At 40.0% G+C, this 144,179-nt stretch overlaps 3 protein-coding genes across 3 annotated transcripts; all 3 read right to left on the bottom strand.

The window, feature by feature from the left end:
• Positions 1-3,662: 3,662 nt before the first annotated feature.
• On the bottom strand, positions 3,663-10,069 carry LOC121197943 (transmembrane protein 235). The gene is made up of 4 exons (XM_041061721.1): positions 9,662-10,069; positions 8,484-8,561; positions 7,810-7,947; positions 3,663-5,449 (listed from the first exon to the last, which is right to left on the bottom strand). The coding sequence occupies exons 1-4, from the start codon at positions 9,831-9,833 to the stop codon at positions 5,205-5,207; spliced, it is 633 nt and encodes a 210-aa protein (XP_040917655.1). The 5' UTR covers positions 9,834-10,069; the 3' UTR covers positions 3,663-5,204.
• A 7,127-nt stretch (positions 10,070-17,196) lies between these two features.
• On the bottom strand, positions 17,197-25,037 carry fscn2a (fascin actin-bundling protein 2a, retinal). The gene is made up of 5 exons (XM_041063482.1): positions 23,983-25,037; positions 20,764-20,920; positions 20,537-20,658; positions 20,249-20,416; positions 17,197-20,163 (listed from the first exon to the last, which is right to left on the bottom strand). Exons 1-5 carry the CDS (start codon positions 24,803-24,805, stop codon positions 19,958-19,960), a joined length of 1,476 nt encoding a protein of 491 aa, XP_040919416.1. The 5' UTR covers positions 24,806-25,037; the 3' UTR covers positions 17,197-19,957.
• A 51,968-nt stretch (positions 25,038-77,005) lies between these two features.
• Positions 77,006-138,604, bottom strand: LOC121198748 (BAH and coiled-coil domain-containing protein 1). The gene is made up of 29 exons (XM_041063055.1): positions 138,402-138,604; positions 134,976-135,299; positions 108,735-108,917; positions 101,616-101,741; positions 99,101-101,404; positions 98,652-98,766; positions 98,336-98,535; positions 97,963-98,124; positions 96,231-96,505; positions 95,424-95,769; positions 93,600-94,538; positions 92,106-92,275; positions 91,801-91,937; positions 91,454-91,567; positions 88,558-88,672; positions 88,017-88,251; positions 87,687-87,881; positions 86,360-86,533; positions 85,942-86,225; positions 85,216-85,296; positions 84,598-84,724; positions 84,383-84,497; positions 83,827-83,902; positions 81,576-81,684; positions 81,337-81,453; positions 81,071-81,232; positions 78,881-80,133; positions 78,462-78,698; positions 77,006-78,323 (listed from the first exon to the last, which is right to left on the bottom strand). The coding sequence occupies exons 2-29, from the start codon at positions 135,145-135,147 to the stop codon at positions 78,114-78,116; spliced, it is 8,733 nt and encodes a 2,910-aa protein (XP_040918989.1). The 5' UTR covers positions 135,148-135,299; positions 138,402-138,604; the 3' UTR covers positions 77,006-78,113.
• Positions 138,605-144,179: the final 5,575 nt, after the last annotated feature.

The raw sequence follows: 144,179 nt of genomic DNA, 5'->3' as shown, positions 1-144,179 counted from the left end.
CTTTCATGTTAGAACTGCAGGCTATATATAGACATGTGACAAATTAGAGGGAAAACTAACATGAAGTGCCTTGGTAAGGTGTTTGGTCACCACACATTGACCCTTCCTTCAAAGGCAACAAGGGGAAATGCAAAATGTCCTCCACAGAGCCACCGGATCTCCTCACTGTAGGGGTCAAACATTCAGCCCTGTACCGTTCTCTTGGTTTACGCTACACATGTACTCGCTCACGTGTCAAGAATATGGTGAGGGATGATTCACATGACCACATCACTTTTTTCCACATTTCTGTATACCAGTGCTTATGGTTTTTGCACCACTGAACTATAAACTGTGCATTCATCTTTGTACTGAAGGGCTACGCACTGCAACCCAGCTTTAATATCCCTCTCTATGTAACTGCGCTGACATTTTCAGTCACCTGACGAAGAGTTGCTCTTGTGTTTTTCCTTATCTATCACACTAATGCGAGCATCACGGTCATCAAATGTGTCTAACCTGTCGGCCATAATCTCCGACCCTGTTTACTGATGTATTGAAATGTTGGCCAGGTGAACAGTCTTTGTGAGTGAAGCTTCTGCCATTCATGCCCCAACAATGAACCCTCTTTCAGAGTCACTTAGATCTTTTCTTCTTGCCATCTTGATGCTAAATCACAATCAACTGGGCCTGCTCAGCATGTTTATACACGCCACAGAGCATGATTGGATGTTAACTGCTTAATTGTACCATGCAGTGCACCTGTATAGAAGCATCTGCATTCGTTGTGTTTCTCCACTCTTTTATTAAATTTTTTTCCATTTAAATTTTCACCTGTCTGTAATGTTGGTTCAGAATTACAGAGAAAAAAAAGTCTTTTTCCTAGAAATCTAAGCCGACCCCTGCCTGTATGTCATCAATTGTAGCAGCTCAATATCTTCAGTAATATTTTATGTGAAATGGAAAAAAAAATAGTCGTTGCAGTATAATGAGCTGCACTCCCAGCTCCAGTAGCAGTTCTTAATAATGTGTAATCTCAGACATGATCTACTCTATTGAAAGTGTGGACAGAATATTTTAATGTGACTTCAAGATGAAATATAAAATATGAAGTCAAATTTGCTGATAAAGAGAGAGTCTAAACTTGAACATGTCATATAAATGGCTCAGTTCAGCACACATTTCAGACAGTAAATCCAGTTTATGGCCAGTATTTTCACCACTGAGATATTCATTTTAGAAAATATCGTGGTCTCTAACCTTTGCCAAAGGCAGTGTTCTTTTCAGTAAAATGTATGTTGTATGGCCATAGTATATAGACATATGAGCACATTACGGTTCAGTAAACTCCACAGTGTAAGGATGTGTAATATATCATGTGAACCCCCTTGATGACAACAAATGTCTAATAGAGAAATAGCAACATGATATTACCCACAGACATTTGTTGAGCTGAGCACAGACAATGCCTGGAACTGAACAGAAAGAAGACAGACAAGGGGCGCCCTTGTTCAGACCACACCCATCTTCGAACTTGGTCTTCATTCTGATCTCAGTCCACAGACAGACAGACAGGCAGACAGGCAGACAGACAGACAGAGACAGACAGACAAATTATCACCTGCCAAATTATTCAAAACCACCTCTGTGGTAGTTCCCACCACAGTAGGTGTCTCCAGGACGATATCTCACCACGATGACACACAAGGTGAAAACAACACCAGCCATGCTGTCGTGGCCCTTAAAAATAGGTTGTGTTTCTTCAATAAATTCTTACAAAGTGTGAGCCTAGAGGTTGTCCAAGTCAAAATTACTGCACTCTGTCAAGGACAAGGCCACAAACTAAAGAGTAATGACTTGGCACCAACTTTGGTGTTCTTCTGCCAGAGTGGATTGAATTATTATGTTCCATAAAAGTTTAATAGGATTTCAGCAGGCCTAATATATAAAAAGAGGGGCTGCAAGACTGAGCCACTGTGCTTTGGTCCTTCCTTTATAGCTCTCTACTCTCTGTACCATCTGAGAGGGGATTGCTGGGCAGGAAGCTGCCAAACAAACAGCTGAGTGGACACAATGTTTCATGGTTTGTATTTTGATTCACTAGCAGAGGCACATTAAACCATGGTGCAAATCACATTTAGGCAAACGGGCACACTTTTCAATGCTATAGCGTCTATCTCTACCGTGAGCACCCCTTAGGAAAGACTTTCGCTCTGCTTTTCCCATTATAGTGCTAAGCAGTGCAATTTAGAAGCGTGTTTAGTGCAGGCCCACATCTTGGGGTCACAAATTCCACTTACAGTACTATTAGCCAAAAGCCCAGCTCATATTTTGGCATGCAGCTCTTAAACCCTTCCATGTTGGGCTAATGTTCTGTTTACCTTTTCCCTGAGCTTCTGTCAAATGACAAAATCATCATTGTAGTCTAATTTTAGTCATTTCATTTTGGTCATCACTCTTCCTCATATATCACAGGTTGTTTTTCAACAGAATTTTGCTGAATTGAGATTTCTTACACTGCTTAATATACTCCATCCATTTTCCATATGGCTTGATCCTTCAGGGTCACGGGGGAGCCTATCCCAGCTGACCACGGCTGAGAGGCTGGGTACACCCTGGACTGGTCGCCAGTCAATTGCAGGGCTGACACACAAAGACAGACAACCACACACTCACTCCTAGGGGCAATGTAGAGTAGCCAATTAGCCTAATGTTTTGCTTTATATACTCATGAGTCACAATTCAAGACAGCTGAACAGGCATATCAGTTTCTTGGTAGTTGATGATTGTAAAATTCCTGTACAACTACCAGGAACGCTCATGTTATGTACTGGAGATAATTTGGCTATGACAAAGTTGTCAGCAAGCACACAAACTGGAGGCTGGTCTATCATTGCAAGTGCCTTCTCCAATCATGATTGTAATTGCTCAGCGGAAAACAAAATCCTGTAATATACTCTGCTTCAAACACTTTTCTCTCAACCCTACATTGCTGCTCACAGCTAAATTTTCACTTTTATTTTGCACAGCAAATAAAATGGTACTAAATTCAGACATGAGAAAATAAAAAGACAGGGAAGCTAAAAACAACTCATTCTTTCTCCCATATTAAAAACAACCATTGGAAAAACCTGGATGTCAGTGATGTTTGAGGATGCCAAAGGCCACTAGGACTGGATGATGACCAAAATTTAATGAGTACCCTGTGGAGTTTTCCTTGTAATTCTGTTTTTTTTTTTTTTTTTTTTTGCATATTCCATATTTCTCTCAAATTTACACTCCCACAGACCTTTTTGAATGCTTTGGAATTTGTATTGTTTGCATTTCCTTGCTATCTTGCCTTTTTTATTGGCACATTCCCATTGTTTTTTTTTTTTTGCACATTACAACACAAAAGGCATCAGCACACTATCAGTATTATGGGCCCATGTTTATGTTAAATTTCACTGTTGTCACAGCATCTCATATGGTTTGAATGTGCTGTGAACTGTTTATAGACAACAGTGTTACAACATATTGAACAGACCCAGAATTCTTCTGAGCCTGTCTGTGTTTATTCTTTACACAATTGCTTTTCTGTCGAACCTGACTCCTGGTGTGCTTCATTTAAATTCAGAGGCAAGCAGTCCCAATTTAACCCCAGGAGAGGTGGCTTGGTATTCGAGTTAACTGAAAGACTTGATGTCTTAGAATTTTATTGTAGATAAAAATATGCAGTACATGGCAAACATATCTCCATAATGTGTTAGATGATCTCTTGTCTCATGACACAAAAATCTTCAGGACACTGGTGGAATTCGATTACAGAGTCAGAGCGTGTCACTGACATTTGGAAGCCTTTGATCAGGCTGCTCTTTTTCTGCTCTGACTTACAGTATGCATTCACACTACAACAAGACTAATGTTTCATTGTTTTTCTGTCACAGTTCATAACTATTCAGTAGAGCAAGGTTTGTCATGATTGTGAAAAGAGAACAACAACACAATAAATTTTACGGCATTGCAAAGTGCTAAATGTTGTATTTTCACAGTGGTCTTTTTACTTCCAGTATGCAGAGAGGAGAAGTCAAATATTGGACAGCACAGACAGAATAATACAATATCTAGCTGTTAACTACGGCAAAGCAGGCAACAACACATGCACATATTCTGTACTGCTGAAGCAGCTTCCATTCTCTCCAAGCGTGGACTTACCTTCAACCCTGTTCCCATGATTAATGCATTTAACAATAGGATGGGCACAGAAGGTTACAAGCAGGAGGCACAAACTTAGAATTTCAGGTGTTTCTCTAAAAGTCCCAATCCTCAGCAGTCAACACTGTCTTAACCTCTACATCGATCAAATGCTAACTGCTTTTCAAAAGCTGTGAAACGCGAATTACTCCGGAGCATGGAGCAACAATGCAGCAGCTGTTCTATTATGAAATACAAGAAACTATTCCACTTTTGACTTGTAGGTGACTCTACTGCCTGGTGGTTTTCCCGCTGCAGAATCAGCAATGTTTTTCACTTGAATGAAATACCCAATCTATATATGTAAATTCGGTTAGGGTATGGCGGAGGCACAGAAGCCCTCCTCAAGTCGAAAAGCTTACATAGCATCAAAAGAACTTAACTGCTTGCTTTGCCATTTGGGTTGTAGATGAAGCAGCTCACTTTAAATTACAAACAAGTTTCAAGACACAACTCACATAAAACATTTCACCTAATAAAATGTGAGCCACAAATTGACAGAATTGCTTACGAACTACGATAGTTATACATACATAAAGACTGGAATGTGGCAACACAAGGTTGAAATTACTGAGACACACTACATAAATAAATAAAAGGAAAAAAAAATACTGTTAAGCAGTGCAGTAGTTACTCTGTGAATGGTTACCCTATTTTCTCTGTTTCTGTAGTCACATTTACACATCGTTGACAATGGACAATGGACAGATAATGGAACTGAGAGGATGAAAGGTAGCAGGCATCACAACAAGCCAGCAAAAACAATGAAGAAACAGCTATTCAACCGTGCCACTTATTCAGCATCTATGTGTCTATGCTTGCAGTTACGTAAAGCCAGCTTTCATCTACATTTTGTTGTCTTGGTCCCTGACCTACTTATTTGACAACAATACTCCTCTAAGGATTTTTTTCCGTACCAAAACTAAATAAATAACAACAAAAATAAAATACCATCCAACCTGTGTGCTTTTAGCTTCACTCTCCATGTCAATCTATAACATGGCGATGGTGACACCAGAGTCATAATGTCCCTTCATTTGAGTTATTCTGGCAGCTAGCATGAGCAGCAGGCCAGTGGCCACCTCCAAGCCGTAGGAGAGCCAGGCTGTGGCTACGGACCAGCCAAAGGACACGTTCACATAGGCGAGGTTCTCTGGGGACACAGTCTGCTGGAACTCCTCCATGGCTCGGTTTGAGTATTTGATGTAGACGCTGACCCCGGATAAGGTGAAGAGACCTGTCGGTGCACAGAAACAATCAACACATTCTCTTGCACCTGTAATGTTAGTATGAAGCTTTTGCTGTGTATTGGTTTTGACTTCTTGTGTTCCCAAAGAGACAGATGAAACGTTTCGCTTAACAACTATCATAGAGGTGAACTGACAACAATAACATATCATTGAATGTCAAACATTTAACATTTTAATAGGTTGAAGGCGGCAATTTAAAATGACCTTCAGCTGCAGAGTCCAAACTGAGGAAGTGGTAAATATTGTCTGAGATGGAAATGTCAGTTTTTACAGGTCTCACATTCATAGAGGCCTGTCCAAAGTCCGAAGAGACGAATTCATCAGTACTGCAGTACATGATGTGAGTGTTCAGAGTGTGATTTCATTACCTATTGATAACATACTGGTGCTCAACACAAAACTTATGTTTGGACAAACCACTGAAATTTCAAACTCAGAAACAGGTAGTTAATGCATTAAAAAAGAAGGAATAAAAATGGTACAAAACCCTGAAATCCATTATCCCCTTTCTGTGTACCTAGTATCAGAGGTGGTTTTGAAAGTGCAAGAGGTTAGTGCTCGCAGGTCTTTTGATGTAGAGATGTGGACAGGACATTCAGCGCAAAGCATGAAATTAGCTGTCTCTGCTGTGTGACGTGGGAGGCTGGGCCTGTCAGCAGAGATGGGGAAGTATATAATGAGACCTTCAACTTCTGTGACAGATTCATGCATTCACTCTCAACCATACCCAAACTGAGATTCAAGCTCAATCCCTTTGAGCTCAGACCTAATCAAATGCATTATTTGAAGGATACTCTATTTATTGCAACTGCCCAGCAGCAGAACTATTCACAGTGAACACACTCTCTGTTACTGTACTGCTGATGAAAGCATGCCCTTATATTGCTATTTAAGGAACTAGCCAATCAGGTCTCCTTACTGCATAGATCAAACCTGGACATTTCTACTCAAAGAGGACTCTCCAGAATATTTTTTTTTCTTTGAGCTCTTGTTCTGTTGGAAATTCAATTTATGTTTTTGAGCATTCAATTCTTGTATTCTTCATTCTTGTATGGACAGATACAAAAGTGTATGAGCTATTTCAAGAGCATTATTCTGAGATGAAGTTATAAAGATGCTTGTTCGTGAGTTGACTGTCCCGGATTGTTGTCCGGAACAAAATTCTACCTAATATATCTAATGGGCTGTCCATTTGTTCACAACTGATTTCTACAAAAAGAGAGTTAAATTTTGTTTTATAGTGACAGAGAATAGCACAAGAAGGAGCCCACTGATGATTCCAAGGGGAGGTCTGACTGAGTCGTCCAATCAAGGACATGCTCTTCTGCAATTTCGTGCCACTTCACTTGATCAGCAATCATTCCAAGTGCTGCGATCAATACTGTTAATTATTTCCATATCCACACTGAGAATGTTTGGTGTCTAAAAAAATGTTCTGGCTCACCAGGAACCAGCTTGCAATTATGATTCATTATATGTAAATCTGACAGGCATGTGTTACAGAAATTATTTTTGTTCACACCATTCTAAAGCGTGGTGGCGTTTGGAAAAGGAAACTGTAATTTAACATATGGGAGGCCTTCTCAGCGCAGCATGACCATCTACAGCACAGCACTACTATAATTGCATCTCAATGTCTCAAGCCGGTCATGCGATGTCTCTTCACACTTTCTGAAAAACAGATTGAATAAAGAGACAGAAGTGCGGTACAGTGCTGTTACACCAGTCTGAACCTGTGTCCTAATTTTTACCATAAAATTCCCATCTCCTCACACAACAGCATGAGGAAAATTTCAGTACCTAACTCATATTATTATTATTATTGTTACCGCTGACTGTTACTTATACTTAGCTTTATTTAGCTTTTTTACTGCAGATTTATGTAGGGCATAGGACATATATATTGTGTTTATTACCTGTACACGGCTGCTATAACAGTTGAATTTCCCAGTTTGGGATCAATAAAGTATTTTTATCTTATCTTATCTTATCTTAACTTAATTGAGTTATAAGGGGCTTTTAATGTCCACATGGAGATATTTAATCTGTAGCTATACAACAAGTATCACTGTTCAATTCTGCCAATTACTGCTAATGTCTAGAAAGGCTGAAATTAGCTTCTAGCTGTTACCAATCAGCCAGAAGTGAATCCGAAGGTGTGATTAACATATATATACCATAATACACATGCAAGTGTATTATGTGCCACCTACACACTTTCTCTTGCGGTGTATGTCTTACCACCAACCAAAGGATTTTCTTCAGACCAGCCTACACACAGATCGCACACCATTGCTACAGGCTCAGAAAACAAACAAAAAACAATAACAAATTTGTATGGACTTACTGCAGAAGAGAAAGTATGTTGCTGATCCAGCCAGCAATCTGGGGCTGCAGGCCAATGAACTGACAAGTCCAAAGATCCAGCCAAACACCAGCAGGATCAGGCTGAGGGGCAGTAGGATGACCACCACCCTGTGCAAGCCTGGAAGCACACGTGTGCACATACAATCACAATATAGTTAAATAAATATTTTAAAGGTCTGCACTGTGATTTTTTTAAATAGTGCCTGACCTACAGGTCAGCTGGATTTTACATTACTGCTGAGTGCAACCATTTGCAAAGGCAGCTGAGATTTTCAGATTGATTTCCACCATCCAGGGAGCCATTGGGTTTAATTTCCATTGTCGGTTGGATATGAAAATCAACTTGTAAAATACTGAAACTTTCTTGAAATAGCTTTGGTCACAGTGGACAATCTCACTGTCAAAGCCAAGATTTTTAAAAAGCATGTTTTTAATTTAAAAAAATGACCAAGTATGTCCTATCCTTTGCAAATTGTTCATGTTTGCCCTGTTTGTCTCCTGAATGTGACTGTCTGACAATATACCTTACAATTGCAATGCTTTTTCAGCAGCCAACATGACCTATCAATTACCACTACCAGAAATCCCTTTCTATGACTTTTAAATCCATTTAGTCTTCATCTCTCATGTCAGCTGATAAGCAAAAACACTCACCAAGAAGCTGCCTTTCTGCCTCTGGCAGGCTGGACATATTTGCTGTGAAAGAAGAGATGAATGAACTCCTGTTTGCTCCTGAAAATGTCAAGAGAAAAAGGTTACACATGACAGGATGTGTGGACAGAGCTGTAGGACTCTGCACAATTGCTGGTGGATACCAAGCGATGTGAATTTTTTGTCTCAGAGTAGAACAAATAATCACTATATTTAGAAAAAATAACACATTGCACAATTAAACCAGTGAAACCAATTAAAGACGTCTCTGTCTGACACACTTCACCTCACCCCTGCATGTGTTGACAGTTTTGTGCCTTGAATTTGTGTCAGCCTATGTTCCACTTCTCCCAGTGTGCCCACAGGTGAGCACTGCTTGTTGAGCTCCAAAATGTTGTCGCATCACTTGGCATTTACTGTGTGAACTACACAGTAACACTGTAACCTCTGGAACCTCAAGGTGTGCAGCCAACAAGCAGATAATATTGCAGCTGCATGTGTGGAGAAAAGAATATCTATCTATCTATCTATCTATCTATCTATCTATCTACCTATCTATCTATCTATCTATATATAGATATATAGATATATAGATATATATATAGATATAGATATATATAGATATAGATATAGATATATAGTTTCTATCTGCAACCTCCTGTGTGCTTGCATACGGTCGTCTGTCATTTATTTATCCAAGCAAAACCGCTGGAATGTCACCTCTTCTGTGTAAGACTGTCGCAACTGAGAATCACTTGCACCGGAGTTCTCCGCACCCTAATAATGGAGTGATGTGGAGAAAAAAAAATCCTAGCAAATTAAGCTTCTGCCGTGGACTGCTGCTGAAAGATAAACACGGTAACGCAGCAACATTAAAGACTCATGATCGATGAACTGTACTGTGATATTCACAAACGATCAATATTTGTATTTGCACAATTCAAGACACTCTTGAATTACAAATGTTACAAGTTAATTCCAAAATAATAAACCTTATGCATTTTAGGCACAACAGTGTTGAAGTCACCCAAAATTCTCAAAAGTTACCGTAGAAAAATGAGGTCTGCATCCAATTTTTATTGCACCTGACACACCATAATTGAGCACTTATAAGGGTTCATACCCTCTAAATAAAAGCCCACACAAACTACAATCCATGAGCTTAAGTTGAGTTGACATACCTTCATTAATTCTCCACAGTCCGGAGTGTGAACTCAGGGTGTCTGAGCCCGTGTAGTTGGGTTTTTTCACATCGATGATGTACCAGTAATCAGTCCCAATTGCCAAAGCGAGGAGGCTAAAACTGAGCAAACCTGTAAACCCAGCACCAAGAACCACCGACCCGTACCTCATTTTATACGGTCCACACACGGAGCGCAGTAACTCTAATATTCTTCTGTTTTCTTATATTTTTCTACACAGCAGTCTCCATCGACGCTCCAAGATGTGCGATGCGTAAAAGCTATCCAGCTGAATCCTTCCCTGTGAAGTGCTGGTTCTTCATGGCTGTGACTAAAATGTAGTTTAGGAAACTGATGAAAAAAAAAGACACATTTGTTTCCAGTTTACTTTAGAAGGGAAAAAAACATAAGTAAGAGCAGAGAGAGGCGCATTTCTCTGCGCCACCTAATAACACTGAGAGGTAATTGAGGCTGGCAGCAGCTATAGCGCTCCTGGTTATATCCATAGTGTCAAGCTGTGGGAATAAAATAACACGTTTCCGGTGCCGCCTTTCAAAACAAGTCTCTGATCCGAGGACTTGTGTTGTGAGGGTGATTGAGATGTATTCTTTTTCAAATACAAAATCGCCCATATCCGGCCCCGGCTTAGTCGTTTGGAGTCGACTTGACTATTTCACTGTAACTCAATTGTAGTCTATGTTTAACAGCGACAGAGGCTGAGACTGTGATCAGATACAGTTAACAGTCCCCACCCTTTTACCACTGTACTCATACAGTGGTAAATGAAGAGGCACCTCACCATGAGGCCAAACCAGACATCATGAATAAAATAATAGCATGTAAGGCTCACGAACCTGCTCCTAATAACAAAAGCCCCCAAGGCTTAAAAGATGATTACATTTCAAAGGTTCTGCAGGCATAACACCTTGGTTACATCAAATAATACTGATATAATAAAAACATGTACTTTATGAGCAGGCACTCGGTCACCTGTCATACCGGAGGAGTCCCGTAGGGGGCAGGGGCAGTTTAGATAGACGACGCTACTCTACAGAGAAGGAGAAAAGAGTGCACTGTTGTGTCGGTGGCCATGTAGTTTGAGATGTCTGCGAACAGTTTGTGTCGGAAAAGTTCATGGTTTGTGTCGAACAATAACGTAAAACAGTCGAGAGGCGCAGTGATAGACACCTGCCCTGAACTAACCTGCTACCTTTAGCATCAGATCACAAGGTAGGTGATTTACAGGTGAACGCTATTAGTCGATGTGGTTAAGCTGTTTTTGTTGTGTCACTGTCACACAGAAAAGTGAACTTTAAATACAAACAAATGCAGAATGCCGTACATTACGTGCCCGTATAACACAAAAATACATTAACATAGCATGAGTATTCATCAGGGAGCACTGGCAGCATTTAAAGTTACAGCCTGACCACAGGCTGAGACCCCCCCCCCCCCCCCCCCCCCCCCAAGCTCTCCTGCCCAACTTATGAAGTTGCAGGGGGACCACGTCTGAAAAAACAATTTTCAAGTCCTCCTACAAATTCTCAATTGGACTGAGGTCTGGACTCAGACTTGGTCACTACTGAGCGACATTTTGAAGCTATTCCTGCTTCTGAAGCTGCATGATGATTGTTGTTGTCTCCCTGAAAAATAAATCTACCAATATCTGTTGTAGCTTGGATCTGTTTTTACCCTGACGTCTGGACAGTATTGTATGTTAGAGAGTGGTGTAAAAGAAAAAAAACAAAAACAAAAAGGAGGCTGAGAGGCTTGAGATTTCAGCATCTTAAGACTGAACATGAATAAGACTTTCTTGAATAAGCCTGAAGCAATCAAGCAGATTTCAAAATTCCACAACCCTTGGGTTAGTACACATGGAAAGTGAAATAACCAATACATATTTCAGAGCTGGTAAGAACCATAATGAACATGAAATCATGAAACTCATATTTTAATTTGTCAGGCTTACGGGGGAGATACAGTCAGAAGAGGAATGGAAATAATGTTTCCCCTCATCGCTGTAGAGGTGTCGTGGGAACCAGCTGCAGTATCTGCAGATTGTTTTAGCAATGGTACTAAATTTCAGCCTGGTCTTAATTTATTTAGATTAGGGCTCAAACTAACAATTATTTCCATTGTCAGTTACTCTGTCTATTATTTTCTTGATTAATTGTTCAGTCTATAAAATTTCAGAGGAGCAGCAGAGTTTTAGCTTGAAAAATGACTTAATCAGTCATTTTTTTTAAATAGTTGCAGATTGTTTTCCTGATGATCGATTAATTGACTAATTGTTGCAGCTCTAAATCAGATTAGTCAAACTGGCTGATTGTTTTGGCACTAGTTATAAGTTATCCATGCACACAATATTACAGTTTTATTTGGCTGTGCTTCGTATATTGTTATACAGTTTGAGCATGTCAGGGTTGCAACTGGACATACATTTAGTTGCCAGTTTATTAGATACACATACACCTAATTAAAACTAATGCAGTCTAGTACAACACTCTTAGGGTATGGTATAGGTGTTTCTTTAACTTAGCCTACATTTCCTGATACAAACAGCAGCTTTTGTATTAGACTAAGAGTACCCAATAACCTGGTAACTGTAATTGCCCTTGATAGATCTGCCCGTCATGTCACATGCAGTACTGATGTGTTTGAGTAGCACTGTGTTACAGTGGAAAGGTAATGGATTTGTTAAGTGTAGGAAGGAAAATGAAGTCCTTCTTTATCACTGCAATTTTCAGACATCAAAACTTGTACGGCCTATTTGCAGTTGAGTTGCGTTTCAGTTGTGTCTCCACAAATGCATTCACTGTGCCGTGTAGGGAAATCAGATGGGCACTTTGCCATAAATAAGCCATGCATTGAAGTAGAATTAATTTGATTTCTGTGTTTAGTTCAGAGTGCACAGACAAAGCCCTATTTGAGGGACAACCAGTGTCAACTTTTAATGTCTTCATGAAGACTAAATACATCCATCTTCTTTGGCAGGTGACCTCTCTGTGACATGCAGACTTTATCCTTTGGATCATCCATCATTATTATTGAGTGGGCAGTTTTGTTTTTTTTTTTTTTAAATCACAGTACTGTTGTCAGATGTTCACAGAAAGGAGAGGATGTTATAGAAAGGAGCTTTTAGAATAATGGATCTATGTAATGAGATGATTTATTTAAAATAAAATTAAAACCTGAATGACAGATCATTATTTTCTTAATTTGCGGTATCTATTTAATACAAAGATAATTTCACCTCCTGAGTATTATTTAACCAGCAGAGATGATTGTCTCACAAACACAGACAACGACAATTTTCCATTATCTTTATTTATTTGGTTGCAAAAAATGACAGACTGCACACAACATGTGTTATTGAAAATTCTAATTTAAAACTACAGTGTTCATTATCTACCAATCTGTTGCACAGGTCTGAGAAAGAGGAGAGGAGTTGGCTTTGATTGTAGCCTAGTTAAACTGCAGAGGTAATAAATGATTAAGCAGATAATGTCTGATCCTCAGCATCTGTTAAAACTTTAAATCCAGACATACTGTATTACAAAGCTTAAATGAATAGGGCTATACTGCTCAGATTGTGTCTTGAACAGATAAACGGAACAATTCAAAAGATGTAGGCTTGTATCATCGGTGCACCTGTAAGCCTGTGTTAATTTGCAAATTCTTACATTAGAATAACTCAAATGCCATCTTAGGTGGAAAACAGTAATGAAATGCCATGATGTGTCAGAGTTGTTGAGGCTCAGATAATTATGTAATTTTTTTGAAGTGCTTTTGAGTATTTTCTTGAAGAACATTAGTTGATGCAAGCACACGCTGGCTTGCATCTTAATTTGCAGACCTTTGAGAAATTTGCTTAAAACCTTTGCAACACTTGTTAGCAGTTTTTGATGAACCAAAAAAAAAAAAAATCTTTGCCGTGCTTTAAATTAACAACCGTCTTAGGACTTAATAATCATAGCTAAAATGTGCTGTGCTTGGTTTAAGCAGCTGCTGCCTTATGATTGCTTGAAGCACTGGTTTTTCCACTTAATTTCTGCAGAGGCAGCGTTGCATTGGCTTGCTGGCTTAATGTGAAGTAACATTCAGGTCAGTTAGTGTTTCACCTTTGCTCTGTCACAACAGCCAGTTTGAACTTTCTGGTTTCCCGCTTTTTTTGAAATTTTTGCGCCATCTTTCTACCATCCATGTTCTTCTGTTTGCATGTAGAGCTACAGCAGTTGTCCACAGCTAACCTTGAATTGGTGAAGCTTTGTTGACATGATGCAATAAATTCCTAAGCGAGTTATGTTCTGATGTATGCTGTGGATCACTAAGTCTGTTCTGTTTTTCCAGAGTCATTTGAAGAATGCAAGTGAAATGGACTCAGCCCCATTATATCCAGAACTGTGTATTACTGCAGACGGTATGAAGACGTGACAGCAGCATGATGCAAGAACAGGAGATGACAGAAATGAGCTGATCCTCTCTGTCCTCACCAGTTCCCTCTGTTTACACAGAAGCCAATTCAGTCTCTCACTCTGAGTCTTTCTGTCTGTACCTTTTGTTGCTGGCAGAACTGACTCTAGGCTGCCAGGTTTGTCTGTGTGGACCAGCCTCAAGGGCCAGGTTGTGATCATGTGGTCTCATACTATTGTCTCTCTCAGTTTGAGATAATCTGTGATAATAATCCTTTTTGTCTGTCTGTTCAGTGCTAAATAGCGTTAACTTTAGGTTTTTGCAATCGATGGCCAGTGGATGATACCTATTTTTTCCCCACCTCTTTGGCAATAATTTGTTTGGTTTGGATTGTGTGAGGTCTGTATTGAAGCCATTCAATGTTTGATGAGCTGAGGCCTATGAGCTTTTTGGCTAAGAGGACTTTTCTTCGTCTTTTCCTCTTTGTAGCTTTTTAATGGGCAGAGGTGGAGCTGGGCTCACTGGCTTTAAGGTGTCTGTAGAATTTTATGGCTCTTTTTTGCATCTTGGGGGTGGGGGGTGGGGTTGAGGGGGGTGTGCAATCAAATCGTGATTTGATTCAGAGTGTGCACAGAGAGGAGGTCTTATTTGCAGACTATTCTCACACACAAACTGTGTGTGTGTGCGTGCGTGTGTGTGTGTGTGTGTGTGTATGTGTGTGTGTGTGTGTGTAAGTAAGTGTGAAAAAGATAGAGAGAGAGAGCAGGGCAAGGAGGGACTGAGCAAATCAATGCACTGCATGCAGCTCTACAGTGACATAAGATTTTATCCATTTAGAGTAGTAAGGAAATAGAAAATCAATACGTGGCAGGACGCCACGAATGAATCAAGCTTTGGGGTGTTTATCCCATTTTCTATTTTTTTTTTTCTTTTTCTTGAACTTCATGTCCATATGATAAAATTGGTTCAATTGTGGATTTCAGTAATTTAGGTTGGCACTTAAAGGTGTTGAGATTGATCTGGAGCCAAGTAACACCCTGTGGGGATTTCACTGAGATCTGGACTTTTTTGGAAAATCACGATCTTGGTCCTCTCTAGGTTCACTGTCAAGGCCTGGATGTGTGCAGATAATGCAGATGTTGTAACGCCTCTTAAGATGGGGCTGGTAACATTAAATCGTCTGCAAACAGAAGTCATTTATTGTGAATAATTAACAGGTGGAGATCAGGGATATCTGGATATATGTTATGTGCTGCATTGATTTTGATACTTGTATTAAACTGTTCATCATGAGTCTGACAATATTGTAGGAGTGCAAAGCGAAATTGGTAGAGTACTCTTTTAGATGAAATAAACTCTATATTGAGTTGCACTGTGCTGAATTTGTGCCTTTTGGGGTTTTTTATTTCTTTTTCAGACATAAAAAAACCTCAAAACCGTCCAGTTCCACTGCACATTTACACTGAAGCCTGTGTGTGCCACTGTGTGTCATGAATATATTTGTTTGTTGTATGTGTTTCACTGGAATTTTGTGACTGATCCAAGGAGTTGGCTGAACTCGGTTTAAACTTGATTTGCATAAAGGCTCAGTGTATCTTGGCAGTCTGTTTAAAACAAGTACATACTTGCTTTTAATGCACAAGAAATCAGAATTGGATATCTCTCTAATGTTTGTATTTTTGAGATAACTTCCTTGGTGGATCTGATCAAACCAACCTGACAACCTGGCTGAACGAACTCTGTTTTGCTGTATGATTTGTCCAGAACAACTCTGGCTGCAAACAAGTCTCGCCAGTGTTGCAGCACAGCACACAGAGGGAAAATAGTGCCAGCAGTACATATTGACCTCTACCCATCTGGTTCTCACCAGAGCTTTATAGTTTTCTGGTTCACACTCAAACAGACAGAAGGTGAAACTTGGGTGAGAAAGTTGGATATTTGAAGTGAAAACATCAGATTTACTTTTAGAGTCCTTGAAGACAAATTTTTTTCTACAATCTGTTCAAACATCTCCAGTTCAGTTAGTAGTGTGTGTGTGATGATCAGGGCTAGTGATCAAAGTGTTCACGGGCTGTGATTCTCAAAGGAAACTTTTGCCAGTGTAATTATAGAATTAAACAAGAGGAGGCAAAATGTCAATTTAAAATGTGTTTGGCTTGAGAAAGGTTTAGAGTGTGTGTGTGTGTGTGTGTGTGTGTGTGTGAGTGTGAGTGTGGGCTTGTTTTACTAAATTCGTGGGGTCCAAACCAGGACCCCACTATACTTTCGTAGTCCAAGAGCTTTGTGGGGACCAAAATGATGGACCCCACAAGTAAAAATGGCTGTTGTAGGGTTAAGGCTTGGTTTTAGGGTTCAGATTAGAATTAGGTTTAGGTTAGGGTTAAGGTAAGGATTGGATTGGGATCATCTACTTGTGATGGTCAAGGTTAGGATAAGCTAGGAAAACAGTATGTCAGTGATGTGTCCTCACAAATACAGTATAACTAGGATTTGTATGTTTATATGTGTGTGTTTTCTAGAGAGACAACTGTAAATGTTTTTTTTTAAAAAGCCACACTTGGCACTGTTGTGGATAAATAAATAGTCTAAAATGCTATGAAACTGTAGGAGATGATGAGAAAGCTAAAGGTCTTCCTATATATACTGTGAAATCATGTCTGTTGTTTTTTTTTTTTTTTTCTTATGACCTTTTCAATATTGTGTTTTGCAAGTGACTGAATTGGAGTTGCTGGAAGTGTTATCAGATGTCAGGAGGCTGGTTGCAGTGTGGTGGATGGCTAACAGGTGTTACTTCTTGTCGTGATTGCAGCAGGGTATGGTACTTTCACAGCACGTCACTGACTATTATTGTAACAAAGAATGAACTAAGAGAGGTCCACACTGCCACCCAGTGTAGGGAATGGGAAAATCCTCACACTGAAACACTCATCAGTCTCTTCTGCCTTTAATTTACGAATGAATGCTGATAAGGTTAGACTGTGTTTTGAGTGGAAAATTAAGTATATTTTGGCATTTTGGTCACAGATGTCATCATTGTTTTGGATTCTTTTCTTGACAAAGTATTGGTCATATTGCCAAAGTTTTTTTTTTTTTTTTTTTTGGTAACCAGTGACTGGGCTCATCAGCCCTTTTCAGCAGACATTTTAGTCATAGCAGAAAAGGCACAAGTGCAACTAATAACATTAATGATATCCCAGTTGTATTTAAGTCTCCTGTTGAGCCAGTGTGTACTATGTCAGAACCCTGGAGCTAGCACAGCTAGATCGAATATAATAATTTAGTCCAGTTAAATATTTTATAAATTGTTTGTTGTGCAACATTTAGGGGTACAGTGTCTTGCTCAAGGGCACTTTGATGTGTTTGGAACCTCAGGGTTCCAAACACCCCAACCCCACTATAAATGGCCAACCCCATCTGCCATCCAAACTACTGAGTCAGAGTAGAGATGTGACAAACATTTTCATAGCTTTGCATACAGTTCTAGTGCCAGAGTGAACAAAGACATTGTCAAGTTTTTATTGTTATCAACATTTTCAAAAATAATATCAGCAAACAAAGATAGTAAAACAACAAACATCTACGTATATTTTAAATACATTCTAAAATATGGCCAGAGGCTCTCTATGGAGCTGATACAGGGTGCACAGGTGAGCAAGCCTTTTAGACCTTGCTTTCTAAAATGTTTCTCTATTAATTGCAAATTGCACACGTCACACAACCATTGGTTTAGATATTACACTTGAACTATTGCAGATTTTATTTCTTCTTGGGAAATAACTGACAAAAAAATCTACAGAATAAACTGTATACAGGTTCAGATTGTTCTCTGCACTGCACACCAACATCTGTTTCAAAAAAGGTCTGGGCAGCTTGTGCCCTTAGCGATTTGATGGGTGTCAGGAGTAATCAATTCAGTGAATAATGTGAAGGATTGAGTCAAAATATTGAAAAAAAAATCTTGTTTAACAGCGCTGAGCTGGCTAAGGGTCAACTAGAGGCTACTGATCTCATTTTATAAAAGCAGTGTTAGGTAGGTTACTAAGAAAACACTCTTTTGTGAAATACATTTTTTGCTGTTTTATCCAGTTTGATGGGGAGATTCTTATCAGTTTCAGTGGGGCATCTTTGGTTGAGCTGTGTGCAAAGAGTGGAAGCAGAGGGTATAAGCAGAAGCTCAGCTTTGTCAGGAGTGAAAAATGTTTTTTCAGAAACCCCAAAGCTGTCTGAGGGCAGAGCAGTTTGTTGACACATTGGAGCTGGGCAAAGTGAGCACACAAAGCACTCATTTCACAAAGGAAATTCATTGCATCTTCTCATCTTGAGTGTGGGTAAACAGAGAACAAGCATTATTTTAAGATTTGTATTCAAACACGTTTGCTTCTTTGTCGTGTTTTACAAGATTTCACTGTTTTAATGATCTAATGAGGCTCATTCCACTCATAAGTGTTCCAGTAAGAAATCTTCCTTTATCAAAAATATCTGTTATCAAAATCCATTATATTTTCTAATCTTACCACCCAAGTTTGAACATGAGAACTGGGTATAAAGGGATATAGAATGCAGTATGGTTTAAGGCCCCTAGGTAGAACACCAGCGAAGCACTTTCTGAGTTCACACCTGGTACATTAAAAATGATAAATAGTCCATCAGATGCTTTAAATGTGCTCATGTGACATTTCTACTGATATTAGTTCCTGAACATGTCTGATCTCTGTATTTCTATATGTATTACACACCTATTTCAACAAATGTATTTCTGTTTGCACTGGTGCTGACTTAAGTTGTCCTTGCATATACATTTCTCAGCATTGCAGAAGTGCCTGATACAGTCTATTTGCTCCTGTCCACTTCATTTGCTCTATATTGTGCTTTTATGGAAGCTGTAAATGGTCAATTAAGATAAATGGACAAAAAAACCCCACTGGCACCAGCCATTCGCTGTCTTTGAAGACAACGTTGCATTACCTTTGCTTAGAGTGACATCAATGACTACGCTGTTCTTACAGAACATGTCAAGTATTGAAATCATGTAAAAGCTGTAAACAAACATGCTGGAGCTGTTGACAGAGGATACAGAAGTAAGATCCAGATAATCATAACCGACTAATGTCCTCCTAAACCAAATTAAGCTAATTTTCTGTCCATAAATGAAGAACCTTGTATGTCTGAACTAAAACTTAGGATGCAGCCACACTGATCTGTCATTGTCTATGACCGATTCTCAGTCAGAGTGTGAATGTTGTTCAGGACTGATGTGTCTGTCTTTCTTTGCCAGATTTATATCAGTTTTGATAGGAAAAAATCTGCAAAGGTTTTTTGAACTTTTGGAGATATTTAGTCTGTTTAGCCAGTGGAATTTATTGGCAGCAGAACAACTAAAGGTTTGTTTTTTGCCATTCATGGACATGGTTTCTGAATAGAACAGAAAATGTCTCAAAGGGAGCGACAAACCAAGTTATGAAGCAACATATTTTGTTAAATTTTGCTCTGTTTAGTGCCTGAGCAGTGTGGCTGCCTGCAATGATATTGTGTTGTCACTGTACCTATATTGAACAAAATGTGTCTGAAGGAACTGGGACAGTCACTTTCTTATTCCGTACATATGAAATTATACATTTTCACTCAGTATATGTTGCTTGATATTGGCATTGTCATTTGAAAGACAAAACGTTAAACATTTGCAAGAAAAAACACACATATCTTCCTACAGCATTCACTTCTTCCCAATTTAAAAAAAACAAAAAACATGGGATCGGGCACCTGGAAGCTAGTATAAAAACAGGCAGGAAAATGTTACCCTGTCAGTCTGCTTCAAATGGGCTGATAGAAGCGGGTCCTGCATCCACATTTTGGGCTCTCTTTCAGGACCGTTACTGAGGGGGATCAGTACTCCCAGAGAGAAGATGCATCGACAGATGTACCATCACCCATAAGTGTGCCTCCCTGATCGCCACGGAGGTACTTGCCATTGGAACCTTTGATGGCGATGCGTCCATGTTCCAGGAACTCAAGGAAAAAGTCCTCTGGCTTTTCTCCGTCTGAGCACACCAGGCCACTGCTAGAGACATACCAGAACTTTCCATTCACACCTGCAGAAGGATATCAGTGAATTAAATTTCAGCCATTTGTTTAAATGAAAACTACCATTGTATTTGGTATGTTGTGCACACTGACTTTTGACGTTATAGGCGCCGTCATTGAAGATCAATGAGAAAATGTCGTAGACAGATCGATTTGCGTCCAGAGTGTTGGAGTTCTTGTGGTGACACACAAAGCCGGTTTCTCCTCGGAGGATCAGCATGGGGCGATTGATGAGTTTCATCAGCAATAATTCATCATCACCTGCAATGAAGGATAAATACTGGTCATCTGTTGCTTGTATGTCAACAAGGCTGTACCCGTGGCGGCAATTTCAAACAAACACTGCATTGAATCTGAAGTTGCTTGCTCGAAATCTCTTACCCACTGTATCGCTGACTGCTGAGAGCTGCCCATTCTTCTTGGTACACACATACTTTCCATTACTTGCTTTGAGTGCCACCCTCTGTCCTCGCCACTCAATGTCAAACATTGTGTTGACCTCACTGGGGAACAAAAGAGACATGATTGGGCAGATGGAGAGGTTCAGGTAAGAGGTATGTGAAAACATACAATAAAGTTTTTCCTTTGAAGATACAAGAGCTGCTTACACTTCTGTGGCAGTGGACTGGATCTCTCCGTGAGACACTAGAGTCCAGTAGGATCCGCCATTGGTCCTGAACATGGACTTTTTGCTCTCCTTATCAATCTCCATCTGAAAGGTCTCCATGTCTGTCTCCACATCCTGATTGGCTGAAATACTCACTCCTGGTAATAAGGGAAAAGACAGTCGTGACAGTTGTGCCTTTGTTCAGTAGAAATTACGGTTTACAATGTTGCATCCTCTTGAATGCCATTTGCTGCCTCTTGAATGCCATTTACTCTCTCAGGCATTACTAGAGGGACTCATGTGCATAGTAGTAATCCAACATTTAATTACATCCATGCCTCCATGTCTGTCTGTTTGCACCTCATAATACAATGTGCTACCTACAATGACTCATTCAAAGCTTTTGTCCCAGCATATAGGCAGCAGATGTTATTAGGTCACACAGCATTTTATTTGACAGATGGATAAAATGTCTGCTATGAATTTCATTCATACACATTACTTACACCTTCCTGAATAATTTTGCTTGCTTGATTTTGCGCTACATCAGTTGTGAGTTCAGGCAACATAAACGTTAAAATGAAGGTGTCATACTGTGCAATACACAAATGTATGGTGCTTTGGCATGGTGTTGCTTCAAGGCTCCTTGTGGGCTGAGCAGATGGGCCCCTGTGATCTTCTCTGCTAATGCAAGTCCAAGTGCAACAGCAAATGTTAACACATTTGATACAGCACTGACCAAATTCTCAGTGTTACCTTCACAGATCTATTACAATTAGTCATAATTATTATGTTATGCTTTAATGCAAGTAGCCAGTTTTAACTTTAACTAGCTAAAAATCTTGTTTTCCCCGTCATAGAAAAGCCAAAACGTTGCTCAGTTTGAATTGTAAAAGTGGATTATGCTACAGGATTTTTTTTTATTGGAATGCATTTCACCTCTCTAATTTATGGAGGTTCAGTGTTTCAGACACAAAATAAACAATTTGGACAGATGATCACTTTAAACTATTTACCTGATTTTTAGCTATCCGACCGCCGTGGATGTTCTCGTGCTTCACACAGGTACAGCTAAACCCAGTGGAGGATCACATCCAAAATTTGCTGAAAATTGTACCTATCTCTCAGTTACACAGCTAATTCCCTGTTGTCTATACTCGAGTGTCTCGCAGCCAGTCTAGTGTTACATACTTAATCCACATGTATTAATAACTCCTGTCTGGTGGGGTACGTCAGGTGGTGGTGAATATACAGACACACAAAACTGAACTGTGTCTGCTGTAGTTCAAATTAGATGCCACAGAAATATCCTTCAACCTTTCTCTTAAGCCTGTTACAACCCTAATCCCCCACAGTCACCCCTCCACCCTCCCTGTTCGTTCGCTTGCTGTAATTCCCTGAGTGGTGAAATGCAAATCTGCACCGCAGGGCCCTCTAAGCAGCTTTCAGTGCCTTGTTCCTTAAAAATGTGAAACTGCCACAAGGCCAAACACTACAGTTAAAAATTTAATTCTTTGCCCTATATTATGAGGATGGAGAGCCATGATGTTGAAAAATTGCCCTGATAGTGACCTTTTTTTTAAAAGCAGTTTTATTTATAACAATGACTGCGGCCTAAAGTTAGTTTCAGAGCCTTGTTCCTCAGATATTCATTAGTTTTGCTTGTGCATTGTACAGCTAGTTTACAATACCCTAAGGCTTGTAAGAACTGTTACTTGTTTTAATTGAGTTTTAAAGCTTTTAAAAGCTGTAACAGAACACAATTTGCTTCCCTGTTCTACCACATTGTTTGCTTGAATAGTTGCACAGGACAGAGCAGATCAGGTCTTGCAGTCTGCAAAGAGACCTTGTAAGTGATCTGTCTGGCTCGGGCACCTCATTGCAACACTGGCCAACTATAGATCCTCATAATTTGGAGAACTTCTCTTGACCGATGACAGTAAAGAGCGAGTCGCTGCAAGGCTTAAAGTCCATTGATGGTAATTGACACCCATGGGGCACAGATCTGCCCTGGAGTCATTTGCACTCTGCTTAATCTTCAATGGACACACAGTGGAAATGACAAAGCCCATTACCACAGTTACCTCCACAGCTTGGCTGTCAACCACTCTGGATCCAGCATGTAGAAAAGAAAGGCAGGGCCTTCTCTCATTACCTGGTACATGTTACTGATTTGCTTTTATGGTTACTGTAGTGCAACTATAAAGATTCAATTAAATAAATCCAGGCCATCTCAAGTTAATTTGAATACCTTATTACTATACACAGTGTGATATTTAAATTTGCTTTACATCAAATATATTATAATTTGTCAAAAGGCACAATAGGTACCCTGCTGTGCTGTGGTTTCTTAGCTATTTTACATAGGGCAAGACTTAGACTGCTAGCTAACCTCAATACCTAAACTTGCAAAATGAAACTGTGTAGGTTCAGTTTCCTAATAGCTTTACAAGACTGTTGTGAAGATTGAACTGAGAAGTGCAGGGAACAGAATGCTGAAGTGAGACAGGAGACCACTGAAAGGAGAGGAACACTGATCTGAAATTAACATTACCCAAAAGAAGACTATTCCATTTAATCACAGACTGTGAAAATAAATTGGAACAAGGATAGTGAGAAATAAAAAATATTTATCTTACTGAGAGGTTGGCAAAGAGTCATTTGAAAATATAATGCGCTGCTTTTTTGCCTCTCTAAAGGATCTGAACATGCTCTCACCTAGTCCCACGTGCTAACGAGTGTGGTAAAGTGCACAAGGACTTACAGCAGCACAGTGATTGCAAAATCATAGTGGAGGAAATTGCTGTGTCTCTCATTTTGTCAAAAGAGATGCATTAACAATGATGTTATTTTCATAATTTCTTTTTTCCCTTAGTGTGAACTTGTCATGTTTGCCATACCGTTTTCATGCCCATTTGTTACCATGAAGACACTTTTACCTTGCCTCATTTGAATACATTCATGTTTCTCTAAAAATGTATTTGCAGACAATCAATCAATGAATGTCATTTCGACTTTGAAGCTCCTCTGTGCTTTTGCTTCTGGACTGAGAACACCATTCTGTAAGTGGAGCACTCATAAATTTACATACATTTTCTGTATGAAATTATTAATTTAATAAATATCAAGCTCTCATTTGTTATCATTAGATGAGGAAAATATGTGGTTACACACACAAAGAAATATTCTTTTTCTCAAGACTACGTTAGAAGCTGATTACCTTGCTTGACCGAGACAAATCTTTTATTGGCGGCTTGAAAAACTACTTGTGGGTGACTCTCCTCAAGATCAAACAGCTCATCTTTTCCAGGCTTGGAGCAACGGCCAGAACGCAGTGTTCCTGTGGGACCCACTGGGGTCAGATACTTGCCATCACAGTCCTTAAAAGCCAGCTTGCCAGATTTCAGCTCCAGTGTGAAGCTAGTAGTATTGGTGTTCTCCTTCACCAGTTTGCCATCATTGCTTAGGAAACGGCTGTCGCAGGTCTTCAGGCTGTACTTGCCGTCCTGGTATACCAAGGTGACCAGGGAATCCACTCCCCAGGGAATGTTGCTATCCACTGAGATTTCTCCATCTGAAGCAGACAGATGGGCATAGCGCTTACGTGCCACACTGAGCAGACTGGCCTGCGGGTGTAAAGCCAAATGGACGGCCCACAGCTCTTGTTCCCCAATGACTTGGGCAAAGCAGGACAGGTAGTCAGCCGAGCCTCCAAAGTAACGCAGGTAAGGCTCTGATTGCAGTGCCCAGCGACCATCAGATTGGGGCACAATAAGGAAACGACAGTCAGTGTCAGGCTTCTCTGCCCCGCATGTGATCTTCCCATCTTTGTCAGAGGCCAGGTAACGTCCCAGGTGGCTGCGGAGGAACACAACTTGGCCATCTTGCTCATCCTGCTCCAAGGTCCAGATCTGTTTCTTCTTCATGCTAGTGCCTGAGGCATTCACCTTAAAGCCGAAGGCCTCAGCCGTCAGGTAGCGATTCTCATAATTGATGAGGCCAAACTGCAGCTTCAGGGCCCTGTTAATTCCGTTTGTGGGCATGCTGGAACAGGCCGCACGTTAAGATTGCGAGTAAAGAGATTTAGGACAAACAAGGGAAAGGGTAATGAGGGAAAGCCGGCATGAGACTGAAAAGCAAGAATAAAATGCCTGATTTCGCCCTTCTTCTGTCTCTCAAGCCTTAAATTAGCTCCACTTATCTCTCTTGATGGATTGTTTAGTGTTCCTTCCTTCCCTTGTCACTTTCTCTCTTTCCCCAGAGGGCTTGCACAGGCACTTGCTCTCTGTTCCTTAATGAGTTAGGATTAAAATCAGCAGGACACAGCACCTCAATCCAACAAGCCGCTGACGTCACATACCAGAGCACCAACCACAAACCTCCCCTCCTCCCACTCCTTCTCCGGTACACGCTAAGTGCAGCTTCATTCTCTATCTCTTCCATATCTTCCCCTTATACTCTCATCTCTTTCTTTTCTGCCGGACCCTGGTCTTCCTTCCCTGTAACTCACACTGACACTCATTTGTCAACTTGACTCCCTATTGGTTCTCACTCTCATATTTAGGTCCATATACTAGTAGCCATGCCATCCAGTCCTAGGATTATCTTAGCTTTGATCTGCTGGCAACCCACAGCCTAATTGGAAAATGTCCAGAGAGTAAAGGTGCTTTTAGTTGCTCCCGCTGCTTCTCCTTCTCTTTTGATTCTCTTTTCAAACTGATTTCGTCTCAGATTAATTGAGTTTTTTTATTGGCCAGTTTGTGTAAACATAAGCACATTTTAATAACATTTCCTATCTATGAAAAAGCATTCTGCTTGTTAAAGAGTAGACTTAAAGATTAAAACTGTATTCACAAGGAGCCTCTTTCACATTGGATTTGACCATGGTTAGTGTACATGGCTGAATGATTTAGAAGCATAGTCTTAACTCCCAAAGCAGTACAAAGGTTTCTTTGAAAGTTACTACCACAGTTTGGCACATGCAGGTCCAGAAGAGCTACATAGCAACATTATGTTTGGTTCAAGCCTTCAGAGATATTTAAATTTGTGAAGTCTTGTGTGCTTAGCTGAGAAGAATTTGAATAGCTCCCATTTGAATGTACAAGCTTGGCCATTTGCCTTTTCTCCACTTTCACCTTGGATGGTTCTCAGCCTTATTCTTTCTAATCCTCCTGTTATTCTGTCAGTCAATTGATAATAGAGGACGCGACTTCATGCCCCATGACCTTTGTCACAGTGCACGCCAAGATCAACCTTTGTAAGAGCATTACCACTCTCTTTCTCTAAAGTTCCTGGGGGATGTTGAGGGTAATGCCAAGGAGAGGTGTACACTGTAAATACCAAAAACACCAAAGTGTGTGATTCAAACTGTAGTACAAAGCAAAATCCTTAGGGTATTATTTCTGCTTAATAACATTTTAGTGGCAAGTTCTACTATTCTGTTAGCCTTGGCAGAGTGATTAGCATAATGATTGCAGACCACCATAGGAGGTTAATGCTCTAATGTTAATCTAACGGGCAAAGGCTAGTAATAACCTAAAGCTAAATAGTAATGCAAAAATATGTATAACACTAATGTGTCTATAGTAGTTGAAGGACAGCATCCCTTTGGGAACGTTTATACTTTCAGCATTTATATCAGTTGCACATGACAATTTCGTTAAGTTTCCAAAACTGACCATTTGACATCCACACCCATTTCACACCATGATTGGCCAGCTGTGCAGAGATGAGAACGGACCCATGGATTTAAAAGACTGTCCTCCTATGAAAAACAACCCCACATTTGTGCAAGCAAATCATTACTACCCAAAGTTATGTTTTATTCTTAAGCAATATCTAGCGATTGAGTGCGACAGCATCCGTCTTTCCAGCAAACTGGACTTAAACAGAGAAGACAAAAACCTTGGCCATAGCACTGTTGTGACATAAAAGAATTAGATTTTTTTTTCCAGGGGTTTTTAATTTTTGATTGATAGGAAGGTAGGGACAAGTGACCTATATGGGTGTTAAGGCTAGAGGGCTTGTTGCTCTCTTTTTTTGATTGTGGCTGTCGCTTTTCATGTGACCAGTGGAGTGCAACACTGTGAAATGCCTTCCAGGAGAGATAATATTGCCTCTTCCTTCTCACTATGATGGTTCTCATTTAATTTTGCCTTTAAGTGTCGCTATTTGGAAGAGCTATAAACACATTTGATTTCAATAGCACAGCTACTGCACACTGTGAGTGGCTGGCTTTGCGGAGGTGAGAAAGAACACTGGGTTTGAAGTCAAGTCTAGAGCACCGCTATGAATGTCTTCCTGGTGAGACTGACTGGAAATGTGCTCCATTACCCGATTTTTAAACAATATCACCAAAAAAAACGTCTCTGTGATAGCAGACTTTTCACTTTGCCTTTGAGTCCATAACGTACACCAACAATGACCTCTTAGTTGTCTTTAAACAGTATCTCACTCTTCAATCTTGACAAAACACTGGTCCGTCTGCTCTTACTCTCCTTGATTTGTGGAATTAAAAAGCTAAATAAATAATCTTCACACCTCCACATTAACCCCAACCCATCATTCACAAAATATAGTATACTGTATATTATTTTTAATGTATTTTCACCCTATGCTCATTAGGTGGCAGCATTGCCTTATATCAGTGCCTAAGACTATTACAGGTAGAGGAAGTGTTTGCATTAGTAGATGAATTCAGTACAGTGTCAATTTGCAGGTATTTATTTGTTTAGCAGTTTCAGAAATAAACTGTACTGTACTCTAGTTGGGAGAGTGGGGGATCCATCTGTTCATCCTCTATCTAAATACACAACATTGTTCATTTCCATAGTGAGCATTGTTAATTGAGTCAAACAGTGTTGTGTAAGTTTGAAGCGTATGTTGCGACAGTCCATGCTTATTAAAATGTGTACACAATCTGTGAAAACAGTTGTATGCTGTGGCTCTGTAGGAGCTTTGTAGAGGCTTGGAAGAACACAGTCACATCACATTCTCGTAATCTTTGTTTGGGCTTGGAGACTACAAATTGTTTTAACAGAAATTGCTTGGAATTTGAAAAATATGACTGCTCATCAGGGAGGAAGAGTCAGAGCCGGGTGGTCCTAAACGCTCACACAAGTTGTGTCATTTTAAATCTGTCTCTCACAAATTCCCCACCTTTGTGTGAATGCAATACTTATTTGACAGAATTCCTCTTTATTTCCAGGCATGAGATTTTGGACATATTTTGGGACACGGCCCAGATTTCTACTAACTGTACAAAATTGGTTTGAATTATTTTTATGAAACTGTGAACCAAAGCTAGTTTGTCGTGCATGCATGTGCTCTGCAGTGTTTTATGGTTGGTACATCTGATTTATGCCCAGTAGATGGCAGTGTTGACTATTAATTGCACCTGGTTTGTTGTCTCATAAATTTGGAATCTTGTGTTGACTGGGTTATGTTGTGAAATGAGAAATGTTTCAGGAGAAGCATGTCACTCTTTTCCTCAAGTTTTCTTATAAAAAGGTGCTGCTTGGCTGGTTGAACACAAAGCAAAAGCGGAATGATTTAATTTCTGAGAATTTCCCCATTTCTCCCCTTTCTCTTCCTGAATAGGACTCAGTCAAGCAATCTGTGTATCGGCTTTGCTAGTTTATTGATAATTGACAGACTATTGAAACAGAGGCAAATAAATAATTGATCATGTTGTAACTTTTTTCTTTTTTTTTTTTTACAAACTCCTTCTGAAATAGGAAAGATGACCCAGCAACAATGAGGTTGTATTTGTGTCAGCTGTCTGGGTCCCAAAAACAATGATGCTGAAGTGCATTGTAAAGAAACACATAAAAGAATCTGGGCATGAGAAGGCACAGTCACTGATATACAATGAGTCTCTGATGACCAAAATATTATTTAACAAATGAGGACAGTCTTTCTTCTGTCTTTCAGATGCCCATACTCTTGCAGGTTTGGGTTGCCTGGCACTCCAGGAATCTTATGAGCAGTAATTGCCAGACATTTAAACTGTGGTGGTCTAGTGGCCAAGCCAAATGGCACATTGTGACTCAAATGTCTTTAATTTCTCTCCCTCTTTCTTGGTCTTCCTGTCTTTGTATCTTTCTCTTTTTATTGCACTATTTCTCGCTCTTTTTCTCTTTTTCTCTGTATCCCCTGCTGGAGTTCCTGGTTAAAAGCAAGTCAGATAGAATAATAAAACATTTACTGTTAGCTTTTAAAGGAAATGATTGAGGGAGGGAAAATGAGTGAAAGGGGCTAGTTACTTGCAAACACACATAGACATTCATGTGCATACACTCGCACATATTGTATACATGCACTCACACACAGATCAAATGGTGAGCTGAGGTCTCCCCCTAGGGCATGAACATGGATTAATGTGCCCAGCGCGATTATTTCATTTATAACTGTCCTGGACCTTTTCAGATAAGACCATTTTTCAGGTTGCCATCCATTAGTACCTTTAGACTGCATCTATTAGCCTGCCAAGCGCTCAGAGCTCCATTTAAAGGGCCAGCCTCCTTGTTTAGCTTGCGTTTTAAAGCACTTTCAGAGAGGAGTCAAGGTTGTCTAGTTGTAAATGGAACCCAACTAATTCCCAAAGGTCTATGGTGCCAATATCTTTAATAATCTGATAAAAATGACAGTTTCTTTACTCTAAAAAAGTTCCACTGTGGATGTGAAGACAGACGGACTCTTCACAATGCACTATGATCAGAAAGGTGTAGTCACCAGTTCACGTGGGCTCAGTTCCTGACAAATTCAATGTCATTATATTTTCTTTAACAATTTTCAAAATTATTGTACATCAGCATAAATCCTTTGCAGTTTCTGCTAAAGGCTTGAGTCCTTGAAGTGTCAGAGAGTTTATAAAATCGTAACTGTATAACTAGCACCCCCTCTGCTCATGTCCTATATACAGCACACGGATCCAAAAATGTCCTTTCTTTGCTCTCTTGTGCCCCACGGGACCCTCCTGCGGCCCCCTCTAAAACCAGCAGAGGAAAACGGTCCATGAGACATGCAGTAAAAGTAAAATATAAAATGGCTGCCTTGGCTGGGATTCTCCTTCCTCAGCAGCTTGGTGATCACTGACCCCATTAATCCAGGTGTTCATTCATCTACAGGACGATCCTCCCACAGGCCACTAACGGCTCACCCTGCTGTGTTTGCTCAGCCCCAACCCAGCCCAGTCCCGGCCTTCTCACTCCTGCTCTAGCCAGTGTAATGGGTGCTGCCAATGAGCTAAGTATGGGTAGCCATATAAATGAGCCTTGGTAAATGTCAAGCCTTTTAATACTCAGTTGTAATGCCACATTTGTTTTGTAGGCTGTCATTTGTTTTTAGAGTGAGCCAAACTTGTTAAACCCCCCCCCCCCCCACCACCACCACAGATTCTCCGAGTGAAGACAGAGAACTGCTCATGCAGACAGAGAAGGTGGAATAACTTAATTGGAGGTTACATTGCTGTCAGTGCAATACATTATTGACAAAGATACGTCAAATCACAGAGAAAGCAGTTTGTAAATATGTAAGGAATAAAAGCTGTTCTTCATTGATTCAGCTGCAGACTGGTGGTCACTGTGTTTGGCCGTGTGCAGACAGGGCTCTTGTTTCGATGCAGACAGGGTGAGCTTTAAGGGACAGGAGCGCTCATGTTAATGTCATCCTTTGCTTACTGGCTCTGACAGCAGGGCTAATAAGAGGCCTCAGCTTCTGCCATTCTGACAATTCCCTGTCTCTTTCATATAAAGAGAATGATCATGTGAATTGCAATGACAGGTATTTGTGTCTGTCTGTAAAAACGTGCTTGTGTGTGTGTGTGTGTCTGAGCTAATGTCTGCAGATGGATGTGAGCTTGCATGTGTAGCTAATACTCACTATGCTTGTGTGTGTTTTTTGTTTGTGCCTGTGCGTGCATGTGCATGCATACATGGTAATTTATGTGCAAACACATGTGTTTCAGTGTCTCCACATGTTGGTCTGTTCATTCAAAGGTTTACATACAAGCTCTGCTATTTTGCGAGAGAAAGACATACGTTGCAGTGCATTTCTCTTCACTCATTTTTACTGCATTCTCACACGCAGAGACTGTAAAAGAGAGTGATTTACACAAAAGTGAATAAAAACTTTGAGCTGGCAATACAGTCTCTGCACTATTCTGCTGCCGTGCTCATTGGAAACCTTCAGTTTGTACCAGGTTTCTTTAAAAGCCTCGGTGGAGCATGTTTGTTTAGCGTCCCAGCAAAACCTGGTAGCCAGGAGGAAGTACACAGAACAGTGCAAGTACAAACCCTTGGCATCATCACAGGTATGCAAATTAAAACAAAGCTTTCACCTGTTTGTCACGAAAGACAATTCCAAATGGTGATCAAAGTCAGTGCTATGATAGCTACTCATGGCGACATGTGAGGTCGATATCGGCGCTGATAACTAATGAAACTGGCCAGAAGACAGCAGTTTAGGCCAGCAGTTGGAACAGAGGGGACGATGTGTGGGAGGAGAGAGAGTGATAAAGAAAGGAGAGGGAGCCCTTATTATGTAGTGTGAACTCAGCCAAGCTGTATATCCAACGTCTGTCTCCATAAGCCCTGAGCGCTTGGTTTGTGTTCATCTACACAGAGAGATGCAATTTGTCCTAGCACACACACACACAAACACGCACACACACATTCCCCACAAACAGACTACCGTAGCTTGTCTGACAAATTGAGCACATTTGTTCACTGGAGAAATTTTCATTGAGCAACTGGGTCTTCTCTCCGTCTCCTGTTGTTTCTCATTCAGAGGTTTCCTCCCCTCGTTCTCTGTCTGTGGGTAGATTGTTTACAGCAGGAAGTGCCTGGCATCCTCTCACTTGGCATTGGGAAATAGTGACTTGGCTGCTGCTAGTAGCCCAACATCATTCACAGTCCCAGTGCCTGCTTCAATGCAATTCGTGTGCTTTTGGGAGACATCCTTACCGGAATAGAGAGCATTTTTGTTGATTATTCCGTCTGTTTTTGATTACATCCTGGCTGGCCTCGGAAAGCTAGCGGACAATTTAGCTATCATTCCTAGATGGGTTAATGGGGCCCGGGCTGGAGGTTTATGTTGGGGTTCAAAACAGTAGGTTGGCTGAGGTTGATACATCAATGATTACTGTGTAGAAATGTGTGTGTGTGTGTGGTACTTCTCTTCCTTGTACGTGTGTGAACATATACATTTGTGTGATGTGTGTTTCTATTTTTATTTCATTTTTTGCCAAAGCTATAAGTCATCAGACATTTAATCCATCTCATGCCTTTTTAGCTTGGTCGGTCCCTTGTTGTTTGCCCTGCTGTGATGTTTACATACTGTAAAAGAGAGGATATTAGTGTCTTCAAGGTGCAAACAGAATTTGTGGCCTTTGACCCTTTCGATGGATGTTGCATGGTCTGAATAGTGCTAGCTTCTGCATAAGTACTCCAATTGCTCTCTGCTGAAGTGCTAAGCCTGCTGGGGCTGTTTGTGCTGGGTAAGCTTGTATTTCCTTGAGCATGCACCACCTGTCAGCAAACAACACAACTGTGCGTGGATGTGTGTTCATGTGTGTGTGTTTTTATGTTCAAGCATGGGCCTTGCAAGCCATGACTAGTAGCATAAGTCAAACCCATATGTTGTTTTAAGTCTGCTGTATAGCAGTAAGCGGTTGGCACTCTCTTATTGAAGAGCTTTCAGACTTTGTAATTGTATTCCAAGAGTGTTTGTGCTAGTATATGCTTATGTTAGTGCATGAGCATACATGCAACTTTCCCAGGGGGCTACCTTATCCTATTACATTATCCAGCGCACATCAAAGGGTTAAGAGCTGTCTGCCTCTATAGTCATTAAGCCCTCTCTTAGCCACAGTAAATCAACGCTGTGCCGGCAACAGCTGCTCTGATCACCTATTAAAACTTCCATAATGTGCCGTGTGTACAGAGTGGGGCCTGTAAGCTGACACTGGCCAATAGACCCCAGATAAAGGCCATTTTGAGCCTCTGATCTGGTTCCTATGGTCAGGATAGTAAGGGAAGTGGAGCTGAGTGGGGAGAGATGACAGAAAAGCCTTGTCATTAAGGACAACTGCCTCAGGGCTCAAAACCATGCAGATTACAAAACGGATATGCCCCGTACTGTAGATGTATTTATATCTCAAGGCACCAGACTATAAGATGTTATCAAGCCTTTAGACCAGTTGGTTCGAAGTCTTTAAACCTTAATATATTCAAAGCTGGAGATTTCCAGAGCAAATTCCTGGTAGCAGCTGAGAAAACACTTTATCTGATGTGATGGGAGCTATACATTTGAAGTCCATAAAGGAATGCATCATACGCAGATGAAATGTCTCTTAAAATATCCACTGGATGTCAATGATGAATTGAACAACATACAAAGAAATGAATCTAAACACTGACAAGAATACACAGCAGTTCTGCAGTCATCCACGCCAGTTCAGTTTGCTGCAGAGGACTTGACCACTGGCTAGCTTTTTCCACTGATCTGGTCAGGGAAATTGTGTGGAAATCAATAGCAGAACCAGCTAGCTGGACCACTGTCAGTCTGTACAGAAGTGCACACTCAGGAGGCCTGTCTCCATGGAGACACAAACAGTGCATGAGACTGCCTCAGGTGAATTCTCTGTGTGGCTCCGCTAGCTGAATTGGTCCATTTAGGTTTCATTTTCCTTCTTGTCTACATCTTTCTCTTTCTCTTTTCCTTTCACTTTCTCCCCTACTGTTCAGCAGCAGGCCCTGGACCTGACTTTTCTATCTCTTTCTTTCATTCATTCACTTTCTGTTTCTCTCCCACTGACAGGTAGCAGGGCTAAAATTCAAGAGAAGATATAAGGTGAAATTGGGTCTCTATACATAACAACTGTCACAGGCCATTCAGGGGATGGAAGCTGATTTGCCTCTGCCAAGGTCACAGAGATGTTTGTCAGTTGATCTCATAGCGCGGCCCATGCATGCTGCGCTCTTCCCTCTCCTCTCTCTCTCTGACAGAATTCCTTTTCACCTTTTTTGTCCTCACCTCTCTGCAACATTTTTTTTCTTCTTCTCATCCTCGCTCACACATACAGATTTTCAGCATCTCACCTCTTTATTAAGCAGACTGTATATGGCTCTGCGTCTGCTTCCTGCATCACGAGGTACATTTAGTGCTTCGAGTTTGTTTTGAATTTAGCACACCAACCCCAATGGATTTGTTTGAAGAAAATGAGAGATGTCTCCAAAATGTCTGATCAAAGCCTGGCTTAGTTGCCCAGGGGCTTCAACGCATGTTGATAAGATGTCCAAGTGCCAGTCATGGAGCTTATGACTGCCTAGTATCTAAGCAGATTGTATATTTTTAAAAGTGCTAGATATAAATGAGGAGGAGAGGAGAGCAGAGCCATCCAGTGAAGGACATGGATGTGTTTAAGGGCTCTGGAAACAGGGACTGGGGGCCCTGGCAGCTGGGCAGAATTCTTTTATATCCTGCTATGACTGGCACTTTTATACACACACATAGGCATGCATGCATGAGTTCCTGCTCTGACTCTACTCTCTTTCTCTCTTTGCGTCTCTCTCTTTAATACGCTCACTCACCACTCGTGCCATTATACACGCTGATATCCCTTTTCATCGTGGGTGAGGCTACTACAGAGCTATGCTAGATAGGAGAAAGAGGTTATCTTTGTGTGTGTCTTTGTGTGTGTTGAACTTCTGCACAGATGTGTCTTCATCACCCTGAGAGGTCTGGGGTGAGTGTATCAGTTGTTTCAACCACCTGCATCCCAGGATAGGGGAGATTTTCTTCTCTCTGTTTTTTTTCCCCTCTATTGGGCAGCTTTCACAGGAGAACACAATAGATCACCTGTTAATCAATGTACCATTTTTTTTTCTATCTCATGTCCAAAAAAAGTTTATTGACTACTTGGTCCCTTTTCTGCACAAATTAGTGTCAATTCAAATTTGTGTCACCTCATAAATAAAACTAGAAAAAAGGGAAAAGGGCCGATGCAGGGAACTGGGGTTTTTTCAGGAGGCTGTTTCAGCCATATATCACCCTTAACTTCTGAATAAAAACATACAAATTAAAGAAAAAAAAGCTCCTTGTTGTGAGGGAATCTGATCTATTGGCCTTTGATCAGTGATGTATTGACCTGTGTGAAACATTGATTGATTGTCACCAAAGCAGCAAGGAAGTGGAAATTTTGTCACCTGTAATCATACATACACAAAAACAACATGAAAGGAGGCAACAGAACACACATAGATGCCATTTGACATATTAGCACTTGTATACACATGAAGGAACATATAGACCCAGACAGGCCTATATTCCACTGGCCCTGGGCAGTAGCCATTGTGTCATGATAAATGGAGTGTCTCCTGTCCCTGTAGCCACAGGGCCTTGCAGCGGTCCACTGGGAGCCTGGGGATGCATGGTGGCCTTTCTCCCAGGTTTCCTGTCTCCTGACTCAGCACCAGCTGTGCACACCAGCAGGAAAAAAAAAAACATGCGAAGGGTAAAAATAATTCATTGGAGATTCATGGTATAGTATGACCCTAAGGCAGTCAGTTAGACAATAGTCTTACTTTTACCTGACAGCAAGCCAGGCAAAGCATTTCAGAGGAAGGATCATCGTGCTCTGTGAGATAATGGCCCCTATGGATGATGTCATGTAGGAGCAGGATATATAGGGTACTTATGGAAAATGTGACAAAATGATGAAAATGCTGTATGTTTTGCAATGGCATACTATAAAAGCCCTATTCCATTGTAAAGATGTTTGTGCCAGTTTAGTCTAGATCATCTGGATATGATTGCTGCTTGTTTAAATCACCACAGAACTGCATCCCATATGGAGACACTTAATCAAAAGCTGAACTTGGCAAATTTGTCTTGCGGTTTGAAGACAATCTCTGACAGTTGCCCTGGCTGACTCTATGCCCAGAAGCCACTCTGGCATTTAAGGAGACTGAGCTTTATGGCAACAATGGCAGGCGTGCCAACAGAGCCAGGCAGTCATCATGGTAGCGACCATGGTGGGCTGTCAGAAAGAGCTGTGTGGCAGCGTTGTGTGGTTGAAGCGCCTGCTCTTTCCATAATGGAACAGCTGTTTGGAGCACAGTGCGCCAGGGTGCTGGGGCACAGAGTAAATAGAGGAGAAGAGCAATGTAAACAGAGATGGGATGGCGGGAGCTGCTTCCCTACTACCGTGAGAGGGGGTAAACACCCTAGAGAACCTGACAGAGGGGTTGTCGACACAGGAATGCACAAACACCACTACACAGGAAGGTGTGGAAAGAAAGGGGGGGGTGCTTTGTGAAAGAACAAAACAGTAATGCTCTACTCCAGCCTCAGTTCCCACACAATACCTGACCTGTATATTGTTATTTTGATGACATGGATAATCTCAAGATTTGAGATAAGGATCATACCTGCTGCCTTGGAGACCAGTCCTGGTGTCTCACAACTGAAAATGTAATACTAGTCTATGGGTTAATTATCAACCACATGCTTTAATTTGATTTGATTTTTGGGTGCAACTAATTAATAGAGTTCACAGCTGATCTACCTCCTCCCTCTTTATTATTTATGCGATATAGAGTGTTTCCAGCTGTCCAGCACTTACAAATGGGATAATACGAGAAGGCGCCTGACCCCTTTTATTATAGGCTGTAACTTTTCCTGCTATTATCGCGGCAGTAGAGTACTCTGGACAGTGAGAGAACAACTGTGCCCGTTGGCACAGTATCGTTTTCATAACACGACAAAAGGGACACAGGATACATGTTAGACCCAGACCCACACCCCCATATTCATGTAGGTGTTGGGGTCGGTATAGGAGTGACAAGTGAAAGCCCCCCCTCTGACTGTGCAGGGGGGCTCAGCCCCAGTCTTCTTCCTTTTTTTTCACGGCTAAGTCATGTCCACAGAATTGAGGCTGAGAAAGATTTGATCTTTTGGATTCAGAGACCCATTTACAAACTGCATCCATCCCCTGATTATGCTGTATTCTGTAATTGCTGCCAAGCTGGATAAATATGCTTAAGAGTGAGCAGTTTAGGCCAGATACATATCTGAGATAGTTTGAGACCATGTGGCTATTAAATCCCCTTTTTCTCTAAACCTAAACTCTCATGGGGAAATTTACCCCATGAGAGTGTACCATCCTCCTTTAAATGTTTACTCATATGAATGTGCTGATTTCGCCTTTCTCTTCTCTTCAGGGAAACACATAGAAAAGTGTGAGAGGGATGATTTTTGAATAAAATAGGATGCAACACTGACACTATTTAAACCACAAACATACAGAGGAGAAACCCTGATAATGAGTCATGCATTTGTTATTTTGTCAGTGCCATGCAAACAGGGTGGCAATATTACATCAGAGTTTGGGAACAACATATGTAGTGAGGAGCAACAGTAATCCCATGTAATACTGTGAAAAGCTCTTTTAGCATAGCTGATACAGAATCTTTACAAGCCACTAATAATGAGCAACAGAGAAATGGATTAGGGGTGGCATGGCTGGATCTGGGCCACAGTAAGCAACACACAGCACAGTTAGCGAGTTGACTGTGGGTTGCCATATGTGTCTGTGCAACACAGGAGTATGCATTAGTCCAGGATATGCTTAGGAGGAAGTGTAGGTATTTAAAAAACAGCAGATGGTTCACTATTCAGTGCACCTCTGAAAGCCTTCCATTACACATGCCGTAAACGTGCACACAATTTCAGCTTTTGGAGGTTTCATGCACTTAAAGTCCAGACTCTGTCCCTAAACAAAATGATGGGGTCTTGTTTACCACTGGAACACTTTCAGACTTGCCTGTAATTTTCCTTTTTGCATTTACACTTTCTGTGTACATTACACTACCATATTTCTCTCATCTCTCATCAAGTCTCGCGCTTCAATATTTGTATAAGCCCAAATGTGGACATCAAAGACGTTCTATGTTTTTCACACTGATGCTGCACTTTTACGTCACTTTTACGAGGAATTGCTTGAAAGCTTCTGTGCTGCCTACAGCATTCAGTATGGATGAGGGGTTTTTTTTTTTTTTATAGTGGCTGTAACAGCGTCAAAAGCTCAAAAGACGAATGATCGGGAGTTCTTTAAGAAGAAGCAGTGGACATATGAGTGATCTGTTTGTCCTGCTCTCTCTTCTCCCAGTACCTTGTTAAGACCCAAGACCTCACCTCAACCCTACTGCTACACACACACATAGACCCAAACACACACCAGGCTGCCTGCCCCCTGTTCAACCCCTTCACAGTCAGAGGCCAGACAGGGTCAAGCAGAGGGCGAGACATTTATGAGGTGTAGATATTTGTGCAGCAAAGCATTCCTCCTGTTGACACTGAGCAACACAGTCTGGATGCTGAGCGAGCTGAACCAGACAGGCACGGAAATGTAAGGCAGACAGACCGGTCTGTCGAGTGAGAGGTAGCAGAATCCAGGTTATAGACTTTACAATGTGGTCCAAATGAGGAAAGAAATAGACAGCTCTGGAGCGCTGACTTGTTTTAGTGGCCTTATCTTTCCCACAGATACATCATGTTTTGCTGGTTATGTATAATTTGTCAAAAATATCTCAAGTACAACCAAAATTGTCCTTATTAGATCCCTGATGAATCCTGTCTTGACTGTGTATCTCTAAGCACAGTGGGGTAATGAAGCAAAACCCTCTCAAAACATAATAACTTAAACACCCCCACACACTCACTCTTAACCCTGTCCTCAGCTGCAGTGGTGAGGAGAGTCCCTCCTACCCTCATGTTGCTGATACAGGAAGGGCCCCGGCTTGGACTCGGGGCAGTGGCCATAGTCAACACAAAAGGTTTTGGTGGTAAACAGCACAGTTTGTGTTCACTGGGCTGCTGTAGGAGATGACTGATGTGCCCATTAGCCCCTGTCTGGGTATTAGGGGGAGGGGTGGCAGCACACAGGCTCCATGCAGGACAAAAAGACCCCTGGGCCTGCAGAGAAAGGTCACTGACCCATATTGTGTTTCCTTCAGGCCTAGCCAGTGGTTATTTCACTGATTCAGGTTACAGAGACTGGTTTTGTCTGAGCTGATGAGCATGTATGCAAATGGACAGATGCTATAGGTTACTGATGGTGTAGAGGGACAGGGGAATATATGTGCTTCTCCAGGCAGTTACAGGAAGGTAAACATTGCTGCTGCCTTTTTGTGCACTACTAAAAATTCATGACACTACACCGTGTCTTTGAGTCATTATTAGAAAAAAAAGTGTTTGTCTGTAAGCTTATTTTGTATGATGCAGCATGCCTTGTGATCCACTAGAGAGCGCCCTCCTTTACGTCTGTAAATCCCTTTATTTTGATGAGAAACAAACATTTGATTTGAATAAAATCTTACATTTTTGTTGTATTTATTCATTATATGCTCTATAAAAGTCATGACCCTATACCACAGATTTATGTGTAAAAATTGCTGCACAAATACAGAAATTACACATCTTTGAATCTTTGAAACATTATCACACTATATGCTGACAGACTTGTCGAAGGGCTTGGGACAAAATTGTAGTTATAGTTAGCTTTTGGGCCTATCTCATGGTTTTGTACCACCCCACAGATACTCCAACAAAGAACCGATTCATTTTAAAAGAAAAAAGGCAAATGCACTTAATCATGAATCACAAAAATTCACATCTCACTTCGAATCAGTCAACATTATATTTACAGAGCTTGGCAGTTAAACCCAGCAGGCTTTATTTGATGCTGTGACAGATCTGTCTCTATTTACTAAAGAACTCAAAGCTCACATAAACTTAGTTCAGCCAGAGACACTTACATCAAAGGATTTATCTCAACAAATAAAAGAATTTGGCAGAAAAAGGGCTGTGTGCTTGATGGTGCTTTACAAATGAATCCAAGTAGCCTCAAAATTCTAAGGGGAGCATGTTAAAAACTCCCTAAAGGGAATAAATAACAGAGCCCTGCACACACATATAATGAGATATGTGATATACATAATGCACAACAAGGCAAAAGCTGCTATCATCACGAGTAGTGATGTAGTGATAGGAACTAGAACAGGTGGAGCCTGCGGGGATGGTTAAGGGAGAAAGAGTATGGCTTGTCATGTAGACTGCTGGTGATTGTTGTGGACAAATGATACTGATCAGCTGAAGATATCTTTCCTTTTTTTAAAACCTAACTGTATGGAAAAAAAATACCAATGCAAATGGACAATGTTTTAGTATATTCTTAAATTTTTGGTATCTTTTTGGTGTCTCAATGTCCTATTTTGATGAAGGAATAATTCACTTTATTCTGTCTTTCAAAGGCAATTTCTTAGTCACATTACATAACTGAATCACTGAGTTCGTTTCTTTCACTAATAGTAAGAAATGGCTTGTTAATTAAAGCTACAAGCAGCGATGGGCAGGTCCTCGCACCCCAAAACTTTTGATAACTTTTTGTCCCTAATGCCTTATGAGCAATCTAACCAAAATTCAGCCCAATCGGACAATTCCCCTAGGAGGAGTTTGTTAAAGTACGGTGAGTGCGAAATGCCAAATGGTGCAGTTTTTCCAAAATGGCCGACTTCCTGTACATTGTAGAATTTTCCTCCAAGAGACTTTTTTCTCGTCTTGACGTGATACATCTGTGTACCGATTTTCAAGTCCGTAGGTCTTACGGTGAATATTTTCATACTCTAGGGGGTGCTGCAGAGCTGTTTGCATGGACAGTGTTGGGGGACAATTTTGGGCAAAGTTTGGTAACTTTCTGAGCAAGTTCAGGGGGAAAAATAAAAGAGGAGGAGAATAATAATAATAATCCCTTCAGATACAATAGGGCTCTCGCGCGTTTTTCATGCTCGGGCCCTTATTAAAGCTGCAAGCAGCAATGGGTGGGCCCTCGCACCCCTTGCGAGCCGCATGAGTCGCAGCCAGTGCAGCCACGCACAAGAGTCCTCCTATGTCCTCTCCTCTCTCCTGCTCTTCTCCCCAGAGAAGCACAGCAGTATACAGCAACAGAAAAGACTTGAGCTATGAGTGTATCATCATATGAGCATATAAATGAGTTGAGAGTGTGAAGGTCATTCTGATAATCTGTGCAGAGCAAACATGTAATTTGGTTTAATGGACAGTGTGTTATTTGTAAATTACTATAGTGCTGTTTAGAGTTTGTGTAGACATTTCAATGGTGTTATTTTCAGCCACATAGGTTAAGAATACCAGAATGTCCTTGGTTAAATATATCCTGGTATTTGTGGATATATATATATATATATATGAAAAAGTTAACTTTAATTGACATTTGTACTTTGAGTGAGTTGTGTTTATGTGACTACATGTGTAATGTGGTTACAAGAAAGTTGCACATGTTGCACATATCATGAAGTTTGTCAGAGGATAACTCACGCAGTCAGAGTTCAGTTTGAGAGATGTTGATGAAGCAGGTTAATGGAGCTAAAGTTAGACACTGTTTTTCCAAGCATTGTATAATTTGTATTCTAACAATACACATTTCATGATTAAATGTAGGGAGGTGGGACTTTAGTTGAGTGGGACTAGTTGTTTGGTTGAGAGATGTCTTATGATTGATGAATGATGTCTGTGGCCACACCTCCTTTTGTTTTGGGAATTCTGCCAACGTGTAAATAAAACAACAAGGTGGTAATAGTTAAAGCTTTGTATAATTTGTATATTGTGTTGGTTTTTGTTAGATGGGGTTTATTTTGGCAGTACAAATGTTGATCTGCATTGTAAGATGAATTAACTGTGCAAATAAAACATGTAATTTGGTTTGATGGACAGTGTGTTATTTGTAAATCATCTTAGTGTAGGTTAGAGTTTGTGGATGGAGGTTGAGAATGTTTTAGTGATTAAAAGCAATTTTACAATGGTTGTGGCTTGTTGATGTACACAGGTCTTATTAAAACACATTTAAACAGTTCTAGATTTGGTGTAGTTGAGATATGATGCAGAACAGAGATATGTTGCAGTCTTTTTTACCTGTTTTTCTGAACTTACATTTTTATATGTACTGTGTTTTTATTGCTGGAGCACAACACAGCTCTGGTACATTTTCTACATTTCTACTGTGTTTGTGTGCTCTTTACATGTCCAAATCCTTTGCTTTCTCTACTTTCTCAACAATTAAGAACTATTTCAAATCATATACAATCATGTACATCACCACTTACCCACAGATGTAACGCAAAAATACACATTATAGATTAAATGTCATAAATCCATGCTTTGATTCTATAGCAGTAATACATATATGTCATATACATTATTCAAAGTAAGGTTTTCTTTCCTCTTTCCACGAATGCCATATCTCATTCTAACTAGATATGTTAACACAATATTTAAGAAATGCTGTTGAAATATAGGTTTTGCTTTACCATTACATCACTTCAAAAAGCAAAAGGCACTGGTTATGGTACACCTAGTACACTAGGGTGGGGTTCAATTCCCTGCAGTGCCCTGCTAATAGATTGATGATGTAAGATCCACACAAAATCCTAAATCTACACAGCTTTTCATGACAACTCCATGTTAACACATCTATGTAGAATGTATGTATTTCCATTATAGAGCTCACATGGCACTGACATAAACAGACATCTATGGCTCCAAGTAAAAGGAGCTCAACTGCACCAATGTCTCCACTATCTTCTCTTCTCTTCTTTCCAACAGCCCTAATCTCATCTGCTCTCCAGACCCAGATCTGTTCCGAATCACATGTTCAACATGACTGTAAAGTTTGATCCACATTGGATGAAGTATGTGGGAGATACAGGCACAAATACATCCATTTCCTGTGTGTTGGCGTAGGGTCAATTTCATGGTGGCGCCACGGCCAGACCGTGTAACCCAGACCAAAGCTTTTCACAACTTTTAGTCATGAAGGCCTTAAGAGCAAACAGAGCAAATTTCAGCACGATAAGACCAGAATGGTGGCATTTTTCGAAAATGGCGGACTTCCTGTTCATTGTTGAACTTTCCAAGACACTTTTTTTCTCGAATGGACGTGATGCATCTGTGTACTGAATTTCAAGTCTGTGGGTCTTACTTGTAATATTTTTACACTCTAGTGAGTGCTACAGAGGCATTTGGCTCGGTCACACGGAAAGTGTCAAAAAAGAACTTTCATTGGGGGAAAATTTTGGGCAAAGTTTGGTGAGGTTTTGAGCATGTTCAGGGGGTCAAATTAGCCGACAAAGCGACGGGAGAAAAATAAAAGAGGAAGAGAGTAATAACAATCCCTTCAGTTACAATAGGGCGTCGCCCGAATTTCGTGCTGGGGCCCTAATACAAAAGGTCATAGTATAAAAATGCTTTAAAATATGCCAAAAAAAGGTCATATACTTGTAAGACCTCAAAATGTCATAAAAAAACGTCACAGTATAGTAAGGTTTAAAAATAAACCAGAAAAAAACATATTTTAGTAAAACCCAGGAATGTCATAAAAAAAGTCATAGTAGAGTAAGGCGTCAAAATAGAACAAAAAAGTCATATTTTAGTAAGACCTGAAAATGTCATAAAAAATATCACAGTATAGTATGATGTCATAATTTGCCAAAAAAAAGCCACACTTTAGCAAGGCCTCAAAATGTCATAAAAAACGTCATAGTATAGTATGCCGTTTTTTTCTGGCAAAAAATGTGAAAAACATTTTTGACCTCAAAATGTCATAAAAAAAAGTCATAGTATAGTAAGGTGTCAAAATCGGCCAAAAAAAGTCAAAAATTTTTTTGACCTCAAAATGTCATAAAAAACGTCATAGTATAGTATGGCGTTTTTTTGAGGCAAAAAAAGTCAAAATTTTTTTGGCCTCAAAATGTCATAAAAAACGTCATAGTATAGTATGGCTTTTTTTTCCAGCAAAAAATGTCAAAATTTTTTTTGACCTCAAAATGTCATAAAAAACTTCATAGTATAGTATGGCGTCAAAATCGGCCAAAAAAAGTCAAAATTTTTTTTGACCTCACAATGTCATAAAAAACGTCACAGTATAGTAAGTCGTCAAAATTGGACAAAAAAAGTGAAAAAAAATTTCGACCTCAAAATGTCAAAAAAAAAAAACGTCATAGTATAGTAAGGCGTCAAAATCAGCCAAAAAAAGTCAAAAATTTTTTTGACCTCAAAATGTCATTAAAAACGTCATAGTATAGTAAGGCGTCAAAATCGGACAAAAAATGTGAAAAAAATTTCTGACCTCAAAATGTCATAAAAAACATCATAGTATAGTAAGGCGTCAAAATCGGCCAAAAAAAGTCAAAAAATTTTTTGACCTCAAAATGTCATAAAAAACGTCATAGTATAGTAAGGCGTCAAAATCGGCCAAAAAAAAGTCAAAAAATTTTTCGACCTTAAAATGTCATAAAAAACGTCATAGTATAGTATGGCGTTTTTTTTTTTCGGGCAAAAAAAGTCAATTTTTTTTTTTCCTCAAAATGTCATAAAAAAACATCATAGTATAGTATGGCGTCAAAATCGAACAAAAAAAGTCCAATTTTTTTTCGACCTTAAAATGTCATAAAAAACGCCATAGTATAGTATGGCGTTTTTTTCGGGCAAAAAAAGTCAAAATTTTTTTCGACCTCAAAATGTCATAAAAAACGTCATAGTATAGTATGCCGTCAAAATCGGACAAAAAAAGTCAAAAAATTTTTTGACCTCAAAATGTCATAAAAAACGTCATAGTATAGTATGCCGTCAAAATCGGACAAAAAAAGTCAAAATTTTTTTTGACCTCAAAATGTCATAAAAAACGTCATAGTATAGTATGGCGTCAAAATCGGACAAAAAATGTGAAAAAAATTTCTGAGCTCAAAATGTCATAAAAAACGTCATAGTATAGTATGCCGTTTTTTTCGGGAAAAAAAAGTCAAAATTTTTTTCGACCTCAAAATGTCATAAAAAACGTCATAGTATAGTATGGCGTCAAAATCGGACAAAAAAAGTCAAAAATTTTTTTGACCTCAAAATGTCATAAAAAACGTCATAGTATAGTATGGCGTCAAAATCGGACAAAAAAAGTAAAAAAAATTTTTGACCTCAAATTGTCATAAAAAAACGTCATAGTATAGTATGGCGTTTTTTTCGGGCAAAAAAAGTCAAAATTTTTTTCGACTTCAAAATGTCATAAAAAACGTCATAGTATAGTATGGCGTCAAAATCGGAAAAAAAAAGTCAAAATTTTTTTCGACCTCAAAATGTCATAAAAAACGTCATAGTATAGTATGGCGTCAAAATCGGACAAAAAAAGTCAAAATTTTTTTCGACTTCAAAATGTCATAAAAAACGTCATAGTATAGTATGTCGTCAAAATCGGACAAAAAAAGTCACAATTTTTTTCGACCTCAAAATGTCATAAAAAACGTCATAGTATAGTATGGCGTCAAAATCAGACAAAAAAAGTAAAAAAAATTTTTGACCTCAAAATGTCATAAAAAACGTCATAGTATAGTATGGCGTTTTTTTCGGGCAAAAAAAGTCAAAATTTTTTTCGACCTCAAAATGTCATAAAAAACGTCATAGTATAGTATGGCGTCAAAATCGGAAAAAAAAAGTCAAAATTTTTTTCGACCTCAAAATGTCATAAAAAACGTCATAGTATAGTATGGCGTTTTTTCGGGCAAAAAAAGTCAAAATTTTTTTCGACCTCAAAATGTCATAAAAAACGTCATAGTATAGTATGGCGTTTTTTTCGGGCAAAAAAAGTCAAAATTTTTTTCGACCTCAAAATGTCATAAAAAACGTCATAGTATAGTATGGCGTTTTTTTCGGGCAAAAAAAGTCAAAATTTTTTTCGACCTCAAAATGTCATAAAAAACGTCATAGTATAGTATGGCGTTTTTTTCGGGCAAAAAAAGTCAAAATTTTTTTCGACCTCAAAATGTCATAAAAAACGTCATAGTATAGTATGGCGTCAAAATCGGAGAAAAAAAGTCAAAATTTTTTTCGACCTCAAAATGTCATAAAAAACGTCATAGTATAGTATGGCGTTTTTTTCGGGCAAAAAAAGTCAAAATTTTTTTCGACTTCAAAATGTCATAATAAACGTCATAGTATAGTATGCCGTTTTTTTCCGGAAAAAAAAGTCAAAATTTTTTTCGACCTCAAAATGTCATAAAAAACGTCATAGTATAGTATGGCGTCAAAATCGGACAAAAAAAGTCAAAAATTTTTTTGACCTCAAAATGTCATAAAAAACGTCATAGTATAGTATGGCGTCAAAATCGGACAAAAAAAGTAAAAAAAAATTTTTACCTCAAATTGTCATAAAAAACGTCATAGTATAGTATGGCGTTTTTTTCGGGCAAAAAAAGTCAAAATTTTTTTCGACTTCAAAATGTCATAAAAAACGTCATAGTATAGTATGGCGTCAAAATCGGACAAAAAAAGTAAAAATTTTTTTCGACTTCAAAATGTCATAAAAAACGTCATAGTATAGTATGTCGTCAAAATCGGACAAAAAAAGTCAATTTTTTTCGACCTCAAAATGTCATAAAAAACGTCATAGTATAGTATGGCGTCAAAATCGGAAAAAAAAAGTCAAAATTTTTTTCGACCTCAAAATGTCATAAAAAACGTCATAGTACAGTATGGCGTTTTTTTCGGGCAAAAAAAGTCACAATTTTTTTCGACCTCAAAATGTCATAAAAAACGTCATAGTATAGTATGGCGTCAAAATCGGACAAAAAAAGTCAAAAAAATGTTTGACCTCAAAATGTCATAAAAAACGTCATAGTATAGTATGGCGTTTTTTTCGGGCAAAAAAAGTCAAAATTTTTTTCGACCTCAAAATGTCATAAAAAACGTCATAGTATAGTATGGCGTTTTTTTCGGGCAAAAAAAGTCAAAATTTTTTTCGACCTCAAAATGTCATAAAAAACGTCATAGTATAGTATGGCGTCAAAATCGGAAAAAAAAAAGTCAAAATTTTTTTCGACCTCAAAATGTCATAAAAAACGTCATAGTACAGTATGGCGTTTTTTTCGGGCAAAAAAAGTCAAAACTTTTTTCGACTTCAAAATGTCATAAAAAACGTCATAGTATAGTATGTCGTCAAAATCGGACAAAAAAAGTCACAATTTTTTTCGACCTCAAAATGTCATAAAAAACGTCATAGTATAGTATGGCGTCAAAATCGGACAAAAAAAGTCAAAAATTTTTTTTACCTCAAAATGTCATAAAAAACGTCATAGTATAGTATGGCGTCAAAATCGGACAAAAAAAGTAAAAAAAATTTTTGACCTCAAATTGTCATAAAAAACGTCATAGTATAGTATGGCGTTTTTTTCGGGCAAAAAAAGTCAAAATTTTTTTCGACTTCAAAATGTCATAAAAAACGTCATAGTATAGTATGGCGTTTTTTTCGGGCAAAAAAAGTCAAAATTTTTTTCGACTTCAAAATGTCATAAAAAACGTCATAGTATAGTATGGCGTCAAAATCGAAAAAAAAAGTCAAAATTTTTTTCGACCTCAAAATGTCATAAAAAACGTCATAGTATAGTATGGCGTCAAAATCGGACAAAAATAGTCAAAATTTTTTTCGACTTCAAAATGTCATAAAAAACGTCATAGTATAGTATGTCGTCAAAATCGGACAAAAAAAGTCACAATTTTTTTCGACCTCAAAATGTCATAAAAAACGTCATAGTATAGTATGGCGTCAAAATCGGACAAAAAAAGTAAAAAAAATTTTTTCGACCTCAAAATGTCATAAAAAACGTCATAGTATAGTATGCCGTTTTTTTCGGGCAAAAAAAGTCAAAATTTTTTTCGACCTCAAAATGTCATAAAAAACGTCATAGTATAGTATGGCGTTTTTTTCGGGCAAAAAAAGTCAAAATTTTTTTCGACCTCAAAATGTCATAAAAAACGTCATAGTATAGTATGGCGTTTTTTTCGGGCAAAAAAAGTCAAACTTTTTTTCGACCTCAAAATGTCATAAAAAACGTCATAGTATAGTATGGCGTTTTTTTCGGGCAAAAAAAGTCAAAATTTTTTTCGACCTCAAAATGTCATAAAAAACGTCATAGTATAGTATGGCGTTTTTTTCGGGCAAAAAAAGTCAAAATTTTTTTCGACCTCAAAATGTCATAAAAAACGTCATAGTATAGTATGGCGTTTTTTTCGGGCAAAAAAAGTCAAAATTTTTTTCGACCTCAAAATGTCATAAAAAACGTCATAGTATAGTATGGCGTTTTTTTCGGGCAAAAAAAGTCAAAAATTTTTTCGACCTCAAAATGTCATAAAAAACGTCATAGTATAGTATGCCGTCAAAAACGGACAAAAATAGTCAAAATATTTTTCGACTTCAAAATGTCATAAAAAACGTCATAGTATAGTATGTCGTCAAAATCGGACAAAAAAAGTCACAATTTTTTTTGACCTCAAAATGTCATAAAAAACGTCATAGTATAGTATGGCGTTTTTTTCGGGCAAAAAAAGTCAAAATTTTTTTCGACTTCAAAATGTCATAAAAAACGTCATAGTATAGTATGGCGTCAAAATCGGACAAAAAAAGTCAAATTTTTTTTCGACCTCAAAATGTCATAAAAAACGTCATAGTATAGTATGCCGTCAAAATCAGACAAAAAAAGTCAAAAATTTTTTTGACCTCAAAATGTCATAAAAAACGTCATAGTATAGTATGCCGTCAAAATCGGACAAAAAAAGTAAAAAAAATTTTTGACCTCAAAATGTCATAAAAAACGTCATAGTATAGTATGGCGTTTTTTTCGGGCAAAAAAAGTCAAAATTTTTTTCGACTTCAAAATGTCATAAAAAACGTCATAGTATGCCGTCAAAATCGGACAAAAAAAGTCGAAAATTTTTTCGACCTCAAAATGTCATAAAAAACGTCATAGTATAGTATGGCGTCAAAATCGGACAAAAAAAGTCAAAAATTTTTTTGACCTCAAAATGTCATAAAAAACGTCATAGTATAGTATGGCGTCAAAATCGGACAAAAAAAGTAAAAAAAATTTTTGACCTCAAAATGTCATAAAAAACGTCATAGTATAGTATGGCGTTTTTTTCGGGCAAAAAAAGTCAAAATTTTTTTTGACTTCAAAATGTCATAAAAAATGTCATAGTATAGTATGGCGTCAAAATCGGACAAAAATAGTCAAAATTTTTTTCGACCTCAAAATGTCATAAAAAACGTCATAGTATAGTATGGCGTTTTTTTCGGGCAAAAAAAGTCAACATTTTTTTCGACCTCAAAATGTCATAAAAAACGTCATAGTATAGTATGGCGTCAAAATCGGAGAAAAAAAGTCAAAAATTTTTTCGACCTCAAAATGTCATAAAAAACGTCATAGTATAGTATGGCGTTTTTTCGGGCAAAAAAAGTCAAAATTTTTTTCGACCTCAAAATGTCTTAAAAAACGTCATAGTATAGTATGGCGTCAAAATCGAATAAAAAAAGTCAAAAATTTTTTCGACCTCAAAATGTCATAAAAAACGTCATAGTATAGTATGGCGTTTTTTTCGGGCAAAAAAAGTCAAAATTTTTTTCGACCTCAAAATGTCATAAAAAACGTCATAGTATAGTATGTCGTCAAAATCGGACAAAAAAAGTCACAATTTTTTTTGACCTCAAAATGTCATAAAAAACGTCATAGTATAGTATGGCGTTTTTTTCGGGCAAAAAAAGTCAAAATTTTTTTCGACTTCAAAATGTCATAAAAAACGTCATAGTATAGTATGGCGTCAAAATCGGACAAAAAAAGTCAAATTTTTTTTCGACCTCAAAATGTCATAAAAAACGTCATAGTATAGATACCGTCAAAATCGGACAAAAAAAGTCAAAAATTTTTTTGACCTCAAAATGTCATAAAAAACGTCATAGTATAGTATGCCGTCAAAATCGGACAAAAAAAGTAAAAAAAATTTTTGACCTCAAAATGTCATAAAAAACGTCATAGTATAGTATGGCGTTTTTTTCGGGCAAAAAAAGTCAAAATTTTTTTCGACTTCAAAATGTCATAAAAAACGTCATAGTATGCCGTCAAAATCGGACAAAAAAAGTCAAAAATTTTTTCGACCTCAAAATGTCATAAAAAACGTCATAGTATAGTATGGCGTCAAAATCGGACAAAAAAAGTCAAAAATTTTTTTGACCTCAAAATGTCATAAAAAACGTCATAGTATAGTATGGCGTCAAAATCGGACAAAAAAAGTAAAAAAAATTTTTGACCTCAAAATGTCATAAAAAACGTCATAGTATAGTATGGCGTTTTTTTCGGGCAAAAAAAGTCAAAATTTTTTTTGACTTCAAAATGTCATAGTATAGTATGGCGTCAAAATCGGACAAAAATAGTCAAAATTTTTTTCGACCTCAAAATGTCATAAAAAACGTCATAGTATAGTATGGCGTTTTTTTCGGGCAAAAAAAGTCAACATTTTTTTCGACCTCAAAATGTCATAAAAAACGTCATAGTATAGTATGGCGTCAAAATCGGAGAAAAAAAGTCAAAAATTTTTTCGACCTCAAAATGTCATAAAAAACGTCATAGTATAGTATGGCGTTTTTTCGGGCAAAAAAAGTCAAAATTTTTTTCGACCTCAAAATGTCTTAAAAAACGTCATAGTATAGTATGGCGTCAAAATCGAATAAAAAAAGTCAAAAATTTTTTCGACCTCAAAATGTCATAAAAAACGTCATAGTATAGTATGGCGTTTTTTTCGGGCAAAAAAAGTCAAATTTTTTTTCGACCTCAAAATGTCATAAAAAACGTCATAGTATAGTATGGCGTCAAAATCGGACAAAAAAAGTCAAAAATTTTTTTGACCTCAAAATGTCATAAAAAACGTCATAGTATAGTATGGCGTCAAAATCGGACAAAAAAAGTAAAAAAAATTTTTGACCTCAAATTGTCATAAAAAACGTCATAGTATAGTATGGCGTTTTTTTCGGGCAAAAAAAGTCAAAAATTTTTTCGACTTCAAAATGTCATAAAAAACGTCATAGTATAGTGTGGCGTCAAAATCGGACAAAAATAGTCAAAATTTTTTTCGACTTCAAAATGTCATAAAAAACGTCATAGTATAGTATGTCGTCAAAATCGGACAAAAAAAGTCACAATTTTTTTTTACCTCAAAATGTCATAAAAAACGTCATAGTATAGTATGGCGTTTTTTTCGGGCAAAAAAAGTCAAAATTTTTTTCGACCTCAAAATGTCATAAAAAACGTCATAGTATAGTATGGCGTTTTTTTTTCGGACAAAAAAAGTCAAATTTTTTTTCGACCTCAAAATGTCATAAAAAACGTCATAGTATAGTATGGCGTCAAAATCGGACAAAAAAAGTAAAAAAAAATTTTCGACCTCAAAATGTCATAAAAAACGTCATAGTATAGTATGGCGTCAAAATCGGACAAAAAAAGTCAAAATTTTTTTCGACCTCAAAATGTCATAAAAAACGTCATAGTATAGTATGGCGTTTTTTTCGGGCAAAAAAAGTCAAAATTTTTTTCGACCTCAAAATGTCATAAAAAACGTCATAGTATAGTATGGCGTTTTTTTCGGGCAAAAAAAGTCAAAATTTTTTTCGACCTCAAAATGTCATAAAAAACGTCATAGTATAGTATGGCGTTTTTTTCGGGCAAAAAAAGTCAAAAATTTTTTCGACTTCAAAATGTCATAAAAAAACGTCATAGTATAGTGTGGCGTCAAAATCGGACAAAAATAGTCAAAATTTTTTTCGACTTCAAAATGTCATAAAAAACGTCATAGTATAGTATGTCGTCAAAATCGGACAAAAAAAGTCACAATTTTTTTTGACCTCAAAATGTCATAAAAAACGTCATAGTATAGTATGGCGTTTTTTTCGGGCAAAAAAAGTCAAAATTTTTTTCGACCTCAAAATGTCATAAAAAACGTCATAGTATAGTATGGCGTTTTTTTTTCGGACAAAAAAAGTCAAATTTTTTTTCGACCTCAAAATGTCATAAAAAACGTCATAGTATAGTATGGCGTTTTTTCGGGCAAAAAAAGTCAAAATTTTTTTCGACTTCAAAATGTCATAAAAAACGTCATAGTATAGTATGGCGTCAAAATCGGACAAAAAAAGTAAAAAAAATTTTTGACCTCAAAATGTCATAAAAAACGTCATAGTATAGTATGGCGTTTTTTTCGGGCAAAAAAAGTCAAAAATTTTTTCGACTTCAAAATGTCATAAAAAACGTCATAGTATAGTGTGGCGTCAAAATCGGACAAAAATAGTCAAAATTTTTTTCGACTTCAAAATGTCATAAAAAACGTCATAGTATAGTATGTCGTCAAAATCGGACAAAAAAAGTCACAATTTTTTTTTACCTCAAAATGTCATAAAAAACGTCATAGTATAGTATGGCGTTTTTTTCGGGCAAAAAAAGTCAAAATTTTTTTCGACCTCAAAATGTCATAAAAAACGTCATAGTATAGTATGGCGTTTTTTTTTCGGACAAAAAAAGTCAAATTTTTTTTCGACCTCAAAATGTCATAAAAAACGTCATAGTATAGTATGGCGTCAAAATCGGACAAAAAAAGTAAAAAAAAATTTTCGACCTCAAAATGTCATAAAAAACGTCATAGTATAGTATGGCGTCAAAATCGGACAAAAAAAGTCAAAATTTTTTTCGACCTCAAAATGTCATAAAAAACGTCATAGTATAGTATGGCGTTTTTTTCGGGCAAAAAAAGTCAAAATTTTTTTCGACCTCAAAATGTCATAAAAAACGTCATAGTATAGTATGGCGTTTTTTTCGGGCAAAAAAAGTCAAAATTTTTTTCGACCTCAAAATGTCATAAAAAACGTCATAGTATAGTATGGCGTTTTTTTCGGGCAAAAAAAGTCAAAAATTTTTTCGACTTCAAAATGTCATAAAAAAACGTCATAGTATAGTGTGGCGTCAAAATCGGACAAAAATAGTCAAAATTTTTTTCGACTTCAAAATGTCATAAAAAACGTCATAGTATAGTATGTCGTCAAAATCGGACAAAAAAAGTCACAATTTTTTTTGACCTCAAAATGTCATAAAAAACGTCATAGTATAGTATGGCGTTTTTTTCGGGCAAAAAAAGTCAAAATTTTTTTCGACCTCAAAATGTCATAAAAAACGTCATAGTATAGTATGGCGTTTTTTTTTTCGGACAAAAAAAGTCAAATTTTTTTTCGACCTCAAAATGTCATAAAAAACGTCATAGTATAGTATGGCGTTTTTTCGGGCAAAAAAAGTCAAAATTTTTTTCGACTTCAAAATGTCATAAAAAACGTCATAGTATAGTATGGCGTCAAAATCGGACAAAAAAAGTAAAAAAAATTTTTGACCTCAAAATGTCATAAAAAACGTCATAGTATAGTATGGCGTTTTTTTCGGGCAAAAAAAGTCAAAATTTTTTTCGACTTCAAAATGTCATAAAAAACGTCATAGTATAGTATGCCGTCAAAATCGGACAAAAAAAGTCAAAAATTTTTTTGACCTCAAAATGTCATAAAAAACGTCATAGTATAGTATGGCGTCAAAATCGGACAAAAAAAGTAAAAAAAAATTTTCGACCTCAAAATGTCATAAAAAACGTCATAGTATAGTATGGCGTCAAAATCGGACAAAAAAAGTCAAAATTTTTTTCGACCTCAAAATGTCATAAAAAACGTCATAGTATAGTATGGCGTTTTTATCGGACAAAAAAAGTCAAAAAATTTTTTTGACCTCAAAATGTCATAAAAAACGTCATAGTATAGTATGGAGTTTTTTTCGGGCAGAAAAAGTCAAAAATTTTTTCGACCTCAAAATGTCATAAAAAACGTCATAGTATAGTATGCCGTCAAAATCGGACAAAAAAAGTAAAAAAAATTTTTGACCTCAAATTGTCATAAAAAACGTCATAGTATAGTATGGCGTTTTTTTCGGGCAAAAAAAGTCAAAAATTTTTTTGACCTCAAAATGTCATAAAAAACGTCATAGTATAGTATGGCGTTTTTTTCGGGCAAAAAAAGTCAAAATTTTTTTCGACTTCAAAATGTCATAAAAAACGTCATAGTATAGTATGGCGTCAAAATCGGACAAAAAAAGTCAAAAATTTTTTTGACCTCAAAATGTCATAAAAAACGTCATAGTATAGTATGGCGTCAAAATCGGACAAAAAAAGTAAAAAAAAATTTTGACCTCAAAATGTCATAAAAAACGTCATAGTAAAGTATGGCGTTTTTTTTTCGGGCAAAAAAAGTCAAAATTTTTTTCGACCTCAAAATGTCATAAAAAACGTCATAGTATAGTATGGCGTTTTTTGCGGGCAAAAAAAGTCAAAATTTTTTTCGACCTCAAAATGTCATAAAAAACGTCATAGTATAGTATGGCGTTTTTTTCGGGCAAAAAAAGTCAAAATTTTTTTCGACCTCAAAATGTCATAAAAAACGTCATAGTATAGTATGGCGTTTTTTTCGGGCAAAAAAAGTCAAAATTTTTTTTGACTTCAAAATGTCATAAAAAATGTCATAGTATAGTATGGCGTCAAAATCGGACAAAAATAGTCAAAATTTTTTTCGACCTCAAAATGTCATAAAAAACGTCATAGTATAGTATGGCGTTTTTTTCGGGCAAAAAAAGTCAACATTTTTTTCGACCTCAAAATGTCATAAAAAACGTCATAGTATAGTATGGCGTCAAAATCGGAGAAAAAAAGTCAAAAATTTTTTCGACCTCAAAATGTCATAAAAAACGTCATAGTATAGTATGGCGTTTTTTTCGGGCAAAAAAAGTCAAAATTTTTTTCGACCTCAAAATGTCATAAAAAACGTCATAGTATAGTATGTCGTCAAAATCGGACAAAAAAAGTCACAATTTTTTTTGACCTCAAAATGTCATAAAAAACGTCATAGTATAGTATGGCGTTTTTTTCGGGCAAAAAAAGTCAAAATTTTTTTCGACTTCAAAATGTCATAAAAAACGTCATAGTATAGTATGGCGTCAAAATCGGACAAAAAAAGTCAAATTTTTTTTCGACCTCAAAATGTCATAAAAAACGTCATAGTATAGTATGCCGTCAAAATCGGACAAAAAAAGTCAAAAATTTTTTTGACCTCAAAATGTCATAAAAAACGTCATAGTATAGTATGCCGTCAAAATCGGACAAAAAAAGTAAAAAAAATTTTTGACCTCAAAATGTCATAAAAAACGTCATAGTATAGTATGGCGTCAAAATCGGACAAAAAAAGTAAAAAAAAATTTTGACCTCAAAATGTCATAAAAAACGTCATAGTAAAGTATGGCGTTTTTTTTTCGGGCAAAAAAAGTCAAAATTTTTTTCGACCTCAAAATGTCATAAAAAACGTCATAGTATAGTATGGCGTTTTTTGCGGGCAAAAAAAGTCAAAATTTTTTTCGACCTCAAAATGTCATAAAAAACGTCATAGTATAGTATGGCGTTTTTTTCGGGCAAAAAAAGTCAAAATTTTTTTCGACCTCAAAATGTCATAAAAAACGTCATAGTATAGTATGGCGTTTTTTTCGGGCAAAAAAAGTCAAAATTTTTTTTGACTTCAAAATGTCATAAAAAATGTCATAGTATAGTATGGCGTCAAAATCGGACAAAAATAGTCAAAATTTTTTTCGACCTCAAAATGTCATAAAAAACGTCATAGTATAGTATGGCGTTTTTTTCGGGCAAAAAAAGTCAACATTTTTTTCGACCTCAAAATGTCATAAAAAACGTCATAGTATAGTATGGCGTCAAAATCGGAGAAAAAAAGTCAAAAATTTTTTCGACCTCAAAATGTCATAAAAAACGTCATAGTATAGTATGGCGTTTTTTTCGGGCAAAAAAAGTCAAAATTTTTTTCGACCTCAAAATGTCATAAAAAACGTCATAGTATAGTATGTCGTCAAAATCGGACAAAAAAAGTCACAATTTTTTTTGACCTCAAAATGTCATAAAAAACGTCATAGTATAGTATGGCGTTTTTTTCGGGCAAAAAAAGTCAAAATTTTTTTCGACTTCAAAATGTCATAAAAAACGTCATAGTATAGTATGGCGTCAAAATCGGACAAAAAAAGTCAAATTTTTTTTCGACCTCAAAATGTCATAAAAAACGTCATAGTATAGTATGCCGTCAAAATCAGACAAAAAAAGTCAAAAATTTTTTTGACCTCAAAATGTCATAAAAAACGTCATAGTATAGTATGCCGTCAAAATCGGACAAAAAAAGTAAAAAAAATTTTTGACCTCAAAATGTCATAAAAAACGTCATAGTATAGTATGGCGTTTTTTTCGGGCAAAAAAAGTCAAAATTTTTTTCGACTTCAAAATGTCATAAAAAACGTCATAGTATGCCGTCAAAATCGGACAAAAAAAGTCAAAAATTTTTTCGACCTCAAAATGTCATAAAAAACGTCATAGTATAGTATGGCGTCAAAATCGGACAAAAAAAGTCAAAAATTTTTTTGACCTCAAAATGTCATAAAAAACGTCATAGTATAGTATGGCGTCAAAATCGGACAAAAAAAGTAAAAAAAATGTTTGACCTCAAAATGTCATAAAAAACGTCATAGTATAGTATGGCGTTTTTTTCGGGCAAAAAAAGTCAAAATTTTTTTCGACTTCAAAATGTCATAAAAAACGTCATAGTATAGTATGGCGTCAAAATCGGACAAAAAAAGTCAAAAATTTTTTTGACCTCAAAATGTCATAAAAAACGTCATAGTATAGTATGGCGTTTTTTTCGGGCAAAAAAAGTCAACATTTTTTTCGACCTCAAAATGTCATAAAAAACGTCATAGTATAGTATGGCGTCAAAATCGGAGAAAAAAAGTCAAAAATTTTTTCGACCTCAAAATGTCATAAAAAACGTCATAGTATAGTATGGCGTTTTTTCGGGCAAAAAAAGTCAAAATTTTTTTCGACCTCAAAATGTCATAAAAAACGTCATAGTATAGTATGGCGTCAAAATCGAATAAAAAAAGTCAAAAATTTTTTCGACCTCAAAATGTCATAAAAAACGTCATAGTATAGTATGGCGTTTTTTTCGGGCAAAAAAAGTCAAATTTTTTTTCGACCTCAAAATGTCATAAAAAACGTCATAGTATAGTATGGCGTCAAAATCGGACAAAAAAAGTCAAAAATTTTTTTGACCTCAAAATGTCATAAAAAACGTCATAGTATAGTATGGCGTCAAAATCGGACAAAAAAAGTAAAAAAAATTTTTGACCTCAAATTGTCATAAAAAACGTCATAGTATAGTATGGCGTTTTTTTCGGGCAAAAAAAGTCAAAAATTTTTTCGACTTCAAAATGTCATAAAAAACGTCATAGTATAGTGTGGCGTCAAAATCGGACAAAAATAGTCAAAATTTTTTTCGACTTCAAAATGTCATAAAAAACGTCATAGTATAGTATGTCGTCAAAATCGGACAAAAAAAGTCACAATTTTTTTTGACCTCAAAATGTCATAAAAAACGTCATAGTATAGTATGGCGTTTTTTTCGGGCAAAAAAAGTCAAAATTTTTTTCGACCTCAAAATGTCATAAAAAACGTCATAGTATAGTATGGCGTTTTTTTTTTCGGACAAAAAAAGTCAAATTTTTTTTCGACCTCAAAATGTCATAAAAAACGTCATAGTATAGTATGGCGTCAAAATCGGACAAAAAAAGTAAAAAAAAATTTTCGACCTCAAAATGTCATAAAAAACGTCATAGTATAGTATGGCGTCAAAATCGGACAAAAAAAGTCAAAATTTTTTTCGACCTCAAAATGTCATAAAAAACGTCATAGTATAGTATGGCGTTTTTTTCGGGCAAAAAAAGTCAAAATTTTTTTCGACCTCAAAATGTCATAAAAAACGTCATAGTATAGTATGGCGTTTTTTTCGGGCAAAAAAAGTCAAAATTTTTTTCGACTTCAAAATGTCATAAAAAACGTCATAGTATAGTATGCCGTCAAAATCGGACAAAAAAAGTCAAAAATTTTTTTGACCTCAAAATGTCATAAAAAACGTCATAGTATAGTATGGCGTCAAAATCGGACAAAAAAAGTAAAAAAAAATTTTCGACCTCAAAATGTCATAAAAAACGTCATAGTATAGTATGGCGTCAAAATCGGACAAAAAAAGTCAAAATTTTTTTCGACCTCAAAATGTCATAAAAAACGTCATAGTATAGTATGGCGTTTTTATCGGACAAAAAAAGTCAAAAAATTTTTTGACCTCAAAATGTCATAAAAAACGTCATAGTATAGTATGGAGTTTTTTTCGGGCAGAAAAAGTCAAAAATTTTTTTGACCTCAAAATGTCATAAAAAACGTCATAGTATAGTATGGAGTTTTTTTCGGGCAGAAAAAGTCAAAAATTTTTTCGACCTCAAAATGTCATAAAAAACGTCATAGTATAGTATGTCGTCAAAATCGGACAAAAAAAGTCACAATTTTTTTCGACCTCAAAATGTCATAAAAAACGTCATAGTATAGTATGGCGTCAAAATCGGACAAAAAAAGTAAAAAAAATTTTTTCGACCTCAAAATGTCATAAAAAACGTCATAGTATAGTATGGCGTTTTTTTCGGGCAAAAAAAGTCAAAATTTTTTTCGACCTCAAAATGTCATAAAAAACGTCATAGTATAGTATGGCGTTTTTTTCGGGCAAAAAAAGTCAAAATTTTTTTCGACCTCAAAATGTCATAAAAAACGTCATAGTATAGTATGGCGTTTTTTTCGGGCAAAAAAAGTCAAAATTTTTTTCGACCTCAAAATGTCATAAAAAACGTCATAGTATAGTATGGCGTTTTTTTCGGGCAAAAAAAGTCAAAAATTTTTTCGACTTCAAAATGTCATAAAAAACGTCATAGTATAGTGTGGCGTCAAAATCGGACAAAAATAGTCAAAATTTTTTTCGACTTCAAAATGTCATAAAAAACGTCATAGTATAGTATGTCGTCAAAATCGGACAAAAAAAGTCATAATTTTTTTTGACCTCAAAATGTCATAAAAAACGTCATAGTATAGTATGGCGTTTTTTTCGGGCAAAAAAAGTCAAAATTTTTTTCGACCTCAAAATGTCATAAAAAACGTCATAGTATAGTATGGCGTTTTTTTTTTCGGACAAAAAAAGTCAAATTTTTTTTCGACCTCAAAATGTCATAAAAAACGTCATAGTATAGTATGGCGTCAAAATCGGACAAAAAAAGTAAAAAAAAATTTTCGACCTCAAAATGTCATAAAAAACGTCATAGTATAGTATGGCGTCAAAATCGGACAAAAAAAGTCAAAATTTTTTTCGACCTCAAAATGTCATAAAAAACGTCATAGTATAGTATGGCGTTTTTATCGGACAAAAAAAGTCAAAAAATTTTTTGACCTCAAAATGTCATAAAAAACGTCATAGTATAGTATGGCGTTTTTTTCGGGCAGAAAAAGTCAAAAATTTTTTCGACCTCAAAATGTCATAAAAAACGTCATAGTATAGTATGGCGTCAAAATCGGACAAAAAAAGTAAAAAAAATTTTTGACCTTAAAATGTCATAAAAAACGTCATAGTATAGTATGGCGTTTTTTTCGGGCAAAAAAAGTCAAAAATTTTTTCAACCTCAAAATGTCATAAAAAACGTCATAGTATAGTATGCCGTCAAAATCGGACAAAAATAGTCAAAATATTTTTCGACTTCAAAATGTCATAAAAAACGTCATAGTATAGTATGTCGTCAAAATCGGACAAAAAAAGTCACAATTTTTTTTGACCTCAAAATGTCATAAAAAACGTCATAGTATAGTATGGCGTTTTTTTCGGGCAAAAAAAGTCAAAATTTTTTTCGACTTCAAAATGTCATAAAAAACGTCATAGTATAGTATGGCGTCAAAATCGGACAAAAATAGTCAAAATTTTTTTCGACCTCAAAATGTCATAAAAAACGTCATAGTATAGTATGGCGTTTTTTTCGGGCAAAAAAAGTCAAAATTTTTTTCGACCTCAAAATGTCATAAAAAACGTCATAGTATAGTATGGCGTCAAAATCGGAAAAAAAAAAGTCAAAATTTTTTTCGACCTCAAAATGTCATAAAAAACGTCATAGTACAGTATGGCGTTTTTTTCGGGCAAAAAAAGTCAAAATTTTTTTCGACTTCAAAATGTCATAAAAAACGTCATAGTATAGTATGTCGTCAAAATCGGACAAAAAAAGTCACAATTTTTTTCGACCTCAAAATGTCATAAAAAACGTCATAGTATAGTATGGCGTCAAAATCGGACAAAAAAAGTAAAAAAAATTTTTTCGACCTCAAAATGTCATAAAAAACGTCATAGTATAGTATGGCGTTTTTTTCGGGCAAAAAAAGTCAAAATTTTTTTCGACCTCAAAATGTCATAAAAAACGTCATAGTATAGTATGGCGTTTTTTTCGGGCAAAAAAAGTCAAAATTTTTTTCGACCTCAAAATGTCATAAAAAACGTCATAGTATAGTATGGCGTTTTTTTCGGGCAAAAAAAGTCAAAATTTTTTTCGACCTCAAAATGTCATAAAAAACGTCATAGTATAGTATGGCGTTTTTTTCGGGCAAAAAAAGTCAAAAATTTTTTCGACTTCAAAATGTCATAAAAAACGTCATAGTATAGTGTGGCGTCAAAATCGGACAAAAATAGTCAAAATTTTTTTCGACTTCAAAATGTCATAAAAAACGTCATAGTATAGTATGGCGTCAAAATCGGACAAAAAAAGTCAAAAATTTTTTTGACCTCAAAATGTCATAAAAAACGTCATAGTATAGTATGGCGTCAAAATCGGACAAAAAAAGTAAAAAAAAAATTTTGACCTCAAAATGTCATAAAAAACGTCATAGTATAGTATGGCGTTTTTTTTTCGGACAAAAAAAGTCAAATTTTTTTTCGACCTCAAAATGTCATTAAAAACGTCATAGTATAGTATGCCGTCAAAATCGGACAAAAAAAGTCAAAAATTTTTTTGACCTCAAAATGTCATAAAAAACGTCATAGTATAGTATGCCGTCAAAATCGGACAAAAAAAGTAAAAAAAAATTTTCGACCTCAAAATGTCATAAAAAACGTCATAGTATAGTATGGCGTCAAAATCGGACAAAAAAAGTCAAAATTTTTTTCGACCTCAAAATGTCATAAAAAACGTCATAGTATAGTATGGCGTTTTTATCGGACAAAAAAAGTCAAAAAATTTTTTGACCTCAAAATGTCATAAAAAACGTCATAGTATAGTATGGCGTTTTTTTCGGGCAGAAAAAGTCAAAAATTTTTTCGACCTCAAAATGTCATAAAAAACGTCATAGTATAGTATGGCGTCAAAATCGGACAAAAAAAGTAAAAAAAATTTTTGACCTTAAAATGTCATAAAAAACGTCATAGTATAGTATGGCGTTTTTTTCGGGCAAAAAAAGTCAAAAATTTTTTCGACCTCAAAATGTCATAAAAAACGTCATAGTATAGTATGCCGTCAAAATCGGACAAAAATAGTCAAAATATTTTTCGACTTCAAAATGTCATAAAAAACGTCATAGTATAGTATGTCGTCAAAATCGGACAAAAAAAGTCACAATTTTTTTTGACCTCAAAATGTCATAAAAAACGTCATAGTATAGTATGGCGTTTTTTTCGGGCAAAAAAAGTCAAAATTTTTTTCGACCTCAAAATGTCATAAAAAACGTCATAGTATAGTATGGCGTTTTTTTTCGGACAAAAAAAGTCAAATTTTTTTTCGACCTCAAAATGTCATTAAAAACGTCATAGTATAGTATGCCGTCAAAATCGGACAAAAAAAGTCAAAAATTTTTTTGACCTCAAAATGTCATAAAAAACGTCATAGTATAGTATGCCGTCAAAATCGGACAAAAAAAGTAAAAAAAAATTTTCGACCTCAAAATGTCATAAAAAACGTCATAGTATAGTATGGCGTCAAAATCGGACAAAAAAAGTCAAAATTTTTTTCGACCTCAAAATGTCATAAAAAACGTCATAGTATAGTATGGCGTTTTTATCGGACAAAAAAAGTCAAAAAATTTTTTGACCTCAAAATGTCATAAAAAACGTCATAGTATAGTATGGCGTTTTTTTCGGGCAGAAAAAGTCAAAAAATTTTTCGACCTCAAAATGTCATAAAAAACGTCATAGTATAGTATGGCGTCAAAATCGGACAAAAAAAGTAAAAAAAATTTTTGACCTTAAAATGTCATAAAAAACGTCATAGTATAGTATGGCGTTTTTTTCGGACAAAAAAAGTCAAATTTTTTTTCGACCTCAAAATGTCATAAAAAACGTCATAGTATAGTATGGCGTTTTTTCGGGCAAAAAAAGTCAAAATTTTTTTCGACTTCAAAATGTCATAAAAAACGTCATAGTATAGTATGGCGTCAAAATCGGACAAAAAAAGTCAAATTTTTTTTCGACCTCAAAATGTCATAAAAAACGTCATAGTATAGTATGCCGTCAAAATCGGACAAAAAAAGTCAAAAATTTTTTTGACCTCAAAATGTCATAAAAAACGTCATAGTATAGTATGCCGTCAAAATCGGACAAAAAAAGTAAAAAAAATTTTTGACCTCAAAATGTCATAAAAAACGTCATAGTATAGTATGGCGTTTTTTTCGGGCAAAAAAAGTCAAAATTTTTTTCGACTTCAAAATGTCATAAAAAACGTCATAGTATGCCGTCAAAATCGGACAAAAAAAGTCAAAAATTTTTTCGACCTCAAAATGTCATAAAAAACGTCATAGTATAGTATGGCGTCAAAATCGGACAAAAAAAGTCAAAAATTTTTTTGACCTCAAAATGTCATAAAAAACGTCATAGTATAGTATGGCGTCAAAATCGGACAAAAAAAGTAAAAAAAATTTTTGACCTCAAAATGTCATAAAAAACGTCATAGTATAGTATGGCGTTTTTTTCGGGCAAAAAAAGTCAAAAATTTTTTCGACTTCAAAATGTCATAAAAAACGTCATAGTATAGTGTGGCGTCAAAATCGGACAAAAATAGTCAAAATTTTTTTCGACTTCAAAATGTCATAAAAAACGTCATAGTATAGTATGTCGTCAAAATCGGACAAAAAAAGTCACAATTTTTTTTGACCTCAAAATGTCATAAAAAACGTCATAGTATAGTATGGCGTTTTTTTCGGGCAAAAAAAGTCAAAATTTTTTTCGACCTCAAAATGTCATAAAAAACGTCATAGTATAGTATGGCGTTTTTTTTTCGGACAAAAAAAGTCAAATTTTTTTTCGACCTCAAAATGTCATAAAAAACGTCATAGTATAGTATGGCGTCAAAATCGGACAAAAAAAGTAAAAAAAAATTTTCAACCTCAAAATGTCATAAAAAACGTCATAGTATAGTATGGCGTCAAAATCGGACAAAAGAAGTCAAAATTTTTTTCGACCTCAAAATGTCATAAAAAACGTCATAGTATAGTATGGCGTTTTTATCGGACAAAAAAAGTCAAAAAATTTTTTGACCTCAAAATGTCATAAAAAACGTCATAGTATAGTATGGCGTTTTTTTCGGGCAGAAAAAGTCAAAAATTTTTTCGACCTCAAAATGTCATAAAAAACGTCATAGTATAGTATGCCGTCAAAATCGGACAAAAAAAGTAAAAAAAATTTTTGACCTTAAAATGTCATAAAAAACGTCATAGTATAGTATGGCGTTTTTTTCGGGCAAAAAAAGTCAAAAATTTTTTCGACCTCAAAATGTCATAAAAAACGTCATAGTATAGTATGCCGTCAAAATCGGACAAAAATAGTCAAAATATTTTTCGACTTCAAAATGTCATAAAAAACGTCATAGTATAGTATGTCGTCAAAATCGGACAAAAAAAGTCACAATTTTTTTTGACCTCAAAATGTCATAAAAAACGTCATAGTATAGTATGGCGTTTTTTTCGGGCAAAAAAAGTCAAAATTTTTTTCGACCTCAAAATGTCATAAAAAACGTCATAGTATAGTATGGCGTTTTTTTTCGGACAAAAAAAGTCAAATTTTTTTTCGACCTCAAAATGTCATTAAAAACGTCATAGTATAGTATGCCGTCAAAATCGGACAAAAAAAGTCAAAAATTTTTTTGACCTCAAAATGTCATAAAAAACGTCATAGTATAGTATGCCGTCAAAATCGGACAAAAAAAGTAAAAAAAAATTTTCGACCTCAAAATGTCATAAAAAACGTCATAGTATAGTATGGCGTCAAAATCGGACAAAAAAAGTCAAAATTTTTTTCGACCTCAAAATGTCATAAAAAACGTCATAGTATAGTATGGCGTTTTTATCGGACAAAAAAAGTCAAAAAATTTTTTGACCTCAAAATGTCATAAAAAACGTCATAGTATAGTATGGCGTTTTTTTCGGGCAGAAAAAGTCAAAAAAATTTTCGACCTCAAAATGTCATAAAAAACGTCATAGTATAGTATGGCGTCAAAATCGGACAAAAAAAGTAAAAAAAATTTTTGACCTCAAAATGTCATAAAAAACGTCATAGTATAGTATGGCGTTTTTTTCGGGCAAAAAAAGTCAAAAATTTTTTCGACCTCAAAATGTCATAAAAAACGTCATAGTATAGTATGCCGTCAAAATCGGACAAAAATAGTCAAAATATTTTTCGACTTCAAAATGTCATAAAAAACGTCATAGTATAGTATGTCGTCAAAATCGGACAAAAAAAGTCACAATTTTTTTTGACCTCAAAATGTCATAAAAAACGTCATAGTATAGTATGGCGTTTTTTTCGGGCAAAAAAAGTCAAAATTTTTTTCGACCTCAAAATGTCATAAAAAACGTCATAGTATAGTATGGCGTTTTTTTTCGGACAAAAAAAGTCAAATTTTTTTTCGACCTCAAAATGTCATTAAAAACGTCATAGTATAGTATGCCGTCAAAATCGGACAAAAAAAGTCAAAAATTTTTTTGACCTCAAAATGTCATAAAAAACGTCATAGTATAGTATGCCGTCAAAATCGGACAAAAAAAGTAAAAAAAAATTTTCGACCTCAAAATGTCATAAAAAACGTCATAGTATAGTATGGCGTCAAAATCGGACAAAAAAAGTCAAAATTTTTTTCGACCTCAAAATGTCATAAAAAACGTCATAGTATAGTATGGCGTTTTTATCGGACAAAAAAAGTCAAAAAATTTTTTGACCTCAAAATGTCATAAAAAACGTCATAGTATAGTATGGCGTTTTTTTCGGGCAGAAAAAGTCAAAAAAATTTTCGACCTCAAAATGTCATAAAAAACGTCATAGTATAGTATGGCGTCAAAATCGGACAAAAAAAGTAAAAAAAATTTTTGACCTCAAAATGTCATAAAAAACGTCATAGTATAGTATGGCGTTTTTTTCGGGCAAAAAAAGTCAAAATTTTTTTCGACCTCAAAATGTCATAAAAAACGTCATAGTATAGTATGGCGTTTTTTTTTTCGGACAAAAAAAGTCAAATTTTTTTTCGACCTCAAAATGTCATTAAAAACGTCATAGTATAGTATGCCGTCAAAATCTGACAAAAAAAGTCAAAAATTTTTTTGACCTCAAAATGTCATAAAAAACGTCATAGTATAGTATGCCGTCAAAATCGGACAAAAAAAGTAAAAAAAATTTTCGACTTCAAAATGTCATAAAAAACGTCATAGTATAGTATGCCGTCAAAATCGGACAAAAAAAGTCAAAAATTTTTTTGACCTCAAAATGTCATAAAAAACGTCATAGTATAGTATGGCGTCAAAATCGGACAAAAAAATTAAAAAAAAATTTTCGACCTCAAAATGTCATAAAAAACGTCATAGTATAGTATGGCGTCAAAATCGGACAAAAAAAGTCAAAATTTTTTTCGACCTCAAAATGTCATAAAAAACGTCATAGTATAGTATGGCGTTTTTATCGGACAAAAAAAGTCAAAAAAATTTTTGACATCAAAATGTCATAAAAAACGTCATAGTATAGTATGGCGTTTTTTTCGGGCAGAAAAAGTCAAAAATTTTTTCGACCTCAAAATGTCATAAAAAACGTCATAGTATAGTATGCCGTCAAAATCGGACAAAAAAAGTAAAAAAAATTTTTGACCTCAAAATGTCATAAAAAACGTCATAGTATAGTATGGCGTTTTTTTCGGGCAAAAAAAGTCAAAATTTTTTTCGACTTCAAAATGTCATAAAAAACGTCATAGTATAGTATGCCGTCAAAATCGGACAAAAAAAGTCAAAAATTTTTTTGACCTCAAAATGTCATAAAAAACGTCATAGTATAGTATGGCGTCAAAATCGGACAAAAAAATTAAAAAAAAATTTTCGACCTCAAAATGTCATAAAAAACGTCATAGTATAGTATGGCGTCAAAATCGGACAAAAAAAGTCAAAATTTTTTTCGACCTCAAAATGTCATAAAAAACGTCATAGTATAGTATGGCGTCAAAATCGGACAAAAAAAGTCAAATTTTTTTTCGACCTCAAAATGTCATTAAAAACGTCATAGTATAGTATGCCGTCAAAATCTGACAAAAAAAGTCAAAAATTTTTTTGACCTCAAAATGTCATAAAAAACGTCATAGTATAGTATGCCGTCAAAATCGGACAAAAAAAGTAAAAAAAATTTTTGACCTCAAAATGTCATAAAAAACGTCATAGTATAGTATGGCGTTTTTTTCGGGCAAAAAAAGTCAAAATTTTTTTCGACTTCAAAATGTCATAAAAAACGTCATAGTATAGTATGCCGTCAAAATCGGACAAAAAAAGTCACAAATTTTTTTGACCTCAAAATGTCATAAAAAACGTCATAGTATAGTATGGCGTCAAAATCGGACAAAAAAATTAAAAAAAAATTTTCGACCTCAAAATGTCATAAAAAACGTCATAGTATAGTATGGCGTCAAAATCGGACAAAAAAAGTCAAAATTTTTTTCGACCTCAAAATGTCATAAAAAACGTCATAGTATAGTATGGCGTTTTTATCGGACAAAAAAAGTCAAAAAAATTTTTGACATCAAAATGTCATAAAAAACGTCATAGTATAGTATGGCGTTTTTTTCGGGCAGAAAAAGTCAAAAATTTTTTCGACCTCAAAATGTCATAAAAAACGTCATAGTATAGTATGGCGTCAAAATCGGACAAAAAAAGTAAAAAAAATTTTTGACCTCAAAATGTCATAAAAAACGTCATAGTATAGTATGGCGTCAAAATCGGACAAAAAAAGTCAAAAATTTTTTTCGACCTCAAAATGTCATAAAAAACGTCATAGTATAGTATGGCGTCAAAATCGGACAAAAAAAGTAAAAAAAAATTTTGACCTCAAAATGTCATAAAAAACGTCATAGTATAGTATGGCGTTTTTTTCGGGCAAAAAAAGTCAAAATGTTTTTCGACCTCAAAATGTCATAAAAAACGTCATAGTATAGTATGGCGTTTTTTTCGGGCAAAAAAAGTCAAAATTTTTTTCGACCTCAAAATGTCATAAAAAACGTCATAGTATAATATGGCGTTTTTATCGGGCAAAAAAAGTCAAAATTTTTTTCGACCTCAAAATGTCATAAAAAACGTCATAGTATAGTATGGCGTTTTTTTCGGGCAAAAAAAGTCAAAATTTTTTTCGACCTCAAAATGTCATAAAAAACGTCATAGTATAGTAAGGCGTTTTTTCGGGCAAAAAAAGTCAAAATTTTTTTCGACCTCAAAATGTCATAAAAAACGTCATAGTATAGTATGTCGTCAAAATCGGACAAAAAAAGTCAAAAATTTTTTTGACCTCAAAATGTCATAAAAAACGTCATAGTATAGTAAGGCGTCAAAATCGGACAAAAAAAGTAAAAAAAATTTTTGACCTCAAAATGTCATAAAAAACGTCATAGTATAGTATGGCGTTTTTTTCGGGCAAAAAAAGTCAAAATTTTTTTCGACTTCAAAATGTCATAAAAAACGTCATAGTATAGTATGCCGTCAAAATCGGAGAAAAAAAGTCAAAAAAATTTTCGACCTCAAAATGTCATAAAAAACGTCATAGTATAGTATGCCGTCAAAATCGGACAAAAATAGTCAAAATATTTTTCGACTTCAAAATGTCATAAAAAACGTCATAGTATAGTATGTCGTCAAAATCGGACAAAAAAAGTCACAATTTTTTTTGACCTCAAAATGTCATAAAAAACGTCATAGTATAGTATGGCGTTTTTTTCGGGCAAAAAAAGTCAAAATTTTTTTCGACCTCAAAATGTCATAAAAAACGTCATAGTATAGTATGGCTTTTTTTTTTCGGACAAAAAAAGTCAAATTTTTTTTCGACCTCAAAATGTCATTAAAAACGTCATAGTATAGTATGCCGTCAAAATCGGACAAAAAAAGTCAAAAATTTTTTTGACCTCAAAATGTCATAAAAAACGTCATAGTATAGTATGCCGTCAAAATCGGACAAAAAAAGTAAAAAAAAATTTTCGACCTCAAAATGTCATAAAAAACGTCATAGTATAGTATGGCGTCAAAATCGGACAAAAAAAGTCAAAATTTTTTTCGACCTCAAAATGTCATAAAAAACGTCATAGTATAGTATGGCGTTTTTATCGGACAAAAAAAGTCAAAAAATTTTTTGACCTCAAAATGTCATAAAAAACGTCATAGTATAGTATGGCGTTTTTTTCGGGCAGAAAAAGTCAAAAAATTTTTCGACCTCAAAATGTCATAAAAAACGTCATAGTATAGTATGGCGTCAAAATCGGACAAAAAAAGTAAAAAAAATTTTTGACCTCAAAATGTCATAAAAAACGTCATAGTATAGTATGGCGTTTTTTTCGGGCAAAAAAAGTCAAAAATTTTTTCGACCTCAAAATGTCATAAAAAACGTCATAGTATAGTATGCCGTCAAAATCGGACAAAAATAGTCAAAATATTTTTCGACTTCAAAATGTCATAAAAAACGTCATAGTATAGTATGTCGTCAAAATCGGACAAAAAAAGTCACAATTTTTTTTGACCTCAAAATGTCATAAAAAACGTCATAGTATAGTATGGCGTTTTTTTCGGGCAAAAAAAGTCAAAATTTTTTTCGACCTCAAAATGTCATAAAAAACGTCATAGTATAGTATGGCGTTTTTTTTCGGACAAAAAAAGTCAAATTTTTTTTCGACCTCAAAATGTCATAAAAAACGTCATAGTATAGTATGGCGTTTTTTCGGGCAAAAAAAGTCAAAATTTTTTTCGACTTCAAAATGTCATAAAAAACGTCATAGTATAGTATGCCGTCAAAATCGGACAAAAAAAGTCAAATTTTTTTTCGACCTCAAAATGTCATAAAAAACGTCATAGTATAGTATGGCGTCAAAATCGGACAAAAATAGTCAAAATTTTTTTCGACTTCAAAATGTCATAAAAAACGTCATAGTATAGTATGTCGTCAAAATCGGACAAAAAAAGTCACAATTTTTTTTGACCTCAAAATGTCATAAAAAACGTCATAGTATAGTATGGCGTCAAAATCGGAAAAAAAAAGTCAAAATTTTTTTCGACCTCAAAATGTCATAAAAAACGTCATAGTATAGTATGGCGTTTTTTTTTTCGGACAAAAAAAGTCAAATTTTTTTTCGACCTCAAAATGTCATAAAAAACGTCATAGTATAGTATGGCGTTTTTTCGGGCAAAAAAAGTCAAAATTTTTTTCGACTTCAAAATGTCATAAAAAACGTCATAGTATAGTATGGCGTCAAAATCGGACAAAAAAAGTCAAATTTTTTTTCGACCTCAAAATGTCATAAAAAACGTCATAGTATAGTATGGCGTCAAAATCGGACAAAAATAGTCAAAATTTTTTTCGACTTCAAAATGTCATAAAAAACGTCATAGTATAGTATGTCGTCAAAATCGGACAAAAAAAGTCACAATTTTTTTTGACCTCAAAATGTCATAAAAAACGTCATAGTATAGTATGGCGTTTTTTTCGGGCAAAAAAAGTCAAAATTTTTTTCGACCTCAAAATGTCATAAAAAACGTCATAGTATAGTATGGCGTTTTTTTCGGGCAAAAAAAGTCAAACTTTTTTTCGACCTCAAAATGTCATAAAAAACGTCATAGTATAGTATGGCGTTTTTTGCGGGCAAAAAAAGTCAAAATTTTTTTCGACCTCAAAATGTCATAAAAAACGTCATAGTATAATATGGCGTTTTTATCGGGCAAAAAAAGTCAAAATTTTTTTCGACCTCAAAATGTCATAAAAAACGTCATAGTATAGTATGGCGTTTTTTTCGGGCAAAAAAAGTCAAAATTTTTTTCGACCTCAAAATGTCATAAAAAACGTCATAGTATAGTAAGGCGTTTTTTCGGGCAAAAAAAGTCAAAATTTTTTTCGACCTCAAAATGTCATAAAAAACGTCATAGTATAGTATGTCGTCAAAATCGGACAAAAAAAGTCAAAAATTTTTTTGACCTCAAAATGTCATAAAAAACGTCATAGTATAGTAAGGCGTCAAAATCGGACAAAAAAAGTAAAAAAAATTTTTGACCTCAAAATGTCATAAAAAACGTCATAGTATAGTATGGCGTTTTTTTCGGGCAAAAAAAGTCAAAATTTTTTTCGACTTCAAAATGTCATAAAAAACGTCATAGTATAGTATGCCGTCAAAATCGGACAAAAATAGTCAAAATATTTTTCGACTTCAAAATGTCATAAAAAACGTCATAGTATAGTATGTCGTCAAAATCGGACAAAAAAAGTCACAATTTTTTTTGACCTCAAAATGTCATAAAAAACGTCATAGTATAGTATGGCGTTTTTTTCGGGCAAAAAAAGTCAAATTTTTTTTCGACCTCAAAATGTCATAAAAAACGTCATAGTATAGTATGGCGTTTTTTCGGGCAAAAAAAGTCAAATTTTTTTTCGACTTCAAAATGTCATAAAAAACGTCATAGTATAGTATGGCGTCAAAATCGGACAAAAAAAGTCAAATTTTTTTTCGACCTCAAAATGTCATAAAAAACGTCATAGTATAGTATGGCGTCAAAATCGGACAAAAATAGTCAAAATTTTTTTCGACTTCAAAATGTCATAAAAAACGTCATAGTATAGTATGTCGTCAAAATCGGACAAAAAAAGTCACAATTTTTTTTGACCTCAAAATGTCATAAAAAACGTCATAGTATAGTATGGCGTTTTTTTCGGGCAAAAAAAGTCAAAATTTTTTTCGACCTCAAAATGTCATAAAAAACGTCATAGTATAGTATGGCGTTTTTTTCGGGCAAAAAAAGTCAAACTTTTTTTCGACCTCAAAATGTCATAAAAAACGTCATAGTATAGTATGGCGTTTTTTTCGGGCAAAAAAAGTCAAAATTTTTTTCGACCTCAAAATGTCATAAAAAACGTCATAGTATAGTAAGGCGTTTTTTCGGGCAAAAAAAGTCAAAATTTTTTTCGACCTCAAAATGTCATAAAAAACGTCATAGTATAGTATGTCGTCAAAATCGGACAAAAAAAGTCAAAAATTTTTTTGACCTCAAAATGTCATAAAAAACGTCATAGTATAGTAAGGCGTCAAAATCGGACAAAAAAAGTAAAAAAAATTTTTGACCTCAAAATGTCATAAAAAACGTCATAGTATAGTATGGCGTTTTTTTCGGGCAAAAAAAGTCAAAATTTTTTTCGACTTCAAAATGTCATAAAAAACGTCATAGTATAGTATGCCGTCAAAATCGGAGAAAAAAAGTCAAAAAAATTTTTGACCTCAAAATGTCATAAAAAACGTCATAGTATAGTATGGCGTTTTTTCGGGCAAAAAAAGTCAAAATTTTTTTCGACTTCAAAATGTCATAAAAAACGTCATAGCATAGTATGGCGTCAAAATCGGACAAAAAAAGTCAAAATTGTTTTTGACCTCAAAATGTCATAAAAAACGTCATAGTATAGTAAGGCGTCAAAATTGGACAAAAAAAGTCAAAATTTTTTTTTACCTCAAGATGTCATAAAAAACGTCATAGCATAGTATGCCGTTTTTTTCAGGCAAAAAAAGTCTAATTTTTTTTCGACCTCAAAATGTCATAAAAAACGTCATAGTATAGTATGGAGTTTTTTTCGGGCAAAAAAAGTCAAAATTTTTTTCGACCTCAAAATGTCATAAAAAACGTCATAGTATAGTATGACGTTTTTTTCGGGCAAAAAAAGTCAAAAATTTTTTCGACTTCAAAATGTCATAAAAAACGTCATAGTATAGTATGGTGTCAAAATCGGACAAAAAAAGTCAAATTTTTTTTCGACCTCAAAATGTCATAAAAAACGTCATAGTATAGTATGGCGTCAAAATCGGACAAAAAAAGTCAAATTTTTTTTCGACCTCAAAATGTCATAAAAAACGTCATAGTATAGTATGCCGTCAAAATCGGACAAAAAAAGTCAAAAATTTTTTTGACCTCAAAATGTCATAAAAAACGTCATAGTATAGTATGGCGTCAAAATCGGACAAAAAAAGTAAAAAAAATTTTTGACCTCAAAATGTCATAAAAAACGTCATAGTATAGTATGGCGTTTTTTTCGGGCAAAAAAAGTCAAAATTTTTTTCGACTTCAAAATGTCATAAAAAACGTCATAGTATAGTATGCCGTCAAAATCGGACAAAAAAAGTCAAAAATTTTTTTGACCTCAAAATGTCATAAAAAACGTCATAGTATAGTATGGCGTCAAAATCGGACAAAAAAAGTAAAAAAAAATTTTTGAACTCAAAATGTCATAAAAAACGTCATAGTATAGTATGGCGTTTTTTTCGGGCAGAAAAAGTCAAAATTTTTTTCGACTTCAAAATGTCATAAAAAACGTCATAGTATAGTATGTCGTCAAAATCGGACAAAAAAAGTCAAAAAATTTTTTGACCTCAAAATGTCATAAAAAACGTCATAGTATAGTATGGCGTTTTTTTCGGGCAGAAAAAGTCAAAAATTTTTTCGACCTCAAAATGTCATAAAAAACGTCATAGTATAGTATGGCGTTTTTTTCGGGCAAAAAAAGTCAAAATTTTTTTCGACTTCAAAATGTCATAAAAAACGTCATAGTATAGTATGTCGTCAAAATCGGACAAAAAAAGTCAAAAAAATTTTTGACCTCAAAATGTCATAAAAAACGTCATAGTATAGTATGGCGTTTTTTTCGGGCAGAAAAAGTCAAAAAAATTTTCGACCTCAAAATGTCATAAAAAACGTCATAGTATAGTATGGCGTCAAAATCGGACAAAAAAAGTAAAAAAAATTTTTGACCTCAAAATGTCATAAAAAACGTCATAGTATAGTATGGCGTTTTTTTCGGGCAAAAAAAGTCAAAATTTTTTTTGGCCTCAAAATGTCATAAAAAACGTCATAGTATAGTATGTCGTCAAAATCGGACAAAAAAAGTCAAAAATTTTTTTGACCTCAAAATGTCATAAAAAACGTCATAGTATAGTATGGCGTCAAAATCGGACAAAAAAAGTAAAAAAAATTTTTGACCTCAAAATGTCATAAAAAACGTCATAGTATAGTATGGCGTTTTTTTCGGGCAAAAAAAGTCAAAATTTTTTTCGACTTCAAAATGTCATAAAAAACGTCATAGTATAGTATGGCGTCAAAATCGGACAAAAAAAGTCAAAAATTTTTTTGACCTCAAAATGTCATAAAAAACGTCATAGTATAGTATGGCGTCAAAATCGGACAAAAAAAGTAAAAAAAAATTTTGACCTCAAAATGTCATAAAAAACGTCATAGTATAGTATGGCGTTTTTTTCGGGCAAAAAAAGTCAAAATTTTTTTCGACCTCAAAATGTCATAAAAAACGTCATAGTATAGTATGGCGTTTTTATCGGGCAAAAAAAGTCAAAATTTTTTTCGACCTCAAAATGTCATAAAAAACGTCATAGTATAGTATGGCGTTTTTTGCGGGCAAAAAAAGTCAAAATTTTTTTCGACCTCAAAATGTCATAAAAAACGTCATAGTATAGTATGGCGTTTTTTTCGGGCAAAAAAAGTCAAAATTTTTTTCGACCTCAAAATGTCATAAAAAACGTCATAGTATAGTATGGCGTTTTTTTCGGGCAAAAAAAGTCAAAATTTTTTTCGACCTCAAAATGTCATAAAAAACGTCATAGTATAGTATGGCGTTTTTATCGGGCAAAAAAAGTCAAAATTTTTTTCGACCTCAAAATGTCATAAAAAACGTCATAGTATAGTATGGCGTTTTTTTCGGGCAAAAAAAGTCAAAATTTTTTTCGACCTCAAAATGTCATAAAAAACGTCATAGTATAGTAAGGCGTTTTTTCGGGCAAAAAAAGTCAAAATTTTTTTCGACCTCAAAATGTCATAAAAAACGTCATAGTATAGTATGTCGTCAAAATCGGACAAAAAAAGTCAAAAAATTTTTTGACCTCAAAATGTCATAAAAAACGTCATAGTATAGTAAGGCGTCAAAATCGGACAAAAAAAGTCAAAAAAATTTTTGACCTCAAAATGTCATAAAAAACGTCATAGTATAGTATGGCGTTTTTTTCGGGCAAAAAAAGTCAAAATTTTTTTCGACTTCAAAATGTCATAAAAAACGTCATAGTATAGTATGCCGTCAAAATCGGACAAAAAAAGTCAAAAAAATTTTTGACCTCAAAATGTCATAAAAAACGTCATAGTATAGTATGGCGTTTTTTTCGGGCAAAAAAAGTCAAAATTTTTTTCGACCTCAAAATGTCATAAAAAACGTCATAGTATAGTATGGCGTTTTTATCGGGCAAAAAAAGTCAAAATTTTTTTCGACCTCAAAATGTCATAAAAAACGTCATAGTATAGTATGGCGTCAAAATTGGACAAAAAAAGTCAAAATTTTTTTTGACCTCAAAATGTCATAAAAAACGTCATAGTATAGTATGGCGTCAAAATCGGCCAAAAAAAGTCAAAAATTTTTTCGACCTCAAAATGTCATAAAAAACGTCATAGTATAGTATGGCGTTTTTTTTCGGGCAAAAAAAGTCAAAATTTTTTTCGACCTCAAAATGTCATAAAAAACGTCATAGTATAGTATGGCGTCAAAATCGGACAAAAAAAGTCAAAATTTTTTTCGGCCTCAAAATGTCATAAAAAACGTCATAGTATAGTATGGCGTTTTTTTCGGGCAAAAAAAGTCAAAATTTTTTTCGACCTCAAAATGTCATAAAAAACGTCATAGTATAGTATGGCGTTTTTTTTCGGGCAAAAAAAGTCAAAATTTTTTTCGACCTCAAAATGTCATAAAAAACGTCATAGTATAGTATGCCGTCAAAATCGGACAAAAAAAGTCAAAATTTTTTTCGGCCTCAAAATGTCATAAAAAACGTCATAGTATAGTAAGGCGTCAAAATCGGACAAAAAATGTGAAAAAAATTTCTGACCTCAAAATGTCCTAAAAAACGTCATAGTATAGTAAGGCGTCAAAATTTTATTATTTCTGTGTTTATAGCAAAGTAAAACAATTGTTTTTACAATCTGATAAAATTAAGTTTTAGGAAATAGGTGAAGTAGGTGCAAAAATGCTGGGTTTGACATAAATGTGTTTCAGGGAAATGGAAGATGCAGTAAGATGAAGGGAACAGAGCCAAAATAATAGAATTAATTCACAGAGGTTTGTGCATGAGAAGAATCCAGTGTTGCTTTATTTCTTTTCACTAGATGGCCTCTACAAGACCAGTTTTATTTAAGAAATGCAAATGCGACATCACACCAAGAAAAACAATGTCACATTCTCATAAAGCGCTCTTGGCATGAACAAACAGCAACATTGACAATAAATAAAATGTTGGCGAACAAAATAAAACTTTGTGAACAAAGAATACTCAGGATTGCATAAACAAAACAAAAATAGACAAAATGTACTTGGCACAAATTAAATAAACTTAAGTCATTTTCAGATTGAGTGAACCTACTCTATGTCCATTGCTTTGTGAATCTGATTGTCCTTCACAGTTAGCATTGAGTATGTGCGTGTACTGTACAAAATAGACACAGATGGCTGATGGAACCAAAATAGACTAATTCCAACAAAATGTCAGTACTCAACATCTTACTTTGTCAGTACCTTGACCTTCATAGTCACACTCCCAGGTGGCCTTTTGCTGCATATTTTTGTACTAAACAAAACTGCAGGTACATGTGCAAGAAACCATTGTCACAATGCAAAGCCAATATATATGCAGTTATATGCAAGGACAAGTATTCTAAGTTACCAGTGATTTTTGATTTGAGTTCAGTACAGGTGCTTGACATATGTTTTAATTTAAATAAAGGTATTAAAGACACTTTGGTATTTTGTACGTAATAGTGTGCTAAACTATGCATTCATGAATGCAGTGCACAGTTAACACATTTTCATTAAAAGACCCAGTCTTGTTCTAAATTGATTTGTGTGGACATGATTATAGTGATGCCAGGACACTCATCACACAAATATTGTGTCATAACTAGGGATGGGGCCGATCCGATACAGTATCGGTATCGGGTTCCGATACCAACATAAGTCAGGGATCGGACATTTCCGATCCATGAACCATGTCTGTGCCTTAATGTTGTCTGCGGAAGCTCCGTCGCGACCTACAAGTGGTAATAAGTAGCAATTAGCTCGATGCTAACAATATGGAAAATCCCATTGACGGGCGCATTAGCATCGGTCGCGCTATTAACTTTTACACACAAACGATAAACCAAAGCGGGACACCATAACAGGAAAGTCATAGAGGTAAATCACACACCAACAATATATTACTCACAGACTTATGTCCCTTCTAGGTACAGCAGGAAGAAAATGAACCGTGAGTGAGCGTCCGCCCCTCAGGATATTGGAGATTTGAAAAACCTTGATTTGTTGCTGCTACAAGAGCCAGTATACTTAATTTGTGCTGATCAGATCAAGTAACCCTTTTTTATTTCTATTTTATTTGGAGAGGGGTAGTCTAAAAGAAGGTTACCCTTTGGGTATCTGTCTTGAATTTAATAAATATTGACTGTTAACAGGATTTCCTGTTTTTCTGATTTTCTTTTCTGACCTTATACTTACCTCAAGTTGCCTTTTGGGACATACATGCATACATTTGCACATATCATACTTGCCTGCGGAGAAAATTTATTACAGCATCATGTAAAATTAACAATAATGGTAATAATAATATTAAAGCAAACAGAGCTCTGGTATCAAAGTAGTATCGGTATCAGCAGATATCCAAATTCAGGTATCGCAATCAGATCAGAAGTGAAAAAATGTGGATCGGTGCATCCCTAGTCATAATGGTATACTCATATCATTACTCTTAAATCATTTGTGACCCGTGATTGCAGTCCAGTGGGATCTGCCTTGTGATGATGACCAACTGAGAGGTACATAAATAAAAAGTTTTTTTTTGTTGTTTTGTTTTTTTTAAATAGGATAACAAAAATGCAAAGGAACAGAACACTTATACCAAAAGCCACTTGACCTATTTTTTTTTTTTAAACAGGGTGACACCTCTCTCTCAGAAAGTGAGTCTTGTCCTGTTTTAGACTGAATCCTTCTGTCTGTCTGTGCTCTGTCTGTTTCTGTTTGTCTCAGCAGGGCATATGCAGTGCAACACTAACATCTCCAATCTTGACTTCCCAAAGCAAAGGAAAAACAAGGTAATGTATTCTACACCCATATAAAAATAAATCAATCGCAAACATGGAAAGATACATCTCATATATATACAATAAACTCCTATATAAAATAGCTTTTATGTACATATAGACAACAGACAACAATACAATAATTGAACTGTACAATGTACACCTGAACAGTTAAGACAGGTGAGAGGTACTGAAGTGTATGGCTTGATTGGGAAAATTTCAAAATATTTACAGACATCAACTTTACATCCTTTACATGTTTTCATCTTCCCTGGAATGAATAGGTTTAGGGAGAGCCCCATGCCTCACTTTTGTTTCCATTCCCTCAGGTAAGGCTACCTTTAAAGAATTGGTCCTCTTAGACTTTTCAGCCTCATGTTATTTTGCACAGCCCAATGCAATCTCAGCTCTCCTTTGGTGACATGTGATAGGAGCTGGAAGTATGAGTCCTAAGACCAGTTATGAAGCTGTCAATCACAAGGGATCTATTAAAAAGAGATTAGTTTGACTATTGAAACGCCACTTATTGAATTTTGTGATGCCCAGGAAGACCCAGACTTTCTACTATTCTCCTTGAAAGGATCAACCAGTTATGGACATCCCCTTCACTTCTAACAAGGCTAGATGCCAATATACTCCAGTGTGTAACCTCAGACAGCCCTGCTTTGGTGCTGACATTTAGTCCATGGGTCCTTGAGGCATACCCAAGGAACATGTCTCGTCTTCCAACACTGGACTGTCTTGTAAGTAAAGTCATGGACTTATTCTTTCTCCAGAGGAGTCCTTCAGTAGTGTCCTCTTGGAGGCTCAGCACAAGATGGAAACCCCTTCAGCAGTAACCAGCTGACCAGTGGTGGGGTCATATGTCCCAGCCAGGTAGTAGAGGTCTGAAGAGGTACTGTTCGGCTTCTGAATGCGGGTCAGACACTCATACTCCTCCCTGCTCACCACCTGGCACTTATGAGAGATTGTCTGGACATCATTCTCATCCTCATGACATGACTGGTACAGGGCATGCTGGATAGGGAACAGACGGGGTTAGTTGCATCATTATAACCAACCAACAAAGAAAGAATAATGTCATTTGAAAAGTTCCCTATGCTACAAATACCAACTAATAATTTCCATAAAGTTGTAATCTCCATCACAACTTACCTTCCCATCTTGATGCCTTTTGCCCAGCTTGGTCTCTTCAGGGTGGTAGAACCACTTGACTTTGACCACCATGTTGGAGGTCCAGGATTCCCAGAAGTTCTCAATCCGACCAATGTATGGGAGGTTAGGGCGTCCAGCTGAGAGGAACACAGCACAATCTCCCACTCTCACTGTGTCTCTGCCTCGTACGATGGCCTTATAGAAAAGCTTTCTGGCCTTGCCCTTTAGACCTCGCCTCTGTGGAAAACAGACACTTTAACCAATCTTCTTTGATAATGATGATGATTATCATTAACCGTTCTTGACCTCTACTGACTTTGTATTGTTCGTTAAGTGAACTGATACTTTTAAAGAAAAGGAAGGACAAATCTTTTCTACATTGTTAGTGTGTATTAGAAACATGAATAGGCTATTCTCACCTGTGTAGGGTTTCCTGACCACCTCCACATTTGTCGTCCTGCTAGGAATGCAGACATCTTGGGCCTTGGAATAAATGAGGTGTGATCTGGAAGCATCCTAGATTTCTTCATGAATTCCTTAGGTTTAGATGTGGAGCTGGTGCATTCTTTCCTTTCCTTTCCAGACTTGCTGTGTGAGACCTGGTCAGTGGGACCTCCTTTGGCATTGGAAATAGCCACAGCTTTGGCCACAAAGGAGTGCTGATGCGGCCTTGAAGAAGTGGAAGGTTCAGATGGTTGCAGGAGCCCCCGGTGGGAAGACAGACAACTCTGCAGCATTAGTGTAGAACCGTCCTCATCCTCTGAGCTGTAGGATGAATCATTGTCAGAGGAACACAGGCTAGAACTGGAGAGAGAGCCTGAAGAGGAGGAGCTGGAAGAACCAGACGAGGAGGAGGAGACAGAGAGACGAGAGAGGAAACGGCCAGCTGTCCTCAGTCCTCCTGAGGCTGCAGCCAGTGCAGCCCTCCTCCTCTCTTCCTCTTCTTCTTCTTCGTCATCCAGATCTGAGTAGGAGCTGTGACACTCTCGATGGGAGCTGAAGCCCAAGTCACCATATTCCCCCAGGCGCAAAGAAGGGGAGGGCTTTCTTTGAGGAGTGGTTCCTTTCAGAAGGAGTTCTACCCTGGAGGCACCACCCTTTTTGTTGTCTTTAACCAGCAGGACTGGGTGGGAGTATGCCTCTGTCCTGGGCATACTACTCACACTGGAAGATCCACCTCGCAACAGCAGAGCTTTGCTGTTCTTTGTCTTGGGGGAGGTAACTCCTTCGTGATCTAACTTGACAAGGAACTCTTGTCCAGACTTCCTACTCCGTGGCATAACCAGCTCATCTTGCCTGCGCTTCTGGCCATACAGTCCACTTCTGGAACCCAGAGATAAACCTGGACCTGGCCCTGTCGACTGAGTACAGAAGGAGGAGTAGCCATTTGCAATGCTGCTGAAGGAGTCCACCTCAAAGGAGCTGCTGCTGAAAAGACCCTTGGCTGGGATGGAGGCCAATGGCTGGGTTTGAGGCAAGGGGAACAGGTCATCCTTCCCTCTCAAGACCTTCCTGGGAGCCCCATTGAGCTGAAACAGATTGTCAGACGTCCTCTTCCTGGTGCTGGCCAGTGAGGGCCAAACAAGGAACGGTGAAGGATTTTTATTGGCATTCTCAGCCTGCTGCTGCTGCTGCTGTTGCTTTTGTTTTTTCCCAGAGCCCTTTGGTCTCCCTAGAATGAGGAAAACATATGTAATATGTTTTAGAAAAACACTGAAGAATTCAACAAAGAACACTGAACATTCAACAAACATTAAAGAATGACTGTGTGTCATTTGCACACACTTTACAGTAATAAGTTCAATCGGTACATCAAATCAGTCCAACACAGTTCAATACAACAGCTCCACAATATGTTCTGTTGTTGTAAATCTACTGCTACTCAGTTTATCTTGACACTGTATCAAAGCTGTATTGATTCAAATCTCAGGTAATTCTAGGGTTGAAATTGACACTTCTCTGACAAAGTGAGAACAAAAACTTACCATTACAAACTTCTCAAAGATAGTATCTTTTGCAAGACTGTTGTGTTGAATTGCTTATCTGAGCAGTGTACAAACTCACAGAAATGTCCTTGAATTCTAGTCAAGAACCATTGGTTTTCAAAGATGGCTAAAATGCATTGGATTAAACCAAGACAAAAATTGTATGAAATGCCATGAGATGTTTGAAATATTTCCATATGCCGTAATGGTGCAGCTATAAATAACATGGCATTTATGTTTAAATGTTTCACTCAATGTAAACTTTATACACATTAACTTAAATTTGTTGGAACAAGCAGATAAATTATAATAATGTCATTTTAATTTTTAAATAATTTCTTTTTAGAACTTCTGGGGAATTTAAGGTGAAAATAAGAGGTGCGGCCATGGCGCAGCAATTTAACAGTGCGACTTTGGACTGTCTGGAGATCGGGGGATCGCTGGTTCGATTCCTCGACCAAGCACAACGGATATAGGTGAAGGAGATGCACCCCCCTGTCTCTGCGACCATGGCTGTGGTGCCCCTGAGCAAGGCACCGTTTTGTTCACTTGGTGTGGGTAAAATGCAGAGAATCAATTTCCCTGGGCTGGGAACAACTTGAGGGACATAAAATTAATTGTTACCTGGTCTCCTTTTGTGAACAGTTAGAGTTTGACTGTTAGTTGTAGTATTGATAGTGTTGAGTCTTTCAGAAAGTCTGTCACTGAGGGGGGCCTGTTCCAGACTGGAGCTTCTCTTGGCTGTTGTACTGCTGGGGACCAGCAGGGCAGGAGATGACTCCCCACCTAAAGGACAAAGAGTAGAGGATTACTAGCATTAAATTACAGGTGGACAGTACAGTGCAACATGAAAGGACAAATTATCAGTCACAAAGAGAGGAAACACCCACAGTGAATCTGGTATGCTGGAGGCAGGAGGCGGATGTTTGGGAGAGAGATCTTCCCTCGGTCTCCATCATCAAACTCTACCATCACTCCTCCTTGCTTCCCCTCTTCAGATGAGCCACCTGCATGGGACAAAAATGCAATTCCTCAGGTGTACTATAGAGTAATTGTGTATGCATACACTTAAAGTTTAACATACAGACCATACACAGAAAAACAGATATGGAAAAAATTAATGTATTACCTCTGCGAACGTAGCCTGGATATAAGCAGCGCGAGCGTTCGCTCCAATAAGCACACACCCTTGTCCCTTCAAAGAGCACAGCCTCCGACTCTGGACGTATATCCAGGACCTGAAAGCCAAACCGAAACATAAGTAAGATGCATTAAAGGCTGCACACGCAGACATACATGCATGCAAGCACACACAAACACATATATACATACAAACAGGGAGAGCAACTGAGCATTGTGCATGGGCAGCCACTGTGCCACGTTTCCAAGCGGCACTTATCTCATGCCAATGTGCCAGTCAGGGCTGAAAAGAACGGAAGCCATGATGCAGTAAATCCTGACTTGCTGAGTAATACTAAAGAGGGCCTGAATAGAGGGCCTGTGATTGCAGGTTGCCAGATCTTCCCTCCAACAATGCAGGCAGCCCCAGCATCCGCCACTCAGTGGGGGCTCTTTCAGGCTGCTTTCATTTACTGTTGCCATGGCGAGGGACCTTTTGACGGATGAGGTGTGGATGTGTGTGTTTGTGCTCGTGCACATGGGGTAGGGAGAAGGAGCTCGTGAAAATCGGGGTATTGGTGTCAGAGTCACATAAATGGCTTTTGAACTAATTTAAAGACAAGAAAAGTGGAAGTATGGCATAATTAGAACCATCTGCTATCTGATGAGTGTTTAGATAAGACTAAAGTTGCCAGAAGTGCTTGGGGTGTAGCACTTCCAGAGAGAAAAATGAGAAAGAAAACAACACTGTGAGAAAGCTTTGTGTGGAAACTAACATTGATCATATGAGCAAGTTTACATAGGTGAAAAAAGGGGGAGAGCAGACAATAAAAGGTCTAATGTACAGCATTTATGAGGGAGAGTATCTTCTACTGGAGAACAACAGGAACCTGACAAATACTGATCTTGTCAACAGTCAAATGCTATGATAAGTCACAACCAATAGGGAGATATAAACAATAACAACGTGATATATTAATATCAAGTAACTTTGAACACAGACTTATAGAGTTTCCAGAGAGGTGAAAATAACATGGAGTTTCAAAGATTCTCACAATATTTACTGAATATTTTATCCCGGTTTAATTGAAAACATTGTTATGCCTTATTAATAGCTTTCAGTGAAACGGCTTTAACCCATTAAAAAGAAGCAAATAGCTCATTTCAATATATGCCACAATTCACCACTGTAACAGGAAATTCAGCTGTCTCTCTTGTCTACATTTTTTTTTAGAGTTGTAATAATTACTACTTTATCATAACTTAGGATGAAATGTGATCACAATACAGTAGTACAGTTGTGCCAGTTAAACTCTGATCTGCTCTTTCAGGGTCATCATCTACAGACACTCCATTGTGTGCAAACAAAACATCATGTGCCATTTCACCAGTTGGAGAAAAATGTGGATAATGACAGCTTTGTATTAGGTGACCTAGCTGTTATTAGTGCACAGAGACCAGTATCCTCTCAGTCAAAAAATAACCAAATTGGACAAAGGTCACCTGCTGCAGTAAACACTTACACTCCCTTCTGAATGCAAAGCACACCAGAGAGCAAATGGATACCAGCCAAGAATGTGCTGTGGTTTCTACAATGTATAATTATGTCTCATTATATAGATGACTTAGGTAAACTGTAATTGTATCTTAACATGAACTGAGTGAGAATTACAAATCCAAATGATCTTGTGGTCTAGGTAAAAAAAAAAAGAGTCAACCACCTCAGGTGCTGTACAAAAGTTAAAATTAAAGGGGTGAACAATGTAATTGTCAAATATATATCCTAATGATAGGCCTACACTTTTGCATCACTCCAGGTTGTTATTAGCTAGCTCTTCTTCATATGCTGTCTTTGTCGATCTGCCTTTAAACAACTTTGTCACTTTGGGCAGTAGGAATGTAAAGTTCACACCATCTCCCATTTAAACTCCAAAACATGAATAGATCCAGGTGTTAGTGTGATTAACCCACCCCCACACAGGGCTGGGTTTAACAGACCTTCATAACACATAAACCTAAAAATCCTTCCTCCCATCTGTTCATATTCACTTTAGAGGTTTACATGGCCTCAGTGACCCTAAGAGACAGTCAAAGGAACTTGAAAGAGAGAAAGCAAAGGGACCACCAGAGCGGCAGAAAAGCTGGAAGGCAGTGGAGAAATGCTAAAGCGTTGAGAAGGAGGTTCAAGGGAAAACAGGAGTTTTGAGCGACTCAGAAGACCAAACCAAAGTGATAGTTTTAGTGTAGTGAGGTGAACTTACGGCTTCCTGTAGCAGTTGCTCCAGCGAATAGATTCTTGGGCGGTTTCCTCTTTCACCGTCGATAACAATGCTAAAACTAGAGAAAAAGCACAGCAGAGAGAGTGAAAAAAATGAGGCTATTTTCAGATACTTGTATTCATACCTGCCTGGATCCCATGTCATATGTTACTCCCACTCTGCTGTTGTTATAGCATCTCTTTGCTGCTTGAGCCAGAGGAGCTGCATTGACACTCAGAGCTAGGTATGGGACGATGTAGGGTTTGTTATGTAAGGAAGAAAGATGTGAACAGAGATTTTACAAAAAGAGGCCACAATTTGGATACTGGTGATAACCTCTAGTCCAGTAAACTCATTTTGCATGAATTCTCTTATGATGGGTCATAATTATTAGCCTCCAGGCCAAGATAATTCATTAAATTGATTTCCCACCAGTTCATGTCACTTTGCACAAGGTTTACTTCATTTTAGCACATAATTGCAGAATTGGTAGGTAAAGATATTTACAAGACATTTGAAAAGACATCAACATCACATGAGCTGCTGCACATGTGCTTACATGTCTGGGAGCTCCAGAGTGTGGACCCTGGCAGCATAAAGAAGCTCATCCTCCTTGGAGATCAGCACCTTCAGTCCATCAGTTAAGAGTTCTTTGGTCAGGACACAGTTAGGAACTACATAAGAAAAAGCAAAGATCCCAATTAATATTTCAACATCTTTCAAACTATCTGTTGCTTTAAATACTGTTGCAAGATATCCAGTGTTATCTCTTACTCTCAGGGCTTTTGTTGTATGAACAGCTGCTATCCTCGTCTTCTTCTGAGAAGCTGCTGCCGTCCATCTGAAAGCCCTCGTCAGCCGCAAAGCTCTCCAGCAGCCGACTCACTGCTCTTCCCTTTGGCTGTACAATGTAACAGAAGGGATGGACAGAAGATTAAATGGATGCAGGGATGGAGAAAAAAAATAAATCTGTAGATAGAAAGTGTGACAGAAGAAATTGTTTTGCATGCTACTCAAAGTAGCAATTAACCACAGGGGACTTCACAATGCCTGTTCCATGTCCTATCAGTAGCCATTTTACTCTAACATTTTTTTACTCTCTCACAGCAGAAGGTGTGAGCCACCCCCCTCTTCCCACAGCTCCTCTCCCATCCTCTTCTCCCCTAAGATTACTCAGCAGGAGGTTGGGCTATGTGCAATGTGCTAAGTACTTTTAATAGTTTTACAGTAACGGTCCTCAGGGTGAGAATTCTAGGACAGTAAGACATCACCAGAATTGTTAATAGAATATATGAAGGCATTTTCATAAGATTGGATTCCGTTTGGAGGTTTGCATGTGCCTGGTTTCCTGAGTGAGGATTGAGTGTTTCTTGAATTTATTCTGACTGGTACCTGGTGGTTCCTGCTCCTTCGGCCCCTGCTGCCCTCCTCACTCTGCGAAGGTGGGGCCCCGACTGACCAGCAGCTTCTCCTCTGTGAAAGTTGACAAGACAAGCGGTGATTATGTGACATATCACGGCAAGAACTCCGGTTATAGTCCCAGTAAGTGAAGTGGGGGGAGTAGTAATGGTTTCAAAGTTCATGCACACTAATGATAAAAAGTAAAAATTTACACTCAAAATGGCATCCACAGTTTAAGTCCTCTAAGGGTATGAATTAGTGATTTGAGGGGACCTACTTCTAATTTCTCAGCACTATTAAATCAAGTTTTTAATTCACATTCACAAATTAAACCATGGGTATAATTTGAAATTTGTGCGCACAAATGATCAAAATGTTATATTCCTTACACCTGCCAGGCTCTGCTAGAACTACAGACACCCATCGTGACCATTTCTGTGATCACAACATAAGCCCACCAAAACTGTGTCTTAGCAAGTTCCATGCAGAGTGCCTGTTTTGTATGGCTGCTTTTATTCTTAAGGTTAACAATTCACTGACATTTCTGAGGGTGTGATGGCCCAAAATCACTTTTGAAATGTGGGTATATCATGCCAAGACTACTGACTTTTTTTTCATTGCTTTTTGTAATTTTATTGTCCTAGAAAATATGAGGAACATTTTTCAACTTTTTTTATTCAGTGCATCAAAATGTCTATAAATCTAGTTTCTACGAACCTTAGTGATTGCTCCTCTCAACATGGTGCTCTTGCGGGTTGCCCTCTTTAACCTCTCACTGGTGGTTGGGAAGGTGGCCAGTCCCATGCTCCTTCGGTAGCGGTTGCCTCTGGTCCCAAGACTGCCCCACCGAGGCTCCTTCGACCTAGGTCCACATGGCCTTCTAACCCCTTCAGGCCGGTAATCCTCGCAGTGGTTTTTGACTGCAGTGGCCAGGCCCATCCTACAGGAGGGCTTCTTCCTTACTTTGACCTCCCCCTCTGTTCCAGACAGACACTGGGAGCCTGTGCAGTTCAATTAGAGAAACAGACTTAGACAAAGCTAACAAGCCAGGAGAAGAAACACAAAACAGATGCTCCCCGTGAAGATGTGGGGCAGCTTTGTTAACTTATAAATCAGTTTCAAAGGACAGTCTTACCATAAAGCTCCTGTCTCTGTTTTTTGTTCCTGGCTTTCTGATTGGCCTCCAGTTTTACAACAGATGAGGGACTTGGACCTGTCATGGAGGAGCTAGAAGTGACTTCTCTGGGGGGTTGGGCTCTGTAGTCTTGAATTTCGTCAGTATCATAACTGCCTTCCTCCTCTTCATCTTCTAACGGAGATAGCAAATAATACAGCACAGAGATGCTGATGTTAGGTACATTTCATGAACTCACTTGGCTTATCAGATCCATCTCTTTAAGTCATTACCAACCAGTGAAGTTCTTTGACGTCCTCTCCATCATTTCACAGTCACGTCATTAGTATTTAAGTAAATAGCTTAACTGTTCATAGAAATGATGTATGAAGTGCTTTGCCTCAGTGGTATTTCCTGGTGTGAACCCACATGCTACAGAGTTAGTGTGCTAGGGGGTGTAGGAGTGTGTGTGTGTGTGCATGTGGGGGCTTGTTTTACTGTATTTGTGAGGACTGAAAACCAGAAACCCACTATATATACAAGTTTAGAAGACTGCTTGAAGGTTAAAACTTGGTTTTAGGGCTCAAGTTAGAATTAGGTTTATGTTAGGATAAGGGTTGGGATTAGGCATTCAGTTGTGATGGTTGAAGTTAAGGGTAATGAGCTAGGGAATGCTTTATGTCAGTAACGGGTGCCCACAAATATAGTGAAACAAGGGTGTGTGTGTGTGTGTGTTTGTCACTGCACTTTCTCAAGCAGCTCTTTGACCCCATCAGTTACTCTGCAGGGCTGTCAAAACCTCTCACAGACAAGTGTGCACAGCTGTGGCTGCACATCTAGCCCAGATCAGCCAACAAGGCCGATCACTGAGGTGTCGAATGTCCATGCGCACCCCCTTCTGATACAGGACATTCATCAACACCTTTTCACTCATCTCTTATTGCTTTTAAAGTGATTTACAAATTAACAAAAAGCATGCTGGACTTAAAGTGGTGCTGCACATCTGAGGAGGATATCTGATTCAATGTGTTAGCAATCCTCTGGTCAGATATAATTATATCAGGGGTTGTTTCTTTATTTTAAACTTGAAACAAGTTAAATGTGCTTTATGCACCTCATTCATTTTATATTTTTGTGTAGGGTCACCATCACTCAGAGGGGAGAAGGAGAGAAGCCAACAAAGGAAAACATTACTTCATACAGAAAGGGTCAAGGCCAGCAATCAAGCCCAGGTATTTCTTGCTGTGAGAAGACAATGTTCACCACTGAGCCATGGATTGCTGTGGCCAGTTTCATTACCTATCACTGTATATGTCTTATAACAAACTCTCAGTATTCACTGCCTCACCTTGATCAGAGGAGTCACTGTCTGCAGGGGAGCTCTCTCCTTCCACCATTGCCTCCTGTCTCTGACCACGGAGAACCCTCGGTCTGGGCTGGCTCAGGCGGGAGGAAGCCTGTGTCAGGGTCGTGGATCCCTTTTTACGTCCACGTTGCACCAGTCCAGTCCAGCTCTCCTGGGGGCCACTGTCCACACTGGCTGCTGAGAAAGTTTGCAAAATCAATCCCAGTTCCATTCCAAGCTATTGTTGGTGGATCTTTTAGGAACTCAGCAGTGTTTAAATAAATGAATAAAGCACCTTGAGGCACAATCAATATTGTGATTGCCAGTATCTACCTGTGTCACTTTGTCCCCCAGACTCTCGCCGGGATTCAGCTTTGTTTGTGCCCTGGCTTCTGTGTCCATGCTTGGTGTTGGAGTTGCAGGGCGAAACCTCCTTGTCCCTGGAGCCAGTCCCTGAGTGATTCTTTTTACCCTGGGCTTTCTGTTTGAGCTGAGCCACATCACTGGCCAGCTTCGAGCTGAGCACGCTGTGAAGACTGCTTTTTCTGCAGCCCTGTGCTTTTATCTGCTGCAACAGAGAGAGATGAGAGAGCCAGAGAGAGCCGGTTACACTCCTGGGTCACAGCAGCTGCAAAAGCATCAGAACGTCAGAGGAAGAGGACTCTCATTTGCTCACACACACAGAAGAAAAAGGGATAGTAGAAGCCCCAATGAAAAAGATATTAATATGGAGAGCAGAGGATTTGACTCCTGAGGGTAGCACCTAATTAGAAATAGTATGCAACAAAAGAATATATCAAACAAAAAGAAACAAAGAGTGCCCTCTTTCTAGTTGTGTAGAGGACAAAAGGGGGGAGGACAAGGGGACCCTGACCTGTGTGCTGCTAAGTCGCTCAAAGCCTCGACTGGACAGCCTCTTCTTCCTTCTCTGGCTGTCTCCGCCCCCTCCTAGGTCCTCGGGCGACAGGGCAAGCCCCGCCCCCATCAACCTGCCAGTCAAAACAAGGGAGAGGCATTCATTAGAGAAGAATGGCGGTGGTTTGAAAGAAAAAGAGGGGGTAGAACATCACAGGGGAAAACAGTTGAGTCACCTCTCTGTGGGATCTAATAACTCTCCTTTCTCTGTCTGATGAACAGAATGACAAAAAGGACAAGGAGAGCCCAGTGTCTGAACCACACACTTGAAAAATTGGGATCTAACAAGGAACCTGGGACTGTTTGAGGGCAGTGTGGCATAAGAAGCCTTAACGCTATATCTCGGGAGTGTCCTTGCAGCCCGTGAAGCACTGCATAGCTTTGAAAGATACAGTGAATGGTTGGAAGGCATTGCATTTATATGCAGCTCCATTGTTCTCAGCGAATATCATAGCTCTCCAGTTGCATTTTCATATCACTGTGGCACACTCTTTCCCCTACACTGAGCAGCATCACAGGCCAGCCACTTCAAATGCCCTTGAATTTCCCTCTGGAAGCCTGCCCATAGACCACACCGACGTGAGCCAGGCCGTGCTCAAACAAAAGATTAACTTCCCCTCTCCTAGTGTGTGTACAGCCTAGGAAAATTACAGAGTAAGCAGTGTTTAAATGTGACAGAGATAAATAAAGTATATTCAGAATTTCATGTTAGGTCTTTGTTTGCATATTGTACCCCATACAATTCTGTAACTACACATTGTTTGGGGTCAAATGTGTGTATACTTATCAAAGTATGTATGCTGGCCTTGATTATGTGTTAATCTCAGAGTTTGTCAGTGTCCGTCTATAACAGAACATCAAGAGAATGAAGGTGATTGTCAGGGAGTTGGACTGTCTGCCCACAGACTGACAGGAGAGTGACGGAGGTGGCAGTGAAGTGTGAGTTGTCCCTATGAGGCAGATCCCGCCACGGCTTGCCTTCCGCTGCTGACAAACATAATGTGACAGAGTCCCTCCCCTCTGTGGGGGGTTGGTGGGGCTGTGTGTACAGTGACTAATTAAACAGAATTGATTAGCAGGGTTTGCTGGCGAGAAGTACTTCTCTCCATCCCCACCCAACAACCCCCCCCCAATCAAAGCAGCACCACAAAGGACCCCAGTGCTCTACCCACAGGAATAACAGAGGCACGCACAAAAACAAACAATGCCTGCATAAATGCTCATAAGCGCACAGCTGCATCCATGCCTAATTGCACAGATGCATAGAATGCACAGGCACGGAGGCTTGAATGCATCTCTCACTCAAACCTCTAACACACACACTCCCTCTGGTTCAAGCAAAATAAGGTAAAGGAGGTACTAAAAGGCTGGGCTGTTACCCACTGACCCACTGCCCTCCATCATAGCACCCAAGCGTCAACGTCTTGTAGTGGCATGAGTGGCAGGTGCAGTACATGTTTTTACATAACCCTGCCATGTAACACGACATGGGGCTAATCAGTCCCCAGTCTGCTTGCCTGTTCCTTGTTCAGAAGTGTCATGTCATTCTCTGCTGCATTGTACACACACATCCGCAGACACAAAGGAGAGTACACCCTGGCTGCCTTGAAAAATAAGGGTACCTGAGCGGTGGCTAAACTCAAATTTTAACACAATATAGAGACAGATCACAGTTTACTTTACTGTGGCCTATGCAACACCCCACCACCCCCGTGTCAGCCCTAACCCTCCCTCCGCTACACTTCGCTGCAGGGCCCTGGCCTGTTACCCTTTCATTTGGGTGTCATTGTCACCCAGCATCAGCGTCCCCACTCTGATCAGTGCTGGCCTGGCAAGGGGGCAGGGGTACATGGGTGGAAGGAGAGTGGAGGTGACATTGCAGAGGGGCAGCTGAGAACACTATGGACCATTGCCCAGAAACCACAGTGAGAAACGAAGAGAGAAGAGAAGATGGAGAGAGAGGGAGCACTGCGAGGTGACATTTAGTGCTCTAAGCCTTTCCAAACCCTGATGACAAGGCTAATTGAAGCCTGACAGCAAACCTTTATCCTCTATACCCTTTTGGTTTATCAGTTCCTCCAGCATCACGCAACAGCAATGGTACCCCTGTTTTGAATAATGCGGATACTTGCACTTTTTAAAATGTCATCAGCACATTTTGAAATAAAGTAGGGTTCCTGTCTTGTTTCTTGAATATCCCTCAATCTTTTTTCATTCTGCTGTTCTTTTCACTGTATTCCACTAATTTGTTTTTTTTTTCTTTTTTTCTCAGACACACATGTTGTATGAAAGCTCTAAATGTCAGCTTATCTCTGAGTGCCTGGACTGTCTGACTGTCACATTATCCTTTGGACCCCTGTTGACCCCATGGGGCTGTAATGGCAGTGGTGTGTCACATTCCTGCTGCTGGGACAGATTACAAGAGAATTCACAGTACTCTAATTACATCCTCTGCCTGTCATCTCCCCTCAAAACAAGAAAAAACCCTACCCAGCTAAACTCAATATGCACAACAGTAGTAGTGTCAATGTGGTGTCACTGTGGTTTACAGTTTGTTGAGTTGAAACTTAATGACAGCTACGAGCAGTTCTATGGGTACATATACCTACAGAACCGCACATATATGCAGAACTGCACGCATACGCACAACTGACACCAACTGTGCACCAATTAAAGCCAGTGTTGATTAGATTAGAGGAGGTTCAAGTGGGCTTCCTTGAATGGTTCAGTTGTATTCTCCCATTTCCTGTTTATGCCGATGAGAGGCAGTCTCTGTATGCCAATGATACAGAGGGGCTTATCAGGCAAAACTGGACTATATCCAGCCAGCGGAGATGGGGCTTACTGATACTCACTTGACTTTTCTTTGGCCCTCAGATGAGGACACTGGACCTGTGGTGAGGGTGGGTTTCCGCTTCCTTGGCCGCCCCGGTCCTCGTCGCGCTGGGCTGCGAGGTGTTTCCTCCTTCCTGCTTGCACACGAAGATGTAAACACACAAGCAGACAAAAAGGAACTCTTAAGATACTACTCACATCTAAACTCCAATGTTGGCATGGCAAAAAATACAGAAAGGAATCCTCTATGAACAAGCAAACGTGTGGAATGTTTTTATTACTTTTGAAACCTTATTGTGAAGGGTGGAGATAAGCTTGAGGTAAAGGATAATCACAGAGACAACATCATTTTCAAAGTCATACTCACTGATGATCATGCTTCCTCTGAAGTTTGGCCAGCTCCTTTTGCTTCTCTTTGTAGCGACGCTGTAGCTCAGCCAACTTCACACGCATTGCAAGCTCAGGACCATCCATTGTTTCCATACTACCTTTGGCCGGGCACACCTGAAGTACACATCATTAGCGGTTATTTTTAACAGTAAAAACAACTTTTTAAAAAATTTAAGTAAAACATTTTCTTCTCTAGGTTATCTATTAATTTATTTAAATGAAAGACATTAAAACCTCTAGGATTTTCACGTTAACAACAACACACTGTAGCTGCAGTCTTACTGGCTCATTGCGAGGTGTCCAGCTGCATTTCCTACGTAAATTGAGGATCTTGCGGGCAGGGATGTGTCGCCCTGAACTTGCACTGCTGCCTTCCTGGGAGTCCATCTCCAGTGCGCGGGCTGTGGCCAGGGTAGCAAGACTCTGGAGGTCAAACATCAGCAACTCCTCTTCTGTTAAGGAAAAAAAGAAAACAAAAGAGATTTGGTTCACACTGTGTCCATGCATGCTTGATATAGAGACACTACAACTGAACAGAAAAGAAAGATTGTGGGGTTTTGAGCACGTGGGTGCTGTGTGTGTTCGTTCAACCTCAAAATTTGCATGTGTGGATTATAATTTCACCAGTAAGCGTGTGATATAGTGAATAAAATGTGAGGAAGGAAGACATTGAGGGAAATTGGGCATATTAAGCCAGCAGGGAATCCAGCCTACTCACGGAGATGGAGAAACATGACATTTTGTTCACAACGCGACACTGTCTTATGTCTTTACATGAATAAATAAAATAAAATAAAAATGCTGATTTTCTTCACTTGTTTTAGTACTTGTTTTGGTAAAGACTATTGTTGCGACATGTGCCATTTCCCTGAGCTGTCAACAGTATCGCATCACAGAGACAACATCACTGACTCTGGAATCAGTTGATGATACCTTTTTTATAGAAGTCTCTTTTGGGAGCAGTTAAATGCATTAGGATGTTGTGGTAAACACAAAACATCCTTTTGCTTGAATAAAAAAAAAAAAAAAAAAAAAAACACATGGCGCTTTGAAAAACAAGGAAGCTTTTAAAGGCACTTTAAAACAATGGGGTCTAATTAGCCAGGCAATGCTCCAGGGTGCTGAAAACATCGACTGCTTTTGTGATTACACACTAACTTTCAGTAACATGTTGTGTTTGGGAGAGAGGAATGCCAATTGGTGTGCCTCTTTTTTTTTCTTTTTGTTAAAGTGTGTGTATTTGCAGTTGTGTGTGTTTTATGTGTGTTTGGGAGTGCACGCGCGTGTGTTTGTGCACACATATGGATCAAACAGCGGCAGGATGGAGAGACAGAGAGACATCTCCCCAAGGAAAGCTGGAAGGGAGAGAGAGGGAGTGAGAAAGGGAGGTGTACACCCCTCACTAGTAGTTCAGCCCTGTCCTCCTGCTTCTTCTTCCTCTCCTGAGGCCTCTGCATCGTTAGAACAGCCTTTTAGGAAATAAAAGTGCCTTTAACACACCAAAGAAGAGGAACAGCAAGCAGGCATGCAGACAGCTTCTCTGGGGACGTGTTAGAATCCACCAGAGGCTCTTGAGACCAGCAGGAAGAGAGGAGTATCTGGGAGGGAACACAGAGCGACCGAGGCTAGGCCTGAGGGGGGAGTGGGACTTTGTCTCAGTGGACACAGAGGAAGACGGGGTGTAAACTATGAGAGAGAAGTGCATTCTGCTGATATGAGTGTGTTTCTGTGTGCATCTTAATATGTATGAGTAATGGAAGACCCACTGTCCCTCACCCTGGCTTTTCCCACAGGTGCGCTTTTGCTGTTGCAGCTCCAGATCAGCCAGCTCACTCAGAAGCTCCATACCCTGGTGGGGGTTTGGCTGTGATGGAGCAACTGATGGGGTGCTAAAAGGGAACAAGGGAAATGGAGGCACGTCTGTGCAGAAGGCAGCAGCAATCAGCAGCTCCAGACTCCAGTAGCAGGGCACAAGAGGTTTGTGGGGCACAACGACAGGTGCCTGGCTTGGGCTTGGGGAGGAAGCTGAGGCAGGGGAGAGACACACAAAATCCGCTGAGGTGTCATCAATGGTCATCTCGGCCTCGTGCTGCTGCTCGCTGTCCTTTGCTCCATCAGGGGCTGGGGACTGTGGCTCAGGAGCGGCAGGGGAAGCTGGGTCAAGCTCGATGACGGTGGGTAGCTCTGGCTCCTGCTCTCCAGGCATGTTGACCTTTTGAGCATGCTCCACCTGGCTCCCCTCACCCACCGCCTCATCATCCTCTTCCTCTTCCAAGGTGATGACATCTTCTGGCCTTTCAGACTCCTCTGCTGAAAGGGGGACTGGACAGGAAGCAGCCTCGCACACTGGGCTCTCAGCAGGGGGGCAAACCAGGACCTCTTCCTCAGCGGGCCCCTGCTCCTCCACCTCTTCCTCTCCAGGAACATAGTTAACTGCTACATCCACCTCCTCCCTCTGTTCCAGAACTCTGTCAACCACTCTTTCCTCGTCTTCCTGCTCCACTTCTTCAGGTGGGAGTGGCTCTGGGAGGGGCCTGACCACAGCTTGGCAGTCTAGCTCCTCCCCCAGGCTGGAGAGAGATTGGGGAGCATGCTCTGCAGGCTCCACTTGGACTGCTTCCAGGTCGGCTGGCTCAGCCAGTCGAACATCCTGAGGGGAGGGCCCACTCCTGTAGCCCATGGCAATAGCAGGGTAGGTGTATCCAGGAGGCAAATCTATAGAAAAAATGAAATATAGATAATAGAACCATCAATTCTCTACAAATGAGTCTTATAAAAGCTGCCATAAAGACATCTCATAATGCTGTTAATCTGTAAATAGAATTTCATCTTATATACAACAGAAAGCACCATTTTTCTTGAAGCAAGCATTACATGTAGGGGTGTTATGCAAACCTAAAATCTTTACCCATCAGGCCCACTCGGAACTTATCTCCCTTGCTACCTTCGAGGTCATGAGGGGTGAAAAACAGGAAAAGGAAATGAAGTGGCACTCTGCCTTGATCTCCCAGCAGTGGGGAGGATAGAGGACCACATGCAACCTTATGTGAGTGTGTTATTTGAAGTGGGCCAGGCCTTTGGTTTATCAGAGCACCTGACACAATTCCTCTGGCGTGCGGCGGCCGTTAGCTAGACATTAATGATGATGAAGAGAGTGCAGTGCCTGTGGGGGTGGAGGGGAGGCGAAAGCTGCTATTGAGGTGTTTCTCAGTCATTACTGAGGTAACAGTACTGGAAAGCCCCAGTTCAGCCGGCAGCCATTTTCTGTAGCTTTGAGCTGTTCAGTCAATCAGGGGCTTGCCAACAAAGCCACCCACACGTATTAAGACAACACCAGCAGGAAAAATGGATTATTAACAACAGTGGCTATTCCAGTCATCATTGAATATCATGTACAAGCTGCTGCTATATCATAGAAGTGGTCATTTAACTTTTGCTGTGTCAGACTTATTCAGCTTACCGTCTAGCAGAATCTTAAATTGATGACAAAAAGCATTTTCTTTAACACGCTTTAATCTGGTGTTACCAAAGTTGCTCATACTTAAGCCAAGGTTTGGTATACCTTTGTATGCATATGCAGATGCTTTTGCTTGTACTTACCAGGCTCCAGAGACTCTGGGTAATCCTGTGGAGGCTGTCCCTCTACTCTCTTGTCCTGGGGTTCAGCCCCCTTGGGCATCTGGGGTGGGGCAGGGCTGATGGCAGGTGAGTGAGGGGCTGCTGCGGCAGGGCTGGGAGCAGGGCAGGGTGTTGAAGGAGTGCTTTTGGGATGTGGTCGCAGTGAGGGGGACTGGCAACAAGGGGACAAGTGAGCAGCACAGGCCCCAGGGGGAGAGGTGTTCCTCTGAGGTGGGTTGTAAGAGTAGGGCTTGGCAGGTTTTGAGGTTCTAGGTTCCGAAATGAGTTCCTCTAGCTCAACAGAGGGCTCATTTGGCCTCTTCTGCATCTGTGGTATTAAAAATAAATAATTTATCATTTGTTTCAATGTATCATTTTCATTTCTGCATTTGCTGAATGGCCCAACAGATCCTAAAGATCTCAAGCAAATGATTTTGTATAATAGCAATGTCAAAACCAATTCCTTGAAATCTAGTCATAGACTCAAAAAGCTATTTGCTCCACAGCCTATATTAAGTGATTCACTTCATCCCTGTGAGAAAATCAGCATATCCCAGAAAAATTTTAGGGGAGTTAAAAATAGATTAAATAGTCATGTGAGAATTTAAGCTGACTCATGACTCACTTAGCTTGAGACTTGTCCTATATTTGGGAGGTGCAGATAGATAGATAGATACACTGATATACACATACATACATATATTGATTGATCTGTTTCAATCCATGTTGATCAAATTCTTGCATTTCTAAAATCTTCATGCGTCTTGCATATTTTGATTCTATAATCACCTGTGCATTGTGAGTGGTTTGATGTTGCATGTCCATGCCATGCGTCGCTCTGTGCTGCTGCTGCTGAGGTTGAGACTGTGGTTGTGGTTGCTGTGATGGGTGACTCTGGTGCTGATGTTGATGCTGATGTTGGAGCTGCTGATGCTGCTGGAGAGCATACAGCTCCTGTTGCCGTAGAAACTGGGATCGGGAGTACACAGCAGGATGCTGCATGTGGGAGGGTGGGCCCCGGGCGCCGTACACAGGGGGCCACAGCCCTGGCTGCTCCATCACATCTAATGAGAAAAAGGAGGAGGAATGTGACGGAGAGGGCTACCAACAAAAAGACATGCACACTCACACACACTCTTTTCCTTTGGATTCATACACATCAACACTATGCTCAACACACCACAAAACAACATTGTTTTATCCATAGCTCTCATTATCTACCTCCCACACAACCATTTCAAAACAGTGAAACCATTATGGATCATTTAAAAATCATTGTATTCACGTTTTATAGAAAGAGCATAGACAAATCTTTAAAAGAAAAAAAAAAAATTTTTTTGACTTCACAGAACAACATCTCCCCAGGCAACAGTAATCCCACACTCTCCCCTGCTCTGAAGAGAAAGCTGTCTCTTAAGAACTGCCTAGAGAATTTGCTGGAATGCTGTAAAAAAGTCATGACAATGATGAAATGCGAACAGATGATGGTTATAGACTGATTAGAGGTCAAAATACTGGGCTGGAAATGCGTTTGTCTCACCAGAGCATTCAGTGCAGCCTTTTCAACAAAAAGTCCCACCTGCCTGCCAAATCACAGAGGGGGGGCTGCAAAAGAGCCCAGCAGGAAGTTTGGTTCCCATGTCTGTGGTGGGACAACTGTTCTCATTATGTGATTTTAAGGACTAGTATGGCTTAATGTGGGTGATGTGCGATGACAAAGGTCCCGCTTGGGTAGTAGTGGGCGCCACACTACAAGAATCGCACAACTGGCATTTTTTTATTCTCTGTACTTAATACACTTCTTTCTTATTAACAGTTCTGTCCAAATTGACTCGCACTTCCTTTTTGCCTAGACACTGCAAAAATCCTTGTTCAGTGACATAAACTTGGCTACGCAAATGTTTCCTGTGGGAAGCTTTTGTGGATGCACTTCCTTTCTCAGCTGAAACTCCTGTGGAGTTTAGAAGGAAACATACCGTTGAAGATTGTGAGCTAATTAAATTTTGCAGCCTGTTCACTGACTACGTGTCTACAAGGATTTTTGAGAAGTCATCTTTCCCATACTCTCAGACATCCTCTTCCTCTGGTGTGGTACTCAGTGCATGCATGTGTGTGTGGTGGGTGCACCCTGACCCGTTGAGAGAACTATTCCTCTTGGGCCAAGCAGGTGGTGTGCAGGAAATGTCTGAATTGTAGTATGTGTGTGAGTGTGTGTAAATGAATGCATAATTCCCACTTCCAAGGGGAAATTCCATCAGCAGGTTTCACAGGATCACTATAAAATAACTATGTGTTAATGACTAGTGGGAGACAAAGCTATGGAATATAGACTAAATTGTGGAGCTGATTATCAGGGCAATGTTTGTGGAGCAGATTATCAGGGCAACACAATTTTGTGTACACGTGTACGTGTGAGGCTGTATGTGCATAGTTTTTTGTGTCTTCTTCTTAGACTCATTTGTTTAAAGTGAGTGACAAATACACTTGGCTTCAAAGAGGAGAAAGAAAGGTCATGGCATACCCAGGTGATGGGTTGCAGGATGGGCAGGAGGCTCAGTGGGCAGGACCACCAGCTGGGCAGAGGGGTCCTGAGGCAGAGGCAAGACTGGCTGCAGAGGGCCTGGCATGGCTGCAGAGAAGCCTGGTGGCAGGTTCTGGTGCAGGGCTGTATGACCTATTCCTGCTTTATGGAAAGGATGTCAGTTTAGATTATGTACTGATCATATTCCATGAAAAAAAAAATTAAAAAAATCTACAAATACACAATGACTACTTATAAGCTGAAATAGTTGGTACCAAAAAATCTATTACTGGAATAAATAAATACAATTATTTGGAATGAGTAAGTACAATTTTAGCATTGAAAGTTCCAAAAAATGTTAATATTCTCTTACCATAAGAGTGTCCTGTCATCCAGAGCGATGGGCTTCCAGTTCTTGGCATCCAATGATGATGAGCAGAATGTGCAGCAGGATCTCCTAATTGACCAGACTGGAGGGAAGTCCCGCCTGGGACCATGAGATGAGAGGTGAGGTCACCGTGACAGCTGTTGGAGGGGTGGATCCTTGCAAACTCCACCCTTTCCTTATTATCCCTGACATCAGGATGACAAAAAGATAAGGAAATACAAAAATGAAGACCAGTTTACTGGAGGTGAATAACATACAAAATTTGAGCAGGGTATTAAGCAGCAGGTTCACAGCTGTTTACCTGATGTATGTATCTCTCTCTCTGTCCAAGCATGTCAGACCTATCTGTTCCCCACTCATCCTCTTCCTCTCTTCCTCTGTGGTGGGATCTGAAGGATACATTGAGCGGGGCGGTCCTGGGAGACAAACATTAACTTAACCATTAGCTTTCACCGTTGTCTCTTGGTGACAGACTCCCATGACAAGTTCTCATGATTTTTCAAAATATTGTCATGACTCACAAGAGATTTGGAGTGGATGTGCTGTTAGCTGGCCCCGCTATTCAGTCATATACTTTTCTACTTTCTGACCTATTGCTTTTATCTGTATCTGACCTGTATCTGTTCCTCAGACATTAGGACGTTTGTTAATGTATTCACCAAAACTGAAGGGATTGTCTCATCACAGCAAAAAAAATAAATACAAAAAAACTCAGAAAAGCTCAGTTTTTATGAGGCAGTGACTTCTTACCTTTCACAGAAGGATGTACCCTGCCTTGCCGGCTGTTGGGATGACTGTCTGCTGAACGACAAGGTGGCTCCCTTTGCCTTGCCACCGCCACTGCAATTCCCACTGGCGGCTGCCGAACCTCACTTTCCCCATGACCTGCTTCCCCCATATCCCTGCTCCGCCCACTGTAATCAGGGCGCTCATTGTCATTGGATGGGCCCTTCCTGGAAGGAAGAGTCTGTTTGTTGCCCTGCAGGGCACAGCTTCCACCAGCAGGACCTGATTTGAGGCTTCCCAGCCCTCCAAAGGGGCTTTTCTGGGAGAGGAGCAGTGGCTGTTGCTGGTTGCTGTACTTTAGTAAGCTTTTCATGGCACTGCTCTCCCCCTGGGTTGGACCCTGGGGCTCAGGTTGCTGCTGCTGACTGAGGGGAGGTGCAGGGGGAGCCTGAGGAGGAGGCAGGCTCATACCCGGCGGCTGCTGTTGCTGCTGCTGCTGGGAGTGCTGCCCACCAGTGCTCCCTAAGTCCATGTAGGACTTTCTCTGCTCCTCCTCGGGTTGTGACATGTGGTGGGGGGGCCTCATGGTCCAGGGTGGCACCGGGGGCTGCTGGTGGTGGTGCTGCCCACTGCTGTTGTTGTAACCATAAGGAGACATGTCCATCTTTCTTTTCAGCTCCTGACTAGGCCCCTGGTTCATCTCAGCAGGAGAAGGAGCATCTGGGCCAGGTCGGCCATGTTGCTGGTGGCGTATCCTGGCTACCTTTTGGCCATCTCTCTGTAAGGAGCAGCTACCTCCTGGACCAGGGCCATGGGCTGCTCCAGCCCCACTATGTTGACCCATGCTTTTACTTCCAAGTGGGGAGGAGTTAGGTGGGGGTCCTGAATGGGAACAGTCTCTGTAAGGAGAAGTGTTTACAGAATGAGGGACAGGATGTCCAGCCTTGGGCCCCTGGGGCAGTGAGGGTCTGAACACATCCATGTCCACACCACTGTTGATACACTCAGCACTGCGTGATCGTACAACCTGGTGCTGCTGTTGGGGATGTGGAGGCTGTTGTTGTTGGGGAGGTGGAGGAAGCTGTGAGGGCTGAAGGTGTTGGTGGTGGGACTGCATCCAGTCAGGAGCCTTCTCTGTCTTTCTGTACTGGTGCTGCTGCTGCTGCTGTTGTTGTTGCTGTTGCTGTTGCTGCTGTTTTCTGTGCCAACTACCATGGTGCCCACCACCTCCATTCTTTTCTATTACCTTGTCCTTGCTGCCTCCGCCTCCACCGCCCACACCTTGGCAGTCAGGGTTACCAAGTTGGAATGGCCCACTAGTTTTGTCCCCCAAGTCTGCCACAGATGGCACAAATGTAGGTCCTGTGACTTTAGGTTCTCGCCCCACATTGGCTGGCCCCCTCTCATGTGAGGCAGGGTTGGCTAGAGGAGCAGAGGGGGGCGGGCAGAAGAAATCCGGATGGTGGTGTGTGTGGTGGGAATGATGTGGGTGGTGTGGGTGGCTGGGGTGGAGCTGAAGACAGTGGAAGCCCCCTGGGTGAGGATGTGTATGGGGGTGAGCATGAGGATGCGGATGGGGGTGTGCCCCTCCAGCAGCAGAACCCATGTGTAAGGGTGGGGGTACAGAATAGGACAGAGAGTGGTGGAGTGGTGCCTGACCCCTTTCCAGACAGTCTGAAGGTTGTTCACTGATCCTCATCTCACCACTTACCCCCTCTTTGGTGCAGCGACTACTGCCGCTGGACCCCATATGTCTGCCCTGACTGCTTCCCCCACCCCCCATAGCTCCAAGGGCTGTACCCTCCCCCCCACAGCTGGACATGGAGGCCTTAGCTGCTGCTCCAGTTCCTGCATCTCCGTTTTGCATCTTGCCATTGTGCAAGCAGGCACTGAGGGGCTTGCCCATACTCTGAGAGTGTTCCTTGCTGTACTCCATCGTGAGTGGTGCCTTGTGCCTCTCCAGGGCCCGACTGTTGACCTCCTCCAGGGGCAGTGGGTGCTGTGGATAGTGTGGGTGCTGCTGATGGGAATGGGAATGGTGGTGGTGTGTTGGCTGTGGTGGCTGGTGGCTGTGGTGCTGTTGCTGCTGCTGTCTCTCCTTTGCCTCCTGTTTGCTACTGGACCTCTCCTTATCCTTGACAGATACCACTCCTCTCTCGACAGACCCCTCTTTAAGACCCTTATGAAGACCTGTCCCTACGCCTGCATCTCTGTCTCTGCTGCAGGACCCCTGAGAGTGGCCAGAACCTGCCCTGGACATCGGTGGCAGACTGTGATTGGCTGAGATGAGAGGAGGCTGGGACGGGAGACCTCGAAGATAGAAGTTCTCTAAGAGAAGGAAGGCAGGCCAGTAAAGACAAATGCATTAGTCAAGAAAGGAAAAGGCAATGACAGAATTAGATTATTCAGCTCTCATCATAGTGTCCCTAGGCATTCTTATATCAGTATCCCACATCAAATTACACCATACCGTGTTGTATAAATTGGATTTAAATGTCTTATTTCTGTCTGATTGAATTTTAATCATTTCGTGCCTCACCTTTTTGGGTGTCATAGAAACGGTGCTGCCCATAGAGAACTCCACTGTTGGCATGGTGATCCAGGTGGCTCATGGGAAGGAAAGTGTGGGCCAGACTCCCTGAGAATCGAGGATACCCTGGAGCTGCTGAGATGGATAGCAGAGAGAGAGAAGGAGAGAATTGATAAGACAGGACAATAACCACCAAGATGCAGTTATCCAGACTAACCCAGTATAATCCTTCAGGTCCAATGCAGCTGGTGGTGTTCATACGCAAATAAGTATCGGCTCTGCCTGTCATGTTTGCCTTTCGTGCCTGAGTTTAGAATGTAAACAACACAAGACAAGCTTGGGGATTGCTGTGATGTATGAAATTTGTCTTTGAAACATATGGCTCTTTCTTTGTCTTTCTTTCAGAACTGGCAGTGGCACCTCTATCCATCTGAATGGAGTGATAAGGATGGATTCGAAGCTTGTGTTTACAATGAAGTGAGAGCTGGGTGGCTGACCTTTACTGACCTACATTAGGGGTAAAAGGTCATTTGGATGTTGGGCCTGTAAGCCAGTACACCTGGGCTTATTACATCAAGCCCATCTGGAGGACATTTACACCACAACCAAACACAAAACTCATTTCGCACTGGGACATTCAAAAACACAAAGGACTTGTCAAGGAGAGGTGGAGGAGAAAGAAAACATGGACGGAGATGAAAGCCCATCACAATATTAGGATAAAAAAAAAAATAGCATCACTATGACAACCCACTTCCACTGCATTTGGGTAACTATAACAACTATAACAAATCAGTGTGAACTGAATTAGCCAAAAAAGAGATTTAATAATACATTCACAGTACCATAAGTTAAAAATAGGGCAGCCTGATCATATGGTGAAATTCCTATAGTTATATAAACTACAGTAGATAATCTCTACTGCATATCCTGTGATGATACTTAGAAAAAACATGACTGTAACATGATTAAACCTGTGCCACCCCCATCTACTCTAAAAAAGAAAGAAAAAAACTATGACTATCACTATGAGTGAACCAGTTTCCAGAGACATGTACTCTTGTTTTGTGTTTGTGCCTTTATAACCCGTGTGACTGTTATCAGGACCGACAGGTCATCTACTGTCTACCAGCAACACATACAAGACACATCTCAGTGACCTCCAAGTCATCTACAGAACTCCAGGTGCTTCACGTCTCCTTTTCCGTGCTTCTGCACCTGTCTCACCCTCCAGCCTCACTTTCAAACACAACTCACAGATGGAGTGAAGGAAGGAGGAGGGGGAGAAAGAGAGGAAAACAAGGCTCTACGAGCTAAATGAAAGACAGGCGTATTTGTGTTGGCAAGTCCGCGACCTGATCCCGGAAAGCGCAGATGCAGTTCATTTGGCCTTGTGTGTGTGTGTGTGTGTGTGTGTGTGTGTGTGTGTGTGTGTGTGTGTGTGTGTGTGTGTGTGTGTGTGCATGCGTGTGTGTGTGTGTGTGTGTGTGTGCGCATGCAGCGCCATGGTTTTTACAGCAGCTCTGAGTGTTGAATGTCTCACTTTCTGCTGGCGGAACAATGGGGCCGATGCTGTGAGCCGGCTCTAGGGAGGGAGGAGTGTTGTGGTGGGCTTAATGACCTCGTCTCAGAGCGGCCTCCGCATCCTCCCATCTTAATTAATGAAATGCACAGAGAGGGCAAACAGCCCTGCAATAACACAGGAGGTGCTGCTTTCTGAGGAGGGCAATGGGGTGATAATTACATACCCTCACTTTTTCTCTCTTGTTCTTTCTTTCACCTATTTTTCTACCTCTCTTCCTTCTCTCCCCCTTTGTCTCTGTTTCTTTCTTTGCTGTCATGATTAATAAGCACACACATTTATGCCAATTCATCTACAGATGGAGGCGGGGGGATCCTTTGTTTAAGCAAGACGTTTTTCTCTGATTTTGGGAGGGAGAAAAGCAGAGAGCTGTTTGGCAGTCTTTATCCAAGCTGGGAGAGGGGCTTTTTTTTTCTGCGGCAGCATGTTGTTTGCGAGCATGACGATTGACGGCGTAATCCCTTTTCACAGCGTGGTCTGGCTGTGCCCGATAATGCCAGCCCGCTCAGTTTCAGCATGCCCTCCATTGGGGCGGCAAGAGGGGGACTGCTGGGCACGGCAGAGCCCATTCAGCCATTAATCTGGCCAGGACAAGGGAAGCTGCTGCTTCTGCTGCTTCTGCTGCAGGCGACGTGAGCAGGGTCTTAGTGCAGTCTGCTGACTGCACAGCAGCCTCACTCGCTTTTGCTCCCTCCACACATTCACACACACACATAAACAAGTCAGCATTGGCAAGTGAATGACAGAGGGGAGTTCACAGCGCATGCCCTCCTTTCCACAGGCGGAGCAGGGGCAAGAGGCAGAACAAACAGAGCTGCATCCCAGGGAGGGATTTCCAGAAGTTCTGAAGGTATTTCTCACAGCATGGTGGGATGAGAGAAGCAGGGGCTGGATATAGAACAGCACCTAGAGGCAGAGGAGAATTAAGCTAGCTGAATTAGAGGCAGGCGACAGAGCATTTCCTTACCATCCTCACTCCACTTGCCTACCCAGTCCTCCCATACCTGCTCCACAGACACCAGCCCATACAATTACTGATGAGAGTTCCTTCACTTTCACTAAAAGGTAAAATAGCATAAAGGCTGAATTGTATATTGTCTCCAGGGATATTACTGTAACATTTCGGAGATAGAGAGATAGAAGGACAGAGATAGAGCATGGCAGAGGAAGACCAAGAGGAGAGGAGCAGGCTGAGCTGCCTGTCAAGTCCGCTAATTGAGAAAAAGTGACAGAACCATCAAGACACAGAAGGGGAGGAGAAAAGGAAAGGAGACGAGAGATGTTTGGTGGAGGAGGGGCAGTACTGTGGTGGATCTCTTCAGGTTTGACTAATTGAAAGGAAGGGATGCAGGCTGGCACGGGAGAGAGAGAGAGAGAGAGAGAGAGAGAGAGAGAGAGAGAGAGAATGAAAGAGGCAGGAGTATGTAAGAGAGGAGAGGTGGGGGGTGCAGCTTAAATCCCACAAAAGGAAAAGCTAGCAACTGCTCACAGAAGGAAAGATGGACAACTGAAGATAGGCTTGGAAAGGCGTATCAAACAGAAGTGGATTAGACAGGTGTGTGCAGGCAACTGTGTATGTGCATGCGTGTGTGTCTATTTGTGTGGCATGTGTGGACAGAGATATGAGACTGCGATTGTTTTTGGCATAGCGTAAGAAGTCATTTGGACCGCAGCCAGCTGGCCTCAGGCCTGTGAGGAGCCTGCAGGGTTTTTTTTTTTTCAGTCCATTTTTCGTTTTTAATTTTTGCACTCAGTTGATTCAGTGGGGTTTATTCAAACGGTTCCAAACATGAAAATCAATCTTTCAAAAGCTCAGCAGGCCTAATCCATTTTGCCAGGTGTTATGAAAAAATTTTTACATTACATTTATTAAAACAGTCACTACATTGCATCTGTCCCGGATTTTTTTCCCCCCTTTTTTGTTTTGTTTTTTATCCATCTTCTTGCAGCCACAATCATACTGCCACTCCTCTCTGTCTCTGTGACAGTGAGTCCACATCTCCCCTCAGCAAATGAACAACAGACAATCTCATGTGTGGCACGCACAATAGCTGTTACTGTATTTGGCAATCAATCTGAAGAGAGAATCTGAAACAAAAAACCTCTTTTAGTCCACGCTACCCTCTGACATCATGAAAGCCACTAATGGTTTTGTTCTTGGCACTGTCACCCAGTACAAATATCTCAGCATTTGTAAGGCGGTATGATGTACACTTTCCTTTTCCCGAAACAATAAATCTCAAAGCAAAAATTAACACAAGACTCACCACATTCACAGACTCTCTCTGCCAAAGTTATCTTGATCCAAAGGACCATACCACCTCTGTTGTGTGGTGATGTTATTTATAGGTGTGCTTAATGTGTCACTCAGCTAATGGTTTGTTGCTACTGCTCCCACTAGAAATGTGGTCTGTATACATGACTTAACTGGCCTTCTCTGTGTACGTACTCAAACCATGTCCAGAACTCAAACCATGTCCAAGGCAGATTAGGTTGAAAACACACATCTCTGATTTGGCTTTCCAACCCCAGAAACTGAGCTTTAAAAGCTCTAATTAGACAAATTTGAAAATGATGATGTCATTGTAACGTGGACCAGGGGAAAGCTTGTGTGATTGACAGTTTGTTTTTCAAAGACTTGGTCAAAATATTTCTGCTGAGCCAACCGTCTGTCATGTTAAATTCTGTGATTATTCTTGATTCTTATTTTGTTTTTCAGTAGCCAGTCAGACAATACATGTGCTGCCACAGACATGTTTTTTTGGGTTCTATTGAGAAACAACCGCATGAGCATAAAATAATAATTTGATAGTGTCTCTGTGCAGCAGCCCAGGCATTACAATTAGGTAGGTTATGACAATGTCAATCACGTCTGGTCACTGGTTTTATGATGTAATAGTCGAACAATAGAAGCAAAACAAACCAAGCAGAGTAGCCATGTTTCTCAGAAGTATTCATTCAATCACCTAAATTTGCCAAAGGGTTGTTTGTTTTTCTGTTGGTTAGCAGAAAACCACAAAAAAACAAACAAACCCCAAAACCCCCCCTCCAAAAAAAACAATTAATTTAATTTAGTGGAAAGTTAGGCCAAGGATCTTGTGATTAGTTTTTGGTGCAAATCCAGATTCAATTTCTTATCCAGAAAATAACATTTTTGTTATTTTCTCATGCACTTTTGCACTTACTGGGATAACAAAAATACATCTGCCACATGTATCCTTTAATGTCCATCACAATGTGTTTGTAGATCTAGATCCAAATGGAGATTAAACATTTCTTAACCTTTTCTATTATTAAAATAAAACATTAAGAGAGGATTGCGCAGACTTAGAGAAAGAGCTTTCTAATTATTTTTACATTTTATCTGGCTTCTCTTTATCTTCACTGTAATTCAATTTCAACAGCATATGACAATTATTGGATAGGGGAAAAATGATTCATTGATTTACCTAAAAAATAAATGAATAAAAATATTTTTTTAAAAATCTTTTAAATGTGCTTGTGTTTTAGCCTGCTCCATACACTCACAGTACACTAGGAAAGCGTTTAGCCACACTAAGCGACTGGTTAGCGAGTGACTAATGAAATCATTGTTATCGATTGCTTGATACATGGTAGATTTTATCTCTTTAATGTGTGGAAAACGTGTCACAATAATAGCACAGACAAAGACATTCTGCACCATGACAGGTATATGCCAGAGACATGAAGATCATACAATAATCTCTGAATACAAATTCCAGCTGCTATGCTTGGATTTGCATGCAAGCAACTACTTTAAAAACACACTTGCAAGAAAAAAAAAAAGAAAAAAAAATCCAGAGAATATTTTTAAGGTTACAAGTGACACACTAATGTTCCAACACACACGCACAAGTCAGTGCCTGCTCTGCTGCTGCTCTGCTGCTGGTGGGGTTCTGCTGACACCCGGAGAGAGGAGGCGAGAGTCTGGGTAATTGTGCCGCTCATTTTGATGACTTGCTTTTTATGCAAAACAGGAAAAAGACAATATGCAATTATCTTGAGGAGGGAACAGCTGAATGTGGTTGATGAACAGTCTGGATTCAATCATGCTCTTAGTGCGTTATATGCAATTAAACTGCAATAGAGATAATGGCCTCCATTGCCAACTGAGTAATAATCCCAGTCATAATCACCTCCATTACTTTTATTAGGCTTGGCATTATCATCATCACTCTTATTAATATTATTCTACTTTTCCATAAGAATAAAGTCTTTGACAGTGAAACCCTGAAACTATAAGGTAAAAGAAACACTAATGCTTACAAAATGAGTTTGGAGGGAAAATGTTTCTGACCGAGCTGATGCTAGAGCTGATATCTTGTTCAGATCTATTCTTTCTGTCTCCATGTTTATTTGAAGAAGTGTAGAGTTCCACCTTCTCTCACCGCTGTAACAGCAGTCCACTGACTCAACCCCTGGTGGCCAGGACATGAGAGCGAAGTCGGGTGGGGGAAGGGAGGCAGTGGCTGGGAGGCATCCACTGGCATAACACTCTCAGGAAACAGACAACATCTCAGCTGCAATGCACCCAATCAGCCCCAGCAACACATCACGCGAATGGGCCGCCGCTGATCAGTGACCACAAATAAAAACTCCCCACTGGCGGAACCCCCCCACTCACCCACCCCATGGGTTAACAGATGGGCTATTCTTAGAAAATAAATAAATAAATGTAGGAGGGCTGAAATAACAAGAGCCTGTCAACTTCAAATACTGCGGTTCACTAGATGGCTTTGGGTGGCCATCGCATCGCGTAATTAGCAAAAGATTATGAACAGGTAAATCTAAGTGACAGAAGTGAAGTCACAGGAGAGCAGACCTTACATTAATGTAACAGTGGGCGGCAATAGATAGGTTTTACATTTATCTGTCATCCTTAGCATTTGAATTCCCCAAAATACATGAGCAGATTAATCTCTCTACTTTATCCTAGTCTGACTTCCTGGCTGTATGTAAGCAGTAATGTGAGGTGCTGAACTCAGTGTGTGTGTTTATATTTGCCTGACAGTGCACATCTGTATGTGTGTGTAGCCAGGGTTTTGTAATGTTGAGCGTTGGGTGGGAACCACCCTATTAAGCTGTGATGGAGACACCAGCTGAAAGCTTTGCAATCACTGCAACCTTTTACTGGCCTGCATTTGCACGTGCTGCCTCAGAGAGCCTTGAGTGACATTCCTGCTGACGTGCATTGAATACCGCAAGATTCCTTGGCTGAACTTTTGACCCTGTGTCCCCATCCAGAAACCATGGCATAGTGCTCCATCCCAAACACGTTGGGCCCAGGCCTATTTTGGTCCACAAATAAAAGGGTGGGAGCCTGGCTCTTGCTAGACGATTACAAGCCGTGCTTCGGTGGAAACCTAACACGGCCCAAAAATACACAATATCATAGCAACAATACACCCTCTAAAGCTTTGTCCCAGTACTGCCAAGACATGAATATCATCTCATCCAGACGATGTGGTCAGATGAGTGGTGAAAACTGTGGGCGTGTGATTGTGTACATGTGTGACTGGAGGTACCTTCATGCGAATGGGGAAACCAGATTTGCGAAGCGCTGGAGTGGGGTCCGCCCCGGAAGGAAGGTGAGGAGGGCGAGGAGGGCGGCCGGGAAGGGTGAGACGGGTGGGAAGGGGGGGAACCCAGACTACTGGCCAGAAAGGTCCCCATGAAGGAGGCGGAGGAATTGCCCATCAATCCACTGCCTGCATTCCCACAGGGACAAAGGTAAGGAGAGAAAACATGGTTAGAATTAGAGGAGTGCATGTACACTGTGACCATGAGTGTGACCAAAAAGAAAAAAAAACTGCATCAGATCGAGATGTAGATGTAAAAGGATGGAGCCTGCTGGCCCTCTAGGTGGAATCATTAAACCAGGCAGATTTGATCGCTGCTCCGGGGAGAGAGTGAATGAGTGAGAGTGTGTATGTGTGTCTGTGAGCGAGAGAGTGTGAGACTCTCCTCCCCCTCACTGACAGCAGAGTCCTCTCCCCTCGTCTTCTCTCCCCTCATACCGCCTCTCCCCATGGGCAGACAGAGGTCTCATCTCACAGCTGAGTACACACTTTCTCAGGCTCTCTCCCTCTCGCTCTCACACACTTTTGCTCCCGCTCCCCAGTGTCCCTTTCTCAATTTCTCTCCCTCCCTCCATTATCGTATGCTCTCCATCTCTCACTTTCATGCCCTCAATCTCTCTTATTGCTCTGCTCCATTTCACCTCCTCTCTTTCTCTCTTTCTTTCATTCTTGTTTTCTCTCCACATGACTCTGACAATCCTGTACACTTCTTTCTTCTTTGGTTCCATTTTGGTGTTTTACTCCTTTTCCCTCCTGCCTTGGCTTTGTCACAATGGCTCTTTCTTCTCCTCTCTTTCCCTTCTCTGTCCCATCTCGCTGAGCCTCTTCCCAACCCTTGTTGTCTCTTCTTTCCCTCCCTCTGTCCCTCTTCCTTTCTAACACATAGCATTGCTTTGCTTTGTTCTTTACCATAATGATGGCACCAACAGAGCAATCTGTCCCTGGCTTGCTGAACTATGTGTTTAACAAGACTATGATGAGTAATTGACCATTCGTAGCAATGCCTGTGTGACTGGGGGCTGATTGTCTATTATGCATTGCTGGGCAAGCTGGAGAAAACACACTGATTAACCACTGCTTAAATTGCATTCCCATTACGCGCCCGCCAGTGCACTTGAGCGAGGGACCCGGGTGCCCGACTCTTTGCACATTCATTTCCCCCAAGTCACACTGCTATGAAGTCTAATGCATATGTATGAAGATGCCGGGATGTAAGCACACATGCACATACATGCACATACTTGCACAAACACACACATTGGCGTATCAAACATTGTGTCGCACAGAGGTAGCTGCGAAAATGTAGGGGAGAGCGACATGGTAAAAATTCATTATCAGCCCCTCTTGACGAGCTGATCTAACAAGGAACGCTGTGTGATTTGATTTTCTTTAAGCATGAATCAGTCCAAACATGAATCGATCCTTTTCTGGAAGTGTGAGAACAATCGCGTGAAAGTCTTAATCAGCCAGGCAGTGAGTGAGCACATCCTCTGGGCAGACAGCAGGGATAAACCCATCAGTCTGCTGCTCGCTCCTGCACCGAATAGGTTATGGCTCATGGGCCAGAGCACAGGAGCATGCAGAGGCACGCACACACACACTTCACACATAGAAATAGGAACAGATACGCTTTCTCGCACACATACAGACGCACTTCTGTCACACTTTGCACCACAGCCCCAGACAGGTGGAAATCCCCCACAATCCCCAACCTTACAGAGCCCTACCTCGAAAACTACCTTAAAACCAGACCTGTGTGTGTGGGTGTGTTCACACGTTGGTCTATCACAAGAGTGTGTTGTGTTTCTCCTTTCAGTATCAGTAATTAGCGTTGCTGTTTTTGTTGTTTGTTATGTATTTTGTTGTTGTTTGAATCAACTTTTTGAGTTAAAGTCAGCAAAATCAATGAAAACTGATGTGGCGCTAGGGACAAAATACAGAACACATACAAACAAACAATGGGTGAACATCGACTACCATTAAAGGCACTGTCAGGATAAAGCAGACCAAAATGATGAGGAGGACTTAAAAGATCTTAAAAGTAGCAATGTGTTCTATTGCAACAAGGTACATGTAGAGGCATTGTGAGTTAGCCTGATGACATTCTACAGTATCTATGCTTTTATCCTTTTCAGCCCCCCTTCCCCTCTTTTCTTCTCCGCTGCCACCTCCTATCACCTCTGTCCCTGCAGAGCGCTCCTGGCACAGCTCTGTGGAGTGCCGGGTGGGGCTTGGGGGCAGTAGGGGGTGGATTATGGCCAGCGTGCTCACCAGGCACACATCCAGACCCCATCATCCAGACACCCAGGGCTCCTGTATGGCACCGCCCTCCACACTGCACACTCGTTGCCCCCCCTCTTTCTGCGTGTCGCCCCCAGGAACCCCAGCTTTCCTCAACGCCTCCGGCTCACATAAATCAGCTAATCCTCCTGCATTATTAACAGCCTCACCCCAGAGAGAGAGAAAGGGTGAGAGAGACATAGAGAGTGACAGAGAGAGGCTGCGAAGCCCCTCTTCACACACCAAGAGAGGAGAGAGCCTCTGCCAGAAAGACAAGGAGAGGAGAGGGACAGTACATGAAAAGGGGATGTCTAGATGTCAGGAAAGGGGATCTTTGAAATTTAAGCCAATGTTAGGGGACAAGGGGATTGAAGGAAAACCTTAGGATGGTCTTGGATCAACTTATACATAAAGCCCTTCCCACAGCACAACCAGATCAAGCCTCTAAGTGATCAGGTTTGGCCACAGGGTCTCGACTGGGAGAGGGGCTGACCACTGGTCCAATCTAAGCTGTATTAGGTACAGAATAATACAGCAGTGGCCTTCCCCTCTGTCACACTGGCTGTTTGCTGACTCCACAATGTGCCACCCGTCCCTCAGTGTTATGCCTACTATTTGCTTCCCGCTGAGAAATATACTGTGCATGATGCTGCCCAAATTTCTTTCTCTTGCAGTTTGCTCAAGCATTCTCATACCACTACACCGTTATACTCACACTTTGTTAATATGAGGCCCTCCATGAACCCACTGAAAGCCTAATGAATCAGAGGTGTTGGTAAGAAAGCACACAGGTTATAAAAGTGGGCTGGTCTCCCTTAGAGATGGGGCAGATTCAGTTTGGGTGCCAACCACAGCAGCGCAGAACAAGCAGAGCGAAGGTCCCAGGCATGACAGCACCAGCACTGGACTCACCATAACTGTTTATTTAGCAGCTTATTAAACGGTGACATGCATCCAAGGAGCCTGCCACCGCTACGCCAGCTCCTCGTAAGTTGTGTGTTTTCTCGGCCAGTGTTTGTTTGTTTTCTTTTTTTTTTTTTTTGAAAACCCTGTTTATTTATTTCTCTGGTTCTTAAGTGGTGCCAGCAGTGCACTTGTATGGGCTCTTAAGAAAATCGGGTCATGTGCGTCGTAATCGGCGCCGATCCCTGACAGCGATGAAGATTAATCCTATTAGAGAATTAAAGGAGAGGGGAGCACTGGGATGGGGGAACCCCACCTCCCATCCTGACATCAAACATCCCACCCTGATACCCCCACTCTAGAAGTTGTGCTCAAACCGGTTCAAATATACAAACACGGAAACAAAGGCACAAATTTTGAAGAACCTCTGGAGGTGGAGGTGTTAACTGGTGCTACTGTTTCGCTCCAGTGTGGGTGTGCAGGGTGAAGGAGCCCAGTTTGTGCACAATAACAACAACAGCACAAACGCATAAACACACACACACACACACATAGTAATGTGGGCCCAAGCAGAGGCCCCCCTGGATGGCACGGAGTGAGCAGCAGGCGGAGAGGCGGAGCAGGGAGAAGAAGGCCCAGTTGTCATGGGAACAAAAGAGAAACAGCGCTTGAGGCAAGGAGGCTGAATGCTAGCCATCACAACAGCAGTGGGCAGATGAGGTTGGTCAGTGTGCTGCTCAGCAACAACAGCCCTCCCAACCTACCTTGAAACCCCACCCAAGCCACTGCTCAGCTCGTAAACACACACACACACACACCTTTCTCCAGTATTTAATCTGGTATCAGTTCTTAGGCTGCGGGGAGCAATGTCATAATCTTTGCCCTGTTTGGGTCACTAATCTGCTCCGAGGAGAGCCCCTACCCATTTCTGTATTTTGTTTGGTGTCTTAATAAGGAATTAGACAATAATGGGATGTAAAGGATTCTTGTAAGAGTGGGCCAAGCCGTGATGGGAAAAAAAAAGCTGAGAAGACAACAAGCACCCACCCACAACACGTTGTTCTTTTGAATGCTGGGAATCAGATCAAAATTTCCTCCTGGAGAAATGCACACCCATTCACATGCACTTGTGTGCTTGAGCATGGCAGTGCGCGCACACACACACAAGCACAGATCTACAACTATGCCCATTGTCTAAGAGAAGATAAAGTACAATTACTTCACCGTGCATCATATTTCCCTGTCTGCTCTTGAAAAATGAGCCAAGTTAGTCTTCAGCTCTTTGTCTTTCCTGTAGACCGCAGCCTGAAGGGACGGATGGACGTGTCGTCTAGACAAGGACACCAGACAGACGACAAGAGATGAGAGTGATGGTGACAAGAGAAGAAGAGAGACAGAGAGAAAATTGCAGGTGTGACTGCATCAACCTGTTCTCCACAGCTCAATGATCAGCAAGTACCAGAGATTGGAGGAGAGAAGAAGAAAAAGAAACGGCAGGAAATAGAAACACACACACATACACACCACTAGTTTATAAGACCTCTCGTCATAGAAGAAGTCAGTGAGCACAAGGCAGTTGAGGTTGCACAGTCAGCGGTCAGTGCCATGTGGCAGCCAGGCTCTCTTCAAAACGCACCCTGAATGATTACTGCGCACATACTCTCCCTCTGTCAAGTCCTGTGGCAAAACACACACTCCCTTCCTTCATGCCTCAAATAAATTAAATCAATATCATCATGAGTTAGATGATCAAAGAGAAAACAAGAAACCTTTGGCTATTCCGAGGGCTGCTGAAAAATCCAGCAGCTGTTGCTGGCACTGCTTTAACTCCATGACACAGTAAGACAAGACACCAGAACAAGTATTGGTAAGATATAAGAATGGGATTACTGATTTCAAATACGTTTTCTTAGTCATTCTTAGTCATTAAGAGTCCAAGTCATTAAGAATCAATGAATTTGTGAGCCCTTAGCTGTTAGTCTTAATAGTTTGGTTTAGTTTAACAACATGGAAGGTGGCTAAAAGCAGGGAGTAGAGACTAAAGACAGAAACGATGAAGAAAAAGACAGAATGTTTACTCACCAAGTAAAAACATATTGAGCAGGATGTCTGCTGGTAAGAGACTTTCATTCCCACTTCAGTGTCTTTCTCATCAGACTTTCCTACCGATGCAGTTCCATGTTCTGCCCAGGAATTTAGACGCCCAAGAAGAAGCCAGCCAGACTTTCCACACACACATATTCACTCATAAACACACAACTAAGGTTTTAGACCCTTTCCAGTAACATAGGGAAACTGGATTGGTTTCGGCAGCTGTACACACCAGTGGCCCCAGACAGACTGCACACACTACCCTGAAGGGCCGCTGACTAACCCAGCGCCTACTTCCTCACAATAAAACACAGAAGGAATTTCAAATGGCTACTAAAGTGGGGGGATTTCCTTCAAACAGTCAAAGTCATCTTGAAAACATTAGCGCAACTGGTAGCCAAATTCCTCCTCACTTCGGAAACAACTGTAGCAGTTTTTTTTTCTTGTTTTGTTTTGGTTGCCCCCCCCCTTTACAAACTCCATCCCTGACTTTATCTTTTTGGATTGGTGGGTGGTTGGATGGTGGGGCTGAGGGAGTGGGCCCCTGCTACAACTCCAGTAGGAGGCTGGTCTGATCAGAAGCATACTGAAGTAAGAGAGAGAGAAAGAGAGAGAGCGAGCAGGCGGTCCAGTCCTGGAGCTGGGCCCAGTGCAGGGGTGGGGGAAAGTGCCAGCAGCGCACGCCTCCGACACTCTCCACACTGCGTGCCTGTGGAGTGAGTTTAGTGGATGTGGTCAGTGCGGGGGTGGGAGAAGTGGAAAGGGAGCAAGAGAAGCAGTTAGAAGAATAGATGGAGGAAGAGAGTGAGAAAGATCGCTTATATTACAAGGCAACATCCAGAGGAGGGGTAAGGGGCGAGAGTTTAGACAAGAAGTGTAGATAAGGGTGTGAGAAACTTTGAGAGTGAAAGAGCAGCAGAGCGTGTGTGGGAGTGTGTGTTGTTGAGCATATGTGAGTCTCTGTGTGTGTGACTGTGTGTGTGTTTGTGTGCGTATGGTGGTCGTCTCGCTGAAGTTGACAGCCTGCGTTTGCAGAGTGGCTTCGTGGTCAGCCACTTGCTTGCGATTGAAGCAATGGCAGTGTAAAAGGGATTCTGGGAATTTTTTCGCAGAAGTGCTATGCAAATAAAATTGGCTCTGGGAGGTCAGCCGAAGCACACCGCCCACTTCACCCAGCTGTTTATACAATATACAAGTTGACATGATAGGGATAAGAGATTCTAATCCTAAACAAATTAGTCCAACTGGCTTGTCCCAGCTTGGCAGGGAGCCTGAAAACAACAATGGATCCACACAGGCCGTGATGCTACAGAGAAAACAGATAGGAGAAAATGTCTCTCAGGGATTTTTTGTTCTAGTTGCGGTGGAGCGATGTCAAAGAATGTGGACACATCCCACCAATATATGTTTCTCTCCGTCTATTCTCATTCTCACCCTCTTTCATTATTTGTACAGGAGTCTGCAAAAACATCTCTCAGGGCAAAGCAGGTGCATCGTGTGCCACTACCTGGCCAGCCTCCTCAAGGCATATTCCACCTCAATTTTGTCGCAATTAATCTTTCATAAAGCTCACCCTTTCAGAGAGGGTTATCATCATCAAAAAGGGGCTCCACCTCTAATCCCATCACTCCTGTGCCAACACTGGGTGGTGGTGGTGGTGGTGGTGGTGGGGGGGGGGGGGGGGGGGGGGCAACAGGAAGAGATAGCAATGTCTGGAAGACTTCCTGCTGAAGAGGCGTTTTATGGGCACAGTAAATAAAAAGCTGGACACACAGCACCGGTGCAGCTATTCTGTCAAGGAGAAGGCCAGGAAGTCGTCGTTTAAAAGACAATAAGACCTCTGACTGTCGAAGTAAGAGCTGGCAAAAGGGTTGAGCAGTGTGGGAGAAGGCAAGAGGGCAAGAAAAAGAAGCTGGGGTAAGGGTGAAGAGGTGAAAGGACAGGACAGGGCCTGTGGCTCAAGTTTAATGTTACTGATAGGCTGGAAAAGGAAATTGTCACTGGCAGGACAAATGGCTAAGGTAAGGATCTGGACATGTCACTTGGACCTTTGTTTAGGTGTCCTCACTGTGATCCGTGTGAAAGTGTAGTAGTGTGCTGAGTCACTAGCCACTGGCCTCATCTGTGGTGAACAAGGAGGCATTCCAGACAGGGACACAGGAGGTGGGAGGATGGGTTCAAAACTGCAACAGGACCGGGCCAGGACAAATGAGCTCAAGGCCCATTACCTTCCTTTTACACCCACCCACACACGCACACTCACATTCCCTACGCCCACAACACAGATTTAATAGCACACGCAAGAAAAGCACCGTCACAAAACAAAATCACAAAATTCTGCTTTCAGTTACTGTCATTCTGTCTTTTCTCTGAGAACCTAAATGTTCATGATGTAACAGGAAGTGCATATTACGCCAGACCAGTCCAGTTTTGCTTGGACTGGGCTCTCATTATGGAGTGTTTTCTCTCCAAGCACCACCTTGTTATTTCCATCAGCATTTTACTTTATTAAATCTCCCTCCATGCTGACTGCTAAAGCAGTTGCTTTTTTTTGTCTCTTGGTTCGGATAAAATTCAAGTATTTCTTATGGAATGGCCAATAAAAGCTCGACATTGTGCTGAGAGCTTGCAGGGCCAGAAGCACTTTGTTCTTTGTATACAGGGAAGCTACACACTCCTCAAGGAGAACCATTTGTTATCTGCCCAAACTTCGGTGAGTGTGCTTGTTAACTGACCCATTGTTACATGGGAGCATTTCAGGGCCGTTTGTTGCGTCCCCGGCTCTTTATTCCTGAGGCATGAAATTGTGATTACCATAGTGGGGCTCATCCATCTCATTCTCTCATCCATACACACACACACACGCTAAACATTCACATTTTTATTTTGCTTTTTGTCTTTCTCTTCCCCTCACTAGTTGTCTCTGTCTTATGATATACACACAAACACACACACAAGAACACAAATACAGCAACACACCCAAACACACAAAGAGCCGCCCACAGCTGCGTCAGGCCATCTCTCTAACAGTCCAATCTGTTTTCTTTCCCATGATGTTTCCCATTGGCACAGAGAGGAGAAAATCAGATTTACTCCCCCACAGGGCCCATGCAGTTGCACTGATATGGAAAATTATTTCAGTGCTGCTTGAGCCCATAAACATTATTTTGGTCTCCCCTGTTAATGACACATTTCTTCCCAGCATTGTGAATCTCACAGAGGAAGAGATGAGTGTAAGGGGGTGAAGACGGGAGGAGGAGGAAGAGAGGAAGGGGGGAGGAATCCTCCAGGGCCTCACATACAACGGGGGAGTCCTTCACCCCTCAAACTGCATCCTGACATCCAAGACTTCTCTCACCCTCTTCCTCATTTACACACACACACACACACACACACAGCTAATCAACCATGCAGGAACTTAAATTGTCACAGCCTTCAAATAAAGCCCCCCAAAAAAATCATAGTACAAAGATATCCCCGCTGGAGAACGAGCAGAGTCAAAGAGGGATTTCTCACCTCTCTCTCTTTATCTAGCTGTCAGCCTCATTCCAAACACCCTGCATTTGGCTCCGGGGCTCAAAGCAGCCCCACTACAATTGTGTCATACAGCCCACATATCATTTATTGGTGGTAGCACACAATATAGAACCCCCCTCTCCTCTTGAACATGGGGATAAAATTTGTACTTTTAGTGGCAAGTTACAAACACTTTCTGCCCGAGGCATATTGTCAACGAGAGGAGCACGCTGCAGCTTTGAGTCCTAAACACAAGTCATTTAATATGATGGTGTTAAAAAGAGACTCCAACAGGCCAATAGCGAGGCACTAAACCTCCCATTTGGCATCCATTAAAACCCATCTGCAGGACCAAATACGAGGGGGCGAACAGGAAATAGCCATACGAGATATGACTAAAAACTGTCCTCCACTTTTGAACATTCTCTCACAGGTCTCTGGATCTCCAGATCCAAAAATGGGCTTTTCATGGTTCTCCTGTTCCACTGGAAACATCACATGGAATGCTCTGGATCTGGTTTGTTTTACAGCTGATGACTGATCTGTTTAAATCCATTGGTTTTGTGTTCTGGCCATGGGGATGGATGGGTGACTAACAGCGGCTTGCGTGCCATGTTTCAGCCGACGCAGCCAAAGCTCAGCCAGCCAGGTCACGGACACAGACATGCCTGGTAGTGGGAAAAAGGCAGATTAAAACAAGTGCTCAGCACTATTCTCTCTAATTAGTCCCCTGTTAACTTTTGAACTTAATTGGTTAATTGAGATGTGGTTAGACTGGGCAGGTTTCCCCTCCCTCAGGGTGACCATACGGCTCCAGTATTTCAGCCTGGCACTGCCTGGCACAGGAGGTGGCTGCTGTCTCACTCTCTCTCTTTTTGAGCATCCCACCGCTCCAGTGACGAGGAGTAATGATGCCTCACAGGAGGCAGTAAAACTGTGTTTTGTGAGTGTGTTTTAGTAGAGATTGTACCCATGCACTGCACATATGCTTGTGCCACATCAAAGCAACTCTTTGACTACCCAGTCCTGGGTGGTCTAAACCTCTCTTCTCTCAACCAGCGGTGCTAGATAGATAGGCTTTGGAAAAGTGGAGTGTGGATGTGGGTGGATGTTACCTCACCACAGGCAAGCGTGTTCTGTTGAACTCAGAAGTCAGTTTGCTTTGGAGGAGACATGAACAGCGTGAGGAGGGAGAATAAAAGTGTGGTGCAATACATACACAGATAAACACAAACACAACCCCATAGGCGTCACATTGCTTGAGTCTCCCCATCTCCTCTGGATGTATAATGATACCCATAACACCACATAAATCTGCAAGCAGCTCGATTCTTTGGGGCAGATTTTGCCTGCCGTCTTCCCTTTTTCACTTTCATCCCCTCTTCTCCCTTTGCTCCTTCGAGCCCCATCACTCATTCCCCTTCTCAGTTTTCCCTTTCCGTCCTCACACCCTCTCCATCATCCCTCCATCACTCTCCCTCCTTCCCCCTGCTGCTCAGCTCCATATTTCTGTCCTCCCTCATCACCTCGCTCTCTTCCCTCAGTTGCCGTCATCCGCATGCCTCAAAATGGAAACACTTTCTCTTCGTTTTTTGGGTTTTTAAAAACCGATTTCCCTCCCACTCCCTCGTCCCATTTGCGCTCTATTTCTCTGCTCTTGTTCATCATCAGTTTTCCCGAGGCCTAGAAGGGTAATGAATGTCTTGTTTTATGGGGAGTCACAGGTTGACCCCTCCCTCTGTCAGAACCACCCATAAATCAGTATCCCAGCATTCAACTGGCAACCAGTGCTTGTCGGAATGTCCTGTTCTCTCGTGTCCTCCAATCTTCTCTCCCTCCCTCTCCCATCTGTGTCCCGGCGCCTCCTTTAGGTCATGGAGAGCAGTACTGGACTTGACGGGGCCCGGTTGAAGAGACTGTTTGCCGATGCCCTTTGAGTTCTTTCAGATTGGCCTGTAACATGATCAAGTACTGGAGTGATGTGTGTGAGAGAAACATAAGGCAGCTCCCTGCTCTGGCTTCTCTCCGTCTGATGTATCCTGTCAGAGGCGCAGAGACAGAACAGTGCAGATAACGGAGCTGAGAGCCGTCGTGCCAGCCAGCCCAAGGTCTCTCTGCAGCCCTGAATATAATTTGCCATTGGTTCACAGGGGCAACAAAGGAGAAATGTTTAATTCTTGCAGCACTGGCCAAGACAAATGCTTGCATTTTTGTTCTGATAACCTACAGACATGGGGAGGGAAGGCACCTGGGTAGCCAAGGCCAAATGATATACAGTATTGCCTTGTAAAGAACAAGCTGTGCAATCATGTGTGCGTCTCTCCTTGACTGCTATTGTTGCAAACCTGCTTAGCCATAAGGACAATACTCCAGTTGGAGTATACAGTTAACCACCTTCTTTCCCACTGTAGCAGACTACAATTTCAAGTACGTACAAGGTCAGCCAAATCACACAGTAAATTCTTTTATGAAATGCATCTGACAAACTGGGCTTTAAAGTTGAGTTATGTCTCCTGACCGCTGACACTGGTCATCCATGGAATGCCGCTGCTGGGGCCTGCTCAACATCTGCAGCAACACACTTGAGCAGAGATGAGTAAAATTAGGAGCATTTCCTGCAATCTGTACAGAGGAGAGAAGGTCATCTTCACCCGAACATGAACAGATGAAGTGTAACACAGAGCAGGGCAGCCATAAAAAGCCTCTCCTCTCCTCCAGCTGAGTAGAAAACGCAGAATCCAAGGTCAAACCAGGGAGACAGGGGGAGGGAGGGGTATCATCTTGATCATGGCTTGTCTGTCTGGTTAGTTGCCTGCATAGCTACCATTGCAGTCGTCTATCTCTTTTGGAGTGATCACATCTAGTCTGCTGGACAGGTGGGCGGGCTGGATGGTCACATGCCCCCCACCCCCAGTCCCTCAGCCCACTCTGTATTTGTCTGCAGGTCATATTCAGAAATGGCCGAGAGGAGGAGGGAGGCCTAGTGGGGTTACAAGAGGCTTGCAGCATCTGATTGAAGTTAACAGATGTGTTGCAGCTGCTCATTTTGTTTGCCATTGCACACACACAAACACACACAGATACACATTCACCAAAAAGACACACAACAATACCGCTAGCTTATACATACATACATTCTAGAGGGATGAAAATTAAAATCATATATTTTCCAACCAACCGTGCTCAACAGCACTACTGGCAGTGTTTTGGGTCTCAAATAAAAACCCTACATCCCAGAGTAACCATTAAACCGACTTTGAACAGTGTGCCTATAAGTGCACATGTTGGCTTTTCTTATTTTTCTTTAATATATGCTTAGCTCTGCCGGCCATAAAACATGTCAGCGCCTACGCATTGGGCCAGAAAGCCTCAAGCTATGTGACGGGCCTGACCAGCAAAACGATTTGGGGAATCTGTTGAAGGAAGACAGCGAGTCATAGCCGTGGAGTTAAATAGAGGAAGCACAAGGGAGAGGTAGCACAGAGAAGCCTCAGCTGGGTGTCCTCATATCCATGGGAAAGCAACAGCTTTCAGCAGGTTATCACAACGCCAGTGCAAGCCAAGCTCAGTCTAGATCTGCCAGGGGCCATAACGGAGTGAAAGGGGGAGGCAGAGGGGGACGGGGAGAGACAGCACAGGAAAATAAAGAAGAGTTATTAGGGTGATGTGAGGCAATGAGGGGAAGAAGAACCTAGTGAAATGTTTTGACACAGAAAAATAGCAAATGTGACACAGGTACTTAAACAAAGGTTTGAAAAGCAAACCACGGCCATCTTTCTTTCTGTGCCCTCCCACCTTTATTATCTTTCTTTCCCTCGACCCAGTTTGACACACACTCACAAAAGTGATAGTTGCGGCTGCAACTTCCACAAACTGCTCATTCACTTAAGCCTGATGGCAGAGCTTGTGTTGTGGCAGATAGACCGGCTTGCATTGCCTGCCAGGTTGAGCAGTGCGTTGAGTCCAGGTCCCTTACCCAGATTACTGCTATCCTAAACATCTCATTACCATAGTCTGGTACCACAGTTAGCCCACGCTGGGACCACAACTTGATTGTACTGCTGTTGTATAGTCCTTTTATTATCAGTTATACTCTGTTTTGTGAAATATACGCCCGCATCAGTAGCCACAGCTTTGACTTGTAGCGCCATGTGACACATTCCCTCACAACCAGTGTGTGTTTGTGTGTTGGAGAGTGTGGTTTCTATCTCCTTACTGTATTTGTTCTGGCACAGTATTCTATTGTGGGGCTGGGCTTTGCACTCCTCAGATAAGAGAGCAGTTATGTCAACACTGGGTGCTGTGAAGGAGCCGCCTGGTCGTGTTGACATTCTACAACACTGCTTATTTACTCTGACCACAGAGTTCAGCCATCATCTAGCCTCTAATGCACTAATGACCAGAGGCCTCCTGGGGTGGAGCCCCCTCCTGGCTCTGCCTGGTACTGGAGCTCTGCTTGTAAGGTGAGAAGAAATATGAGGGGGGTGGGGTTAACTAATGGCTTTGAAAAACCTTGAGTTTAAAGCAGACTGCCAACAGATTCTGGGAAAAAAAAGAGGTTGACAAATGCTTCTAACAACACACACAAGCCCATGTGGACTCAGGCAGCATGAGTCTGCATATTGAGCTGAGCTGAGCAGCCCTATCAGTAAAAAGCCAGTGGAGCAATCCACGCATAATTAGGGAAGGGGGGAGGGGGTTAATTGACTTCTTTGAGAAAGATCCTGATTTCTATCAGCCAGTCCCATAATCATGTGAGCCAGGGCTCTCATTAAGCCCCCTCCCTCATTTATCTCTCTTCCCCTCTAACCCTTTACTCTCTCCCTCCCTCTCCTCTTTCCTCCCCCACTTTGAAAAAGGGTGAACCCCCAACTGCTCCCGCTGTGTCCTCAGCAGGCCAGGAAAGGGTGAGGCAGATTTATAGGTAGCACCTGAGTGAGTGAGGCGCACACTGGCACATAAACACACAATGAGTGTGCATTCACGCTCCAGACTGCAGCTGACCTCACTGTGACCTCAGTGCGGTAATGTACTGGCTAGCAGGTATTAGCAGCAAACTTGTGCGTACGCATCCCTGTGGCAAGAAATGTTCTCCATACACAGGCTTGGTGTTGCACAGAAGATTCAGACCCAATGTTTTTCTTTTCTATTTTCAACAATAATGCTCAAACCACAGTACAGCAGGAACAGCACCGTAACAAGTGCTTTGAATTATTTACAGGCAGTAAGTGTACACTGCCTAATGACATGCATCCTTACCACAAACAAAGTACATTATGCTGGCATGTCAACATGCCAGTACAATGTACAACTATGAATATTTACTAAAACATATCCACTAAGACAAGCCTTTTGTTCAGCATGGTTTTAATCAGATGCAGAAAGAAACCAGCTCCCTCCTGGCTTCTCTCCTTTTCTCTTCTTGTCCTCGCTTATTCTCTCTTCCTCTCCATTCTCTGGACTCAGTGGAAGATTTGGGAAAAAAGCTGAATTCCATTGAGAGAGAGTGAGAGAGAAAAAAAGGATGACGTGGAGAAAAGAGATGAAAAGTGACAAATGAGAGATTTCCTTCACAAGCCCATAAATCAGTAGACGCGGGCAGGGGCAGTATGAGGCCTCCCTCAAAAAGCCAAACTTTTTTTCCTTTCACAGCCAGCGCTAACCACTCCTCTCCCTTTACATGCACGCAAACACACACCTACACAAACATATGTGAATACTCACATACACAAGAATGCACACTTTCTCCCTTCCTCTTTGCACTCTCTCCCAGATGGTGTGTGCTGGAATGGCATCCCCATTGCTCTCCACCAATCTGGTTGTGGCGCAGCGGCCTGGCTGCCTGACTGGCACAGAAGCACATCTCATAAAATCACTTACAGTTAAGAGTGGCGCAGGCTTCAAAGCAGCGCGCCTTCAAACTAGCCCTGTTAAAGGGTCCAAGCACGCGTGCTGAAATAAATCCTGCTCGTTCTGTCACATAAAACACACAGGATGGAGGGCTGGGGGAGGTACAGCTGCTACTACAGGTAAGCGGGACAGACAGACGAGGGAAATGAGCACTTCAGAGCATTTGCTATGTGCACACAGTGGGGTGCCACGCACTGGCCAAGGATGTGGGAGAGTAGAGGCACCCTGCTGGGTTTGGGGGTATATCTGAGTTGGTGGGGATGAAAAGGAGTGAGCAATGGCAACAACTGTTAGCAGCCCTTTTTCAGCTCCAGTGTGTTTTGGCAAGTGAATGTGGACTGTTGTTGGATGTGAGATTGAGTAGCACTGCCGTTAGACTGGACATATGTGTGATGTGTTGGGAAGGAGGTGACTACGGCCTGGCTGGAGAGCTGGGAAGGCTCAGTAAGCGCTGAGAAACTTGAGCCCCGTGCAGGACGGTCCCAGAGACGGGCGGATTGATGGAGGTCCAAAAGGACTTAGGATCTGCTTTCATTCTGAATGTTCGCCATCTGTTTGGCTGGAAAGAGAACCTATGAAGCTGGAGAAAACTCTGTCAACAGACAGATGAGACAGTAAGCGTAAAAGTGTGTGTATGTGTGCTGCGTGTGTGTACTCGTGCAGACAGTGTGTCAGTATTGATCCTCAAAGCAGCTTCACTTTCTGAAAGAAGATCTGTCAAATGGGGATAAAAACATTTACCCACACACACACACACACACAAAAAAAAAAAAAAAAAAAAAAAAAAACATTGCGGACCTTATAGCTTAACTAAAATTCTAAGATAACAGACATCTGCAACACCATCATATGTTCCAGCATGTCCAACTTCCCACACAGCTGCATAGTTTACCACCATTCCAGAGGTATTGATCCATCCAGTTTCCATGTGTGCAGACAACTCTGGTCTGGTAAAGCCCTGTTAGCACGGATGACCACTTCTCTCCTCATACTTCCATGCTCTGTCACACATTAGTCAGGAAAGTACAGACCTTCCACATCACCAAAATAAACCTAACACATGTCGTGTTTTGTTTCCTGACAACTGCACGCAAATCCACATGCGCACAGTCAGGTCCATTTATGATCCTTGAGCAGCCATGATCCACTGCTGACCTCCAAAAGCCCTCCTACATGAAACTGCATCCCCTTGAGATTCACACAACAAAATTCCTGTTTTGAAAGTTCTCTCTGACCTGGAGAAACCACAATGATGTCTGTATCCCTTCTGTGTAGTTAAAAAGGGAGATAAGACGGACCTAATGGCCTGATGAAGAAACACCAGATACACTCCCATAACTGTCATCCCATATGCTGGGAATGCGATGTGATTTACAGCACTTACCAGCGAAACAGTAAACCATAGCTTCTCGCAAACGGGGGCGTCGGCACACCTGAGAACAAGCTGTTCCACGAGCAAAAAAATGGAGTAATTAAAATTATGGGGTGAAAAATGAACACAGCTTCTTAAATCTCTTACCTGCTTATTTATGCAACAGACTTACAGTATAATGCTGTATAAATCCATCGTTGTGTGTTATTATTCTGATTGCTGTCACAGATATTTCGGCTAATCAGCGTTATAATTGAAGCAGGTGGATTTACTACATCCCCAACAGCCTCATGCAGAAGTGGCGAAGAGAGAAATGGATGGAATATAAAACGCCCAGGGCTGAGGTAGAATTAGGCACCTGCATCAGCCCCCCGTCCACCCCCACATGCTGCCCTCTCAGCTGCCTGCCACTCTTGTTTCCGCTCACACTCCTTTTATACAATCTCTCCACCACACAGCTCCTTTGATTGCTCTTTCCCGTGGGCATACACACACTCACAAATACAACACATGCGTACACAAAAATTCAGACACACAAAAACACACTTCTTCCGCACTGTTCATAGACAGTTGCGCCAGCTGAGTTTTGATTTGGAAAGAAAAGTTGCCTCCACTACAAATAATGACAGGCACTCAAGAAACAAGCAGAACACAGTCATCACAAGGAAAACACACACGCAAACCCACACACATGTATGCAAGCAAGATGTATAACTCACAAAACGTGCAAAAAAGCACAGAAAACCACTCTTAAAAGCAAGTTTAATCACAGATACACACAGGCGGACACCCACACATGGCAAACACACACACATACACACTCACACGTGTGTCCACACACCCTCCCATTATGCTGTATAACCAAAAGGCATTCAGCCATTTCAGCAGCATTCTGAGAGCCAGCCAAGTGAGAGGTCTGTCAGTGCAATAGCCAGCATGTAATCATAGCCCAACCTCACTGCAATTAGAAGTGGTTCTAATTCTTCACTGGAAACACTGCCTTCTCCCACCGCTAATAGTTTACTTTACTCAAACAGCTGACAGACCCAACCCTGCCTCCCCACCTCGGCTTCCTAAACACACACACACATACACTTACACACTCACACAGACACACCCACAGCTGTAGCTTGTCTGTCAGTATGGGAGATCAAAATGGATCCTGGGAATAGTCCCCAGCCATGTCCCACTTGTGCCACATCAATCCCACGAGTCTTTAGGCTGTGCCACAGTTCACCTGTGCAGTGGAGCTCTGTGAGTAGAGGCCTCCCCTCTGCCTTCCCTTTCCGCTGCCTTCAAGAAAAAAATCTCCCATTTTACCAAACATGACAGAGAGAAACGACAGTGAAATCATGAAACAATTGCAAAAATAAAAACCCAAGAGCTCCGAAAGGCTCTCTGTAGATGAGGCAGGCGTGTGAGGGGAGGATGGCGAGATAGCGCTGGGGAAACATTAGCTAATGAAGACTGAGGAAGAGGGAACGCTCCCTATACTGATGGTATTGCTATTAGCCTGTGAGCCAGTGCACTTGGGTGTCACTTCAAAGCATTCTCCACTATTAATCAGAGGCTATCCAGCCCTCCAGCAAGGGCCCCGCTGGCTGTGCCGCTAACGACCCCCCTCAACATCAACACAATGGAGCCATCATTATGGCCGTTACGCTACGCCTTGGCCAGACAGCACACCTTTATCTCTGTATATACATTACATTCTCAAGGCCAATTAATTTACCTGCCATGTCTCAGAATAAAGGGGCTGGGGGTGGGGTGTATGCAAGCACATGCTGTCATTATGTAGCGGTTTATGTATTTGGATGGGGGATGGGAAGCACCTGGCTCAGGTTGCATCCAGTGGGCTGTGCATTTGGCCTTGGGGGCTCTTTATGAAAGCACCTGCAAGAGGCTGCAACCTGTCTGGCCCAGACCCACAGGCCCAGCCCTGCCCTGCTCTGCCTCTCACCTGGCATCGCAGGCAGCCCAGCGTCTCACTGACAGATTCCCCCCTCCAGGCCCCCCTGGCTAACAACAGCCACTCAGCTGGATATCAGCCACCAAGCTTGAGGATTAACTACCGCACTGGCCCTGTCTCTTTAATACTAGATACATTTTATACAACGCTAATCCCCAACATCTACTCTTTCTTCCTTTTGTTTTGACTGTGGTGATGGACAGCACTTTCCACTGGGTCAAAGCGAGAGCCCGCAGGGCAGGGGTGAAGAAATTATTCTCTTTTTATCGGGGTGATTGTCAACTGAATGTATCAGTGAGACTAATGGGGAAAATACATCGCCTTGTTTTCCTTTGCTCGCTTCTCGTAAATTTGCACATTCATGTTACATGAGGATGAGAGGGCTTACAATACAAGACACTCTCCCCCTCCCCCTCTGTCTCCTGTTGTACTGTACTGAGAGCCTGCAGACTGTAGCAGCGCTGAGGGGATGAGATAACCGTTCGCCATTGTGAGAAAAGGCTGTCAAAGCTTTGTTTTTTTTTCCCTGCTCTCACTTCTCTCTCTCCCTCCCTCTCTCCCTCCCTCCCTCCCTCTCTCCCTTTCTTTCTCTCTCTCTCTCGTGTAAGAATATAAAAAAGCTGGAGCAGTGGTTGCAGAAATAGTCCTGTTTCTATAATTAGATGTAAACAGACGAACCAGACTCTCAAGCTTGCTCTGTCCCACTGGCCCCACAGCCTCCTGGGAAGCAAGATGTGTGAGTGTGTATGACGTGTGAGTGTTTGAGTGTGTGCGCACATGTGCGTGCGTGTGTGTGTGTGCCTCTGTATGCGTCTGCTTGCACCAGTAAGTGTATGACAGCATGTGACAGTGTGCATCTAGTCTTGCTGTCGTTCTCCTCTCTTTCTCTGCGTCTGTCTCTTTCTCGTGCAAACACACAAACTCACTCAGTCCCCTCCCCCACAACAACCAGAGGGTAGGTCAGTGGTCGTGCATGGCGAGCAGAGGAAGCTAATGCATGAAGCACCAGCAGACAAACACACATCTGTTGCTGAGGACCAGTCATTTGCCCCAGATCCTCAGGACACACACTGTATCAGAAAGAGGAGGCAGTGTAGCCTAGTGGTCACACTGGGCAGAGGGGACCAAAAAGAAAAAAAAATGCAGAATGAGCTAGTGGGGCAAAAAAGGACCCAGTCTGAGAAACATGGAGGACAATAAAAAAAAAAAAAGAGAAGGGGAGAGGTAGGACCGCAGGGAGGAGTGGACAGGGTACAGACATGGATCATCAAAGAGGGAGCATGTAGACATGAAAGTATTTGTGGTTTAAAACAAGTGATTTGACAAAAAAAAAAAGCAGAAGGGGAGGGAGAGAACACGATTTTTGTTCTAATCAATGTCAGAGAGAGCACAAGAAATCCATGCAAGAGAGAGAGCAAGAGAGAAAAAGAAAAATAACAGAGAGAGAGAGGGAGCAACAAGTCCCCTTTGGATTGAGGACTAGGCAGCTGGTTGGATGGTCCCAAGAGACTTATTAAAATGGAATTCCTGATGCTAATCTTTGTTTTCTCACAAAAGGGCTGACACATCCTTGAGAGGCATACTGCATGTATATTTAATGGCAAATCTCTGCATATATTTAGCAGCACACCTCATTGTTTGGTACTGTGTGTCACCACCGCCCGCTGCTTCACTGACAGTCACCGAATTGTGGCCCATTATTTGAGTTTATCTGCTCTCATTCCTGGCCCTCCACCACATACCATCTACATTTATAGATCATAGTCAGCCAAGTGAAATCGGGAAGCTCAGAATACAGAAAATATACAATAACAATAAACAAACAGGAACTGAGAGGACGCGCTGCAAAGGAACAACTGCTGAGTTGAGTAATTGTTTCCCCTTCAAAATGAATCCCATACATTAACAACGTTAGTGCTACAGCAGAAATTTCAACTTGCTTTTTGTATAATTTTGCAGAACTGGACAGGCACCATGTACGCTAAACTATCGCCTGACAGATGAAAATTTGTTATTTTCAAAACCCTGCTTATGTGCAGAGAAAGAGCGCACCATTAGCGCAGCACTACTGGTTGCTGTGAATGCAGCACGAGGTGGAACCGCCACACAAGCTGCATCATGAGCATGAAATCTTGCGAGGAACACTAGCGGCAGATCCAGCAGGGACAGACTCAGACGTTAGAGGGTTAACAATGCACCTGTCTAGGCCTCACAGCCAACCACAGGGTGCCTTGGCTGCGTTGGGAGGAGTGGGGGGCATTGTCTGGAGAACACAGCCTAGGACTCACACACATGCACGCAAAAACCCACCCACCCAAACATTACCACACACACGCGCTCATATACTCATGTGCATACAGTATTGTCACTGACCACAAATCTGCTAACAACAATTGGGCAACGGCCCTTTTTTTGTTCTTTTCACTGACCGATTACAATAATAAAATTGAAATGAAAAAACAAGTAATCTGGATTTTCTGCTTGAGCCGTTAATAATGTCTAACAGCTGTCACATGCAATACGGCCATGCGCTGAGGTGGGCCTGGGGCTGCCTGATGAGAAGCAGCCTGATACTGGGAGAGGGAGGGAGAATGAGAGAGTAAAAGAGAGAGAGAAAGAGAGAGAGAAAAAGAGAAAACCAGGAGGAGATCCAAATTGCAAACAAAACAGCAGTGGTTGACTATGGACAAATGTATCAGTCGTGCAACAATATATTTTCAGTCCAGCTAATTTTTTTTAAAGTTTTGGTGTGTGCGTGCGTGCGTGTGTGTGTTGGTCATGGGAAGTGAACAAAAGACTTTCATAGCCTCGTTGGATTTTTAATGCAACTTCTCACTCACTTCCTCATGTTGAGTGTAAAAATAGATGGGAAGGTTTTGAAATCCAATGCCCTGAAATCCGATACAGGAAGGTATTACCCTGCCTGTCGCTCTCACCCGTGGGTCTCCTTTGTGTTTGTCCTGTGTGCACGCCCCATGCTCGAGGCGAGGGCTCTGTGGCACCACGCCACACGGTGTAGTGTGGTTGGCGGTCTGTTTGAAGAGCCCGTCTCTGAGGCAGCATGGCCACTCGCTAGCCAAAATCCTCTTGGAAAGTCAGACCCCTATTTTCTTTTTTCTTTTACTTTTTCCCCCACTCAACCCAAGCCTTCACTTTCTGTGGACAGTTTTGCTGATGAGCAGAGAAATAGAGAAAAAGAAAAAGAACTGACTAAACCTTTAATCTGACATCAAATCTGTCACTTCATAAACATTAAGGGAAAGTCTGGGGTTTGCCAGAGTTTTAATGATACTGATTCCTGAATTTACTCGAAACATAGTAAGAGCATGTTACCCTTGTGACCAAAAGTATTGCAAATATTGAGGGGACTTACCCTTTCTAAGACAGTTGACTGCCCTTGCAAGACATTTGGGCTTCCAGTGGGAGTGTCAGGGGAGGGTGACAGATGGCGGCAGCATCGGGCAAGGTGCTATTTCAGCCAGGTGTAGGATGCCAAGCAACACCTCCACCATTCAGGGGGACTCCTGTGACATCGCGTCTGAACCGTGTCATCTCACAACAATCCACAAACGAGCCCGACAACAGGCCAAGGTTCTCGCTCTGTTTTGCAGAGCTGGAGTGAAAAAGGGAGGGAGCGCACAAGGCGGGAGCCAAATGGAACTTGGCCTAAGACCCACATTCTGTCACTGTACTTCCACCACAGCAGCTCCCGGATACAAGAAGCCCTTTAATGTAATATTTAAGATGGGTTATTCAAGATGTCAGTTTTCTTTTCACTCAGGTAAGTCTCATCTCTTGAATTTCTCTCACCAAACTCCCAAAATTATTAGATTTAGAAAGAAAGGACTGGCACAGGCTTTCAATGGGGCTGGGTGCTGTGCTGTTGAATAATTACACTGAGCATGCAACACACTCCAGTCACCGCTCTTGTCTGGGGTCAACAAGGATTGGGGGGAGGGAGGTGGGTTGGTAAAAGCAAAGTTGAGCAGGGTACGAACTGTGAGTGCTCACAATACAAGAGCTACAAGGCCAAGAAGAAGAAGCCTCCCTTCCCACAAACAACCCTCACCCACTCACTGAGGTTTATTCTTTTAAAGCCTCTGGTTGTAACCAGCTCTTTGCTAACCCCACCAAACACCTGTGTTTGTCTTTGAAGCGTCTTCCCAACAACCACAGACCCATGGGATATTCCAGCAATGACACATTCAATAAAAGTCTCAGTAAAGTTATTTATTCCCCTTTGGAAAAAAATGGGGAAAGGCAGACAGCACAGCTAACCTTTGAAGGGGGGAGCTGCTCGGATATCCAGCTAGGACATAAAAACCAAGGGAATGCCAGGGACATCCTACCAGAAAACAATAAACGGGGTGGAAGGGACTGTTTTTTATCTTTAACAGCAGCCGTAAAACACACACAAAGCTGGGGTCTGCAACAATGGCCCGGGGCAGGGGAGGGTGGCCAAAACAGAAGTGGCAGGAAGACCACCGCTTCCCAGACACAAGGGTCTTCCTGCTGGAAAGAAAGGAGACAGAGAAATGGAGGGGAGGAGAGATAGGGCAGCTTATAGAAATGGAGACAGAGGAGATGTAAAGGAAGGGGAGGCCGAGTGAGCGAGATGACACAAATATGACCTTTGATTACATGGGGTGTTTAGAGCAGAGCTCAGCCATGGACAGCCTCTGAACCTCCTGCTGCTTTCACGCAGCCACACCTCAGCCAGAGCGCACTGATCAGAACAATATGGCTGAAAGATGAGCCCCCAGCCATAAATGCCAGCAGTAAAGACAGCTCCACTGTGTCTCCTGCTCTGACACTATCCAACATCTGAATCCCGGCCTCACAGCCAAGTGAAGACTGTCTCCAACTCTGCGCCGGAGCCAGCAGAAGATAAAATTACTATTTCAAAGTCCTTGTAAATGAACTGGCTGAATTAAATCACATTAGATGAGTTAACAGGTCTGTGTCTCAGTGTTTCAGTAAGCACAGAGAGAGAGAGGGAGAGAGGGAAGTTGCTCCAATGTCACATTCCCAGAACACAGTGCAAGTGCAAACTATAAATCGACCACCTGACATGCATTACAAATGACTGGCTTGTAGTAGGTGAAGATGGACAGAGGCAAATGCACACTGACAGAATCTCTACCGGTGCCAAGTAACATGGTTCAGTGCACAAGAAGGTACGAGTGTATGTTTGTGTCTGTTGTTGCCTGATTGTAGCCAAACTCACTAGTCTGTGCTAAAGAAAGAAAGGAAATTTCCTCCCAAAATATATTGAAATTCTGTAACCCAGCAAGGAACAATGCCAAGGGAGGGTGTTGCAACCGCCATCACTCTTTTCAGCAGTGAGGGTGATGGGAGCGCTCACAATAAATACCTCTGCAAAGTCAGAGGAGCCCTTTCAAGGAGCCACATCAGAAACCTGCCTCTGAATGCATTTTTACATCAACCCTGAAATATTCATGCTCTTTGTAAAGTATTCATGTGAACCAGTGTGCAAGTTAGTCCCCAGGGGGAAAGTGCAGAGAAACTGAAGGGATCCAATACACTCAGCAAACAACATGCTCAGTTGTGCTAATGTTGCAAGCATACGGGACATTTGAAGGGACACTAATGACCTGCCCTGTCAAGATGAACAACAGTCTGGGGCCAGTTTGGTCAGACAACCTACGAGCATTTGACTGTTCTTACATAGTATGACTGACCTGTATTCATACCTGAAAAGAAAGTACATACATCACAAAAAAAATATTCAAAAAATATTTTTGATTTGTTTTAAATTTGGACCAAATTAATCAAAATGGCTTCAAAAAAGTTAATGAATTACGGTCTTAAAAATAGATTGTGCATCATGTTTCATCCACCTATTTGCATTATGACATGCTTGACATTTTCAAATATTGTTAAAATAATAAATCAAAGATTGTACATCAGCCGAGCGCAATAACAAATAATTCTAACAGAGCCTAGAGAGGATTCAGAAATTATGTTAACTCACAGCAAATTATTCTCTATGTAAATTGAACTAAATATCTGAAATGTAAAGAATTAACTCATTTTCCAAATCTTGAGGATATTAGACAGACTTCTCTCCTGTCACACCCATGTGTAACCGACGAGACTGGGGAGAACAATAAACCACCTGTGCTGCTCATTGAACAGTGATGACATTTGGAGGGTAGGTCTTCATGTTGGTGCAGCACAATACCACAAAAGAAACACCAAATCTTGTTGGGTAAGCACCTGTACCCTGTAGCCAGCATTAGCCTTCATGCTCTCAACAAAACATCTATAAGAAAAAAAAAAAAAAAAAAAAAAAAAAAAAAAAAAAACATACGGACGCAGGCACTATGTGTGTGTGTGTGAGTGTGTGTGTGTGTGCATGTGTGACTACTGCCAAAAGCAAACATGAATGGCGAGAGATGAATGGTGAACAGCACCCATGAATTCTCCTGAATGACTAATTATACCTCATGTTTTGCACAATTTTGCAAATGAATTCAGAATCTTTAGAAACACAATGAATTTGAAAATATCTTTGATTAGCCTGCCACAATACTGCCTACAGTAGATCAGCTTAATAAGATATAAAAAAATATAAATAAACAAACACACAAATAAATAAATAAATAAATAAAATGCAATGCAGAAAACACACACAAAAAAACTGATGCTGTATTTGACCACCTACATCAACCACCTACACATAGCCCACAGAATTCCGTTATGAATTTAGCTGATATACGTTACATAAAATAACTTTAAAGAGCTACATTTTCTTTGCTTTCCAGTCACCCCAGATTCCTCAGCCGCTGAATCATAAACGTGTTTTCAGAAGACACATTAACATATTTTCAAGGGATATAAGTGTTTGATGCAATCAATGTGCCACTGGTGTGACTTATTTAAAACCTCTTTTGTTTTACATAGGGAGACAAAATACAAGCAACTGTATATTGCCATCCAGTCCATAACAGTAGCTGAGCTTTTTTTTTATAGATATATTTTACTTACAATAAATTTAAGAAAAGCTCTAATTAGATCCAGTACAGCATCTACATAGTATGGCCCCATATGGCCTCAAAAATAATAAGTAATAAAGTAAAGATAAACATTATAAGCATAAAAAGGGTGGGTTATTGTATTTGATTGCATTTGACTGCACATGTGTTTCATCCATTGTGTCCACATTCTGTATTTTCAAAACATATCAGCTGCTATAGATTATCCTGTTCAGCAGTCTTCATGTTCGCTTGTACATTCAGACTGCTCTTTGCAGACACAAATGTGTGTACTCCTGTTTGTAAACGTGCACATTTGGGTACACAAGATACCCATGTCACTTGTTAAACCTGATGCATGCACTGTGAACACATTTGCACCCCGACACTTCGAAGCCCAAGATAGGAGGATTTTCTAGTATTGCTCTTCTTCCTACAACCTCCATACACTATAACCCACGCAGACCTGTTCATCCAGCTTCTTTCTGTGGTTGGTTATGGCTCTGGACATGGCCCAGCAGGGTTTTGGTTAAGTGATGGCATCGTTGTGACACTTATCAATTTAACGTGAAATGACAGAATCTCATTTCAGATTCAGCTCCAGAGCCACTGGGAAACCAGTGCCAACGTGCTCCGTCCAACTCCCTAAGTGCAAACTAAAACAGATCTTAAATGCCATTTTTAAATACCATGGCATTTACCTAACTTATCAAATGGCTATTTGTTTAACTAAGATGCCTTTATTACCTTTGAGATAGGATATTTAAGCTATAAATGTTGATTCAGCTTAATCACAAATTCCTGATCGTGGGCCTTGTGCAAATCAGATTTCACCCGATTTATTGGCTGATATTTGAATAGTGAAACTCTGTCAACAGCCATACCTGTGCAACCGTTTATTTAAAACGGAGAGGCCCGTCTATTCTTCTCTTTTGTGCAAAAATAATCAGCTTTGTTCCACACCACACATGCAGGCTATAGCCAAAGCACGCTGACAAATGCACAGGCTTTCTAACGCAACCTTATGAGAAGAGCATTTGAAACAACTGCCAGCGTTGAGATAGACAAATGTTGCCGCTATGAGAACAAAAAACATTTCAGTAAGCTGCATTCTTGTGCGACAAAACCCCCGTAGATGTTTGACTAACCTGAGTGAGGAGCCATTGGTATGTGCGAGGGGTAGTATTTCCCCGGCGGGAAGTGACCGGCGTGCTGCACAGAGCTGTGGCCCGAGGGAGCGATCCGAGAGGCGGCTCGGTGCACCAGGGCGCCCCGCTCTGATAGGAGGTGCGCCGGAGCAGCGAAATCCCGTCCTTCCATTCCGAAGAATGTTGAGTAATCCGAATTCCGGATAGGGCAGGTCAGTAAAATCAAATGCAACCCATATAATAATCCTTTCCTTCAGATCTATGTGTTGCATTCAGTCGATTGCAGGCTTCTCCAGCCAAAAACGTAGCCCCCGATCATCTTTTCTGTGAAAGCAGACATTCAAAGCGATTTTCATTATCAAGAAAAATGGAAAGCCCAGTTAAGAATTACACGGTGCAAAATACTGACATTGCGTTATACTCCTTTAAAAATGTCAGAGAAAACAAATCATTAGTCCCGCTCCATTGGATTTTGTTGTAATAGGCTACCTTTCTCTCGTGTCAGGGTTTTCTTTTGCATATAGCTGAAATCATTTTCGACCTAAAACTGATGGTACAAAATAAGTCACCGCAGATGCAAACGACCAGCAAGGCGTCCACAAGCCCACTGAGCCAGGCTCAGCTTCAGCTCTATTGATCAGCCTGGGATATGGGCCTTATGTGCATCATATGGAGAATGGCACTTCATATTCCACAGACACAGGCACAACGAAAAGATTGACACATTTAACATTTCAACACAATCTTTTCTATTTAATAGTGTTCATATTATATTTTATCCAAACAATTCAACTACCACGTCAGCAGTTCCCAGCTGTCACTCTCTCCCAAACGCCTGGTAAGCATATTAACATGCAATATTTTATTTATTTATTGTTTATGAATCGTTTGATGCAACAATCTGAATAAAATAAAATATAAATCTCAGTAGTTCTGTTAGAGGAGGAAGTGTATTGCCCTGTTTGGACTGATTAAAATGATGGAAGCCTACTCAGCCTACATCTCAAGGTGAACAACGCTGCCTGCGTTCTCCTGCTCGTCCTATTGTTTCGGATTGAAACAGGCGTTTTTCTTCCTATCTGCTCCATCCAGCTCTAATCACACGTCAGAATGTTTTCAAATCTTACACCATAGTGATCGTATGTATGAAATGACATAAGTGCCAAATACTGTCTTTTTTTTTTTTCTTTTTTTCTTTTTTCACCATCTGCAAACTATAAACTAACCTAACTGGTAGCTAATTGACAAAATGCATCATGCATCGCCCAATTTGCGGATTGTTACTCAGGTACAAAGAACCAGTGCTGTCAGTTCACAAAGTTTCGAAACAAAACATAAACTTGCTGCTGCTAATATTTAAAATAAGAATATAATTAAAATACCGCTTCATAACAGAGATGCATTAGCTCCTGCATACCCCCCCCCCCCCCCCCACTGTGTGTGTGTGTGTGCGCGTGTGTGTGTGCGCGCCACCCTAAATGAGTATGTGTGTGTGTGCATGTGAATAACTGCACTCTCACTGTCTTCATCTGCCTTGACCTATTTCAGGTCAGGTAATCAAATGGAGTAGTAAATACATTATGGGCTACATCCTCTGCCATGCCACAAAAATAACATTATTTAGTCGAGATGGGAGGGGAAAAACCCATTGGTATGATTTGAAATAAAAATGTAATTTCACTGGAAAAATATATGTTTTTGTCTTTACAAGAATCATCTAAACGTGACAGCCCGTTTGTGTGCCTGAGTGATGGCTCTGACTAATTAAAAAATATTATAATAATAATAAAGCAGGCTATAGAGGGCAGCTTAATTTCATAGTTCAAATAAATAAATCCTACAAGGCTGAATTTTCTTAACACAGCAGGGTATGTGTGTGGTTTTATATAATAAATTCTCAGTCTGGGTCACTGCATGGTTTCTTGAAGGGATTGCAGAGTCCCCATCAAGATAAAAGCCCTTTTTTAACCATAAATTAAATCACTAAATAAATATCTAAATTCTGCCATGTATAAGAATGATCAGGCCTATTCTAATCATATAGGCTATTTCACACTCAGCCCTATTATCTCCCCATGTAGCCAGTTACAGCCTAGCCTACAATTCAGAGCAACATCAACAACAATAAAATCCTTCCATACGGAGGTCCCTGGGACAAAATCTTGCCAACTGAGGCTTCCTGAGCTAATGTATGCGCATGCATGTGGGTCCTTAACGTGAAAACGTTAAAGAAGCCTTGTTATAGCATACATGATAGCTGAGTCTTCACTTTGTGGACCGTATACAGATCCAAGGTGAATGGCCGCCTGTCAGGAGGACTGCCTTTGTCTCCATACTGAGAAAGTGCTTTGCAGGCAGCCATTAGGCTACCTTCCCCTCGCCATGCTGTTGCATTCAGCCCACTCTCTATGTCCAGTAACAACCTTAGAATAAAAATTATTCACTATTTACGAGACATGCACCAGTCGGCTGCAGTGTAAATGTTCGAAATGTATATTCACAGGAATTTCATTGCAGTAGCGTAAATGACCGTGGTGGTTTTCTTTCATTTTACCCTTTAACGGGCGAATTCCCCCACCAAATACACGCTACAATTAAAAACAAAAAACAAAATATCAAATAATCGACGCATCTAATGCAATTCATTAAGCAGCTGTCAATTTCATTTACGGAATCCAACTGAAAGCAGAAACGCACATGATAAATTAAATCACGCTGGATAGGTCGGATCGCGCTGCGAGACAGGCGGTGCTCCGTGGCTGAGCAAGCCGACAGGGAGTGCATCTCGGCCCGGGCGAGTGAAAACATGCCTCCCGTTCTCTCCATGCAAATTCTCCATTTGCAGTTTAGGGTATTGCAGCCGGACTACAACCATAGTCTACACCCTACCGACAAGTTAACAGGAACATATATTTGAACTATTTATCAGAGGCTCTTAAATCTCAACCAACAGCAGATTTAAAAAGAAAAAGAAAAAAAAAATCTTGGCACGTTTCTAAAAATGTAGGATAATTAAAAAATGTAGGATAATAAACCGTCGATTTGAAATTAAATATTTTATATAATTATTTCATTACAAAAATGTTCCTAACGTCAAAACTATTGTCTACTGACACTAATAATGATGTTTAAATAATAATAATGATAATGATGATGATAATAATAATAATAATAACAATAATAATTTGAGGATACCCGTATTTTGTCAGCTCACTGTATCGAATCATCAGTTATTCCTCATAGGATATATCTAACAGGCATCCTGTTTTGTTATTTTAAAAATTATAGCAGTGCACTGTGCATACTGGACAGCATGTCACACATAGCAATTTGGACTAAATATGGTCATTTTTACACCGAGGAAACAGGCCTTAGAATATTTTATTCAATAAAAATATATATAAAGTATATAAAATTCCTACTTACTGGTATGTTAAATCCTTGCATAACAATAAATTATAAAATCACAAAACACAGAGAGGAAAGGTGCAAGGCCAAGTGCGACGCCCATTTAAAATCAAAATCTGAAATAAACCATGTGGCTAGAGTGAAATCCTATAGTATTTCCATCTGAGGCTGTGCAGTAGCCTGCTGGTTCAGTCTATGGAAGCAGTGGGACTGGGGCTTCCGGCCTGGCTGGATCGCGGCTCGGATCTCCGAGCAGCGGTTTCTCTCCCGGTGCAACTGCGTACCTAGCGTCTCGGGGCAGGGTAAACACGCCCTCCCATTGGTCGGATACCTGCATGTTAATGAACTCGTGCCGCCCGCCCGGAGATACGGATGGCTCTGATTGGCCAACAGCGCAGGCCAATGGTGTGGCGACTAGCAAGGCTAAACAGAGTGGAAAGCGCCAGATTTAAAGCACTGGATGGTCTAAATCACTTACAATAGAGCTCAGTGGAGCCTCAGCTCAGCTTAGTAGATAAAATACGTCTACAGGCAGTGGTCTTAACGTTGTAAATAATGTAAAAAGAGAAATTAAATGGGAATTGCAGTTCAATTGATGCACAATCCAAATTGAACTTATTATTCGTAACAATGCTCCAAATATATTTAAATCAAAAATATGTAAACACATACATATAAAACATTTATATGCTTTAAGGCTGACCACAGCTAAAAAAAAAAAAAATGGACAGCAGATTAAAATGTGTGTTACATCTAGGCTGATCCCAACAAATTTAAATAATTTACAGCCAAACAAAAATAAATTTTCTGATGCAAATTTCATGCATGCCTTCAGAAAAAAAATCAATTTATCTCACAATTTAGTTTTAAATTTTTTTTTTTTTTTTTTTTTTTTTTTAATCTCTGATCTTTTAATCTCTGATGTACGTTGTACATGTAAAAAAAATGTATAATGACAATAAAAGGCATTCTGTTCTATTCTAAGATTCTTCACACCCTAAAAAATGGGTGAACAATGTTTACATCTTTTCCTACATGACATTTACCTAGGGATTTAAACATGTCAACAACAGCAATAAAATATAAAGAGAGCTAAAAAAAAAATCATGATACAAGAGAAAATTACTTAATTATTTATGAAGTAATGCTGAAAAAGTTCTGAAGTTTTCCAAACATAAATACAGCTGAATAAATAACAAAAAATTGAAGTAGCCCATCTCTGTTACAGATTAATAGCCCTATGTATATTTCATTTTTCAGTTTGTTTCTAACAATTCAGGGCACTGACACACATCAAACAGTCACTATACTTTTATCCTTCTTCAGAGCCTGTAGAGGCTTTTTGACTGTTTCCAAGGCAAATTTCTTGAACCTCTGCACTGAATCATGCAGACAAGACAGCAATTCCAATATTTCTCCCATGTTATTACTATGGACTTTGGTTATTACATTATGCTAAATGTTTACAAATGAATCTCCCCCTTGTATGTGCGCTTTTGATTGGCTGGCGGGGTGCCAGAGCATTGTCAGTCACAGAGTGTAAACAAGACTCTGATTGGCTGTTGGCCAGTCCGCATTGGGCTGTCTAAAAAAAAAAAAAAAAAAAAAAAAAAAGGCAATAACTGGCCCTGCGGTTTCAAGGCGTCCCGGGTTAGATGATGAAAGGGGATAAAAAAAAAAAAAAAGGCGACGGTTTCAAGGCACCCCAAAGGCGGACCCCTATTGGCCCTGAAGCCATATGAGTCAAGCGTGAATCAAAGGGAATACTGCAGAGAGGGGGAAATTATATGTTGGATATTTAAAATAATCGAGGTTAGTTTTCGGATAAATGCGGACCGGCGATGTCTAATCTTAATGAAAAGTTATGAGAACAAGTAAAACGAGGCTCGAAACAATTCAGGTTGCGGGCTGCACGTGAGGTTGAGCTGAGAGGGGTGGGGGGTGGCGGGGAGAGAGAAACAGCTCCGGTTGTGGATCGCCCTGCCGAAGTCCGCTTTAATGAAGAAAATCTGCATGGAGCCTTTCACCATTTTAAAGTGTGTCTGCATGAGGTTTGTCGTTGTGGGGTTAGTGTGGTAAAAATAAAAACCAGGGTAATTTGTTTGAAGTAAATTTCTGACTTTTGCAGTTAATCGGATAGCGTCGCATGCTGTTTGTAATAGTTGTGGTCTGGCTTTAGTCGCTGAATTTAGATTTTAGGGTGTAAACAGCTCTCACGGAGCCAGGCGAGATAGCCGATGGATGTATGAGGACAATGTAGAGACCATCATGAATGCGGTGCAGCCAAAATATTTGAGTTTTTTTTTTTTTTGCATGTAGCCTTTTTATCACTGCCAACAACTTGTCAGTTAAAAAAATATATTATTTTTTTTATTATTGTGTTTTGTATTTTGATTTAACAACGATTTTTTCATCAAGGTTTTCCTGTAAATACTTTTTGGAGGCCCCCTGTTTGTAACTTCATTTATGGGTGAATAAATAGCTGCCACTTTCTGAACAACATTTTTAATTTCACGTCTCCTTTGTCAGAATAATAAAAAATAGAAATGTCTTTATTTCTTTTTCATTTGCTTATTTATGTACATCACTGTGAATTAAACGGAGTGACTTCTTTTTTATATTTTTTTAATTTTTACTGTGCAAAAACATTCTTGGATAAATGTATCATTTAACTGCCAGATCACATGAAAAAATATACAAGTAGGCTATTAATATTTATGACAAGATTTATGGTAAATTATTACCACTTTTTCGTGTGTGTAAGCGGCCTCTGATCCACATGAGATTTCTTAACCGATGGTTTTACAAAAATATTCTTTATTTGTTCATTTTTTTAATTAATTTTTTTTTTTTTTTTTTTTTTTTTTGGAGCAGATGAAATCTCAAACTGGCATGGTGCTCTTTGTCACTTTGTCGCTTACTCACTTAACTTAACCCTACAATCAAGAAAATTAAATACAAAATGTTTCTGGAGTTAATGGATTTTTTTTTTTTCTTCTGGGTTCACTCTTTGTGACCATAATGTCATTTACTCCAGCGGACACCATTTTCACTGCGCACTGCCCCGTGTGAGTTTTTACAAAAGCTCGGCTGCTTTGCTTGAATACTGACTTGTATTTTAGCAGAAGGTGTTGGAATTTCATCTCATCATGGGCTCTTCTCAAGTGAGTGCATGCAATGGGAAATAGTCAAAGAGGTGGTTGGCTGCACACACACACACACACACACACACACACACACAGACACGCACACACACTCGCACACACGCAAGTACGCACGCACACACACAATAGGCAAAGTGATAATTAATGCGGAGTGAGTGATTTCTTAAGAAAAAGACCTGCTTTACGACGAGGATTGTCCTTGATCATCGAAGCGTCGATGATTGACAGTCTGTCTCCCACCCACATCTACAGTCGAAGAAAGGCTTCTTGGATATTAAAGATAGACAAACTCATTGTCTATATGCTTTTATTTCCACACATAAAATACTCAAGAGCACCATGAGCACGGCTGATCATCTGAAACATCTGACAATGTTACACGATTTCATGTTCTGGAAATACTTGCGATCATTTTATGGAGCAAGTTTGAAGCAAAAAAACACTTTACATTACCATGAGATTAAAGTTGTAGGGGCACTTTAAAAGAGATTTTCTTCATAATGTAGCCGAAAAGCTTTTAAAATAGATTGACGGCGAAAATTTAATATTTGATATTTCCTCCAAAAATGAGTGAAAGCATGATTTAGGTTTGGTTTTAAGCATTTAGTTTTGTCTAGTTTATGTCCTCTAACCGCAGTCTGAAATAATGTGAAGACGGTTAACAACAGATAGCCTTTGACCCGCGTGTTTGTGTGTATTATGCGTGTGTGCGAGGGAGAGAGAGCACTGGTGCGTGCACGCATGACCTGATTGGATATCAGTCGATATTAATTAAGATGTAATGAATCACATAGACAGGTTTATCTTTATGCTCAAATTCCACACATAACATTATGGAAGCAAATTTAACAGCTCGCAATTTGTGTGTAGTAAACATAATTTTTATTTATTTATTTTTGGTGGATGGGTGAATTGGCATAATCAAGGTCTGTCTGTGTGTGTGTGTGTGGGGGGGGTTGCTACGTAAGAACTGCTTGAATTGTAGTGGCATATGGCATAACCAGAAGCCTACTCTACACTGGCACTGTATTTAAAACTGCACCCTACATGGATCTGTCTCCACTTCAAGGAAGGAACCCTGATCTTACCACGCTAATAAAAAAAAATATTTTTAGATATATTCTCGCCTAGAAGTACTTCTTGCTAAATGGCAGCTCAAACAAATTCCAGTTTTAGCAAACGGGCCAAAGATAGTCTGTTTTAAAGCAGGTCTCGTTGACTCACATCATACTTCCTCTGACTGAAAACAAAAGAACATTGGAAGCATGAGTGCCTACAGAAAGCAGTGGAAACAGACAATGAGGCTAAAGGGTAATGGAGCACGCACACACACACACACACACACACACACACACACACACACACACACACACACACACACACACAGCCCTGTACATACATATCTGACTATACGTTGATCACCTGAGAATTAATAATAATATAAAATTAAAATTAGAAGAGCCCCTATTTTCAGCCAAAATATCACCTCCCTAAAAAAAAGTGATGCTTTCACAGCCATGTTGCTAGTGCAGCACGCGGGGCACTTGTCTATATAAATGGAGAATACAGTCAGACAAGACAACAGTCATGTGATATCCTCCCGCACGTTTGCCCTTCTTTACCTTTAAGTTCACCGACCCAGGCAACCTGACGTCATGTTTTAACCCCCTCATTACCTGACTGTTTCCCCTGCAGCCCTGCAGGCCCACAATGGAAATGACAGCATTTGCTAAGTTTATCACCAGTTGTAGACTGCTAGTACAATTCCATGCTTTTAATAATGGACAAAAATGTATCTGCCTTGAAACCTATTTTGCAACCAATGAATTCTACTGATTCGCCAAGGCTCTGATCAACAAACCGTTTTAGTGTACCAACTAAACTTTTTTTTTTTTGCAAATACCTGCTCCCCCTGCACTTAAGTGTAAATAATGGTAAATTAATAAACACTTTTAGCTGGCATTCCATTGAAATATCCCTATTGATCATTGCCTCAGACTGTCTCACACAATAGATTGTTGTGTTTTTTAATCAAGTCTTGTGATCATGGATGTCGAGCGCAGCTGTTGAAGGTTTAACAACACACAAGACCAACATTGTGCTTCCACTACTAAACTCATCAGCCATGTTGATACTGAACATCTGCAGTGAGGGGGTGCTGGGGACACAGGGGGGTTTGCATGATGCTCCCATGGTCATGTGACCAAGATGGCTGTTGTCAAAAAAAGCTCTTGTTTGAGAGAAGAAAAGGAGGTTTGTGGTGTGATTGATTTCTCCCCCAGCTGCAGGTTGGAGGAGTATTGCATAAGCATCACATGGCTGAACTGGGCAGCGATCATGTCAATCAGTTCTGGGTCTCAGATCCAGGTCTGTCCACGGCTTAGTCAGCTCAGCCCTTTGGGCTACCTCTTTTCTAAAAGAACCCCCGCATTCATTTCACACAACTCATGCTTTATCCTCTTCCTCTCACAACGCCCTGAGTGCTTGTTAAGGCTGATTTATCAGGATATTCTGATTTCTCTTGCCAGTTTGGTAGAGAACCACCACAGGATTTCAGCTGGCAGTGAAATGGTGCTAATGAAGACTATGTATGAGTCCTGCTTACATTGTAATATCAGAAATTATGTTATGC

This window comes from Toxotes jaculatrix, chromosome 18, assembly GCF_017976425.1.
Source record: "Toxotes jaculatrix isolate fToxJac2 chromosome 18, fToxJac2.pri, whole genome shotgun sequence".
NCBI lineage: Eukaryota > Metazoa > Chordata > Actinopteri > Toxotidae > Toxotes > Toxotes jaculatrix.
This window is presented reverse-complemented; position numbering and strand designations above follow the sequence as displayed.

Coding starts and splice junctions, on each gene's coding strand:
- LOC121198748 (XM_041063055.1), bottom strand. CDS start 135,147: ATGGAAGGACGGGATTTCGCTGCTCCGGCGCACCTCCTATCAGAGCGG. Junction 94,539..95,423: donor CCCAGAGTCTCTGGAGCCTG/GTAAGTACAAGC, acceptor TTTTTTCTATAG/ATTTGCCTCCTGGATACACC. Junction 87,882..88,016: donor TGGGGGACAAAGTGACACAG/GTAGATACTGGC, acceptor AAACTTTCTCAG/CAGCCAGTGTGGACAGTGGC.
- LOC121197943 (XM_041061721.1), bottom strand. CDS start 9,833: ATGAGGTACGGGTCGGTGGTTCTTGGTGCTGGGTTTACAGGTTTGCTC. Junction 8,562..9,661: donor ACTGTGGAGAATTAATGAAG/GTATGTCAACTC, acceptor TGACATTTTCAG/GAGCAAACAGGAGTTCATTC. Junction 5,450..7,809: donor AACATACTTTCTCTTCTGCA/GTAAGTCCATAC, acceptor GTGCACCGACAG/GTCTCTTCACCTTATCCGGG.
- fscn2a (XM_041063482.1), bottom strand. CDS start 24,805: ATGCCCACAAACGGAATTAACAGGGCCCTGAAGCTGCAGTTTGGCCTC. Junction 20,921..23,982: donor ATTTGTCTCGGTCAAGCAAG/GTAATCAGCTTC, acceptor CCTTATTACCAG/GAGTGAGTATTTCAGCCAAT. Junction 20,659..20,763: donor CAGTCCACTGCCACAGAAGT/GTAAGCAGCTCT, acceptor TTTGTTCCCCAG/TGAGGTCAACACAATGTTTG.